Below are 143,666 nucleotides of genomic sequence, written 5' to 3' on the forward strand. Positions count from 1 at the left end.
GCTGGTGGAGTACAAGCGTCGATTCGGGAATAGATTGTCGCGTCCCGACGAGACGCGATAATTCAATCCCCGAGAGATCGATTTCTACCTGCCGATTCAGGCGGGTAGTGAAGACGTAGCCTCACTTATAACAACTGCATCCTGTATTGTACGGCAATATTTGTGTGTTTGCACTGTAAGTGTGTAAATCACCAAACAGGAGAGGGACATTAACTAGTGTAAAGTGTTATCTCCATCGACACCAGATGGACAAAACACGTGGGTGTGCTCTCACCCCACCACCCTGAAGATGAGTCTTGCAAGTGAATTCCTCCCATCAGCTGAGTTTGCTCAAAGCAGAAGTGGGAAAGGGAATAAAAAAACCCCAACAAGGAGGAACTGTATCTTTTATGCTGCCTGGAGTAGGGGGGGCAAGGATTACTAGGTATAAGCAAAAAATGTCCAGTGCTTAGCCTGTGTTAGTCCTAAAGAACATACAGGGTGAGTCAACACTGGAATAAAAGACCTCTGGCACAGCCGCGGCTGGCCCAGGTCAGCTGACTTGGGCTTGTGGGTCTGTTTGTGAGGCTAAACACTGCTGTGTAGACATTCAAGCTTGGGCTGGAGCCAGGGCTCTGGGTCCCTCCCCCCTCGCAGGGGCCTAGACCTTGGGCCACAGCCTGAGCCCAAATGCCTACACAGCACTGTAGCCCAAGCCCCATAAGCCCAGTCTGCTGACCCAGGCCAGTCCAGCTGCTGTGTAGATGCAGCCTCAGAAACTTTTATAATAAGCAAGCTCTATTACTTTTTGAAACATAAGACTGGCACTCACGTGTGTGTGTGTGTACATTTACCTGCTTTAACCTTGTAAAAAAAAACTTGTTTCCTTTACCTATTAATAAATCTTTATGTAGTTCATTATAAGATTGGCTACAAGTGTTGTCTTTGGGGCGAGATCTAAGGTGCAATTGGCCTTAAGCGACTGATCCTTTGGGACTGTCAGTAATCTTCATACTGCTGTGAACCTTGGCGTAAGGGACCATCTATCACAAAGGTAGGCCCACCTGGGTGGCAAGATAGACTAGAGTACATAGAGACTAGACCACAGACTGTGACTCCACGTTAAGGCTCAGGGGGGCATGTGACTCTTGCATTTGGGGAGGTTGGGCGTGAGCGCTGGAAGCTCCTTAGAAATGGGGGGAAGACCACCAGCGCCCGAACCATGGCTCTGCCTCCCGCTGTGCCCTAGAGACCCTGCCCCCACTCTGCCTCTTCCTGCCTCCCTCCCCCAAAGCCCCTTCTGGCCCCTTCTCCCCCAGAGAGGCATGAGTGGCAAATGGGGCTTCGGGGGAAGATGCGGAGCAGGGGCAGGGCCACAGTCTGGGAACCAGTGGCACCCCACTTATCAGGAGCTTCCAGCAGTGGCACTCCAAAGGCAGTGGGCCAGCACATCTTCAAAGGGAGGTGCACCGCATTCAGCATTTCTTGCCCGTTTGGCATTTCTTGCCCGCTTAGCCTCCCCAAGCCTCTTATACTCACCGCCCATGTTCAGGCTGTTATAGTGCCTGAAGAGTTTACACTGGATGCTCGGTTGGTGAAATCTAAGAATAGAACCCACAACCAATTTGGGGTTGGTGCCCTCATTCTTAACAGTCTGCCCTGAGGTTGGTACTCGCACTCTTGAGTCACAGAGCTGACCATAACACATACATAGTTGTTATAGACTTTAAGAAGCATATGATAGTACATGTTGAGACAAATCCCTGACAAAATTATTATTATGTTTGCCATTCCAAAAGTTGTAAGTAGGGAGTGAAATCTCTGCCCCATTCGACATCAGTATTGGACTAAGCCAGGGAGATGCATTATTCCTAGTACTCTTTAATGGTATTATGGAAAGTGGTATAATTAAGGCTGTGAGTTTGTCACAGAGGTCATGGAAGTCACAGATTCTGTGACTTCTGCAGTGGCTGGTGCAGCTGGCTCTGGGGCTGCCTGAGTAGCTCAGGCAGCTTCTGGTCCAGTTGCACCTGCTTCTGCTGGGGGCAGTCTTGCCCCCCCCCCATCAGTAGCAGCAGCAGGAGTTTGTGTGTGGGAGGGGGCTCAGAGCTGGGGGTGGGACATGGGAGGGGGTGAGGGTTCTGGGCAGCACTTACCTTGTGGGAAACTCCCTGGAAGCGGCAACATGTCCTTCCCTCCCTCCCTCAGCTCCTAACTCTGCGTGTTGCCTCCACCCGCAGGCACCGCCCCTGCAGCTCCCATTGGCTGCGATTCCCAGCCAATGGGAGCTGCGGAGCTGATAGCGTGCAGCGCTAGGAGCTTAGGAAGGGACATGTCACCACTTCTAAAGACAGATGTCATCAATGTATGCCACGGCAAAACTCTCCATCCCACTCAGTAGCTGATCCACCAAGCGCTGGAAGGTAGCAGGCGCCCCCTTGAGGCTGAAAGACAGGGTCAGGAACTCATAGAGCCCTAGAGGGGTGATAAAGGCAGATTTCAGCCTGGCATCTGCATCCAGTGGCACTTGCCAGTAGCCCTTTGTAAGATCCATAGTGGTAAGGTAGTGAGCTCCTCCCAGCTTGTCTAGGAGCTTGTCAGGCCTGGGAATGGGGTATGCATCAAACAGGGTGATGGCATTAAGCTTCCGATACTCCACACAGAACTGGATCGACCCTTCCTTTTTGGGGACCAACATCACGGGAGAGGCCTAAGGGCTGGAAGATGGCTGGATTACCCCTAAAGCCAGCATGTCACTGACCTCTCTTTCCAGATCCTGAGCAGTGTTCCCTGTGACTCGGAAAGGGGAGCATCTTATAGGAGGATGTGATCCTGTCTCCACCCGGTGGACAGTCAGATTAGTGAGTCCAGGCTGGTTGGAAAATAGCTGTCGGTACAAATGCAGCACCCCTCTGATCTCAGCTTGCTGGGCAGGTGTTAGCTGATCAGAGAGGGGAATTGTTTCCGGGGAGGAACCAGCTCCTGTCTCAGGGAATAGATCTACCAAAGGGTCATCTCCCTGCTCCTCCCAATGCCTACACACGGCCAACACGACATTCCCCCTGTCATAACATGGCTTCATCATATTAACATGGTACACCCGGTGGTGGTGTGCCCAGTTAGACAGTTCCGCCACATAGTTTCCTCATTTAGTTGGTTTGAGCATTGGCCTACTAAACCCAGGGTTGTGAGTTCAATCCTCGAGGAGGCCACTTAGGGATCTGGGGCAAAATCAGTACTTGGTCCTGCTAATGAAGGCAGGGGGCTGGACTCGATGACCTTTCAAGGTCCCTTCCAGTTCTAGGAGATGGGATATCTCCATTAATTTAATTTAATTTAGTTGTTTGACAACCTTGAAAGGGCCTTCCCAGGTGGCTTGTAGTTTGTTTTTTCTCACGGGGATGAGAACCATCACCTGGCCCGTGCCGTGCAGTCATACCAGACCTTGCGCTTCCTCTGGGCTTTGGCCAGATTCTTCTTGGTCTTGAGCTCAGCAAGTCTTTCTTGAAAGGTCAAGACATACTCCACCACTGATTCTCCATTGGGAGTGGCCGTCCCCTCCCATTCGTCTCTCATCAGGACTAGGGGCCTTCTTTGTATAACAGTTCAAAGGGCGAAAACCCGGTAGACTCCTGGGGCACATCTCTGTACGCAAACAGCAGGTGAGGTAAATCATTGTTCCAGTCCTGTGGGTGTTGGTTCATAAAGGTTTTCAGCATCATCTTTAGACTTCCATTGAACCCCTCCACCAGCCCAGTGGACTGGGGGTGATATGTTGAGGCCCAGACGTGCTGGACCCCACATTTCTCCCACAAGTACTGGAGCATCCCTGCCTGTCCCCTGCAGCTCCAGGATGCCTCCGCTCTGCCGGCTCCCAGCATCAACTGCCTCTGCAGGGTCCTAATGCACCCTATCCACTAATGCCAGAGCAGGCTACTCTGACGCTGCCCTTCCACCTCAAACCCCTTCCTTTTCCGGCGGGACCTTCCACCAGCACAGGGGGCCACCCTGCCTGCAGTCACTGCTCCTACCCCATGCTGGGCAAGGGACAGCTCCACCCAGTGAGGCTACAGTGAGGGGCAGCAGCAGGGAGAAGGTGCACATGTGATGGCAGTCCACCCGCCCCCCGGGCACCTACCACAGGGGAGGTGAAGGGGCTTCCTGAACGTGAGAGGGGCTCTAGGAGCACATGCAGTGGCAGTGGTGTGAAGTGAGTGTGCTGCCAGGAGAAGAGGGGAGTCCCTCCCCCGGAGCTCGCTGCTGCTGGTGGGGAGAGGGCTGGGGGAAGTCCTCCTCTCTGGTCCCAGCCCTAGGGCAGCCTGCCTGCACCCCAAATTCCTCATTCCCAGCCCTGCCCCACCCCACCCCAGAGCCCGCACCCGCAGCCAGACCCCTCACCCCCCCCGCACTCCAACCCTCTGCCATAGCCCTGAGCCCCTCCCACACCCCAAACCCCTCATCCCCAGCCCCAGCCAGACCCTCATCCCCCTGCACCCTAACCTTCTGCCCCAACCCTGGGCCCCCTCCTGCATCCCTCACCCCTCATCCCCAGCCCCACCCCACAGCCCTCACCCCCAACCCTCTGCCTGGCCTCTCCTACATCCCAAGCCCCTCATCATCAGCCACCCCCCCCACCGAGCCCTCACATTTTTACATTTAAAAAAATATATATTGGCTGTTGTCACAGAGTCACTGTACTGGAACTACTCCAGTAGTATGAAGCTAGCCAGGACTCTGGGGGACCTTTCTCTCTCTGAGCATACTGTCTCCAGGGCAAGAGGCTTACACAGCTTTGACCTTCCTGGGTCTGACCTCAGAGCATTCAGTATCCCCTTCCACACTGTGTGCTCCCCGCAGCGAGTCTGCCCGGGCAGGGCTCCTGGGGAAGTCAGAGAGCCCTGCACCCCAACTCCACAGTCAGGACTGACTCTCAGCCAGCCAGTAAAACAGAAGGTAAAACAACAGGAACACAGCATCGGACAGAGCTTGGTATCACAAAAATCAGTGACTTTCAACCAATTCCATCCTGGATGGAGGGGAGCCCAGAGCCAGGTCCTCCTCCTGAGCCCCAAGCCAGCAGAGACTGACTCGCTTTCAGATGCCTGCCCCCTGCCCTGCCCATTGCTCCTTCTCCGGCCTTTGTCTTGCTTCCCAGGCCAAGAGTCACTTGGTCGCATCCCCCTCCTGGGTCTCAGGTTACAAAGGGGCAACCATAGCATCCGAGCAGGCAGCTGGAGCAACCCTTGCAAAAGTAACACACCCTTATTCCCACCACCTAGACATTGGTGCAATACACAGGGAAACTGAGGCACCCACAGCACTCATGCAAAACAGTAAGACTCACATACAACATAACAAGGGAAAATTCCCACTTCATCACAGCTTACAGGGCAGGTGTGTGTGTGTGTGTGTGCGGGGGTGGGGGCAGGACTTGGACCTGTTCTGGGCACCACCAAAAATTATACAAACCTGCCGTCCCTGTGGGCCAGGTACAGTAACTTATGGCGATACTTCTGGGGGACCACCAGCTGCCTCCGGATCCCCCATGACTCCACTTCCCCTGGGGGAGCCCATTCTTGGTACAGGAATCCCTTCTCCCACAGGAACCTTTCCTGGTAGCCTTTCCCCATGGTCTGTGCCACACTGCGGACAGCCAGGTCCCTTAGCTTCTGCAAGGAGGGATCTTTCTGCAACTCAGCCTGGAACTCAGCAGCTGGGGAAGGGATGGGGGCCTACTCCCTCTTGCTGGCTGGGTCTGAAGCTGCAGTGCCTCAGAGCCTTGTCCCTGGGCACTCCCCACCAGGGTGCGGTCCTGTACCTCTGGTGAGGTACCCTTCCCGATGTCAGGGAGTAGTGCCCCTCAGTGGCTCTGGTCATGACTAGGGCATTCTGGGGGTTGCTTGGCCAATCCTCTAGGTCACCCCCCATCAATACCTCAGTGGGCAAATGATGGTGCACCCCCACGTCCTTGGGGCCCTCGGCCCCCGATTTCAGATGTACCCTCTGTCACGGAGTTCCCAGGCAATGCTCTGGAACTGCTCCCCACAAAGCCAGTCAGGACTTTGGGGAGCCTCCTCTCCCTTGGAGCAGACTGTCTTCAGGGCAAGAAGCTCACACGGCTTCACCTTCTTGGGTCTCTCCTTGGAGCATTCAGCATATGCCTCTCCGTGCGCTTCCCACAGCGAGTCTGCCCAGGCGGGGTCCTGGGGAAACCAGAGGGTCCTGCACACACACCCACTTCGCAGTCAGCCGTGACTCTTAGCCAGCCAGTAAAACAGAGGTTTATTAGATGACAGGAACACGGTCTAAAACAGAGCTTGTAGGTACAGAGAGCGGGACCCCTCACCCGGGTCCATTCTGGGGCCCAGCAAGGCAAACAACCCCGTCTGCACTCACTTCCCGTCCCCAGCCAGCTCCCAACTGAAACCCCCTCCAGCACCTCCTTTCTGGCCTTTGTCTCTTTCCCGGGCCAGGAGGTCATCTGATCTCTTTGTTCACCTTTAGCTATTCCCTTGCAGTGGGGAAGGGCCCCAGCCATTTGTTGCTAGGAGACAGAGTGCCGGCTATTTATGCATACTGGCCTTTATCCCACCACCTAGAGACTTAAGAAACGCATAGGGAAAACTGAGGTACCCACACAGTATTCAGAGGAAACATTAAGAACAGTCCCACTTCGTCACACCCTCGCCATGGGCACCTTGAATGGGGTCCTGCTCACGCCAGTCAGAATCAGGTAGGTATCGGGCACCACCTGATCTGGGGCCACTATCTCAGGCCGGGCCAGTGTCACTTCAGCGCCCGTGTCCCAGTATCCATTGACCTTCGTCCCATCCACCTCCTGGGGAACAAGGCACTCCACTCTGCAGGGACAGCCCCGCACCCATCCTGTAAACTGAGAACCTTGAGTCCGGAGCATTAAGCCCCACAGAGGAGTTGGTCTGGGTAACTCCTCCCTCCAGAGCAGTTGGTAAGCTGCCAGCCCCTCCTGCCTGGGAAGCCTGTCCCTCCGCTGGGTCCCTACCCAGTTAACCCTGTGTGGGTTCGATTTGCTCAGTCGGTCCTTGCATAGGCACCAACTTTCTCCAGCGCCGGTGGGTGCCCGCGTCCCCCCGCCCCTTTCCCCGCCCCAACTCCACCCCATCCCCGCCCCTGGCCCCACCCCCATTCCTACCCCATCCCCAAAGCCCCTGCCCTAACTCCACCCCCTCCCTGCCCTTATTGGATCCCTTCCCCAAATCCCCGCCCCCAGCTCCGCATCTTCCCCCACAAATCAGCTGTTTCGCGGTGCAAGCGCTGGAGAGAGGTGGGAGAAGCAGGACGCGGTGGCACGCTCGTTGGGGAGGCAGAGGTGAGCTGGAGCAGGGGGGTGGGGCGGGTGCCACGGGGAGCTGCCAGTGGGTGCTGAGCACACACCAATTTTTTTCCATGGGTGCTCCAGAGTTGGCGCCTATGGGTCCTTGAGCTTGGGACACTGGATCCGTATGTGGCCTCCCTGCCCACAGTAATAACAATTCACATTTCATTGGTCCCCTCGAGCTGGTCGGTTAGTCCTGGTTCTGGTTGTTCCCCTGTTCTCCACATTCACCCTTTGGGGTCACACACTCCTAGGGGTTAAGCATAGCCTGAAACCGCTCCTCTCTGAGCCTTCAGCACGCTTGGTTCTCGTTAATCCCCCTTCGTTTTATTGCCCCCCACTTACTGCAGGAAGCGCCATCCACGGGGTGCAATACATCCCACCCCACTGCCACCAGTTGTCATGGAGTGTGGGGAGTCAGGGCCCTGCACCCCGCACTTCCTGCAATTCACTGTGACTCTCAGCCAACCAGTAAAACAGAAGGTTTATTAGATGATAGGAACACAGTCTAAAACAGAGCTTGTAGGTACAGAAAATAGGACCCCCTCAGTCAGGTCCCTCTTGTAGGGTGGGGAGCCCAGACCGAGGTTCTGGGCCTCCCCCCCTCCATCTCCCCAGCCAGCTCCAAACTGAAACCCCTTCCTGCTGCCTCCCACAACCACATCCCCGGCCCCTCCTCCAGCATTTGTCGAGTTCCTGGGCAGAAGATGTCACCTGGTCCCAACCCCTTCCTGGACTCAGGTTAGGAAGGGCAGCCACCATCATTTACGTGCTGGCTGTCAAGTATCATCCCTCAGTGAAGTCACACCCTTATTGCCCATCACCATCTAGTATTGGTGTAGTACCCCAGGGAAACAGAGGCACGCCCCGTATTAGCAGAAGACAGTAAACTAGTTAGGGTTACCATATTTCAGCAAGCAAAAAAGAGGACGGGAGGAGCCCCACCCTAGCCCGCCCCTGTCCTGCCCTAGCCCCGCCCCTGCCCCTCCCACTTCCCGCCCCCCTCAGAACCCCCAACCCTCCCCCCCACTCCTTGTCCCCTGACTGCCCCCTCCTGGGACCCCTGCCCCTAACTGCCCCCCCAAGACTTCACCCCCTACCTAAGCCTCCCTGCTCCTTGTCCCCTGACTGCCCCCTCCTGAGACCCTCCCCCCAATCCTAACTGGCCACCTAGGACCCTACCCCCTACCTGTGCCCTGACTGCTCCAACCCTTATCCACACCCCCACCCCCAGACAGACCCCTGGGACTCCCACACCCCATCCAACCAATCCCCACCCCCTGACAGCCCCCCCCAGAACTCCCGACCCATCTAAACCCCTCTGCTCCCTGTCCCCTGACTGCTCCGATCCCTCTCCCCACCCCTGCCCCCTGACAGCCCCCCCCCCAGAACTCCCAAACACCCCCCCCGCTCCTTGTCCCCTGACTGCCCCCTCGTGGGACCCCTGCTCCTAACTGCCCTCCAGAACCCCACCCCCTACCTAAGCCTCCCTGTTCCTTATCCCCTAACTGCCCCCTCCTAAGACCCCCCCCAAACTGCCCCCCAGGACCCTACCCCCTACCCGTACCCTGACTGCCCAAAACCTTATCCACACACCTCCCAGAAAGCCCCCCCCCTGAACTCCCGACCCCCCCGTCTCTTGACTGCCCCCTCCAGAACCTTCCTGCCCCTTTTCCGACCCCCTGGCTCCCTTGTCATTGGCCTTCGGTTCGCCTAAGGTCTCTCTGGGAGCTTGCTCAGGAACGGCCTGAGCCGTTCTCCCAGCACGCTGGGCAGCAGCAGGGGAGGAGCTCCAGACTGCGGGAGGTGAATGCAGGGAGTGAGTGAGCTATGCTGCAGGGGGAGGAGGGACTCTCTCTCGCTGTCGGAGCCCCATGTAAGTGGCACCATCCGGCTGCCCTGTTAGCCGTGCGTGCTCTGCATGAGGGGGGGGGAGAGAGAGGGAAGTCCGGACATTAACAAATTCCCCCCGGACGCTATTTTTAGATAAAAAATCCGGACATGTCCGGGGGAATCCGGACGAATGGTAACCCTAAAACTAGTAAAACTCCCATGAAACATTAGCAGGTTAATACTCCCTATTCTGTCACAGAGGGTCAGAGAAAGAAGTCAGAGGGTGGGACCATTGGGGGGTCAGAGGGCAAGTCTCATTGTGGGAGTCAGAGGGCAGGTCCCATGAGGGTCAGAGGGAGGGGGTCAGAGGCCAGGTCCCATGCGGATCAGAGGCCAGGTCCCATGGGCGGGGGTCAGAGGAAAGTGGTCAGAGGCCAGGTCCTATGGGGGTCAGAGGGAAGAGGTCAGAGGCCAGAGCCCGAGGGGGTCAGAGGGAAGGGGTCAGAGGCAGGTCCCATTGAGGGGGGCATTTGGCAGGTCCCATTGGGAGGGTCAGAGGGAAGGAATTTGAGGGCAGGTGGGTCCCATGGGGGGGGTCAGAGGGCGGGTCACGAGGGGGTGCCACCGAGGCGTCAGGGAAAGCGCTCAGTGCCAGGCCCCCATACCGCGCCTTGATTGGATGGTTCCCGATTCTGTTGGCCAATGGGCGGTCGCGGTCCCTGTGGGTCGGACGCGTCACGTGTGCCTAGCGTGTGTCGGAACCCGCCGGCGGCTCCGCCAGCGGAGCGACCCTTTAAGTGTTTGAAGGACAGCTCCGTTAGCTTGTCAACGTCCTGGCTGCGCATTGGCGGGAGGGCTCGTGCTGTGATTGGTGCTCATCTCGGGGAAGTGCGGACCTGGCCGGCACGGTTGCTATGACGGCAGCTGGCAGAGTCTCCGCCTTCCCGGGCGCCGCCATCTTGTTGTTGATTGGAACAGATCAGGAGCGGGCGAGGAGGCGCCAGGACCGAGCCGGAACCGGGGGTCCCAACGCCGCGTCCCCCGGGCGGCAGGGAGCGCCCGTCCTGGTGAGTGAGGGCGGCCCCAGGGCACCGGGACGGGTTGGGGAGGGGCGAGCGTGCACCGGCCGGGGCTTGGGGCAGGGGAGCGAGTCCTGCGGGTGGGGGAGCGCGGGGCTGGGAGCAGACGTGGGCCGAGAGGCGTGGGGGATGGGGGCGGCGGCAGGGCTGGACCTATCCTCCACGTACCGCACTGCTATAGCCAGGAGGGAATGGGGGTCGGGGCTTTGTTAAAATGTTTCCCTAGACGTTGGAAGGACAGTTCCCCTCGTTGTTAGCACTGTTTGTTTGTTCGGGGGGGGGGGGCTTTACCGGTCTTATAATCCCAGACATGAAATGTCGGGGACAAACTAGCGATCGTTACAACAACGAACTTCTGTTTAACGCGACATTCTACAGGACTCTGGCCATGAGATCTCTAACAGGTGTTGACTTGGAGCGAGCATCATTATAACGCTGTCCTGTCTAGTGACTTGTGAGTTGAATCTCTATTAGAGACAGGGCATGTTTATCGAATGGCAATGTTAATTAAAAAAAAAAAAAGGACCAGGTGTGCTGGTTAAAGGAAGTTTTAATTCTAACAAAAGGTGCCAGCTTGACATCACTGGAGATGTAATATGCTTGTTTGCCCATTGGGCTGGGGAATTGGACTGAGACCAACATTTGTGGACCGCCAGATAGGAGTCAGGCTGAAGCATGTGAGACATAGTGTACTGACTTTTGCTCAATTCTGACCTGGACTGGATTTGAATTAGTCACAGGATTTATAACCCTCAAGGGTCTTAATGCTCTAAGCCTGCCGCCCGTATTTCTCTCTGTAAATGTGCTGTGGTATATCTGTGGTACCTTCCCAATTACCCTATGTCATGGCATATTGCCACCTTAGCTGCTCCTCTTCCATCCAGATTCACCTGGGTTTAACTTTTCTTTTGTAGTTTCCAAAGCGTCAATTTATTTGTTAATATAGCACAGTGCATGGATGGTATGATCTTGTGTATATTGCCCCTTCTTCATTTAACGGTTTTTGTTTTGGTTGTTTTTTTAGTGTGGGCAAGTTAGTTTGCCTGAAGTTGGCTGACAGTTTATCATAAAAACAAAGAGGAGTTTTATGGCACCTTTAAGACTAACCAGTTTATTAGCCCACCGTAAGGTATGCTCTATGACCCATAGACTCCTCCTTGTTTTTGCTGAAACAGACTAACACGGCTATCCCTCTGAAGTTTATCATTAAAAACCCCATATGCCAATATGCTTAGAGCAGGTTCTGTTTGAGCTGTGCATTTGCATCTACTAAATTAGTAAAGATGTATATATTCAGTAAATGGCTCTTGGTCAGTCAGGGAATCTGTATTGCAGTTAATATGGCAAAGAGCTAGGGCTCAGATTCCTCTTTTAAAAAATCTCTCACATCTCAGTAATGCTAAAATCGGTCTCTCTTACCCACTAGGCAGTTTCACTGTTAAGATGACTATGTAGTTAGGGTTGCGATAGCTGTCCCTGGGAATCTGCAGCTCTCTTCCCTGCTCCTTAGAATTCTGTAAAATATTTCTTGGGTTGTGATAGCCCAGCTCCGAGCTGAATCTTTTGTTTTCATTTCAGAACTTTGAGCAGTTAAAGATGATGTGTTTTGGGAAAACTAAACACACAAACTGTCCGTGGAGGCAACGTTGGGCTGAGATTGAACTACATAAAATTCAGGATCTCTCTTTGGTTTTTCAAATATGCTAGGCACTGGATCTTCCCCCAGCATCTTCAAATGATGGTTCATACTTTCCCCATGCCCTTCAGTGCAGCTGTTTATTTAGATGAGCTGCAGGCAGTCTTACACTGCTTAGGTTTGCTTCACTGGCTTACAGTTTCCTGTTTACATCTTCTGGCTTCACTTCCCATTTAAAGGTGGCAGGGGTATTTAGAACAGTATGAAAAAATCACCCTCTGTTCCTTCCCTGGGGGCTATCACCTTTCAGCTGCTTGGGGTGGTGACCACATGAATTGAAGAGGACACTGGGTGGGGAAAGTTGAAGGCCACAAGGGCAGGGAGAGATCAGAGTTACTATTGGGAGTCTCTTCTGAAGAGTGAGGTCCTTGGCTTGCTGCTCGCAGCAGCCAACTCTGGTTCTTCACAACTTTCCCATGTGACAGCCTCTCCTGCTAATGAACAGTCTGTGGTTGAGATAGCCACCTGACAGAGGGGCCAGGAGCCACTCAGGTGTACCTCTTCCTTGAAGAAGCATTCATCCACAAGCAGCAGGCATTTGCTCAGATTTTTAGGATTAGCAGTACAGTGGAATGACCTAGTGATGCATACTCAAGCGTCTCTTCTGCCTTCTGTTTGATTCTCAGCTCTTGGTTGTCTGTCTGTTCATGCAAGTTCTGTGTACGTATTTGTAGCTCTGGTCTTCTCAGATTCGTATTGGAAGTGCTGCTACGGCAGTCTGTTGAAGCCCAGTCTATCAAAATATTACCCTAAATGCAGTATTGTTTTAGTCAGACCCTCAAGCAGAAGGAATGTCTCTTGAAATCAGTCAGAGTGAGCTAATCATAAATGCACAGATCTTTCATAGATTCGGTTGGGTGGATGGGACTTGGCTGTGCTTCTAAGGTCACCTGTATATAGTTTCTGATTATTTACATTCACAAACACCAGAGTTGTTGCGTTTGGCTCAAGTTCTGTAAGTTTTGTTTGTACACAGTATACTTAACTGGCATCTGTCCAATCATAGAATCCTAGAATATCAGGGTTGGAAGGGACCTCAGGAGTTCATCTAGTCCAGCCCCCTGCTCAAAGCAGGACCAATCCCCAAGGTGAATTGTTTTTAAAAAATCTGATTTTAATTGAATTTTTAAATTAAGTTAAAAAACGAACAAACCCTAAACTCATTTAAAACTAAATTTGAACTTGCCAACCTTTAAACAATTTAAAAAAGGGATCAATGAACACTGGTGAACTTTAACTAATGATTTGAAGGCTGCTTTTTTCTATACAGAATCAGATGGAAAACATCTTTAACTTTTGAGGTCATGCTTTGTAAACATGGCACAATATCCAATGCACTGCATTAAGCATCTAGATCGTTTTCAGTCTTTATAATGGAGAGAATGCTAGTGCTTTTTTCTAAATGTCAGTACTTTCAGTTTCTGTTCCGCAGAAAACCTTTTTTCCTTAATTACTTTTGGTTTCAATTTAGCAGAAATCTCTAGTTCAGTTTTTGCAGTGTATTCGTCAGTCATCTAACCTTTTTAAGATTATAGCTTCTTCTAGCCTAGATTTCAGCATTGGGAAGTGAGGAAAACACTTTGGCAGTTTTATTCAATTAATAAAAAAAATTTCTAACTTGTTTTGCATTCTTTAAAGTTTAATTCCAATTTCCAAATGTACCTTGAGTCAAATCATGAGTACATTAATTATATAGTAAACAGCATGATGAATGATATATTTTCTATAGCAGATCAGACTTGTGGTCCCTCTAAGACCAGACAGTTTCTTCCTAAAGCCTGCAAATTAAAAGTTAGTGCATATTGTGGCACATGAGGGTTTATATCTCTTCTGAACTATTGCTGTCTTTGTTAATCCTTTCTAATGTAACTCTGGATTTTATCTGTATAAATGCTCAGTCCTTTAGAGTCCTCTTAAGATCTTGGTCTCAATATCCTGTGGCAATGACTTCTACGGGCTAATTGAGCTGTATGTGTAAAGTGTTTTGTTTTTACCAGTTCTAAGTTTGCATTTAATGCTTTTCCATTCATTCTTCTTTTATGAGGGAGGATGATAAGGGCCTGATATACCCTTTTCTGTACCATTTGTTATTTTATATGCTGCTTTCATGGCCCTCTTATTTGTCATCACTAAACTAGATAGCCTGTCTTTTCAATCTCTTGTCATTCAGAAATCTTTCCAGGTCATGAATTGTCCACCTCTGAACCTCTTCTATTTCTGCTATCCTTTTTTTGTGATGAGGTAAGCAGAACTGCACACAGTATTCTATGTGAGGGCCTTGGTATTGTCTCTGTTGCTCTTTTAGTAAAAGAAGACTTGGAGGAAGGTGAGACTGGGCTGAGACGTTGTGCCTTTCACTTTTAGGCCACTAGTTTAAATTCAACCTTAGTTGATAGTGATGGAAAATCATTGGACATCTATTCAACTTCTGTGAACTGAGGGAACAAGCGGTTTCTGTTCAGAGGGCTATATCACAGATGGCACTAAACTCTCAGCAGAGAGGCCAGTGATAGCCTTTCAAGTGTAGACAAGCCCTTAGAGCAGGCCTGCACAACTCGTAAAGCGGCGAGGGCCATATTACTCCAAAGAAAACAGCTGAGGGCCAAAACCCCCTGGCCCCGCAGAAACCCCCCCCCCCCCCCGCCAGCGCCGCCCGGCCCCGCGGAAACAACCCCTCCTTCCTCAGCACCACCCCGCGGCTCCCCCCACCCCAGCTCACCTCTGCCTCTGAACACTCCGCCCCGCTTCTCCGCCCCCCCCTCCTGCTTCCCGTGAATCAGCTGTTTGCGCGGGAAGCCTGGGAGGGCAGAGAAGCAAGCGGCAGCTTCGTGCTCAAGCCTAGGGAGGTGGAGACGGAGCGGAGGTGAGCTGGGGTGGGGGGAGCAGCCCGCACCACAGCATGTAACCCGGGGGGAGGGGCGCAAAGGGGAACCGCTCCCCGCCCCAGCTCACCTCCGCTCCGCCTCCCTGGGCCTGAGCGCAAAGCCGCTGCTTGCTTCTCAGCCCTCCCAGGCTTCCTGCGCGAACAGCTGATTCACGGGAAGCGGGGGGACTGCAAGCTCAGCCTGACCCGGTGCTCCAGGCACTGTGCGGTGGCGGCATGGCCCGGCTCCAGCCGAGCGGCGCAGCTGTAGCACCACCAGCCACCTCCAGGCAGCCCGGTAAGGGAGCAGGAAGGAGGTGTTGGATAGCGGGCAGGGGAGTTCAGAGGGGTGGTGGATAGGGGTCAGGGTGGTCAGAGGGCAGGGAACAGGGGGATTGAATGGGGGCAAGGGTTCCAGGGGGCAGTCAGGAAGGAGCAGGGGTTGGATGGGGTGGTGGGAGGCAGTCGGGGGCAGGGGTTCCAAGGGTGGTCAGGGGACAGGGAGAAGGGGTGGTTGGATGGGACAGGGGGCCATCAGGAATGAGAGGAGGGGTTGGATGGGGCGGCGGGGGGCAGTCAGGGGACAGGGAAGGGGGGTAGATGGGGCAGGGGTCCCAGGGGGGGCATCAAGGAACACGGGGGGTTGGATAGGGCAGGAGTCCCGGGGGGGTGGGCCAAAAAGCGCTCAGGACTGGGGCAGTGGCTGAGCCCCGTGTCCCGCTGGGGGGGAGGGGGCAGCGCGCGTGGGTTCCGTGTCCTGCTTGGGGCGGGCGGGGCGGGGGAGGCCTGGCAGTGCACGGGGGCTCCGTGCCCATGTCCCGCTTGGGGTGGGGGGGGGTGCGCCAGCGGTACGCGAGGGCTCCATGCCAGTGTCCCGCTTGGGTGGGGGGGAGGGGGCCGGTGGCACGCGAGGGCGCAAAAATATCCTTGGGTCGGGGGGGGGGGGGGGAGGGCACCTGAAAGCCCCACCCCCACAGCTCCGATTGGGCTGGACTCAGCCGCCCGCGTTGCTGGCTCCTGTCGGCGAGCAGGCACGCCACTGGGAGCTGCCCCAGGAAGCGCCGCCACGCTAGCCTTGGGACTTTGGCGGTGATGGTGAGCGAGCGGTTAAAGGGTGTCCCGACAAATGTGCAGTTGGGACGCGAGACAGATGTGTGCAGGGGTTTAGAATCCCCCCACGGGCTGCACAGTGAGCCCCCATGGGCCGCATGTTGTGCAGGCCTGCCTTAGAGAGAAGAGAACTCGTAAGAAAGGACAAACGTTTCTCTTAAATGTTGTAATCTTCTATTTTCCATGCTGTTTAAACAGGAGGAGTGTCTATTCCCCAGCCTGAGACCTAGCCATCCTGATCAGGATCTTGGCTTATTAAAGAGATGTCTGTCACAGTTCCGGGCAACTTCACCTATGTTCCCCCTCCTGGGTCCAGCAAGGGCACCCACTCTAGGCTTCTGGCTCCTCAGCTGTCACCTCTCTTGTGGGGAGACCTGTTTCTCTCCCCCTTCTGGCTCTCCAGACTGCACAGTTCCCTGTTACACTGCGAATTCCCCAGCATGTCAGACTGCCTAAGCAGGTCTGCTTTGCTTTCTCCTTAGAGGCTATAAACTGTAATTACCCACAGTTAAGTTACCCCACAGCTCTTTCTAAACAAGCACATTTATTCTTAAGATGAAAGCATTAGCAAAAAACATATTAAAACAATAAACAAACCAACACACATGTCAGTACTCACCCCCAAGTCTAATAAGGGCTCCGGTAGGCAAACAGTTCTTTAAACCTCAATAGAGGTTTTTCTGTGGTTACTAATTCATAACAGCTGTTAGCTCAGAACAGTCACATCCATGAGTCTGAGTCCCTCCTTTTACAGTCTATCTTTGATCTACGGAGACCTTGAATAAGTAATTAGCCAGACGGTGGTTCTCTCCGCAGGCTGTAGCTTCAAAAGGTTGGGTCTGCCTTCCTCTTCCCCTGGGTATTTCCTGGGAAACCCACTTAATTTTGTTTCTTCCAAAAGTGCTGCCTTGTCTGTCACATTGTTTAAGATATTTTGTTTGGTTGGTTTTTTTTAAGCTCCTAATACCTTCCAGCATCTTTTTACGATGTTTCTGTGTTCCCTGTAAGTTGTGTGCTTGGGTGGCCATGCAGGAGAGATTCAAATGCTGCCCAGCTGATTAGAGTGTGTGCACAGCTGGCAGCATGTGTTGAGGTGCTCCTCCCCCCCCACATTGCTCCATCATGTAGCTGCTCCTGGAACCCTCCTGCTGGCTGTGCAGAGTGTGTGTGTGTGTGTGGGGGGGAGAGACGGTGTTGATGTCAGAGTATCCTCCTCCCCCTGTACTCCATCTCTGCAGAGCAGGGCAGAGGGGACAACCTGGCTCAAGAGGACTCAGAGCTGCTGAAGTCTGAATGGTGAGTGACTGAGTGCCTTTCTTAATGAGACAGTGTGCTGTTTCTGAGATTTCCTGAGCAGCCAGCTCACGCAGTCTCAATCTCTTTCTCTCTTCCCCCCCACCATGTACCCCATCTCCACAGAGCAGGGGAGGGGAGACAGCAGGGCTCAGGACGGAGCAGGGGAGCTTTCAGTGAGTATCTTAAAAAGAGAGTGCACAGCTTTCCCCAACAGCCAGCCCCCACGAACAGTGTGTCTGTGACACACTCACATCCCAACAGATACTAGTGGTGGTGGTGGTGTTGTTACTACTTGGTACTTCCTGCAATGCACATGTATTCTCTGTAATTTTATTCCTTCTAAGTGTGTTATTTTAATGTTTTGACTGGTCTATGCATGTTGTAATTTTTGTTTCTCTCTTACACTTAAATTGAATTCTTTGGGTAGTGAGTTCTAAAATGACTAACCTGTCCTGGCTGGAGTAATTATCCCTATGGTAACTTTTAAAAAATATATTGTGATGAGGCAAGGCCAGATGGCTACAGTAAAGTAGTGAGGAACAGGTATGTTAGCCCCAGGCTAAACAAATCCCTGGTACCATAGTAACCAAATGGCAGTTGCTCCAGGTTAATCAAGACACCTGGGGCCAATTAAGATCCTTCTAGAAGGCAGTGGAGATAGCTAGACTGATTGGGACACCTGAAGCCAATCAAGGGCTGGCTGGAACTTGTTAAAAGCCTCCTAGTTAGTCAGTGAGGTGTGGGTGTCAGGAGCTATAGGAGGAAGCCGCGCTGTTGGAGGAATGAAGCCGTACAAATCCATATCAAGTGCAAGGAAGGAGGCCCTGAGGTAATGGTGAAGGAGATATTGAGTGGGGGCTGCGGGGGGGGAGTGGTCCAGGGAATTGTATACGTCCTATTTCCAAAAAGTCAGCTACCATAGCTGCTAATTTTAGGGTCCCTGGGCTGGAGCCTGGAGTAGAGGGCAGGCCTAAGCTCCCCCCTCCCCTCCCTGATTAATCACTGAGACAGAGAGTGTGTGAAGGAGGGTTGCTTCTCCTCACCTTCCTTGTTGGCTTATGATGAAAATGGCTCAGTAAGTTGTGACCCTTGCCTCTAGAGAGAGAAGGGCTACACGGAGGGTCACAGTGAGCCTCTGAGGCTAGCAAAATCCGCAAGGAAACGCAGGACCCATGGAGTCAAGGACAGAGCTTTGTCACAATATATTATATCTAGGTTGATGGTTTCAACTGGTGGCGCACAAGCGCACACTACCTCGGTGCACATAAAATTTATTCCACACATGGATGTAAAAAAATTGGAGGGAACATTGCCATGTTCTCTCCCCCCCCAGCAAAGTTGTATACAAGCTAACAACATGTGAACTTTGCATTTATAGTACATTAGATTCCATAGCTATTTAAACTTAAATCAATAATTTCTCCCAAAGATATTGCAGGAAATAGCCATATCTGTCAGTCTATCATTATCCTATGGGAATGACAGGGAGAGAGGCTACAGCCTAAATATTCTGGGTTGCTGTGGGAGCTGAAGGAGTGCTATTTCAGAGAAGCATAGCTGTGTGGGGCCACCTAGATGGGTGAGTAACCACTGAGTTGGAAAAAGTGCACTGGCATGGCAGGGTACACGTTGGGGCACTTGCTATCTAACCACAGTGATGCGAGGAGTGTTACTCCAGCCAGAGCTGTATCATTAAAAGGGCTGCTCCCTTGGGAGGATGAGTAAACGGGCAAGACTGTGAGATGCATGTGTAGGGGTCCCAGATGACACCAGGGCTGGAGACCGGAGTCACTGGGGCGTTGTTCTGGAACTATTCCATAAGAAGCCAGTCAGGACTCTGGGGGAGCATGCCTCCTCTCTCTGAGCATACTGTCTCCAGAGCAAGAAACTTACACAGCTTCGACCTTCCTGGGTCTGACCTCAGAGCATTCAGCATCCCCTTCCACACTGTGCGCTTCCCGCAGCGAGTCTGCCCAGGCAGGGCTCCTGGGGAAAGTCAGAGGGCCCTGCACCCCAACTCTGCAGTCAGACGTGACTCTCAGCCAGTCAGTAAAACAAAAGTTTTATTTTTCGACTGGAACACAGTGTAGAACAGAACTTGTTAGCACAGAAATCAGGGACTTTCAGCCAAGTCCATCTTGGGGGGAGGGGAGCCCAGGGCCAGGGCTCTGGCCCTCCCCCAAGCCAGCTGAGACTGACTTGCTTCCAGCTGCCTGGCCCCTGTCCTGCCTGTTGTTGCTCCTCTGGTCTTTGTCTCCCTTCCCGGGCCAAGAGTCACCTGGTCACATTCCCCTCCTGGATCTCAGGTTACAAAGGGGTGGCCATAGCTTCTGTGCAGGCAGCTGGAGTAGCCTCTGGAAAAGTCATGCACCCTTATTCCCACCACTTAGACATTGGTGTGATACACAGGGAAACTGAGGCACACACAGCATTCACAGAAAACAGTAAGACTCTGACTCATATAAGCTCACATACAACATAAAGGAAAATCCCCACTTTGTCATGCCCTGTAAACAAGGAACACAGCCCCTCCCTCCGCCTCCACTGCCTTCTGTGCACATCTGTCTTTAGAGCCCAGACTGTTAGGTTGGAGCACTGGAGGCAGAAGATAGCAAATAAATGCAGTACTAGTGCCTGACTTGAAACTTGTATAGCTCATGGTTCAGTAAATACTGAACTTAATTGTTCTTCATTATAAAACATTTAGCATCTTGCTCCGCTTGTAAAACTTTGAAGGGTCTCCTCTCTTGTGCTGTTACTCAGGCAAAACAGCCACAGACTAAGGCTTTGTCTACACTAGCACTTTTGTCGGTCAGGGTTGTGGAAAACACTTTTCCCCTTCCTCCCCCCCCCCCCCACAACCCACATAAGTTTCACCAACAAAAGCACCGGTGTGGACAGCGCTACGTTGGGGGGAAACACTCTCCCACAGACATAGCTACTGCCTTTCCTTGGGAGTGGTTTAATTATGCCGGCGGGAGAGCTCTCTCCCACTGGCATAAAGCAGCTTCATGGGAGACCTTACAGCAGCACAGCTGAAGTGGTAACAGCTGTACTGCCGCAAGATCTGTAGTATAGACATAGGCCATATCTACAATGTATTTTTTCGCCAAAAATTTTGTCAACTATCCAAAAGCGCCAAAAGAAAATCATTGTTGCATGTTCACACTATCTTCCTCTGTTGGCATAGCACAGGGATCGGCAACCTTTGGCATGAGGCCTGTCAAGGAAATCTGCTGGCGGGCTGGGAAGGTTTTGTTTATCTGCAGCGTCCCCAGGTTTGGCCGATTGCAGCTCCCACTGGCCACAATTTGCTGTTCCAGGCCAATGGGGGCTGCGGGAGAACACATCCCGCGGCCCATGCCCACAGAGGCAATTTGAATCAGGGAGGCTTTGATGGAACACTTTGAAGATTTGAACCAGTAATGTATGTTGCTGTGCTCAGGACTGCAATGCTTAATGAAATTAAGTTTTGCAAGGAAGTACTTGAGATTTTTGTGGCCTAGATTCAATGTACGCAAGTGATTTAACTGCTTGTGTATTTGTTGCTGCCATCTGCTATCACAATTTGCAGGAAACAAAGTTATTGTCATTCAAAACACCACACAGACACACAATTGCTGGAGGAGAGAGGCAGTATCAGGGGAGGGCCAACTTTCAGAGCTGTGCGTAAGTCCAGCTATCATTTGAAAAAGTGTCCGGGGGGTGGAGTGAACGGGACAGGAAGAAGTCCCACACGGTGGAAAAGAATTTGCGGGTGGAGTTTGGGGAGGTCATGGGAAAGAAATTCTGAATGTGCTGAAGGAGAGGGTGGGCACACATCTGCTCAATCTGGAGGGTTATGAGGGGCAGTTCGCTTTTCCATAACTTTAATCATCCTCTCTGTTGCGGCCTTAGTGTAGGCCTCTCTTTTGTTTTGTCCTGCCTTTTCAATTTCCCTTCACTGCCTGCATTCCCTGTTTTCGGCATCTGAGCATTGCATCACCTCCTGGCACATGTCTTCCTTGCTCAATCTTGTGCACTTTCTTATCCAGCAGAGATGCCCTGCTTGTGTGTAGGGAGTGCCTCTGAAGGCCACATCTGCAGAAGCACAAGGAACAATACACAGAAGCATGATTGTTAAGTACACGCACAACATTGAAATAGTTTGGTAAAATACACCTCTACTACCATATCAATCACTTTCTTACTGACCTGTGACAAGCACACATGCTGGAGAACACACCAAGCATGGTGAGTTTACCCTGGGGTGGAGGGCATTGTACATGGGGAGAAGAGCAATATGAAAGGGTCACGGAGCAATCGATTAGGGACAGTATTCTAAATTTTCCCACCCTTTTCCATAGGCGGGGGTCATTGTACTAGATATCTCACTCCCAAGAGTAAGCAGGGGAGCAAGGGTGCATCTACTGCACACTTGCAGTTTCTTCCCCGATCCCTATGGTGCTTGCCTGTATGCCTCTTTGGTCCCTGCATAAGTGATTGCAGAATGGCACTGGAAACTTTACTTCAATGGGAGAAGGAACAAAGCAGCTCTGTCAAGGAACTTTCCTCCAGGAAAGTTTCTTAGAGATCTTTTTGGAGGATTCCTGTGAAATCTTGGTGTGCATCAACACCCTGTTCCGCCATGCTGCTTAGCTGCATGGGTAAATGTCCAGCACACACAAACCCAGCCGGCCTTGTACATTTCTATGCCTTCAACCCACCTCTGCACTTCACAAAGCAAAATCACTTACCCGGGGTCTCCTCTTCTGCTTCTTGCTCGCCAGAGTGCGACTACCGACACTGGCTAGACATCTCTGGAGTGGAGAACAGCTCCTGACCTGACACACCACCGGGTGACATTGCTGTGGGCTCCACATTGTCATCTGCCTCCTCCTCTTTGTCAATGACTTCGTTCTCTGGGTTAGGTCCATTTTCTGCTGGCTCCAGCCCCGCCGAAGTATCCACAGGGCTCTTGGCAGTGGAGGTGGGGTCGCTGCTGAGGATTGTGTCCAACTCCTTATAGAAATGGCAGGTCTTCAGCGCAGTACCAGAGTGATGATTTGTCTCCCTTGCATTCTGATATGCCTGCCTCAGCACCTCAATCTTTGCTCTGCACTGCAACGTGTCCTGATATAGCCCTTTTCGCACAAGCTTCGCGAAATCTGCCCATAGGTATCAAAATTCCTACGGCTGAAGTGCAGCTGGAACTGCACAGCCTCCTCTTCCCAAATACTGAGCAGATCCAACAGCTCTGCAGTGTTCCAAGCAGGAGAGCATTTGCCGTGTGGAGCTGCTGTGGTCAGCTGGGAAGATGTGATGTGAGCTTTCCATGCCGAGCAAACAGGAAGTGAAATTTCACTGGGGCTTTAAAGGAGGAGGGGCCAATGATTGCTTATCTGGCTGCAGTGCAGCAGAGTTGGAACTGCTGACCAGAATGGTCAGGATCAGCATTCTGAGACACCTTCTGAAGGCCAATTAAAGCAAAATCAAGCATGGTGTCTGCAGTGGCACTTTGGTGACACAACTTTTGTGTAAAAATCCCCCTATGACTCTTGTCGAGGTGATTTTTATTTTGTTGCCAAAACTGGGGAGTTTTGTTGCCAAAAGTGGCATTGCAGTGTGTACACCTCCACTGTTTTGTTGCCAAAAGCTGTCTTTTGTGGAGAAAAACTCTGCAGTGTAGACAAGGCCTTAGCCTCATATTGTCACTGGGTTCCATGGATATGGATGGGGGAGTTCACACCTCTTGGAGCTATTGGCTTAGGCAATCAGCACTTCAGCCTGGTGAGTTTCAAACACTGGGAAATCACAGCCCTTCTGTTGCGGCCCATCCTCTCCTTAGAACTTGTTTACATGGGGAAGTAATCCTGGGATCAGGTAGTGGTGTGAATTTAAAGTGGTATAGTTACACTGGTATAACTGCCCAAGTGGACATTCTTATCCCAATTCTGATAAGGCATTCTGACTGGGAGAACTGTTCTTTTTGTAGGGGAAAAAAGGAGTACTTGTGGCACCTTAGAGACTAACAAATTTATTTGAGCATAAGCTTTCGTGGGCTACAGCTCACTTCATTGGATGCATAGGATGGAACATATAGATATATAGATAGATCGATCTATCTCCTTACTATATCTAACTGTGTGTGTGTGTGTATATACACATATATATACACACACACACACACACACACACACACACACACACACACACACCATGAAAAGGTGGGAGTTGCCCTACCAACTCTAAGGGGCTAATTAATTAAGATGAGCAATTATTGGGGGGGACGGACTTTTGTAGTGATAATCAAGATGACCCATTTCAGACAGTTAGACAAGAAGGTGTGAGGATACTTAACATGGGGAAATAGATTCAATATGTGTAATAGCTCAGCCATTCCCAGTCTCTATTCAAGCCTAAATTGATGGTATATAGTTTGCATATTAATTCAAGTTCAGCAGTTTCTCATTTTTGAAGCTTTTCTGTTGCAAGATTGCCACCTTTAAGTCTGTTACTGAGTGACCAGAGAGGTTGAAGTGTTCTCCTACTGGTTTTTGAATGTTATGATTCCTGATGTCAGATTTGTGTCCATTTATTCTTTTGCGTAGAGACTGTCCGGTTTGTCCAATGTACATGGCAGAGGGGCATTGCTGGCACATGATGGCATATATCACATTGGTAGATGTGCAGGTGAACGAGCCCCTGATGGTGTGGCTGATGTGATTAGGTCCTATGATGATGTCACTTGAATAGATATGTGGACAGAGTTGGCATCGGGCTTTGTTGCAAGTATAGGTTCCTGGGTTAGTGTTTTTGTTGTGTGGTTGCTGGTGAGTATTTGCTTCAGGTTGGGGGCTGTCTGTAAGCGAGGACAGGTCTGTCTCCCACGATCTGTGAGTGAGGGATCATCTTTCAGGATAGGTTGTAGATCTTTGATGCGCTGGAGAGGTTTTAGTTGGGGGCTGAAGGTGACGGCTAGTGGCGTTCTGTTATTTTCTTTGTTGGGCCTGTCCTGTAGTAGGGGACTTCTGGGTACTCTTCTGGCTCTGTCAATCTGTTTCTTCACTTCAGCAGCTGAGTATTGTAGTTTTAAGAATGCTTGATAGAGATCTTGTAGGCACTTGTCTCTGTCTGAGGGATTGGAGCAAATGCAGTTGTATCTTAGAGCTTGGCTGTCGACAATGGATCGTGTGGTGTGTCCTGAATGGAAGATGGAGGCATGAATGGAAGATGGAGGCATGAAGGAAAGTATAGCGGTCAGCAGGTTTCCGGTATAGGGTGGTATTTATGTGACCATCACTTATTAATACAGTAGTGTCCAGGAAATGGACTGCTTGTGTGGATTGATCTAGGCTGAGGTTTATGGTGGGATGGAAATTGTTGAAAACATGGTGGAATTCCTCAAGGGCTTCTTTTCCATGGGTCCAGATGATGAAGTATCCTCACACCTCCTTGTCAAACTGTCTGAAATGGGTCATCTTGATTATCACTACAAAAGTGTGGGTTTTTATTTTCCTCCCGCTGATAATTGCTCATCTTAATTAGCCCCTTAGAGTTGGTAGGGCAACTCCCACCTTTTCATGTTCTCTCTCTGTGTGTGTGTGTGTGTGTGTGTGTATATATCTCCTTACTATATGTTTCATTCTATGCATCCGATGAAGTGGGCTGTAGCCCATGAAAGCTTATGCTCAAATAAATTTTAGTCTCTAAGGTGCCACAAGTACTCCTGTTCTTTTTGCAGATACAGACTAACACGGCTGCTACTCTGAAACCTGTCTTTTCCTGCAGAGGAATGAGAGCAGCATGCTAGTTACGTGTAGAGATATGAACTGGAACACTTCACAGCATTCTCTGTATTTTGGGGGAGGGATAGCTCAGTGGTTTGAGCATTGGCCTGCTAAACCCAGGGTTGTGAGTTCAATCCTTGAGGGGGCCACTTGGGGATCTGGGGCAAAATCAGTACTTGGTCCTGCTAGTGAAGGCAGGGGGCTGGACTCGATGACCTTTCAAGGTCCCTTCCAGTTCTAGGAGATGGGATATCTCCATTAATTTATTTTGTAGATGAATGGGGCGAGGGTTTGGAAGTGGTGCTTCATGTCAAGGAAATTCCTACCCAGGAAGCTGCCATTAAGCTTTTCAAGCAGTCCTTCCTTTCCTCATGAATGTCATCACATTGCCACCCTATGATAGTAACTGGATGAAGGGGAACACTTGCAAAGCACTACTTCCTAACCTTTGTCAGCTAGTGCTTATCAATAAGATGTTTCATACCAGCATAGGCATCTGTGTTGTGTGTCCAGTGGCTTTTTCTACATAGAAGAAAGGACCCCCCAGTACATTCTGCCTGGCTTCATTTAGAGTCACCTGTGTCTATGTGAACTTGTATGTCAGTCTGGCTGAGTGGCTCTCTAGGCCTTTTTGGAGATGTCACAATCATATAGGAACTCTGTGTTGCCTAGCTGAGACCTTATAATCTCCTACACAGTCCCTGTGCTCCTCAAGTTTAGCATGAGAGGGGCTAAAGCTTACTGAAAGTAGAGGCAGGACAGAGGATGGCTAGATGGAGAGAGAAGAGAGGTGGTTGTGTGGGGGAGAAGGTGATAATTAAAGATACATTGAGGTCCCGAATTCCGTGCCTTTTTCTGGGGCAGGGCTGGAGCTGCTGTCAGCTGTGTGGCTGCCGGAACAGTGGACCAGCGGCCAGCCCTCGGCCACCAGCCACTGGAGCTGCCAGCAGGGCTGGAGCAGCTGCAAGCCCCAGCAGTGCTCTCTTTGTGTCACATACCCACACCCCTTTGTGTTTTTAATAAAAGACAGGAGCAAGTTGCAGGTTTCCGTCAATTTTTTGTTCATTGCCTGTGACCTGTCCCTGACTTCTACTAAAAATATACCTGTACAGAATCTTCCTTAGTGATGTTTTACATGCCCTCGCCTCCAAAGGACTGAGCTGCCCATTCACCAGCAGATTGTGGGGTTTTGGGCCATGTTTCACTCACTTGGCAGTGTAAGCTAAACTGGAAGCTGTCTAGTAGTCCCTTTTTTCTTAGGTATTTCTAATGTGCTCATTGCTTTACTATGTGGGAGCTAATGCACTGTCTTGTGATAGTGTGTGCACAGGCCTGAACTAATGTAACTTCTTTTGATTCATCAAAATGTATAGCTGTTGGGGTCACTCTTCATTGAGTGCATTGTAGTTTGGGTTGTAGGAATACTAGAATTGGTAGGTGTCCACAATCACACTTATAGCCATGTATGCACAGTCCTGTGGTGAGGGCATGAAAACAGCAGCAGGAGCAAAATAATAATAAAAAAAAAAATTAGATTTTTCATTATCTTGACTTAGTGTGATTTTTTTTTTATCAATTTCTCATTTAGGATATGCTTAGGGTTACATTTAGTGTATTGCGCAGCAGAATCAAGCACTGTTCCAGATCCGTTACAAGTAATTATGGTGGCACAGGCTGTCTTGCTTAGCACAGGTATATAAATAAGAGTTTCCATTGCTCAACGTGATGCCCCTGTTCTTTGTTTTTCTAAAGCAGTGGTCTCCAACCTTTTTACACACAAGATCACTTTTTGAATTTAAGTGCAACCCTGCCCGTTCCCTGAAGCCCCACCTCCCCTCTCTCCATCGCTCACTCACTTTCACCAGTCTGGGGCAGGGGTTCGGGGCCAAGGGGTTTGGAGTGTGGGAGCGGGCTCTGGGCTGAGCCTGAAGCAGGGGGTATGGGGTGCAGGTTCTGGGAGGGAGCTCAGGGCTGGGGTGCAGGCTCCTTCTGGCCAGCAGTGACCTCAGGCAGCTCCCAGTTGGCGGCGCAGCAGGGCTAAGGCAGGCTCCCTGCCTGCCGCAGCCCTATGCCACTCCCAGAAGGAGCCAACCCACCCCTGCTGCCCCGGGGGGGGGGGGTGTCATGGCTCCACATGCTTCCCGTCTCTGCAGGCACCGCCCCTGTAGCTCCCATTGGCTGCAGTTCCCCATTCCTGAGCAATGGGAGCTGCGGGGGCAGTGCTTGCAGGCAGGAGCAGCATGCGGAGACCCCTGCCTCCCCCTTGGCTGTGCTAGCTGCTTTTGTGAGTGGCGTGGGGCCAGGGCAGGCAGGGAGCCTGCCTTAGTCCGGAGAGTCTCCAGGATCGACCAGTTGATCACAATCGACCAGTTTGTGACCACTGTTCTAAAGGGACCTGTACGCGCACAGGATTTCCCTTCAAAGAATCGTCTCTGCAAAACCTTTAGGACGTGTTTAGTTTCATAGAGTTTAAGGCCAGAAGGGATCATCAGATTATCTAGTCTGATCTGTCACAGGTCATGTATGGTGTCATGAATCATTAATTAGATGCACTTCAAGAATTTTTTTTTTTTCCAGAGTAGACTCCTTATTACTGGATTTCAATTTGCAGTTTTCAGGTGTACACCTTGCCACAGTGGGCTGATCTATGACATTGCATAAAGAATAAGTGAGTCTTAGCCCTGGAGATATTTTGGTCAATGATGAATTCTTTGAGGAACCCCAAGAAGCAGTGGAGTTTTAAGAGAGATTGAATTGCTGGTGTCATGCTTTTTCCTGAACTAATGATCATTGTTACTAAAGTCTTTTGTAGCTAAAAACATAGGCAATATCATGATTATCACTAGTTGATGTGGGCAAGGTGTAGTGAAGCCAAATGTTAGGAAGGGAATAGAGGAGACGACTTTTTTTAAGGGGTGGTATAATATGTGAAAGCAAAATTGGGGACTGAAACTGCGCTGCTCTGCGTCTTGCTCTGTTTTGTCCTCATCAGTTTTAAAAGACCTGCTAGATCGATGGACCAGTGATAAAGTCCAGTAATTTGGAATCTGACATGACTAGAAATCACTGCATTCCAGCTGACAAGTACATGTGATATGTAATGCATTCTCTTCTAGCTCTGGGAGATTGAGATATGACAGTTCAAAATCTTGTGTACAGTGTTAGAACCATGTCAGTCCCAGGATGTTAGAGAGAGAAGGTGGGTGAGATAATATCTTTTACTGGGCCAACTTCTGTTGGTGAGACAGACAAGCTTTCAAGCTACACGGAGCTCTTCTTCAGGTATGGGAATTGGGAAACTTAGGCCTTGTCTATACTGGCAAGTTTCTGCATAGTATTCTATGTTGTAACTCCTGAGGTGTACACACTGCCAAGCCACTTAATGCGTTGAAACTGCACAGTTGTAGCGCTCGAAAAAAACCACCCAACGAGAGGCGTACAGCTTTCTGCACCAGGACTACAGCGCTGCGGTGCCAGTGTAGACACCGTGGCAATTACAGCACTGCGATTGGCCTCTAGGAGGTGTCCCACAATGCCTGTTCTCACCTCTCTAGTCATCAGTTTGAACTCTACTGCCCTGCCCTGACATGACCAACTGTCATCCCCACCCTGTACATTCCTTTGCAAATTTGAAAGTCTCCTTCCTGTTTGCTCGGTCATGCGTGCAATTGTCTTAGTGCATCTTTCCAGTGGCCATGCCTGCTCCACGCACCAGCATTTGGGAAGAGGAGGCTGTTCAGTCCCAGCTGCGCTCCAGCCATAGGAATTATAATATCTATGGACAGATTTCATGATACGTGATAGGAAGGGGCCATGACCGGGACACATTGAAGTGTTTGAGCTGCGGAACGCTTACCACAAGGTGCGGGAGGCAAACCACCACTCCAGTGCTGTGCCTATGAGCTGCTGGCTCTACAAAGAGTTGGATGCGATACTCAGTGGCAACCCCACCTCCACTGTGAAGGCCCCTATGGAATCTTCATTGGCTCGCGTGCCAGTCGAGAGTGGACCGAGCCAGGAGGAGGAAATCTTGGACGAAGAGGGGGAGAGGGACCCAGAGGCAGAGGATGAATCGGAGGCCAGAGATGCATGCAGCCAGGAGCTCTTTTCTGCCACGGAGGAGTCTAGCCAGTCACAGCAGTCAGATCTTGGCGAAGCACAAACAGGAAAGGAGGCCCCTCATAAGTGGATCTGATTTTGGGAATTGCTAAAGTGAGTTATTGGGGGCAGGAGTGTTGCAGAAAGCAGGCTTGTCTCCCATCACATGCCTAGTCTGAGCAGCGGAACAGGCTGTTGATAGACTCCCTCACTTCACGGGAATCTGTCTGAGATTTCCAGGAAACTCTCGTGGAGATACTGGGCAATCCGCTGCCGCAGGTTCCTTGGCAGAGCTGCTTTGTTTCTTCTCCCATTAATGGTAACTTTTCCGTGCCACTTTGCTATCACGGGGCAGGGGGTGGGAGCGCCATTGCTGCATAGGGGCCAGGGCGGAAGCCACAAACTTGGAGAAGACCCTCCCTTGATTCCCTACTCACCCTCAGCAGCGAGATATCTTCCATAATGATCACTTTCTATGGAAAGTGTGGGGACAGGAATGATCATCAGGCCCCCCCTACAGTGCTGGCTGTCCCCAAGAGCCACATGCCCAGTGTACAGCAGGGTCCAGGAAGAGTGATTTACCCTCCCTCTGCGGCTACTTATTTTGTGGGTCTTGTGGCTCATGTGTGCTTGCATGGGGTCAGCGAGTTAGTGACAGGTATGTGAGTACTGGCTGTATTTTAAAGCACTGAATCAGTGTCTGTGTTGCAAACAATAATGCTTTTGTAAAATGTTGCATTTAAACTTCACAGAGATGACCTTGGGAGCTCGGTCTCCCTCTGTTATTGGCGGCAGAACGGCTGCGCAGGATTAGAAAGCGGCCAAGAAGAACTAAGGAGGACTTTCTCCGTGAGGTTATGATGCACTCTGTCGCTGAGAAACAGGAATTGAAAGAGTGGCAGGACAGCAAGAAGAAGGACCGAAAGGAGAACGCAGCACACCAGAAAGAAGCCACGGAGTGGCTCTTAAACGTTGTGGAGTGCCAAGTGGACACGGTCCAAAGTTCTGCAGCCACTGCTCGTCATCCCAGACGTGCATCACGATGTGATTCCCACCTCTCAGTGCCTGTTTCCTGAGCCCAAAAGTGGTGTTCCACTGTGATCAGCACCTTTGAGTGCCACAAGCAATCTCGTGTCATCGCTACTACGTGTGGCGAGATCAATGCCACACACCTCTTGCCTTTGTAGTTTAAGGAATAACTCCACTGCCACTTGTAACGTGTTGATGAGAGCGAGAAGCATACTGGTCAGCAGTTCGGGATCCATTCCTGCTGCCTGAAAGAGGCAGGGCGTGCAGTACAAAAAAGTTGAAAGATGGCGCCAAATGCAGATGGAAGAACAGGGATTGCTGGGATGTGAAGCAATGCATCACAGGGAATTGGGCAGGACCCAGGATGCCCTGCGACAGTTGTCGTCTCCCCCCCCCCCCCACCACCACCTTCCCCAAGTCTTAGCGGCAAAAGAGAAAGAAGAACAGGAGTACTTGTGGCACCTTAGAGACTAACAAATTTATTAGAGCATAAGCTTTCGTGGACTACAGCCCACTTCATCGGATGCATATAGAATGGAACATATATTGAGGAGATATATATACACACATACAGAGAGCATAAACAGGTGGGAGTTGTCTTACCAGCTCTGAGAGGCCAATTAATTAAGAGAAAAAAAAACTTTTGAAGTGATAATCAAGCTAGCCAAGTACAGACCCTCCAGACCCATGAATATGATACAGTTCTGCGGTGACCTAGAATCCTACTTTCGACGTCTCCGACTCAAAGAATATTTCCAACATACCTCTGAACAGCATACTAACCCACAGAATCCTCCCTACCAGCACTACAAAAAAAAGGATTCTGCATGGACTCCTCCGGACGGTCGAAACAACAGACTGGATTTCTACATAGATTGCTTCCGTCGACGTGCAAAGGCTGAAATTGTGGAAAAGCAACATCACTTGCCACATAACCTCAGCCATGCTGAACACAACGCCATCTACAGCCTCAGAAACAACCCTGACATCATAATCAAAAAGGCTGACAAAGGAGGTGCTGTCGTCATCATGAATAAATTGGAATATGACCAGGAGGCTGCTAGACAGCTCTCTAACACCACATTCTACAGGCCATTATCCTCTGATCCCACTGAGGATTACCTAAAGAAACTACACCATCTGCTAAAAAAAACTCCCTGACAAAGCACAGGAACAAATCCGTACAGACACATGCCTAGAACCCCGACCAGGGGTATTCTATTTGCTACCCAAGATCCATAAACCTGGATATCCTGGACGCCCCATCATCTCAGGCATTGGCACCCTAACATCAGGCTTGTCTGGTTATGTAGACTCTGTCCTAAGACCCTACGCTACCAGCACTCCCAGCTATCTTCGAGACACCACTGACTTCCTGAGGAAACTACAATCCATCGGTGATCTTCCAGAAAACACCATCCTGGCCACTATGGACGTAGAAGCCCTCTACACCAATATTCCACACAAAGATGGACTACAAGCTATCAGGAACAGTATCCCTGATAATGTCACAGCTAACCTGGTGGCTGAACTTTGTGATTTTGTCCTTACCCACAACTATTTCACATTTGGGGACAATATATACCTTCAAGTCAGCGGCACTGCTATGGGTACCCGCATGGCCCCACAATATGCCAACATTTTTATGGCTGACTTAGAACAACGCTTCCTTAGCTCTCATCCCCTAACGCCCCTACTCTACTTGCGCTACATTGATGACATCTTCATCATCTGGACCCATGGAAAAGAAGCCCTTGAGGAATTTCACCATGATTTCAATAATTTCCATCCCACCATCAACCTCAGCCTAGATCAATCCACACAAGCGGTCCATTTCCTGGACACTACTGTGCTAATAAGCGATGGTCACATCAATACCACCCTATACCGGAAACCTACTGACCGCTACACTTACCTACATGCCTCCAGCTTCCATCCAGGACACACCACACGATCCATTGTCTACAGCCAAGCTCTAAGATATAACCGCATTTGCTCCAATCCCTCGGATAGAGACAAGCACCTACAAGATCTCTATCAAGCATTCTTAAAACTACAATACCCACCTGCTGAAGTGAAAAAACAGATTGACCGAGCCAGACGAGTACCCAGAAGTCACCTCCTACAAGACAGGCCCAACAAAGAAAATAACAGAACACCACTAGCTGTCACCTTCAGCCCCCAACTAAAACCTCTCCAGCGGATCATCAGAGATCTACAACCTATCCTGAAAGATGATCCTTTACTCTCACAGATCTTGGGAGACAGACCTGTCCTCGCTTACAGACAACCCCCCAACCTAAAGCAAATACTCACCAGCAACCACACATCACTGAACAAAACCACTAACCCAGGAACCTATCCTTGTAACAAACCCCGATGCCAACTCTGTCCACATATCTATTCAAGTGACATCATCATAGGACCTAATCACATCAGCCATACCATCAGGGGCTCGTGCACCTGCACATCTAGCAATGTGATATATGCCATCATGTGCCAGCAATGCCCCTCTGCCATGTACATTGGCCAAACCGGACAGTCTCTACGCAAAAGAATTAATGGACACAAATCTGACATCAGGAATCAAAATACTCAAAAACCAGTGGGAGAACACTTTAACCTGTCTGGTCATTCAGTGACAGACCTGCGGGTGGCTATATTACAACAGAAAAACTTCAAAAACAGACTCCAAAGAGAGACTGCAGAGCTAGAATTGATATGCAAACTAGACACAATCAACTCCGGTTTGAATAAGGACTGGGAATGGCTGAGCCATTACAAACATTGAATTTATCTCCCCTTGTAAGTATTCTCACACTTCTTATCAAACTGTCTGTACTTGGCTAGCTTGATCACTTCAAAAGGCTTTTTTTTTTTTTTTTTTTCTCTTAATTAATTGGCCTCTCAGAGTTGGTAAGACAACTCCCACCTGTTTATGCTCTCTGTATGTGTGTATATATATCTCCTCAATATATGTTCCATTCTATATGCATCCGATGAAGTGGGCTGTAGTCCACGAAAGCTTATGCTCTAATAAATTTGTTAGTCTCTAAGGTGCCACAAGTACTCCTGTTCTTCTTTTTGCGGATACAGACTAACACGGCTGTTACTCTGAAAAGAGAAAGAGGTGCTCTGTGGGATAGCTACCCCAGAGTGCACTGCTCCGAATACTGCTGCGAGTGCTGCAAATGTGTACACTCTATTGCGCAGGCAGCTGTCAGTGTGAACATACAATAGCAGTTTCTCTTCTGCACTCTGAGTGGCACTGTAACTTTGCCAATGTAGACTTGCCCTTAGAATGTCACAGCTAACTACAAGGTGAAAAAGATTGTTTAGCATAAGTGACTAACACATTTCAAGGGACCATTCAAGGTGAAGTGACCCATTAACACCCCCCACCCCATCCATTAAACTCTGGGAACACTCCCACATCAGCATCAACTTCCTGGACACCACAATCCGCTTCAACAATGGAACTTTACAGAAAACTATATACAAAAACCTCATGGATCACCATACCTACTTTCATAGATCCAGTAACCACCCCAAACACACCAAGAAATCTGTTATCTACAGCCAGGAGCTCAGATTCTCCTCAAAGCATGTTCTCTGCTAGGTCTAGGATATACACCTTAACACGCTCAAAACTTCCTTCACCAAAAAAGGACACTTCACCAGAGAAGTAGATCGCATCATGGAATGGGCCACTGAGAACCTGCTTCAATACAGAAATAAAACTCCCTCTCACTGAACACCCCTAGTTGTCACCTGCCACTCCACACTGAAACTCATATGAGGCATCATCAAATAATTACAACCCATATTTGATGGGGGGACTCCATCCTGAAAGAAATCTTTCCTGAACCCCCCCTCTTCTGGCCTTCAGAACACACCCCCAACCTTCTAAGCTCATCCGAAGCAAGCTCCCCGTAGACCAGGATACACCCTGCCAGAACAACAGATGCGAAACTTGCGGACATATCTCCACTGCTACAATGATCAACACCGCCACAAGACACCTTTCAAAATCCATGGGTCCAACATGTGCCTATCACAACATGTGATATACCTCATCCAGTGCACTAAATATCTGGTTTCTCCCGTATAGTTGCTTTTGGGGCAATCATTACGCTCTCAAATGAATTCACATTGGAAAATGATAAAAGGCAAAAACACGCTGTCCCCTGTGGATGAACACTTAAAGCAATCATTCTATATGTGACCTATTATCAGTCCTCATCCCCAAAGGAAACCTAACCTGCACAGCACTTTCAAAAGACAAGCCTGCGAGCTTAAATTCATAACTTTTTGCTAGACACTAAAAATCATGAACTGAATAGCGACACTGGATTTTTGGCTTATTACAACAACCCACTAACACCCCGCCTCCCCAGTGACTTCTCCCTCTCCCTTCCCTTCCCTTCCTTGTGACTGGAGCGGTGTTAACCAACCACTTCTCCTGGAATGGTCCCTTGAAATGTGTTAACTACTTACGTAAAACAATCTGTTCCACCTTGTATTTAGCTGGGACACTTTTAAGTTTCCCAGACCTAAAGAAGAGCTCTGTGTAGTGTGAAAGCTTGTCTCTCTCCCCCAAAGAAGTTGGTCCAATAAAATATATTCTCTGACCCACCTTTTCAATTTAAAATCTTGTCATGCTGACTACAGTCTTGATTCTCTCCCCAATCCCCATGGTTCAATTATGACATAATTTGAAAGTTTCTGTATCCTACTGTATTTGAAAGCAGCTTGAAAGGGTAGGTCTCAGATGGTGTGAACATTATTCACCACCTCAGGATATATCTACACAGCAATGTAAGCCTCGGGTTAGTGGTACTCAAGTCAGTTGACCTGTGTCAGGGAACCCTGGGTTTGAGTGTCTACACTGCATTTTAACCCTAGGTTAAGGATTTTTTGACCCGTGCTCAAACCCAGTGTTCTGGCATCCACACTGCAATGCACAGACCTGAATCAAAGTAACCCTATTCCAGAGTGCCTAGTGCCATCCCCCACCCCCAGAGTCAACATTCTAGCAGAGTGGTTTTCAAACTTTATGAGCTGAGATCCCCCATTTGAGTTAAAATTTTTGGTTGTGCTCCCCAACCCAGACAGAAACAGGTCAGTCGGAAGCGGAAGCTCCCTCCCCAAGCTCTGGCCTTCTGAATGTTCCTCCGCAGACCACGGCCCACAGTTTGAAAACATTTTGCTCTAGTCCTACAAATGTTTTGCACTGTGGGAAAATTCTATTATCCACCCTCTTTCCTAACTGTGATGGTGCTACTGATAAGACTCAGGTGCCCATAAGGAGGACACACACTGCATAACGAGCTCCTTTGATAGCTGTCCCAGTAGAATGACTGCAGTTGAAGAAAGCTTTATACTGAACTACCATCTAATCTGACAATTGTGCTGAGTCACATTGGCATGAAAATGCCTACGTGCACCTGTTTTGAGGATAATGAGGACATCCGTCTCCAGGGCTGTCAAACTATTAAAATTAAACTCTGCAGTTCTTAATTTTTAAAATGGAACGTTCAATGAAGGTGTGTTTGGCTGCTTGTTTTTTTTTTTTTTTTTTTTAAGTTATTTTTGTCTGTTTTGAAGTTTGACATAAAAATGCAGGTTTTCGAGGAAAAGCGCACACATGTGCTAGCCTGGCTGCCGCCAGCTGCAGAGCAGTGAAGTGCATCCCCAGAGTGTGGTGTACAGTGTGCTCCAGCACCACCTGGGATCCCTTAGCTCTGCCCCTGCCGCACCCCAGGAGGTAGGCATAAGGGATCTCTGGGAGGTTGTGGGGAAGTTTTGGGGCTGGCTCCCACTCATTGTCCTCACGGTGCACACAGCCTGGGCGCCCCTGCACATGCAGCCCCAAAGAGGGCAGGGGGGCCCAGGAGCAAGGGCCAGAGAGCAGAGCAGGACCAAGTGGCTGCCCTGCAGGGAGGGGGAGCAGCAGAGCTCCCGGCTCAGTGTGGCTGGGATGAGGGAAGGATGACCCCCAAAATCTTGGCAGCTAGGAACTACCTTCTGCCTATTGGCTTTGTTCCTTGCTCCAAGCAAGCTCTGCCCAGCAGCGAGGAGCATCTGGAACCACTGCCGCAGGAGGCTGAGGGGAGTTTTTTTGGGGTGCTGGCTCCCACTTGCTGCCCTGACTGTGCATACATCCCAGGGGCCCCTGCACAGGCTGCCCCGGAGGATAGGGGGAGGGACGGAGCAGCGACGAAGTGGCTGGGGTGTTAGGGATCATCCCTTCCCAGGCTGTGCTGAACTGGGCGCTCTGCTGCTCTCCCTCCCTGCAGGGCAGCTGGGTGCTGGGGCACACCTGAGCAGCGTGCATCTGCTCTTTTGACCAGGAAGCAGTTCTCTTTGCAAAAAGCTGCTTCTGATTGGTCTCCATTGAAAACCCTGCAGGCTTTCTGATAGTGTGCTTGCAGACCAGTGTTCAGCAGACAATTGATTAATCCTGATCTGAGCTGCTGCCCTTTGCAGATGGAGGTGTTGCTTACCTTGGCAATAGAGTGAAATAGACTGCACCACAGATTGTCGGCATAGAGAGGACTAAGGAAGTTGCCCCAAGGAACTCTGGGATACAGACAGAAGACTTCCAGGCTCAAGTCAAGCTAGGGCCACGTCTATCTAAGTCCCAGCTTAACACGGGCATGGATCCTCTAGCCCTATCGAGTCCTGGGACCCTAGGTTCAAGCCCTACTAAGGTAACCAGGTGCCTGGTTTTCGACCAGAAAGTCCAGTCAGATATAATGACTGGACACCCAAAATCCAGTTATTGGAGGCTGAGAGGTGCCAGGTCATCACCCGCACCAGCCCCTACTCAGCCCAAGCCGCCTCCTACCAGCTTGGGCGGCCTCAGCTCCCAGCCCTGGCTCCGCAGGTGAGTCCCTCTTGAGTTGCGCAGACAGCTGGCACACCAGACCTCGAGCAAACCACCCAATGACCACAAGATCCATTAAAGTATGAAGGCACCAGGCCAGGTTTATTGTTGACAAAGGACAGTAATAGTACCTGACAGACTCTACGAGGATAGTAAGACAAGTATGCTCATGACAATGGACACAGCTCAGTGAATGGCAGGACTTTCCATTCCCTCCTAGGCTGGATCAAGATACTCCCTCTGAGATACATCTTTATACCCTGATATAAACAAGTTACGTATTGTTCTCCTAACGTTATCTTTTAGGAGGGATCAGTGTGCTCCTGTTATCCTTGGGGAATGTTTTTGTAACATCCTTGATATCGGGATGTTCTGGTACCACTTGACATTGGGATGTGTTTGCATGAGTACTCTGTGCTTAGCACTTCTTAGGAATGTGTATTTTTGTAATATCAGCCCTGTTCTCACCAGAGTCTGAGAGCAGGTCCTGCCTTATACCAGGCCTATGATACAAGGGCTTATGTCTTCAGCTCCCTTCCTACTACAGGGAGGTTAGGCTTGAGCCTTGGCTTACATTGCTGTGTAGATGAACCCTCAGTAGTTTTGATACATCAGTTGCTAAAGTCGTGTTAAACTTAAGTGTAATGGCAGTAGAAGGGGAGAAAATAAGTTATCCTGAATGTGACTTCAAGGTCTGATCTCTGGAAAGACCCAATAACCCTTGTCAAATACCAGTTCTGGACCAGGGTCCATAAAAGTCTGAAGGTTCTAACTTTATTGATCCACCTTTGTCTGAAGAAATTGTTTGCAAAATTAAATATGGAGTGGTAGCTGTCAGAAAGGTTTACTTCTGCTCTGCTTTATTGTTGTCACTGGTTTGCTACAGCCAGTGCTTCATGTTAGCATTAATACTAAGAATTTGCTTTACACTTTCAAAATAAGTAGTGTTGAATTAAGGTGCCAGTAAAAGTAATAACATGCAGCACTTCCTCACAAACATTAATTGAAAGTCCTAATTGGTCTATTTTTAGAAATTCCTCTTGTTAAGTTTGGCTTTTTCTCTCTCATTTTTAGAGGATGAGAACAAATAATAAAATTATTCTGGTTGACCATAAATGGCTTAAACGTTGCTTTATCATACAGTGTTAGGCTGCTCTAGACAGCTCTCTGTTTTTGGTTGCCATAGAAATAGATCACTCTGGTTTTATCAGAACTACGTAAGGAAAGGATCTGATGCTCTTACATTTATGCATTTGTAACAATTTTTTATATGTATTGCTCCTTGATGTGCATTTTGGACATGGTCCACAACATTCCTAGTCTCTGGGGGTCAGAAGTACTGATTAAAGTCTTTTAAGTGTTGTCCTTACTGATATACTTTAAACATCAACTACCATAATACTGTATAGTATGTCCTATTGTACATGGTCTTGACAGATAAAGAGGAACTGATGAAAGAACTAAAAATTAATGATAACTTAAATACAGGTGATTATGACATGATCACATTTATAGTGTGAGAACAGAATAAAGTCCTGAGCAATTACATGCTAGGAATGTTAGAAAATTAAGGAAAGCAAAGGGCATGAGGAATCTGTCCAGCAGAGTTAAGGACAATAAGATTTTTAAAATGTATTAGGAACAAAAAGAATCCTAACAATGGTACTGGTCCATTACTAAGTGGAAATGCTGAATTAATAATTCAGAAAAGCCAGAAGTGTTAAATATTCTGTTCTGCATTTGGGGAAAGGGGGGAGGCAGATTATGATAACATAATTTGCCTTCCACTTGCATCTCTGGGGGATGTTAAACAGAAGCTGTTAAAGTTGGACATTTTTGAATCAGCAGTTCCAGATAACTTGCATCCAAGATTTTTAAAAGAGCTGCGTGAGAGCTTACTGGACTGTTAATGCTAGTTTGCAGTAAGTCTTGGAGGACTGGGGAAATTCCAGAAGACTGGAAGAAGGCTAATGTGCAAATTTTTAGAAAGGGCAAGTGGGCTGACCTGGGTAATTATAGGCTTGTCAGTCTGATATAGATCCCTGGCAAGGTAATGAAGCAGCTAATATGGGAGTTGATTAATCAAGAGTTTAAAAAGGGTTATACGAATCAACATGGGTTTATGTAAAATAGAGCCTGTCAAACTAACTTATTATCTTTTTTTGAGTAGATTATGAGTTTGGTTGTTAAAGGTAATAGTGTTGACATGACAGATTTCTGTAAGATGTTTGACTCGTTAATCACATGAAATTCCAATTAAAAAAACAAAACAAAACTAGAACAATATAAAATTAACACGGCACACATGAAATAGATTAAAAACTGACTAACTGATTAGGTCTCAAAATGTTCTAGAACAACGGTTCTCAAACTGTGGCTCGGGATTCAGGCCTTAGGGGCTCGGGTTGCATGCCTCCTGGCGCTTTGGTTTTGACCCCTTCCCCACCGAGGTGGTGGGGCTCAGGCTTTGCCTTTGGCCCTGGCCCCCCACCAGGGCCAGTGGGACGTGGGCGGGCTCAGGCTTTGGTCCCCCATCCTGGGGTCATGTAGTAATTTTTGTTCTCAGAAGGGGGTCGCAGTGCAATGAAGCTTGAGAGCGCCTGTTCTAGAATGAGACCTAAAAACACCAGAAACCTACTTGTGGCATTTGGCTTTCACTCCTCTGCCTTGAAAGAGCTTTCCATTTGAATAATACCCAGGCCAAGAAGACGTTAAACATCATTTTCTGTCAAGTATCAGAGGGGTAGCCGTGTTAGTCTGAATCTGTAAAAAGCAACAGAGGGTCCTGTGGCACCTTTTAAAACTAACAGAAGTATTGGGAGCATAAGCTTTCGTGGGTAAGAACCTCACTTCTTCAGATGCAAGTAATGAAAATTTCCAGAGGCAGGTATAAATCAGTATGGAGATAACGAGGTTAGTTCAATCAGGGAGGGTGAGGTGCTCTGCTAGCACTTGAGGTGTGAACACCAAGGGAGGAGAAACTGCTTCTGTAGTTGGATAGCCATTCACAGTCTTTGTTTAATCGTGATCTGATGGTGTCAAATTTGCAATTGAACTGGAGCTCAGCAGTTTCTCTTTGGAGTCTGGTCCTGAAGTTTTTTTTGCTGTAAGATTCTCATAGACTCATAGACTCATAGACTTTAAGGTCAGAAGGGACCATTATGATCATCTAGTCTGACCCCCTGCATGCTGCAGGCCATAAAACCGTCCCTACCCCTTCCCTGGACTCTGCTGTTGAAGTCCCCAATCCTGTTTTAGGTGACTTCAATCGGCAGAGACCCTCCTGCTAGAGATCCCTGCCCCATGCTGCGGAGGAAGGCGAAAAACCTCCAGAGGCTCGGCCAATCTGCCCTGGAGGAAAATTCCTTCCCGACCCCAAAAATGGCGATCAGTCAGACCCCGAGCATATAGGCAAGAGTCACCAGCCTGACCCCTGTCAGCCATTATACGATTTACCTACCATTGTTTGGTTTTCCTTGACTACTATGTTTTACCATTAAACCATTCCCTCCATAAATTTATCTAACTTAATCTTAAAACCAGACAGGTCCGTCGCCCCCACCGTTTCCCTCGGAAGGCCGTTCCAATATTTCACCCCTCTGACGGTCAAAAACCTTCGTCTAATTTCAAGCCTGAACTTCCCCACGGCCAGTTTATATCCATTCGTTCTCGTATCCACATTAGTACTAAGCTGGAATAATTCTTCTCCCTCCCTTGTATTAATCCCTCTAATATATTTAAAGATAGCAATCATATCCCCCCTCAGTCTTCGCTTTGTCAGACTAAACAACCCAAGCTCCTCTAGTCTCTTTTCATACGACAGGTTTTCCATTCCTCTGATCATCCTAGTGGCCCTTCTCTGCACCCGTTCCAGTTTGAGTTCATCTTTTTTAAACATGGGAGACCAGAACTGCACACAGTACTCCAAGTGAGGTCTCACCAGCGCCTTGTACAACGGGAGCAGGACCTCCTTATCCCTACTAGATATACCTCGCCTAATGCATCCCAAGACAGCATTGGCTTTTTTCACCGCCACGTCGCATTGTCGACTCATAGTCATCCTGCGGTCTACGAGGACCCCTAGGTCCTTCTCCTCTTCCGTTACTTCTAACCAATGCGTCCCCATCTTGTAACTAAGATGGCTACCTTTACATCTGCTATTGTGTGGCCAGGGAGGTTGAAGTGTTCTTTCTACAGGTTTTTGTATATTGCCATTCCTGATATCTGACTTGTGTCCATTTATCCTCTTGCGTAGTGACTATCCAGTTTGGCCAATGTACATAGCAGAGGGGCATTGCTGGTACATGATGGCATATATAACATTGGTGGACGTGAAGGTGAATGAGCCAGTGATATTGTAGCTGATCTGGTTAGGTCCTGTGATGATGTTGCTGGTGTAGATATGTGGGCAGAGTTGGCATCGAGGTTTGTTGCATGGGTTGGTTCCTGAGTTAGAGTTGTTATGGTGCGGTGCGTGGTTGCTGGTGAGAATATGCTTAAGGTTGGCGGGTTGTCTGTGGGCGAGGACAGGTCTGCCTCCCAAGGTCTGTGAAAGTGAGGGATCATTGTCCAGGATGGATTGTAGATCACTGATGATGCGTTGGAGAGGTTTAAGCTGAGGACTGTAGGTGATGGCCAGTGGAGTTCTGTTGGTGTCACAATGCACAATCATAATCTGTGGTACCTGGGGATAACCCTGGACTGCATGCTCAGCTTCTGTCGCCACCTTGAACAAACCAAAAGGCAAACAAAGGCCAGGGTCAACATCATACAGAAACTTGCAGGAATGTCTTGGGGAAGTGATGCCCGCGCGCTCCAAATATCGACACTAGCAATGGTCCATTCCACACTATGCCCCAGTTTGGAGCAGAAGCTCGCACACCATTTTAGTGGACACTGAAATTAACAGCACTCTTTGCATAGTTAACTGCCTCCTCACACCAGTGCCACTTCCATGGCTATTGGTATTGGCTAACATTGCATGAGCAACCATCGAACAAGATGCTGCAACAGTTAGGGAGTACATAAAGATCATGGCAAATACCACACTACCGCTTCACCATGATCTAGAACACCCCCTCGCCACTGACTAAAGTCAAGAAAACCCTTCTGATCTCATGCTACAGCCCTCCTTATGGAAGAAGATGTTTGCAGAAGATGTTGGCAGCCACTCAGGCTTCAGACATGCCAAACAAAAATCTAATCGACCCAACCATGCAAGTGCCAGGCTTCCCCTCCCCACTGTGTGTATGGACAGCTCTAAACCATATTCGCAACTGATATGGAAGACGTGCACATTTACTCCATAGATGGAAAGTGGGAGAATCGTCAAACTGTGACTGTGGTGTGATGCAAAAACTGTCTGTGATTCTTCCAATAATCACGTGGTCATCTTGGAGGTGTCAGCCATTCACATGGCTAATCCCTCTGCTCTGGACTGGATAAAAGACCTTAAGATCCAACTGTAGTCACGCCATTGTTTTCACTGTTCCACTATCACCATATGGAAGAAGAACAAGAATTGTAAATGGGGAATCATCATCAGACTGTTTCCAGTAGGGTCCTGCAGGGATCTGTTTGTGGCCATATGCTATTTAACGTTGTCAGTGACCTAGAAGAAAACATACTATCACTAATAAAGTTGCAGCTGATACCCAAATTGGGGGAGTGGAGGATAATGAATAATGAAGAGGATAGGTCACTCCTACAGAGCAGTTTGGATCACTTGGCAACCAGGATGCAAGGAAACAATATGCATTTTAATGTGGCTAAATGTAAATGTGTAAATCTCAGAACAAAGAACGTAGGCCTTACATACAGGATGGGGGACTCTGAAAAAGATTTGGGGCGGTGGTGGATAATCAGCTAAACATGATGGGGGGAGGGATAACTCAGTGGTTTGAGCATTGGCCTGCTAAACCCAGGGTTGTGAGTTCAATCCTTGAGGGGGCCATTTAGGGATCTGGGGCAAAAATCTGTCTGGGGATTGGTCCTGCTTTGAGCAGGGGGTTGGACTAGATGTCCTCCGGAGGTCCTTTCCAACCCTGATATTCTATGAATTCCCAGTGTGGTGCTGTGGCCAAAAGAGCTACTGCAATCCTCAAATGCATGCATGGGGGATGTTGTATAGGAGTAGAGAGGGTGTTTTGTCTCTGGATTTAGCACTGGTGTGACTCTGCTGGAATGCTGTGGCCATTTCTGGTGCCCACAATTCAAGAAGTATGTTGATAAATTAGAGATGGTTCAGGTAAGAGTCAGGAGAATGATTAAAGGATTAGAAAACATGCCTGATAGTGTAATATGCAGGGAATTCAAAGAGAAGGTTAAAGGTTGACTTGATTATAGTCTGTAAGTACCTACTAACTATGCATCCGAAGAAGTGAGGTTTTTACTCACGAAAGCTTATGCCCAAATAAATCTGTTAGTCTTTAAGGTGCCACCAGACTCCTTGTTGTTTCTACTAACTATGGGCTTTTCAGTCTAGCAGAGAGAGGTCTAAAACGATCTGATGGCTAGACTTCAGACTGGAAATAAGGCCTACATTTTTTACAGTGAAGGTAACTAACCATTGGAACAATTTACCAAGGGTAATGGTGGATACTCCACCACAGACAATTTTTTAATCAAAATGGGATATTTTTGTAGAAACAATTTTGGGGAAATTCTCTGGCCTGTTACATAGAAGGTCAGAATAGATGATCGTAATGGTCTCATCTGGCCTTCGAATCTATGAAAACCTATTAATCAAACAGCTGATGTATTGTTGCATCTCTGCTTTCTGTATGGTTTCTTTCTGCTATCTTAATCACCAAGTGCAAATTCCTAGAATTTGCAAAAACTAAAAAAGCAATGTAGAACCTCCTTGTCTTTTCCATTAGAGGAAAAGACATTTTTTGCAGGCTGTTGAAATAGTAACTAGATAGACAGCAGTTCAGCTGTTGGAAGTTTGTTGTGTGAGCAGCAGACCTGGTATTTTTTTTTTTTTTGAAAGCCTAAGTAGAACACTGGTACCTGTTGTCTGTAAGAGCTCCCCAAATTACCGTACCTTGGTATTACAGGGCTAGTAGACTTCTTAGTGATCATTATATTTGGTTGTGGTTGGGAACCAAAGTTTCCAGTACCCTGTGTCTGAAACTTCCAAACTTGGGTGCATAAAGTTAGGAGCCTAAATCTGAATTTTTGATATTTAAATGAATTGCCTCATTTAATGAGGTCTTCAGCACCCTGGGATCTCACTGAAATCTGTTTGAATTCTGTATACTTTCATCTGAGTATCTTTCATATACTTCATATGAGTCAACAGTGTGATGCTGTTGCAAAAAAAGCAAACATGATTCTGGGATGCATTAACAGGTATGTTGTGAGCAAGACACGAGAAGTCATTCTTCCGCTCTACTCTGCTCTGGTTAGGCCTCAGCTGGAGTATTGTGTCCAGTTCTGGGCGCCGCATTTTAAAAAAGATGTGGAGAAACTGGAAAGGGTCCAAAGAAGAGCAACAAGAATGATTAAAGGTCTTGAGAACATGACCTATGAAGGAAGGCTGAAAGAATTGGGTTTGTTTAGTTTGGAAAAGAGAAGACTGAGAGGGGACATGATAGCAGTTTTCAGGTATATAAAAGGGTGTCATAAGGAGGAGGGAGAGAACTTGTTCACCTTAGCCTCTAAGGATAGAACCAGAAACAATGGGTTTAAACTGCAGCAAGGGAGGTCTAGATTGGACATTAGGAAAAAGTTCCTAACTGTCAGGGTGGTTAAACACTGGAACAAATTGCCTAGGGAGGTTGTGGAATCTCCGTCTCTGGAGATATTTAAGAGTAGGTTAGATAAATGTCTATTAGGGATGGTCTAGGCAGTATTTGGTCCTGCCATGCGGGCAGGGGACTGGACTCGATGACCTCTCGAGGTCCCTTCCAGTCCTAGAATCTATGAATCTATGAATCTCTGAAAATCAGACTGCTGATGCATGTTGGCAACTCTTGGCCTGTATACATGTTTACTCCCGTTTACTGTTAAAGTGCTCTGGGAGCTATGTAGGAAAAGTGCCAAATATGTGTAAGGATTATAGTTCTGTCTTTCAAAATCTTTACAGATTTTATAGGAACAGTTGTACTAGCAGAGTGGATTCCTTATACTTCTAACCCCATGGTTGCTATTGAACATTAAGCCCCCTTTTATTAGCCTGTCATCTTTCTTACTGCTTCATTAGATTCTATAGGCACTGTTGCGTCATATTTTCCTCTCGATGTAACCTCTTCTGTTGTCGTCGTCATCGTCTTAGTCTTACAACCAGGGTGGATAAAAATTAATTGTTTTTAATTGGATTTTTTTGATAAAATGCTTTTTTGAGAGGAAAAAACCTATCTAAAGATGGTTTTAATTAAGATACATTATAGCTCAAAGATATCTCATCACGGAATAAAGATTATAAAGTCTAATTCTATATATAGGATGAGACAATATATTCATGTAATGTTTAAGAAAAGTTTTGTAAATGAGTTCCAATAGTTCATGGATCAGGGACCCAATCTTATGGGGTTCCAGGGGCTTCTGTATAGCTTATTTAGGTTAATCTTTCTATCTACCCTGTGGGACTTAGTGTTCAGTCTAGAAGATACCATCAGAGATGCTTAGTTTTGCTGTTCTTAAACTGTGGATTTGTGTCTCCAGAGATAACAAGCATGTTAACAGCAAAAATGTTTTTAGATAAATATATAGAGGTGAGAAATAACAGACCTCAACCATATTGTGTCTCTGCAAACTTGTGTACACCGTGTCAATCCCTTACCTCTCTCTAAAAGTGCAAAGTTTCAAAAAGTTCAATGTGTGATGGGTTGGGTCACAGAAACCCCCTTGGGACTGCCACCTGATGTGCTGAGACTACCTCTGAGCCCGTTTTCCCTGCCAGCTTGGTATTGCAGTACCTTGCCTTGTTTGAGCCAGACACGCTTGCCTGCTGCAAACACAGATCCAAGTCTGAACCACGTCCCCCACAAGCTGCAGGCTTAACTAAAAACAGCTTAAGAAGTGCTCCTGTCTCCAGCACTCAGATACCCAACTCCCAATGGGGTCTAAACCCCAAATAAATCTGTTTTTACTCTGTATAAAGGTTATACAAGATAAACTCATAAACTGTTCGCCCTCTGTAACACTGATAGATATATGCACAGCGGTTTACCCCATCCCTCCCCCCTAGGTATTAATACTTACTCTGGGTTAATTAATAAGTAAAAAGTGAATTAAGTGATTCCAAGTAATAACAGACAGAACAAAGTGAATTACCAAGCAAAATAAAATAAAACACACAAGTCTAAGCCTAATACAGTAAGAAAACTGAATACAGATAAAATCTCGCCCTCAGAGATGTTTCAATAAGCTTCTATCACAGACTGGACACCTTCCTAGTCTGGGCCCAATCCTCTCCGCTGGTACAGTTCTTGTTCCAGCTCAGGTGGTAGCTAGGTGATTTCTCATGACTGCAGCCCCCATTATTCTGTTCCACCCCCTTATATATCTTTTGCACAAGGCGGGAATCCTTTGTCCCTCTCTGGGTTCCCACCCCTCCTTCTAAATGGAAAAGCACCAGGTTAAAGATGGATTCCAGTTCAGGTGACATATCACTGTAAGACTTCATTGTCCACTTGCCAGGACACAGGTATACAGGAAGACTTACAAGTAAATAGCCATGTACAACCAATTGTCCTGGTTAATGGGAGTCATCAAGATTCCAAGCCACCATTAAATGGCCCACACTTTGCATAACTACAATAGGACTTCAGTTATATTTCGAATTTTTAGTTTCAGATCCTATTTGTATAAATGTATCATTCTTGGATGACCACACTCAGTAGATTATAAGCTTTGTAATTATACCTTAAGATACCTTTTGCATGAAGCATATTCCAGTTACATTATATTTGCACTCATTAGCATATTTTTATAAAATCATAGAGTGCAACATCACACAATGAATAGAAGATTGATTGGGGCAGAATAGATCTGGACAAGACGAAGTCTGGAGATAAATGTGAGAAAGGAGGGATAGGCTGTAGAAACAAAAGTGAAACTATTTGAGCAGCATATTCCAGAAGTCTTGAGGTCTTTCTGAGTGTAGCCTTCATTGATTTGAGATCTACCATATCATTTTGTCACTAAAAGGGAAGACACATAATGGCAGCAGGCTGTAAGAGAGACCCAGTTTGGGACTATTTTAATGAAGGTCCTCTACCTGTGTGTAAGACAGGCATGCGTGCAAAATGCAAACAGTACAACAAAAATGCAAGGCCTGCTTGCCCAAATGAAACAACATCATGAGAAGTGTTCCTTCTCAGGAGGAAGCTGCGTTGAAGATGATGAAAGGAACATGTTTGAACATGCAGGACCTTCAGGTTGGTTAAAAAAAAAAATTTTCCCCCCATACTTCTTTCTTAAGGACTGTGTGTCTTCCTTCTGGACTATTCTTGAATTCTCATGTTTGAACAAAAAAAAAAATAGAGTAACAACTATGATACTATCATTTTAGATGTAGTTGTGATAAAAACAAATAGCTGAAATAGGCAGATCTTCCTTTTACAATTTCACCTTGAAAGTGAAAACTGGATACAGAACTCCAGATGAAGGCTCGCTAATGTTGAATGGAGGGGAATGATCACGTCCCTCGATCTGCTGGGAATGCCCCTTCTTATACAGCCCAAAATGCCATTACCCTTCTTGGCGACAAGGGCACACTTATGGTTGCAGTGCTCATTTGATGCATCTCCTAGCCAAAGACTTCAGCGTTCCAGAAATAAAGGCTAATGTTTGTTGAAATTGCAAAATACTTCCGTAACACTTTGCAGCAGCTGCTCTGAAAAAAGTGGGAGGATCCAAGCTAACTCTCCCACAAGATGTGCAATGGAACTCAGTAGTGGACTGTTTTGAGCATTATATCAAGAACTGACCTAATCTGATGACTGGTTTCAGAGTAGCAGCCGTGTTAGTCTGTATCCGCAAAAAGAACAGGAGTACTTGTGGCACCTTAGAGACTAACAAATTTATTAGAGCATAAGCTTTTTATTAGAGCATATGCATATATATATGCATATATATGTTCCATTCTATATGCATCCGAAGAACTGGGCTGTAGTCCACGAAAGCTTATGCTCGAATAAATTTGTTAGTCTCTAAGGTGCCACAAGTACTCCTGTTCTTCTTTAATCTGATGACTGTGAACAAAATCATGAAAAAATAGATGGCACTGTCACAGCCAAAGTTCTCAACATTGGGCTTAAGAGAAATGTTAAACAAATACTGAGTACCCTGAAGCCTATTTCTGTAGCCTTGAACAAAATGCAGGGAAATAGCTATTTTATTGCTGACATTGTTGAAATTTGGAAGGAACTGACAGATCTTAAAGAGAGACATATGCAATGACAGTTAAATTACAAGCATTAAAAAAATGAATGGGACAAGCACTATCTCCAGCTCATTTTCTTGCAAATATTCTCAATACTCGGTACCAGGGTCAAACCTTCTCTGCTGAAGAAGAGGAGTTGGCTATGACATGGACATCGAGTAATCATCCCTCCATAATGCCAACTATAATAAACTTCAGTGCTAAGGGTGAACATTCAAGAAATATGTTTGCTGATGCTGTTTTAAAGAAAGTCACACCAGCGAACTGGTGGAAGTCACTTAAGGACTTGGATTTAGAGACTGTTAGAGTGATCATCTCACTTTTAACAGCAGTAGCATCTTCTGCTGGTGTAGAAAGAATATTTTCTTCCTTTGGACTAATTCATTCCAAACTAAGAGATCATTTGGGACTTGAAAAAGCAGGATCGCTTGTTTTTCTTTTCCAGATTATGAACAAACAGGAAAATGAAGGCGAAGACGACTGCGTTAGCTGCAGAAGCAATGTTGATCTGGCTGACAGTCTTTTTTTTTTTTTTTTTTTTTTTTTTTTGTAATAAACAGTTTTAACAAAAACAAACCTGATTTAAAAAAAAAAGTGAATGTTTAACTACGTTCAAAATTCATATGCTTGTTTTGTTATGTTTGCTGTTGAAGAAAAAAAATCCAGAGTACATAACGTTGTTGTTGTTGTATTTAACTAAAACAATTTAAATATCTGTCTGGTGGTGGTCTCCTCCTAATACAACAGGGCAAGAAAATCTTCCAGATAGTTCACCTCCCTTTGGTAAATGAAATAACCAAACAATCATTCATTTTCTGATATAGCTGTAAAACTAATCTGAAAAGTTTTCAAAATAAATCACTTTTAAAATGTATAGTGTAAAAATGAAACCTACATCTATTTCTGAGTTGTGAAGAATATATATTAAGGTTATAACAACCAACCAGTATGCACTTTTATGTAGAAATCCATGATTAAATAGTCTTCCTGACTAGTGATTTAAATCAATTTGATTTAGTCAAATCCACCCTGTTTACAATACAACCAGTTAATATGTAAAAGCAAAAGAAGAGTCTGCTCGTTTGAAGACGTAAGTGAGCATAGAAGTAGTTACTTGTGTGGACTGAGCATAGTGGTAACTTTTATGTCCTAATAAGTGCGGTATGAATTAGATGCTATGGGATTCATAATGAAGTTTCCTGACTTTTGTGCATTTTAATATACCCCTTGTATTTCGATCTTGGTTTCATTAGTTTTTAAAAATTAAAAGCACATGCACATTTGCTTTTTTATCTGTATATGCGTAGGGCTAGATACTTCAGGTACGCATGAGCGGGTGTCTGTCACTAAATGCCTATGGTAATTTAAAGTTGTTTTCACTCAATTTGATTTCTTAACCAGCTTTTTCCAAGTTGTGCAAAGCTGGTATTCCTCACTGAGGGGTCTCTACCCTATCTGCCAGAATTAACCTGTCAGAAGCCATTTTTGTTTTATCAGAAGACACTAAGTCATCTGAACAATTTTCTTAGTGGCTGACAAATACCATGTTCCTCTCTTCTGAAATGGCTAGGTGGTCTCTCTCTTCAGACTCCACAGTATCAAGAAAGTTGTAAAAATGATGTATATGTCCAATGTCCTTCAGTCCTGGGCTGTCTTTTTGAGCCAGATCACCAACACCGAAAATGCAGAGTGAAGACAAGCTGGAATTCTCAAAACAATTTGCTGCTTGGTTTTCTTTGAGATGCTGCAGAGTTTTCTAACATCCCTTTGCTTTTCTGACTTCTTTAAAATAGGTATACGTGTCACGGAGTATTGGGGGACTCAGGGCCCTGCACCCCCGGCTTCCTGCGATTCACCATGACTCTCTCTGCTTTACTGGCTGGCTGAAGGTTTATTCGGATGACAGGAATACAGTCCAAGACAGGTCTTGCAGGCACAGACAACAGGGCCCCCCTCAGTTAGGTCCATCTGGGGGTCCCAGGCATCTCAGCCCCCCTTGGGAGGTCAGAGCCATCTCTGCCTCCCAGCTATCTCACCACCCAGCTTCCAAAACTCTGCCTTCAGCGACCCCTCCCACAGCCTTTGTTCAGTTTCCCGGGCCAAGGTGTCACCTGGCCTCCAACCCCTTCCTGGGTTCTCATGTTACACGCTCAGGTATTCGCCTTCGGGCAGACTCCCATCCCGCAATGCAGACTATCCTAGTCACACTCCCCTGTCAGCATTCAGACCACAGTAAGAACAGTCCCAGTTCGTCACATCTCCCCCCTTCGAGACCGAACTGAGCAGGGTCACTTTAGCCAGTGACCCGGGGAAGTTCGAACCTACCCCCCTTCCCATGGATGACCCCGCATCCCTCCCATTCCTTGGTGAGAATTACACCAGGCCCCTCCAGTTTCACGCCCCCCCTTAGGTCGGGGGTGCTTGATGGCACTCGCAGTTCGCATGTGGGAAGGTTTATGCGGCCTGTGCCCTTTCCCCACCCTCATACCTCTGGGGTTCCAACTGGGCTGTGGTCTTCTCCCAGCGCTCCAGTCTGGAGGTCTGTGCTTTGGGCTCTCTTGGTTTAGAGCCGCCCTTTTAACCTTGGCCACCCTCCGGAAAGGATCCTTTATGCTGGGCAAGGGTCCTAAAGCTGTTTTTCCCCTTGTCCCGGGCCTTCCTCCCCCTCTGACAGGGGTCACAGGATCCGCAGTACTGTCGGACAGTAACAAAGACCCCAGGCCAGTAAAAGCTCCGTAGCAGCCTCTGCTGGGTACGCCAGGTTCCCTGGTGCCCTGAGAGGGGAATGTCATGGGCCCGGCACAGCAGCTGGCGGCGATACTTCTGGGGTACCACCAGCTGCCTCCTGATCCCCCCTGACTCCATTTTCCCTGGGGGAGCCCATTCTCCCACAGGAACCTTTTCCGGCCACCTCGTCCCATGGTCTGTACCGCATTGAGGTCGGCCAGGTCCCTTATCTTCCGCAAGGAGGGATCTCTCTGCAACTCGGCCTGGAACTCAGCAGCTGGGACAGGGATGGCCACCTGCTCTTTCTCGCCCGCTGGGTCTGAAGCTACAGCCTCCCAGAGCCGTGTCCCTGGGCGTTCCCTCCCCACCAGGTTAGGGTCCTGCGCCTCAGGCAAGGCACCCCCCCCAAGGCCAGGGCGCAGCGCCCCTCGCCGGCTCTGACTGCAGGTCACAACCAGTGCCCTTTGGGGGTTGCTTGGCCAGTTCTCCAGGTCCCCCCCATCAATACCTCAGTGGGCAAATACGGGTGTACCCCCACATCCTTGGGGCCCTCCTTGGCCCCCCACTTCAGGTGTACCCTTGCCACGGGCACTTTGACTGGTGTTCCGCCCACCCCCCTCAGGGTCAGGTAGGTGTTGGGCACCACCTGATCTGGGGCCACCACCTCGGGCCGGGCCAGCGTCACCTCTGCGCCCGTATCCCAGTATCCATTGACCTTCCTCCCATCCACCTTCAGGGGAACAAGGTACTCTCTCCGGAGGGACAGCCCCGCGCCCACCATATAAACCAAAAACCCTGAGTCTGGAGCATCCAGCCCCACAGAGGAGCAGGCCTGGAGCTCTCCTCCCTCCTTAGCAGGTGGTACTCTGCCAGCCCCCTTCCCTGGGAATGCTGGCTCTCGCCGGGCTGGGTCTCTACCCAGTCAACCCTCTGCGGGTTCGGTCTGCTCAGTCTGTCCCTGAGCCTGGGGCACTGGGCCCGTATGTGGCCTTTTTGGCCACAGTGGTAGCAGCCCATGTCCCATGGGTCCCCTTGAGTGGGTCGGATGGTCCTGACGCTGGATGTTCCCCTTTGGTGGGGTTTTTCTGTATTTTCCCACGGGGAGGTCCCATGGTGACTCTCTCTCTGCGTTGTGGTGGGACTGTTCCTTTGGGACTCCTCCCTGTTATCTCCTGACCGGCTCTTTACAAACTCATCGGCCAGCCGCCCTGCATGTCGCGGGTTCTCTGGCTTTCTGTCCACCAACCACAGCCTCAGGTCGGATGGGCACCGCTCATACAGTTGCTCCAGTACCAGCAGTTTGACCAGGTCCTCCTTCGTCTGGGCCCCATCAGCCCACTTGCTGGCGTATCCTTCCATGCGGACGGCTAGTTGTAGATATGAGATCTCAAGGGTTTTATCCTGACTCCGGAACCTTTCCCGGTACATCTCAGGAGTCAGCCCAAACTCACGTAGCAGGGCCTTTTTGAATGGTTCGTAGTCCCCTTTCTCTGCCTCTTCCAGTTGGCGGTACAATGCCACGGCTTTGGGGTCCAGTAAGGGGGTAAGGACCCGGAGTCTGTCCGCGGGATCAACCCGGTGCAGCTCGCAGGCCGTCTCAAAGGCATCCAGGAAGTCATCCATGTCCTCCCCCTCCTTGCGTGGGGCCAGGATGTACTTATCAAAGCTCCGTGCAGTCCTGGGTCCCCCCTCACTCACCGCAGCCGGGGGTTTGCTGCCCCTCAGTCTCGCCAGTTCCAGTTCAAGCTGACGCTGTCTCTCTTCATGCTGTCTCCGTTTCTCTTTCTCCTCCCGTTCATGCTGACGATGTCTCTCTTGATGCTGTCTCTGTTGTTCACGATCCTCCAGCTCTCTGTTTTAGCTCTTTCTCCCATTCCAGCCAATTCCGCTCCACGGATGCCGAACGTCGCCGGGAGGATCCTCTGCTGGCCGGCGAGCTTCGCCGGGAGGATCCCCTGCTGGCCGGGGGGGTCACGGCGCCCTCGGTATTTGCTGGGCTCCTCCCCACCCTTCCCCTAGGCATAGGAAGGAGGGGTCTCGGGAAGCCCTCAGCAGCTGGCTGACCACTCCCAGCTGGGACAGACACTGGTGCCTGCGCTGCATTTGCCAGGCTGCTTCCCTGAGACACAGGGATCAGTTCATTCGCGCGATCTTCCGCCTCCAGCCGGGCAATGAGCTGTTCTTTGGTGAGCCTCCCAATGCGCAGCCCCCTCTGCTTGCACAGCTCCATCAGGTCGCTCTTAAGCCGCTTGGCATACATCTTCCTGCTGGCCACTCACTGGCCTGTGTGCTCACAGTTCCCAGGGGGACCCCTAGTGTGCCAGCCCTTCTCGAGGTCACCACCTCTCTGCCAGGGTCGAGCTGCAGACTCCTCCGCCCCTGGGACCACTCGCTGCGATCCCCCCGGGGGACCCTGTTACTGCAAAAGTCCTTCTCGCTGGTCACACACTCCCAGGGGTAATAACAGTCTCTCTCTCTCACTCTTCAGCACGCCTGGTCCCCGTCAATCCCCCTTCGTTTTACTGCTCCCTAGTCACTTACTGCAGGAAGCGCCGTCCACGGGGTGCAGTAGATCCCACCTCTGCCACCAGTTGTCACGGAGTATTGGGGGACTCAGGGCCCTGCACCCCCGGCTTCCTGCGATTCACCATGACTCTCAGCCAGCCAGTAAAGCAGAAGGTTTATTCGGATGACAGGAATACAGTCCAAGACAGGTCTTGCAGGCACAGACAACAGGGCCCCCCTCAGTTAGGTCCATCTGGGGGTCCCAGGCATCCCAGCCCCCCTTGGGAGGTCAGAGCCATCTCTGCCTCCCAGCTATCTCATCACCCAGCTTCCAAAACTCTGCCTTCAGCGACCCCTCCCACAGCCTTTGTTCAGTTTCCTGGGCCAAGGTGTCACCTGGCCTCCAACCCCTTCCTGGGTTCTCATGTTACACGCTCAGGTATTCGCCTTCGGGCAGACTCCCATCCCGCAATGCAGACTATCCTAGTCACGCTCCCCTGTCAGCATTCACAGACCACAGTAAGAACAGTCCCAGTTCGTCACAATACGTTAATGCTGTCAGCAGTTCTAACTTTAGCTGTGTCCTTGGTCTAAATGTTCTGAAGCTAAAACCCTGTTGTTGATGGTTCTGGTACTGTGGAATGGATTCTCTAGCCCAGTGGTTTTCAACCTTTTTTTCATTTGCGGACCCCTAAAAAATTTCAAATGGAGCTGCGGACTCCTTTAGAAATGTGAGATATAGCCTGCAGACCTCCAGGGGTCCATGGACCACAGGTTGAAAACCACTGTTCTAGCCCTGCCCTGAGCATTTCTGTTGACCTTGTAGGTTGTGATCACAGTGTCACGGAGTCACCGGGTCAATGCTCTGGAACTACTCCATATGAAGCCAGTCAGGACTCTGAGGGAGCATGCTTCCCCTCTCTGAGCATACTGTCTCCAGGGCAAGATGCTTACACAGCTTCAACCTTCCTGGGTCTGACCTCGGAGCATTCAGCATCCTCTTCCACACAGCGTGCTTCCTGCAGTGAGTCTGCCTGGGTGGGGCTCCTGGGGAAGCCAGGGGGCCTGCACCCCAACTCCGCAGTCAGACGTGACTCTCAGCCAGCCAGCCAGTAAAACAGAAGGTGTCTTAATCAACAGGAACACAGCGTAGGACAGAACTTGTTAGCACAGAAATCAGTGACTTTCAGCCAAGTCCATCTTGGGAGTCCTGGGCCAGACACCCTGGACTCCCCCTCTTCCAGTCCCCACGTGCAAACTGCCAGTTTACAGTGATCCAACCTCTGACACCCCCCTATTGCTCCTCCTCCTCCTCTTTGTCTTGCTTCCTGGGCAAAAGGTGTCACCTGGTCACATCCCCCTCTTGGGTCACAGGTTACATAGGTGCAAACTGCTGGGCAGCCTCACCTGCCCTGAGGGCCTCAGCAAAAATCACACATCCAGTTCCCATCACCGAAGTATTGGTGCAGTACACTGGGAAACTAAGGTACACATAGTATTAGTATAGGACAGTAAGACTCACATGCAACATAACAAGATGAATAAAACCCCACTTTGTCACACACAGTACTTCTGTTAGTTTGATCTTTGATTAAATGGCTGGTTTAAAGGATAAGCAGCACTCAGAAGGAATCTGCGTGTTTAAATGTCTGGCTGAGTTTATTTACATAAGTAGCACCAAGCTAGTTATTGTAGGTGATTGTATCAAGGTCACAAATCAGAGCTCACAGGGGGATGACCATTGCTTATGTACTTGATTGTTTTCCCTGCAAATATTTGTTCCCATGAGTTCTTCCTTTCTGCATTAAAGATCAAGACTTTGAATGTGGACCATCAGTTTAAAAACACTGATCTTTAAGTTCTTGGGATCACAGCAGTATCTTTGTATCAAGGCAGAAGAGGTAGAAGCTAATATTAGCTGGTGTAGTACACAGGGGGCAAAAACTGAGCAGAGATTTCCAATAGATAGAGTGCTAATCTCCTTACTGGGGAAAAGACTGAGAGGCTTTGAGAGGTCCTCTCTATTTGCAAAGGGAGAGGTTATCTCAGTAGAGTGGAAGGCAATAGATGAACCTTCAGGGGTACATCAGCCCCGGGATGAGTGAGATGCTTCCAGGTAAGTGTCCTGACTCCAGCCAAGTCCCTGTATGTGTGAGACTCACTCAAGTAAGAGGCCGTGTGCCAGAAGAGAACCATGCAGAATTGATATATGTGGAACGGTCTGCTTGGCTGTCAAATCAGTGTGACACAATACATTCAGCGCAGCAGCTCTCTAAGCACTTTCTCTTCTAGCCTGGTGCTGAGAGATGGGTAGCTCACTTTGATCAAAACAGGATCAAAGGCTCCTGCCAAGCATTAGGAAATGTCAGTGCACAGTGTATTGTTTGTTTGCCCAGCTTTGCTGTGCCCGTGCTTCCTGTATGTAATGTTAGCAGAGAACTGTGAGGAGTTTGGGTATGTGACTCTGTCCCCCAACAAGACCTTACTAAATCTTAGTTGCATTGTTCTTTAATATCTGTACTTGTGAATTTATGCTTCAAGAGAAGTATTTTGTAATTTTGATACCCAATCTTTGGCAACAGGGAGTTTTTAGCGAGGTATCATCCTGGTCTCTGACATTAATGCTATTGGCTTCCAGATAGAAATTTGAGTTTTCTTAAATTGCAGTTACAGCTTAAGAAAAAGTGACTATTTTTGAAGTGGCTTATTACACAGAATAGCTCTGAGAAGAGCCATTTACTTTAGTGATAGAAATAAGTTTGTGCTCCTCATTATCCCTACAAAGTTGTAGACCCAGGCTTACAGTGCTGTATAGACGCTCAAACATGGGCTTGGCAACACTGAGTCCACAAATGCAGGCCCTACAGACCTGGCTTTACCAAACAGTGTACACATACCCTGTCATAACTATAAAGGGAAGGATAACAGCCCTCCTGTGTACAGTACTATAAAATCCCTCCTGGTCAGAGACTCCAAATCCTTTTACCTGTAAAGGGTTAAGAAGCTCAGGTAACCTGGCTGACACCTGACCCAAAGGACCAATAAGGGGACAAGATACTTTCAAATCTTGGTGGTGGGAAGGCTTTTGTTTGTGCTCTTTGTTTTGGGGGTTGTTCGCTCTTGGGACTGAGGGACCAGACATCAGTCCAGGTTCTCCAAATCTTTCTGAACAAATCTCTCATATTTCCAACTTGTAAGTAAACAGCCAGGCAAGGCGTGTTAGTTTTTATCTTTGTTTTCTCAACTTGTAAATGTACCTTTTACTAGAGTGTTTATCTCCGTTTGCTGTAACTTTGAACCTAAGGTTAGAGGGGATTCCTCTGGGCTCTTTAAGTTTGATTACCCTGTAAAGTTAGTTTCCCTCCTGATTTTACAGAGATGATTTTTACCTTTTTCTTTAATTAAAAGCCTTCTTTTTAAGAACCTGATTGATTTTTTCCTTGTTTTTAGATCCAAGGGATTTGGATCTGTATTCACCAGGGAATTGGTAAAGAGTCTCTCAAGGCTACCCAGGGAAGGGAATTAGCATTTTGGGAGTGGTGGCAGCGGACCAGATCTAAGCTGGTAGTTAAGCTTAGACGTTTTCATGCAGGCCCCCACATTTGTACCCTAAAGTTCAAAGTGGGGAAGCAGCCTTGACATACCCACAGGAGCCTGGTCTGTGGAGCAAGAAGATGCTGTTTTTACCTAGCCTTTTTTTCTGTGTAACACCACTTTTATATTATGGGGGGAGGAAGTGTCACTGCCAAAATCAGATTGTTTAAAGTTGGATTAACATTAGTTGATGTAGAAATCTGTAATGTAAAACCCTTGTCAGTCCTGGGACCTCAAAACATTGCTTCCAGGAAGCATACTTGTGCAGAAGAGACCAGCCTTATGAACTGATTTCCCCTGTAGTTTGACTAAGGTAAATTAGAACTTCTGTTGTTCCTAGTCAATATTGTTTGCATGACAGTGCCCTCATTGTCTCTCTTGGCCTCTCTGCGTGTACGTGCTGCTGTTGTCTGTCAAGCCTCAGGTAACCCAGTATGGCTCTTGCAAGTCTATTTCTCACTTCTCTTTATATAAATCTAGCAGTTCTGTTGCTGCTTGGAATTGCACAGGATAAATGATGTTTGTAGTGGTGTAGCTGTGTTTGTCTGGTCCCAGGATATCAGAGACACAAGGTAGGTGAGGTAATAGCTTTGATTGGACCAACTTCTGTTGGTGAGAGAGAGAGAGAGATTCTTACCCGGAGCTCTTCTTCAGGACCTTGAAAGTGTCTCTCTCACTTAACAGAAGTTGGTCCAATAAAAGATATTACCTCACCCATCTTATCTCTCTGATATCCTGGGACCAACACGGCTACAACAATACTGCATGCTTGCAAACATACAGGCAGTCATCCCAGTCCTGAAATCTCTCAGTCCCTAGAATGACTGGAGACTTTGAAAAAACTCAACTCTTTCCTTAGTCTTGAGTTCTTGATAGGCACTCTAAACTCAGTAGTGTAGAAGATTTCAAAGAATAATCTTCTGCTTAGGTGAGCTGTTAGCTCAAGGCTCCCACCATATTCAAAACATTCTTGTGTGTGCAGGGTTAGTTTCTATAGGGAGATGCCCTGATTTTTCAGAGGTGCCTCGTTCGCACAGCTCCCAATGAAACCAGTGGATGTAATGGGTGTTGAGCAATTCTGAAAATCAAGCTATTAACCTTTCCTGCTTATAAGGTTACACCGCACTTCTGATGTTATCTTAGAAGAGTTCTGGTCTGACTTTAGTGAAGGGCTAAGGCGGGGTGGGCAAACTATGGCCCATGGGCCAGATCTGGCCCGTGGGATTGGCACCACTCCCCGAAGCGGCCAGGACCACGTCCCTGCGGTCCCTTGTTACCAGATTTGCCTTTGGATGAATTAATAGTGCCTTAATGGCAGTGAGACCCATTCCCAGTGAAATGGGGAAAACCTCCTTGTAGAGCTCAGGATAGGCATTTAAATGTTGTACAGTCCATATAGGCACAGTAAACTTAATATCACAACTAACAATGGTGGTTACGTTACAGAAACAGCGATTAACATAAATCACCATGGGTTGGACCCAATGTCCATTAAACAATACAATATTACATCTTGTCCTTACACACATGCTTTACCACCATAGACAATAATAAATCCCTCTTCCTGGATAACATCGAAGGGACAATGAGACTTATTCCCAGGTTACCCATTCATCCCAACCCTTATGGCTAATTCCAATCAAGGGAGAACATGCAGGTGCTATGTGAGAGATATTCATGCTCTCTAAATGGATTTGAACCTCCTTCAGAGAACTCTGAGGTTGAAGAACCAAATGTTCTTGTTGATTCAATTTCAACATATGGGGTCCTGAAATTCGGTCTCTTAAACGTTGGAGGGGAGCAAGGTTTATGATTAGAGGGTTGAAAATTTAAAAAAAAAGTTTGTTGTTGGCCCAATTCTACTCTGTACCAACCAGGCTCATGAAATCCGTCCGAAATGGCAATATGTCCATAGAATTTAAACCAAATTGCTGGCATGAGCTTGTCACAATGTGTGCCCTTTAATGGAACTACCCAGTCTGGGGGACCTTGCTGAATCAAGTCATGTCCAGCTAAAGTTCAGTTCAGCAGTTCCCAATTTACAAGGAACCGTGTGATATTTTTGCCTGCTGGCGTGATCCGAGACACCCAGAGATGAACTGCAGCTAACTGAGGTGTCTGAGTTCCAATGACAATGATGACACACAGGGGCATGGTTGTTCCCCAAACAGCGCTGATTTCCTCTGCTACCCTGCACCTTCTGCCACCCAGGCATCTGTCACTGGGTGTGTTTGATGGTGTACGTCCCGTTCGAGACCACAATGGCTTACAGAAGAATGGGATGGAGTCTGGGGTGGTTTTAGTTTCATAACACAACTTGAGTGACTCTCCGGTGGCACTCTGTGGGCAATTGGCAACACTTTCCCAGGGACAACCTGAGGAATTGCCAACAGTATAGAACTGGTAGCGACAGTGCAGGGCCAAGGGGTTGCTCCCATTCCCATAGAATCCATGCATGTGACACAGCAATTTTGCTTCCTGGGCTCCAGCTGGCAAGCACCTCCAGAGGCTCAGAGGTTCAGCATAGACCCTGGACAGCATCAGACTCCAGACACTTATGACTGGTGCACCAGAGGGATGTCATGGCTTGTGTTTGGGACCTGTGAGGGGGTGGAGAAGAGAGAAAAACTTCCCACACTCTCCCTGTTTATACTGGGAGAATGTGGGACCAATATTAGAGGGTGAATATGAAGCAGTGACCTACGTGCAGGTGGCCATAATAAGTCAAGGACTTTTCCTGCCTTAACATCAGGGTAGGCACTGACCAGCGCCCTCCATGCATATTTTCCAATGGCTCAAAGCCGTTCCTTCTTGCTGACCAAGAAGGGTGATCGACAGGATGGAGAAGACAGTCTTGAGGGTCAGGTGGTTTATCCTTCTATTCTTTGAGCTGTGAAGAATGAAACCATTTCCGCTAGGGTTTTCCATTGTTCCCAGGTAGGATTTCTACTTGACAAACGTTGGGGCTGGCCTGATTCACAATAGAACAGCAGCCATCCCAGGTGTGTGTAAAGAACTGTTTAGCAGTGACAGAGGCAGTCTTGGTTTTAGTAGAGATGGCTTCCACCCCGGATCTTTCTAAAACAAAGTCAGTGGATTTATACACAGTTGAAAAACTTTGGCAGCTAGAACCTGAACCAAATTTCTCAGCACCTACACCGCTGCTTGCTACAGGCAATGATTCATTCTGAGTTAACTCAATGAACTCACTTCCACACCCTTCAGTTGCAGCAAACTGCTTGCAAAAGCTAGCATGAGGTTTTATTCCTTCAGGAGCACTTTTAGGCAACAATTCATTTTCACCAGAAATCTTGTCCTTTCCCTTTTTAGCTAGGGGTTGCTGTACAGAAACATCTTTGTGGGTTTCAGTGGAGTCCAGAATAACTTCTGAGACAACTGACACATCTTCAATCAGCATCAGCTGAGGGTATGGCTACACTTGCAGCTGTACAGCGCACCCCTTACGCCGCCTCTCTCTTCAAGCAAACATTAGCTCTGGGCGTTCCAAAGGGGGCCCCCCCCGCCTGCCTGACTGTATTCATTCAAAGCAAATAGTAGCTGTTTGTTTTTTTGATAAGCAGCTCCCGAAACCAAGCATCAGGAGTTCACAACAAAACAAAGAGAGGAAGCTTCAGTTAAAAGGATTAAATAAATCTGTTAGTCTTTAAGGTGCCACCAGACTCCTTGTTGTTTTTGATGGCCTGGTCTACACTACGACTTTAATTCGGATTTAGCAGCGTTAATTCGAATTAACCCTGCACCCGTCCACACAACGATGCAATTTAATTTGAAATAAAGGGCTCATTAAATCGATTTCTGTACTCCACCCCGACGAGCGGAGTAGTGCCAAAATCGATTTTAGTATTTCGAATTAGGGTTAGTGTGGCCGCAATGTGATGGTATTGGCCTCCGGGAGCTATCCCACAGTGCACCATTGTGACCGCTCTGGACAGCAATCTGAACTCGGATGCACTGGCCAGGTAGGCAGGAAAAGCCCCGGGAACATTTGAATTTCATTTCCTGTTTGCCCAGCATGGAGCGCACAGGGGACCACAGATAGCTCATCAGCACAGGTAGCCATGCAGGCCGATAATCGAAAAAGAGCACCAGCATGGAGCGTACGGGAGGTACTGGATCTGATCGCTATATGGGGAGAGGATTCAGTGCTAGCAGAACTTCGTTCTAAAAGACGAAATGCCAAAACTTTTGAAAAAATCTCCAAGGGCATGATGGAGAGAGGCCACAATAGGGACTCAGATTAGTGCTGCGTGAAAGTCAAGGAGCTCAGACAAGCCTATCAAAAAACAAAGGAGGCAAACGGTCGCTCCGGGTCAGAGCCGCGGACATGCCGCTTCTACGCCGAGCTGCATGCAATTCTAGGGGGGGCTGCCACCACTACCCCACCTGTGACCGTGGATTCCGGGTCGGGGATAGTCTCATCAGCTACACCTGAGGATTCTGCGGACGGGGAAGAGGAGGAGGAGGAGGAGGACGAGCTTGCAGAGAGCACTCAGCACTCCGTTCTCCCCAACAGCCAGGATCTTTTTCTCAGCCTGACTGAAGTACCCTCCCAACCCTCCCAAGCCAGTATCCAAGACCATGACCCCATGGAAGGGACCTCAGGTGAGTTTACCTTTTAAAATATAAAACTTGTTTTAAAAGGAAGCATTTTTAATGATTACTTTGCCCTGAGGACTTGGGATGCATTCGCGGCCAGTACAGCTACTGGAAAAGTCTGTTAACGTGTCTGGGGATGGAGAGGAAATCCTCCAGGGACATCTCCATGAAGCTCTCCTGGAGGTACTCCAAAAGCCTTGCCACAAGGTTTCTGGGCAGTGCAGCCTTATTCCGTCCTCCATGGTAGGACACTTGACCACGCCATGCCTGCAGCAAGTAATCTGGTATCATTGCCTGACAAAGCCTGGCAGCGTATGGTCCCGGTGTTTGCTGGCATTCAAGCAACATCCGTTCTTTATCTTGCTGTGTGATCCTCAGGAGAGTGATATCGCTCATGGTAACCTGGTTGAAATATGGGAACTTAATTAAGGGGACAGAGGTGGCTGTTCCTACTGGGCTGTTTGCCTGTGGCTGAAAAGAAATCCTTCCCTGCAGTTAGCCAAGCGCGGGGGTAATTGGCCCTGAGCTTTTCGCGTTTGGCTAGCAGGGATCTTCCCTGATACCTGCCACGCGGTGGGGGGAGGGATAAAGCGATCATCCCAGAGAATTCATGGCCAGAGGAGGGAGCGGGGGGGTTAGTTTGGTTTCTGCAGGGATCTTCCCTGATACCTTCCACGCGGTGGGGGGAGGGATAAAGCGATCATCCCAGAAAATTGGATGGGGGGGGGGGGGTTAGTTTGTTTTCTGCTGCTGAAGGATAACAGGAAAACCGCAGCAGTCAACGGGCTTTGCTTGGTATGTGGGAAAGGAGGGCGCAGAAGCCGAAAGACAATGGCTTACCATGGCTGCATGCAAGCTGAATTCTATTGCCCGGACCTGCGTCTGTGATCTCTAACACCAAAGCCACAGGCACTCAATATTAAGATGGAAATTGCGACCTTGTACTGAAATCACGTGCTATGTACTGTGAATAGTGTTTTTCACCAAGAAAGAGTATAAGCATTGTTCTGTAAAATGTATCATTTTAAAAACTTCTCTCCTTTTTCTCAACCCTCCCTCCAGCAGCTGCAAATTTATCAGCCTGCGTGACGGAGGAGGGAGGCTTATCTCAGATAAGGCGGCGTAGAAAGAGGACAAGAGACGACATGTTCACTGAAATAATGGAATGCACCCGAAATCAAAGAGCTCATTTGAATGAGTGGAAGGACACTGTAACTAAATTTAGGAAAGATGCCCGTGAACGCGAGGTCCTGAGGGACGCTCGAGATGAGAGGTGGCAGGCTGCAACGCTGGGGCTGCTGCGTGAGCAAACGGACATGCTCCGGCGTCTGGTGGAGCTTCAGGAACGGCAGCAGGATGACAGAGTGCTGCTACAGCCCCTGTATAACCTCCCTCCCCCCTCACCATGTTTCATATCCTCCTCACCCAGACGTGTAAGAACGCGGGGGGGTAGGCTACGTGCACCTTCCCACTCCACCCCAGTGGACAGCCCAACCAAAAGGCTGTCATTACATTGAATTTGTTCAGTGGCCTTTTACTTCCCTCCTATCCTCCTCCCAAACCTCACCCAGATTACCTTGTTGGTTCTCTCCCTATGTTTATTATCAGTTAATAAAGAATACATGATTTTTAAATGATATTGACTTTATTTCCTTTGAAAGAAAGCTGGGGGAACGGGGAGGGTGGGTTCCTTACAGAGAATGAATGAGTCAATAAAGGGGGCGGGTTTTCATGAAGGAGAAACAAACAGAAATTTCACACTGTAGCCTGGCCAGTCATGAAACTGGTTTTCAAAGCCTCTCTGATGCACAGCGCTTCCTGGTGTGCTCTTCTAATCGCCCTGGTGTCTGGCTGTGCGTACTCAGCAACCAGGCGATTTGCCTCAGCCTCCCACCCCGCCATAAAGGTCTCCCCCTTACTTTCACATAGATTGTGGAGCACACAGCAAGCAGAAATAACAATGGGGAGATTTCTTTGGCTGAGGTCAGAGCGAGTCAATAGCAATCTCCAGCGATCTTTTAAACGGCCAAATGCACATTCTACAACCATTCTGCACTTGCTCAGCCTGTAGTTAAACAGCTCCTGACTCCTGTCCAGGCTGCCTGTGTATGGCTTCATGAGCCATGCCATAAAGGGGTAGGGTGGGTCCCCAAGAATAACTATTGGCATTTCAACATCCCCAACGGTTATTTTCTGGTCCGGGAAGTAAGTCCCTTGCTGCAGCCCTTTAAACAGAGTAGTGTTCCTGAAGACGCGAGCATCATGAACCCTTCGCGGCCAGCCCGCGTTGATGTTGGTGAAACGTCCCTTGTGATCCACAAGTGCTTGCAGCACCGTTGAAAAGTACCCCTTGCGGTTTATGTACTGGGTACCCTGGTGTTCCGGTGCCAAGATAGGGATGTGGGTTCCATCTATCGCCCCACCACAGTTAGGGAATCCCATTGCAGCAAAGCCATCCACTATGACCTGCACACCTCCCAGAGTCACTAGCTTTCGTAGCAGCACCTCAGTGATTGCTTTGGCTACTTGCATCACAGCAGCCCCCACAGTAGATTTGCCCACTCCAAATTGATTCCCGACTGACCGGTAGCTGTCTGGCGTTGCAAGCTTCCACAGGGCTATCGCCACTCGCTTCTCAACTGTGAGGGCTGCTCTCATCTTCGTATTCTGGTGCTTCAGGGCAGGGGAAAGCAAGTCACAAAGTTCCAAGAAAGTGCCCTTACGCATGCGAAAGTTTCGCAGCCACTGGGAATCGTCCCACACCTGCAACACTATGCGGTCCCACCAGTCTGTGCTTGTTTCCCGGGCCCAGAATCGGCGTTCCACGGCTATAACCTGCCCCATTAACAGCATGATTTCCAAAGCACCGGGTACCGCGGTTCGATAGAATTCCATGTCCATATCCTCATCACTGTCCTCGCCGCGCTGCCGTAGCCTGCTCCTCGCCGCCTGATTTTCCAGGTTCTTGTTCAGCATAAACTGCACGATAAGGCGCGAGGTATTTACAATGTTCATGACTGCTGTCTTGAGCTGAGCGGGCTCCATGCTTGCCATGGTATGGCGTCTGCACTGTTCACCCAGGAAAAAGGCGCGAAACGCCGTTGTTTGCCGTTGCTTCCTGGAGAGGGGGGAGGATATACCCAGAACCACCCGCGACAATGTTTTTAGCCCCATCAGGCATTGCGATCTCAACCCAGAATTCCAATGGGCGGAGGAGACTGCGGGAACTATGGGATAGCTATGGGAAAGCTACCCACAGTGCAACGCTCCGGAAATCGACACTAGCCCTGGTACATGGACGCACACCGCCGAATTAATGTGCTTAGTGTGGTTGCATACAATCGAATTTATACAACCTGTTTTCCAAATTCGAATTATATAAATTCGGATTAATCCCGTAGTGTAGACATACCTGATGACTCAAGGGTTTTCTTTAGGCTAGACAATAGGAGCTGATCACTCTTGGCTATGGGTGGTGTTTTCTTCCAGGGAGCTCACACTAGGCCGCTTCAGTATTTTGGATATCAATCAAGGATTCATTACTAGAAGTGGTCTGATAACTGCTGAGCTGGGTGTGTGCAGGCATAGGTTCATTAACATCTGGAGCAGAGATTCCCATGATGCAGTGGGGGCTAAGGGCTCAGGCCTCCGTCCACTTATTTGGAATGTGGTCATGTAAGTGCATTGGTTGGTTCTTCACAAAGCATGCTGAGGTGTAGGCCCATGTGCTAGAGGCATGTTGAATCATTGGTATCGGACCTGATCCGTGATAAACGTGGGGTAAATGAGCCAAAGTGTTGGAGTGGATCATTAAAGATGGACTGCATAAGAAAATGTGACTGGGTTAGAGGTCAAGTGTCATAGAGTAGCCCCTGAAGTAGCCCCAGCTCCCTGAAGTAGATTGCAGCAGACCAGGTGTGCCTGCACAGTTTCCCCCTTCAGTGTCCCCACCAGCTGCTCTGAAAGCTCTTTTGACTCACGAATACCGTCCTGGGAGTGGCTTATTACCAGAAGCATAGTGCAAATAGTTCACAACAAAAGTTCCAAGACATAGTCCATTTCTCAGTCCCAGTGTATGTAGTCCTTAAAATCACTCAATGTGTAGTCCCTCGATGCCACACGTACCACATTCTGGTGTCTTGTGCCACACCTGGGCTCTTTGTTGAACTTCACCTGTCCTGCCAAGATTACCACCCCAATCTTTGCAGCCAAAGTGTAACTCTGCTCTTGCCAGTGAATCTCCACAGCCTCTCTGCTGGAAGTTCATCCTCACCAGGGGAGCATCTCTTATTCCCCTGGTCCATTAGCCCTCTCCAGCCTTGGCTTTGGCTCTCCAGCTTCAAGTCAGCAGCCGGCTTCCTCTGCTGCTCTCTGGCCTTCAGCCCTCTGGCCCTTCCTCTCTGGCTTGGGGAGGTCAGAGAGAAAACTGCTCTGCTGCTCTCCTCCCTTCAGCATTTAGGAACCAACTATAGCTTCTTTCAGGGAGCTCCCATAATCTCCTGGTCTCTGGCAACTCCCACCTGCTGATCTCACACTTCCAGGTGGCTCTCACATGCCTGTTTCCTGTCTCTGTCAGTCTGTTTCTCCCTGATCCTTGGTGTCCTGCCTTCTTATTTGGCCAAACTGGGAGCACTATAATGGCATAAGGGAGCTGGACCTGCTTCATTTACAGGGAGTAGCCGTAACTGGTTCCCCCAGGGGTGTCACCTGGAACTGGAGTACTACTGAGCCCTCTGACTCACCAGCCTGGGCTCCCTCTCACACTGCTGCTGTGACAAGCTGTAGACCCACTCCCGGTCCTACATTTCCATTAACATTCACGCAGGTGGGGACACACCCAGCTGCAGTTACATGCAGGCTCTCTGAGCAGCCACTGCATGAACCAACAATAGAGAGGTTACAGCCAAAATAACCACCAGCTTCCCAGCCTAGGACCTCAGAGCTGTACCATCCTGCCCTGGTCAAAACTCCGACCAATATGAATTTATTATCCAGTTTGCCTCCCCCTCGATGTGGAGAGGAAATGCAACAGCCCCTTCCCCTTGAGCTAAGATTCCCAACCACTTCACTCCAAACTTACTGTTTTAGATTAAAACATAACATTACAAAAAGATTTTAAGTGATTATAAGTGATTGCAAACAGATCAAGGCAGATTACCTAGTAAATAAACAAACTGAGCCTAAAATACTAGAAAAGTAGGATATGAATTAACAAATTCTCATCCTGGCTGATGATACAAGCAGGCTTGCAGATTCTTAAGGGACAAGCTGCATTTGCTTGTATCAAGCTGCATTTGCTTGGCAGCTTGGGCTCCCCATGCCTGTTCTAACTCCATTTGCGTAGGAGCTTCTGTTAGGTGTTTAGTTGTGGGGGAGTGAAGAACAACAGATGATGTCACTCCCTGCCTTATATAGCTTTAGTATAGGGCGGGAACCCTTTGTTTTAAACTTGGTTCCCAGACCAGTTTGTGGAAAAATACAGACCTCGCAAGATGGAGTCCAGAGTCATGGTCTGATCACATGCCCTTGTATACCTTGCTGAGTCATAGCAGCCATTACTTACAGGCTGTCTGGAACATTCTCAGGAAGGCTCACCAGATGAGGGAATAAGCTTCTCCTAAGGCTTATTGTTTTTCCTAATGGCCTATCACCTTGAATAGGGCCTTCACAGCCGGCTATCTAGACTGGAAGCATTTTGCCTAGTGGGTGTCACCCAGGTGTAATTACATTTGAAATACAGATACATAGTCAATATTCATAACTCCAGTTACAAAAATGATACGTGAATACAAATAAGATAATCATTCAGCAAATCATAACTTTTCCAATAACCTCACATGACCCGTCTTGTACAAAATGCAGCATAATTATGCCATAATCATTTCATCATAATATCACTATGAAGAGTATGCGGTGCAGTGTCACAGCAGCCACCCTGGGACACCAGGTTTCTGTGTCAGAAGCGCTACTGCTTTACTCAATTTTTTCTTTGACTCGCCTATGTTTTGTAAAAAGAACAGGAGTACTTGTGGCACCTTAGAGACTAACAAATTTATTAGAACATAAGCTTTCGTGGACTACAGCCCACTTCTTCGGATGCATATATATTCTATATGCATCCGAAGAAGTGGGCTGTAGTCCACGAAAGCTTATGCTCTAATAAATTTGTTAGTCTCTAAGGTGCCACAAGTACTCCTGTTCTTTTTGCGGATACAGACTAACACGGTTGCTACTCTGATACCTATGTTTTGTAAATACCCGTCAAGGGCATCCAGCGCTTCAGCTACGTGTCCTTTGGTGCGGAGTTTGTAGAAGATGGAAATCTAAATAATCATGCTTTTGGGAGAACTCAGCCCAACAATCCAAGCTGCTTTCTGGGCTCCCTCCCCCTTCCCTGCTTGGTGGGGACATTTAATACTGAAATCTGGACTTAACTCCATTTTCATGTTTGCTTTGCAGTTCACCTTCAAAAGAAGTGAGTGTCCATGAGATGGCTCCAGCATTTAAGAACTGTCCTGAGCATATTGCTAAATCACTTCCTAAACACAAACTCTTTGGTCATTGCATCTGTAAAGAGTGGCTTATGGGAACACTTTCATCGTATAGCTAAATAACCAGTCTCTTTCTGCACAACTTCCTTCAGTATTTTGCACTGATACTTTCCTCACAAGAATGAAAATCTTCTTCTCACAAGAATGAAAATCTTCTTCCCACAACTTTGGGGGGCAGTAGCAGGGGTCTTGTGGATATAAATTCTGACTACAGTGACACTTTGAGAGTGCAGAAATAAGCTGCCCCCGGTTCATAGTTTGCCAACATTTTTCAAGTTGCTAATTGCTGGAGAGATGTTGTTTTCCTTGGCTTTTCAGGCATGGACCTAATGCGCACAAGGCACTAGATAAGCAACTATTGGCTTTAAATTTTATACAGCATTCAAAACTCTTCTTTCACTGTCTACTGCTAGCCTTGTACCCTGGCATAGTGGGGAAACAGTCATTTTACAGGTTTCTTTGGGGTCTTAACTCATTTCTATGAGGCTGTAATTGAAGTGGTAGGGAAGAGTCAGAATTGCAAAGGAAAAGGTTTGGAATGGTAGAATGGCATGTGTTGGAGTGAGACATTGTAGCTTCCATGCTGCTTTTAATCCTGAATGTGATGTCAGATCAGACCAATATGAATAGGGTTACCATTTGTCCGGATTTACCCGGACATGTCCTCCTTTTCGCGCTAAAAATAGCGTCCGGGGGGAATTTGTAAAGCACTCACAATGTCCGGGATTTCCCCCTCCCCCGGCAGAGCGAGCGGCTGGGAGGGCTGCAGAAAAATCCCGGGCTGGACTCCTGAGCAGCTGTAGAGGAGCCGGAGCCGCCCTGCATTCTGAGTTGGCCTCTCCTGCAACCCGGTCCGGCAGCACTGTGCAGGGCCAGGGACCGGGTTTTGTTGTGCAGGGCCAGGGACTGGGTTTTGTTGTGCTGGGGAGCGCAGCCACGTGTCCGGCTCGGCTCGCACAGAGCCCAACACCCTGTTCTGAGCAGCAGGGTAAGGGAGACCGGGGGCAGGAAGGTTCTGGAGGGGGCAGTCAAGAAACGGGGGGGGGCTTTTGGGGGGGGTGGAGAAAGTTTTGGGCAGTCAGGGTACAGGTAGGGGGTAGGGTCCTGGGGGGCAGTTGGGGGGGGGGTCTTAGGAGGGGGCAGTTAGGGGACAAGGAACAGGGAGGCTTAGGGGTGGGGTTCTGGAGGGCAGTTAGGAGCAGGGGTCCCAGGAAGGGGCAGTCAGGGGACAAGGAGCAGGGGGGTGGGGAGCTGGGAGTTCTGGGGGGGGGCTGTCAGGGGGCAGGAGTGGGGAGAGGGATCGGAGCAGTCAGGGGACAGGGAGCAGAGAGGTTTAGATGGGTTGGGAGTTCTGGGGGGGGCTGTCAGGGGGCAGGAGTGGGGAGAGGGATCGGAGCAGTCAGGGGACAGGGAGCAGAGAGGTTTAGATGGGTTGGGAGTTCTGGGGGGGGCTGTCAGGGGGCAGGAGTGGGGAGAGGGATCGGAGCAGTCAGGGGACAGGGAGCAGAGGGGTTTAGATGGGTTGGGAGTTCGGGGGGGGCTGTCAGGGGGTGGGGAGTGGTTGGATGGGGCGTGGGAGTCCCAGGGGTCTGTCTGGGGGTGGGGGTGTGGATAAGGGTTGGGGCAGTCAGGGGACAAGAGGCAGGGAGGCTTAGATAGGGAGTGGAGTCCTGGGGGGCAGTTAGGGGCAGGGGTCCCAGGAGGGGGCAGTCAGGGGACAAGGAACGGGGGGAGGGTTGGGGGTTCTGGGGGGGCGGGAAGTGGGAGGGGCAGGGGCGGGGCTAGGGCGGGGCTCCTCCCGTCCTCTTTTTTGCTTGCTGAAATATGGTAACCCTAAATATGAACAGACTGGAGTTCTGTGTGTTTAAGGAACATTTCTTGGCCAAACTGCAGGTGTTCTATCAAGTGGATCTGCCAACATGAAACAGCCATACATAGATCAGTTCCTCTCTCTCCAAGGAACAGCAGGGCTATTGTTGCTCAACAGTGAATAGAATAAGGCTATATCTACACTACACAGCTTTTAGCGACGTGTCGCTACAGCCGTGCCGCTAAAAGTTGTGCAGTGTAGCTGCTGTTTGTCGGCTCTCAACACACTGTTCACACTGGCGCTTGTCGTGGGCGGGGGTTAAGACCTCTGAAAGACAAAAGTGTTGTTGTTCAATTGCCAGCGGAGACATAGCCTAAGCATGATGGAACTTCCTATTTTCCCCACTTGAATCTGTACCGTTTTAGATAATGGGTTTTCAGCTTGCTTCATCAGCTCCTAGAAAGCCTTTAGATGGAAACACATTCCTCTTTCCTGAACACAAGCATTTCTCAGAACCAAGTTAATCATCTGTGGAACTTTGGAGCATCCTTCAGGCTGCGGCATTCTTTTTATTTTCAAACTTTAGTCTATCCCTGTCAAAGACACGTGTGCTTGCATGTTATCCTATAGATTGTCCTCCATACCAAAAGAGCAGGTTGAGGCAACCTGGTTCCTGCAGAAACTCTCAGTGCTTAATGAAAAGACACCAATTCTCAAACTATTTATTTAGGATGTTTTAACAAGTTTACAAATTCTTCTATGTAAATGTCTGAACAAGACAATCATCACTACTGTTAGTTTTCATTTAGAGACATTATATAGTGATAGTCATCAGATCTTTGTTTTATAGGGTGTTATAGGGTGACTATAACTTGAAAGGGTTTGTCAGATATTATGTTTTCTGTCTGTGTTGCTAGCTTACCATTAGCCTTTCTCTCAGCTTGAACAACAACCTAGTCAGTAATTGTGGGCTTTCTTCCTTTCCCACTGATTATATCTTGTTTAGCTTTTAAGCTCTTCAGGGCAGGGCCCCTTGACTTTATCTACTGAGCATCACGTACACCTCAGGTGCTGTGTGAATAGTAACCTTTTTCACCTCCGTGTCCATGGCATCCGTTTTCTTACTCTGTTTCAGCTTCTGTCAGTCACCGGTCTTGTTCTACTGTTGTACAAAAAGGTAATAACCTGCCAAGGGCCCTATGCAGCAGGAGAGGGTTCTGTGTTTGCGTGGCCTGATGAGGGGAAGATGCTAGCTTCCCAGAGGGGAGGCTGTTCAAAGCAAGACTGGCCTGCTGTGCAGGACTAAAAGTGCTGTATATGTGTGATGACACAGGTTCTGCCAACTGGAGTGAGGCGAGAGCGCCAATCCTGGCCTTGAGTCCTGTCTCTTCACAATTCCCATGGCCGTTCAGGAGTTGTAGGAGCTCCTGTGGGCTGAACAGTCGAGGGCTGGAGGAATGGTGAATGACTCCCTGCATGGCCTGCAGTGGGGGGCTGGTGTGGTGATGGAAGACCATAGGTTCTGGGGCAAGCGCTCTAGCATTTTAAATGCAAAATAGATGTTTAGTGGGTGGCATTTATTTTGGTGGTGACTAGGGGAGAGGGATCACAGTGGGACTCCTGCTCCCTGAGCGGATGGTAGGAAGCTTTTGACCAACCCCTGAAGTGATAGCATGGGATTGCCTGCTGCACACCCTCACTTTTTGAGGTGGAGAGAAGCAGCAACGCTTCTGGGTAGCTGAGGGGATGTTGGCTGTGTGGCCCCTTTGTTTGAAAATCAGGATGACCACTGCCTCTACAACATCAGTCCCTGGAGCTGGGCTCTTTTCTCTGTGGGCAGGGGAGGGGAAGAGATGGAGATATAACTGGCAGCTGCATAAGCTTCCATAGCCACTACTGCCGAAGCATCCACCCCGCTCTCCTTGGCCCAGGGAAGAGTCTCTATCTGCTTAACCAGGGAGGCCCACAGTTTTGCTGCAGACAGCAGTTGAGGCTTGAACAGTCAACTTGCCTGATGGCAAAAGTCTTTTGAAGCAGAAATGACAGATTTGCATTTGGATTAAGCCCTTTAACTTGTTGACTGGCCTTATTCCTGAGTAGAAGAAATTGAAAGACCATGAGGTTTCCTGTACACTGACCCTTCATTCAGAATGACCTGTTTGGAACAGCAAACATGGGCTGCTTCCAGAAAAGGCAACATTCCTGCTCTTGTGCGTGCACACAGACTGCTTGGAGTTAGGATGCCTGTGAATGTTGCCTGCCAGTAGTGTATTTGTGTATATCCTATATTACAAACAATCTCAGCCTGTAAAACAGCATTGAAGCATTAAGCACAACATTGTGAGGTCTCTACAGACAGATCAAAGTAGGAGGAGGAGGATGTGTTTCCATTTCACAGACTCTGGCTGTGACTTGTCCAAAGCCACCCAGTGAGTCAGCAGGAGGAAGGATTAGAATTTGAGAGTTCCTTGCTCCGCCCACTTCATGCTCTCTGCCCAACTTTAACTTCATGTTTTATGGCTCCCGGCCATGCCAGTGTCCCTCTTTAAATGTCTGAGAAGTCCTTCTTTACAAGCAGCTCTTCTGCTTGTGCTTTCTGGTACACTGTTGTCAATGAAATACATTCCATTGAGATCAGGATTGAAATGGGTCAACTATTAGCAGCACACTGGCATTAGAACCTTCATTAGGATATCAGTCCAGAGGTCTCTGTTTCCCATTCCTTACTTGGAACAGTTTTGAGGGCAGCCGTATGCAATTTGTACTCCCTACAAATTACAAAGGAAAGATACACACCGCACTGTTTACCATAATTAGTAAGAGGCCTTCCTCTGTGGAGGCCACAATGCTGATTGGGGCTTTTAGGGCACTACGATGATACAAATGATTCATGATGGAAGGAATTAGTAGCAGTGAGTTAGGGTATGTCAACACTACAAAATTAGGTCGATTTTATAGAAGTTGATTGCGTATGTCCACACTAGCTATCCAACAGTTCCCGCAGTCTCCGCCGCCCATTGGAATTCTGGGTTAAGCTCCCAGTGCCTGATGGGGCAAAAACATTGTCGCGGGTAGTTTTAGGTACATGTCATCAGTAGCCCCTCTCTCCGTGAAAGCAACAGCAATCGTTTCACGCCTTTTTTCCACGCACAGACGCCATACCACAGCAAGCACGCAGCCCACTCAGCTCACTGACACCGCCGCTGTTGTGTCCGGGGTGCTGCTGGCAGCAGATGGTGCAATAGGACTGCAAACCATCATCATCATACACCGCTTCCGCTGCAACTCTGCTTTCCTGCTCTCCTTCAGACGCCATACCACAGCAAGCGTGCAGCTCAGCTCAGCTCACCTCACCTCACCGACACCACCGCTGTTGTGTCCTGGGTGCTGCTGGCAGCAGACGGTGCAGTAGGAGTGCAAACCATAGTCATCGTCCTACACCGCTTCCACTGCAACTCTGCTCTGCTGATATTGCCTCGACAGCGAATTTCTCCATGTTGTCTATTATGGGCTCCCGGGTCCTTGGGAAATGTGCGCGGTGCTAACTGTCATCCTCCACCACTTCTACTGCAACTCTGCTCTCCTGGTGCCATGAATCCACCTCGCAGGCCCTCTCGTCGTTCAGTATAAATATCTATTCTCGTGGCATCCGTCGTCATCCACCGATTCCGCTGCAACTCTGCTTTCCTGCTCTCTCCTTCAGACCCCATACCACAGCAAGCATGGCGCGCACTCAGCTCACCGCTGCTGTTGTGAGCACTGTAAACACTTCAGGATAATGCGCGAAGTACGTGCAGAACCAGAACCTGCAAAAGCAGGCGAGGAGGTGACGACAGCGCGATCACGATAGTGATGAGGACATGGACACAGACTTCTCTCAAAGAACTGGCCCTGGCAGTTTGGACATCATGATGGTAATGGGACAGGTTCATGCCGTGGAATGCCAATTTTGGGCCCAGGAAACAAGCACAGACTGGTGGGACCGCATAGTGTTGCAGGTCTGGGATGATTCCCAGTGGCTGCGAAACTTTCGCATGTGTAAGGGGGCACTTTCATGGAATTTTGTGACTTGCTTTCCCCTGCCCTGAAGCACAAGAATACCAAGATGAGAGCAGCCCTCACAGCTGAGAAGCGAGTGGTAATTTGGAGTGGGTAAATCTACTGTGGGGGCTGCTGTGATCCAAGTAGTCAACACAATCACTGAGCTGCTGCTATCAAGGGTAGTGACTCTGGGAAATGTGCAGCTCATAGTGGATGGCTTTGCTGCAATGGAATTCCCTAACTGTGCTGGGGCGATAGACGGAACGCATAACCCTATCTTGGGACCGGACCACCTTGACAGCCAGTACATAAACCGCAAGGGGTACTTTTCAATGGTGCTGCAAGCACTGGTGGATCACAAGAGACGTTTCACCGACATCAACGTGGGATGGCCGGGAAAGGTACATGATGCTCGCATCTTCAGGAACTGTGGTCTGTTTGAACAGCTGCAGGAAGGGACTTACTTCCCAGACCAGAAAATAACTGTTGGGGATGTTGAAATGCCTATAGTTATCCTTGGGGACCCAGCCTACCCCTTAATGCCATGGCTCATGAAGCCATACACAGGCACCCTGGACAGTAGTAAGGAGCTGTTCAACTATAGGCTGAGCAAGTGCAGAATGGTGGTAGAATGGGCATTTGGGCGTTTAAAAGCGCGCTGGCGCAGTTTACTGACTCGGTTAGACTTCAGCGAAACAAATATCCCTCTTTTATTGCCACTTACTGTGTGCTCCACAATATCTGTGATAGTAAGGGGGAGACGTTTATGGCGGGGTGGGAGGTTGAGGCAAATCGCCTGGCCGCTGATTACGTGCAACCAGACACCAGGGCGATTAGAACAGCTTGGTTCACTCTTTCACGGTGAACCAAGCTGTTAACATTACATAGCACGTGCTTTTGGTACAAGGTCGCATTTTGCCTCTTATATTGAGGGCCTGCCGGTCTGGTGTGAGAGATAACACACGCAGGGCTGGGCAACAGAATTCGGCTTGCAGGCAGCCATGGTAAGCCACAGTCTTTCAGCTTCTTCAACCTTCATAACATGTGGGAATGGTTTCAAACAGTAGTGCCCTCCTTTCCCATACCAAGCACCCATTGGGTTGGCCATTTAAAAGGAGGGGCTGTACTGGCTGCGAATGCATCCCAAGTCTTCAGGGCAAATTAATTATTAAACATGCTTGCTTTTAAACCATGCATTCTATTTACAAAGGCACACTCACCAGAGGTGCCTTCTCGGGTTTCATGGTCCATGAGCCCGGGTTGGGAGGGTATTGGCTCCAGGGTGATAAACAGTTTCTGGCTGTTGGGGAGAATGGTTTCTCCGCTTGCGTGCTGTACGCTATCCTCCTTCATCTCCTCATCTTCCTCATCCCCCAAATCCTTATCCCTGTTGCGTGAGTCTCCTCCGTTGCAGGTGTCCATGGACAGGGGTGGGGTAGTGGTGGGGGCCCCCCCTAGAATTGCATGCAGCTCATCGTAGAAGCGGCATGTCTGGGGCTCTGACCTGGAGCGGCCGTTTGCCTCTTTGGCTTTTTGAGCTCCTTAATTTTCACGTGGCACTGCTGCGGGTCCCTGTTGTAGCCTTTGTTCATCGTGCCCTTAGAGATTTTTTTCAAATATTTTGGCATTTTGTCTTTTGGAATGGAGTTCTGATAGCACGGATTCGTCTCCCCAAACAGCAATAGATCCAGTACTTCCCGTTTGGTCCATGCTGGAGCTCTTTTGCGATTCTGGACTGCATGGTCACCCGTGCTGATCAGCTCGCCACGCTGGCGAAACAGGAAATGAAATTCAAAAATTCCTGGGGCTTTTGCCTATCTACCTGGCCAGTGCATCTGAGTTGAGAGTGCAGTCCAGAGCGGTCACAATAGAGCACTCTGGGATAGCACCCAGAGGCCAATACCGTCAAATTGCGTCCACACTACCCCAAATTCAACCCAGTACTGCTATACCACTTTGTCAGCCCGCAAATGGTGCCAAGGGTGGGGACGCTACTCCCCTTTCCTGCATCTCACAGATGTATCACACTAGTTTGTTCCCTTACCCTTCCTTAAAGCTCTCTCAGCTGACCCTATATTCCTGTGCCTTTATTGACTAATGGACCGTGCCATTTCCTGTGAGTCAGTGCCTTTCTTAAAGAGACAGTGCACTGTTTCTGAGATTTCTCCAGCAGCCAGTTCACATAGTCAGTCTCTCTCTCACTCACACACACACACTCTCTCTCTCTCTCTCTCTCCCAAAGTGTTATTTTAGTATTTTCACTGGTCTATGAATTTCATAATTTTTATTTCTCTTACACTTACATTTAATTCTTTGAGTAGTGAGTTCTAAAATGCCTAACCTGTCCTGGCTGGAGTAATTATCCCTATGGTAACTTTTAAAAAATATATATTGCATCTAGGTTTTTTGTTTCTACTGGTGGCACACATCCGCCCATATTGCGGTGCACATAACAAAATTTATTCCACACATGGATGGAAAAAATTAGAGGGAACATTGTGCCTGGCCCCGTCCCCAGCCTCAGTGTGGCTCCACACCCAGCCCTGTGACAGCCTCTGGCCACTGGTCGGGGCTCCGTTCCTGGCCTGGGGCCGAGGCTGGGGCCAAGGCCGGGAATGGAGCTGCACCCGGCCGTGGGCCTGGCTGCTGGCCCCTACCGCAGTCTGGCTGCAGCTCTGCCCCAGCCTCAGTCCCACTCCCGGCCCCAGACCCACCTCCAGCTGTGGCCCCAGCCTATGCCCCTCCACCCCTGTCCACCCTCCTCCCCTGCTCCCAGCCCCAGCTCCAGGATGGTCAAGGGGAGGGGGCATGGACAGGGGTAAGGGGGGGGGGTGCAACCCTCAAAAGTTTGGGGACCGCTGATCTAAATCAAATCTTCCGGAAGATAGCTCTAAGAAATTAGTCAAAGTCTGGAAAACTGCCTTATCATGAAAGTGAAGAAGGTCAAATTTCTCTTAGCCATCCAAAAGGGTTCTGTGGATTGATGAGAAGGTTGGTTATGGCCTGTGTGTACCTACATGGGGAAGAAGTTTCTGATATTGGAGGGGTCTTTAACCTATTGGACAAAGGCAGAAAGATCCAGTGACAGGAATTTGAAGACCAATTGAGACTAGAAATAAGTTGCAGTTTTTTAATATTGAAAGGAATCATTACAACAATTTATCTGGGGACATGGTAGAGTCTCCATCACTTGGAGTCTTTAAATCAAGAGTGAATGTTTACTATTAAGTTACATTACAGTTCAACCAGAAGTTATGGACTTGAGGCATGCATTACTGGGTGAGGTTCTGGAGCTCAAAGTGATCATAACGATTGCTTCTGACCATAAAATCTGACAACCCCATCCAGTTCTTCCCGAGGTGTGTAGCTGCAGCATGAGGGGGGCATGACTGAGGACCAGTTGTTAGGGGAGGATGCTCCCTGTACCCAGCAAGGCCTGTCCCCCCAATGGCCTTCAACACCCCTTCCAAGGGCATTGGCATTAAAAGAAATACCAAAACCACACTAATGTTCTTATAAGGAGTGTGGAAGGGAACTTTAGCACCATGCTTCCTGGTTGTGCACTGTTGGAGATTTGGGAGCGAAGCTCCTCCATTCTGGGGTGGCACAAGCACAATGAAACGCTGTTTGCAAGGTGCCTGGAACCTTAACTGCACCTTTAAGGCTTTTTGCATGTTATTTAAACCTCTGAGTTCATTATTTATAGCTTTGCCGAACTTTAAATTGACATTTTTCACATTTGGTCTCTGCCTCAACGTGAAGAACTTTGGAAAGTTTGAGCAAAAACAGTGCAACGGTTTCTGAGAATAGGGTGGCCAGATAGCAAGGGCGAAAAATCGGGATCAGAGAGGAGGTGATAATAGAATTCTATAGAAGACCCAGCCCTTAATATCAGTACAGTCCCAATAAAATCAGGGCATCTGGTCACACTATTTGAGACTAAGGTTAGGGAAAGAATGGTCATTTTCCCAGCATTAAAAATTTTCTAACCATTTTTTTGAAAAGTGTTTGCAGGGTTTGAAGCTGGGAACTCAGCATTTTGCAGGGGGTTGTCCTGGGGTTAGAGATGTGCCTTTTGCTGTCCCCATGAAAATCCACATAGATTTGTCCAAAAATCCCCACTTACATATATTCAGCAGGCTTGTTAGAGGATTACTGGCTGCTAAAATCTCTGGATATTCTACTTGTAATGAGCATGCTCCATCTCCACAGAACTCCAGTGTGCCAACTGTGCTGAGCATGCTCCAGCCCCACACAGTCCCCCAGTAGTAGACACAGAGCTAAAGCTCTATACGAGAGACAGTCTTCACCAGCCTCTCCAACTTTGGTCAAGTAAAGAGTGTGCTGGCATGAGAGCCAGTAGGAGACCTTCCCCTGTCTGGTGTTAATAAACCAGTTTACCTTTTTTTACTTAGGCTGTGTCTACACTGCCACTTTAACACTAAAACTTTTGTCATTCAGGGTGTGAAAAAAGACCCCCCGAGCAACAAAAGTTTTAGCACTGAAAAATGCCAGCATAGACAGTGCTTTATCACTGGGAGCCACATCCCCAGTGATAAAGCTACCACCACTCATTTGGGGTGTTTTTTGTTTTTTTTTATCGCTGGGAGAGCTCTCCCCTGGTGATAAAGTGTGTCTACACTGTCCACATCACAGCACTGCCACGGCCACGCTGTAATGTGGGTAGTGTAGACATACCCTTAGCAAGGCCTCACACCTCAGTTTTAGGAAGCAGGCAATTATCTTACCTTAAATTCTTATCTTGTACCAGAAATGCAAACTGGCCAAGTCCTTTTGTGTCCCCTCAAGTGTGTTGTTCACACAGAGGATAGTGTCCTTAGCTGATGTAGCAGAGATCTTTGCTGTAGGTAGGTGTGTAGGTCCTGTGAGTAAACCCTGGTGCTCAGGTAGGGTTAGGGCGGTTTCACATGATAGCTTTTTTTAAACTGAAAAAAAAATCCAAGAAATTACTTTTTTTACCTTTAAAAAAAAAAAAAAAAACATTAGGTGCTCAGTCAAGTAGTCAGAAGTTAGGAGATGCTAGAATTAAGGATACTCGTGTAGCCTTAATTTGGACCACTTGAATGTATACATTATATGACTTTTAATAGTTTGATCACCTACTCCTTGTTCTAAAAGATCCTGTCTTATCTGGCACACAAAGGAGGCTGCAGGTGGTAAAAAAGGGAAGTATGTTCTCTTGTGTTAAAAGCATGAGGCAGGACTGGCGAGAGCTGGGGATTATGCCTGGATTGGCCACAGACTCCTGGGTGACACTAGGCAAAACAGTAGCAGAATGCACATTCACAGAGGGGCTGAGTTAAATCTCAGGCATTCTTCAGTCTGGCATTTCCAGCACTAACATTCTTTTCCCAGAACTTTTTGTACGTATCAAACCTACTGGAGGGCTTTTAACCCAGTCTGTCACTTTGGAACCCAGTTCTCGCATTGTTTAATTCCTACCTCACTTTGCACTTGTGGCTGTCGAATGTGTCAGAGATGCTGATAGTTATCCCCGTGTCTCAAGCTTCCTGTCAGCTAGCTGGAGATGCCACGGATCCCAGGCTCATTTGTTAGTCACGCCCAGTGCAGCGGAGGACTTTTCACTGAACAAGACATGGTTGAGAGTGGTCTAGTGGGCTTAGACTCAGCTGGGACTCTGGAACAATAGTCCTGGCTCTGCCACTGACTCATTTGGTGACCTTGGACAAATCATTTAAGCCCTGTCAAGCCATTAGTAAGGTGGAGATAATACTCCACAGGGTGCTTAGGGTGGGTTACTTATTGTAAGGTGCTTCAAAGCCATAGAAATACACTGCATATTCATAATTCTGTAGGTCTATCCCCCCACAGGTGAGCTGTGTGAGTGGTGGATATATGGGCCAAATGCAGTCTAGAGAGCTCAGCTCTGTGGATTGTGGTCCCTTCCTCTATAGTTTGTAGATGATTCCCTGAAGACTCTGTGTCCCACTATACAGCACCCATTTTCATCTGAGCACTGCATGGTGGATGTGCTGTATCAGTGAGACATGCCCACACATTTAAGTATGAGGGTAGCCACAATTGCTCTAGCTTATGCAAATTAAGGGTGGACCTCTGGCGCCTGGAAGTTAGCAACACAGCCCTTGGTTGGGCAAAGCGTGGCACCCAATCCTAGAGTGCATGTTTAAATGATCTTTAAATTACAATTTCTCTCACATTGCTACAGGATTGAGGTTAAATAGTTTGGCCTTGCTGCTCCTAAGGCTTTCTTGTGCGGCGAAACTAGGATGTTAGTTTCCACACTCCGTAGTTCATATCCTCTACCTGTTCTGCTGGTATTGACGTACCTGCCGTATAAAGTGTGCACAGAGGAAGAAAGTCTGCTGCACTTGGCTGGTCTGTGCCAGATAGTCTCTTTCCTGAGCAGGGGGTGGAACAGACCCTTTTAAATCTCGAGTGCCACCCCTGTGTTTACCAGGTTGTTTGGCACATGGGAGTGAGAATCAGAGCACTTCTTCTGGGGCTCCATCTCAGCATTAATTTGCACAAGAAATTCATTACAGTTTAAGAATTTCTCTCTCCTTGGCTGTGTTTAATAACCAGATCATGCTGTGGAGATCCTGGTTAGTAAGTAGCACTAGAATGGTTAGTAAGTAGCACTAGAATCAGATGAGTAGGCTTGGAATCTCTTTAGGGGGCATTAGTGATGCACATCACTGCCTGGCTCGAACTCCTGTGGTTTCCTTCTTTAAATGAGATCTGTCTTCAATTAACTGAAAACTCTGTTCTTTAATATGCAATGCTTGCTGAATAAACAATGCTGAGGTTCTGACACTATCCTCCTAGTGTCTTCTGTATTCAGGAGTTCTATCGGAGCTCCTTACCATACAGAATGCATTTTACCACTGCTAGGTGTTAGTTGCCATAGACTTTGTGGAACAGGGCAACCCCTGTCTGGATGACACGTGTTCAGAGTATTTCCAATATAGGCATTTCCTGCTGCGCATGGACGAGGGTCTACCATGGTTGCTGGAATTGGTCATCCAGTTCATACTGCAGAAATGCCGGTTATTTCTCTGAGTGCTGTCTGCCTGTGTTCAAGGCAAGTATGGTTTACAGTAGGCTGTGTCTCCTGCTTTATGGCTGCTGCTATAACTGTTATCCGTCAGATACAGTGAGGTCTTGGAAAAGGTTGAAACAGATTTAGAAGTAATGCAAATTTCAGAGATGCTTAGTTAGAGCCGGATCAGATTAAGGTTGGTATATGCAATCTGTGGCATTGCCCTTGGTGCATTTTCTAGGAAATGAGGCTAAGTAATGAAAATACATTAGAGTGAGACTGACAGAGTGAGCTAGAATGCTAGCTACTTCGGATCAGCAGTTGCTCAAGGAGGGAATGATGGTACAACTAAAGCTACCCCATGAGTTACTCACAGTATGTGACTTCTGCCATGTCCTTGCCTAGTAAGATCACACAGAGAAAAGCATCTCCTGGTGTCCTTTCCAACCTGTCATAAGGGATGTCCAATTTTACTGATGCCAGCTTTGTTGGCTTCTGTCAGAGAATACAAAACAGCAGGAATTTTCACCTGAAGGGGAACAGGTAGGCCAAATTCGTCAGAATTCTGCATCTGGGAAGTGAGACCCTGGTGGCTGGACTGTCAAATCCCCAGAATCTGTCAGTCGTAGGGGGACACTTCAAAACTATTACCCTCGAAGATCTGTAAGAACGCTTGCTAGTGGGAGTGCTTATTATAAATCAGTGTTTACTTGTAGCCAGAGAAGCAGGGGAGTTGAGTTCCATGTCTGAATATTTGGAAGAGGCAGAAAAAGTTGCTGAGGCCAGAGATGGAGTATGTATACACTTTTGTAATAACTAGTCAGTGAAAATGCCAGGGTAAACCTCTGAAGTTTTTCTGGGTGCTAGAATCCCCAGTACGTCCTTTTATGGTGCAGGGGAGACAGTTTAGTCTGTGTGTTCCTGTTCTCAGAGGGGAAGTGAAATCCCCAAGCAGCTCCTCTGTGAGCATGGGCCAGGGAATTGTGCTGTTAGCTGCCAGCTGTCTTGACTTCCCTTTTCTAAGATTTTCTTCTCAGTCTGCTAGCTTGTACCTGGTTGTCTGGAGAGAGAGTAAATTTAGTCTAACCTAGAATTCCTTTCTGTGCCTCCTTGGAACTGGCTATTTGGTTTGCTAGAGTAGAGGAGATGAACTGTATCGCACAAAGAGAGAAAGCTGCAGTTCCTGTGGGTCAGATTGTATTATTTCCCAGACTGGGAAGTCGTGTGTTGCTTATTCTGTCTACCCCTCTCTCTCTCTCTGTTGCAAACTGCTCTTACTCACTGGATCAGATCATTTAACATGCTTTCTGAGGGCTTTAGATGTAACTAAAGGTGTGGGGTTTCTTTTTAACCTGATTTAGTTAATTCAGTGCCAAAGGCTGGGTGGACACTGATTTTGGTTTAAATTAGGTTTATTTGTGTTTAACCGAAGTCTATTAGGAACAAGTTTAGGTTATACCAAAATAAGCCATTGTTAAACCAAAACCGGTGTCCACACAGCATCCCATTTATGTGAACAAAGCCTATGATGCATGATCCATACCAGGTGTCTGTCTCAGCGCTATCACTTCATTAGCAGTGGTTCATGAGTCCCCAGCCACTCCGTTCCACCCCTCCCAGTATAGATCTCTCATCTACAAAGTGTAAGGGTTTTCATGCTTACAATATAATACAATCTCCTTGACTGTAATTTTTGTTTGAATTTCTCAATCCTCTCCTGTCCTCTTTTTAAGATGAAACATGCTCAAGAGCCAGGGAATTCCCATTTACCCCTTTGACTGCACTGAATTTCCCTGCCAAAGCAAAGCTCTGCAACTGACAGGTCCAGGAGTTCCAGGACACTCCACTGATTTAATTGGCTTGTCACTTGCTTGCAGCACACAAGTATGATGAAGGGCAAGCAATGAATGGGTTAAAGACTAAAGGCCTGATTCCCCATAGTCTTCTCCAACCCCAGCTTTGCCTTAACGCTTCCCTGCTTGTGCCTGTCACTTGAAGAGATCATTATTTTATGAGGGCAGTTGATGTCATGTAGGCATGGAATTATCTGATTTCAGGGGAAGTTGGGCAATCTGGAGCTAATCTTAAACTCTACTATAGGGGGACTCCAGTGGCCTAGCCAAAGGCCCACTCACTGTGATCAGAAACCTGGGGGGGTCTAACTTCCCTTGCATAAAATGGAGCAGACTGCAACTACCTGTACTAAAGGGGAAGGTGGCTCTGACCTGTAGTTTTGTAACCTGCTGTGACAGAATAGGGAGTATTAACCTGGTAATGTTGCATGGGAGTTTTACTAGTTTACTGTCTTCTGCTAACACGGGGCATGCCTCTGTTTCCCTGGGGTACTGCACCAATACTAGATTGTGATGGGCAATAAGGGTGTGACTTCACTGAGGGATGATACTTGACGGCCAGCATGTAAATGATGGCGGCTGCCCTTCGGAACCTGAGCCCAGGAGGGGGTTGGCGCCAAGTGACACCTTCTGCCTGGGAAACTGGACAAAGGCTGGAGGAGGGGTCAGGGATGTGGCTGGGTGAGGCAGCAGGAAGGGGTTTTTAGTTTGGAGCTGGCTGGGGAGATGGGGGGAGGGATCCTGTTTTCTGTACCTACAAGCTCTATTTTAGACCGTGTTCCTGTCATCTAATAAACCTTCTGTTTTACTGGCTGGCTGAGAGTCATAGTGAACTGCAGGAAGTGGGGGGTGCAGGGCCATGACTCCCCCACACTCCGTGACACACTGCCTCGACACAGAGGGTTATGTTGGATCCTGTCTGTGATAGTTCAAGAGTACCCATCACCATTGTATAGTATCTGCAGTCTGTGTGTACTGGAGAAACTGTAATTGGTACTTTTGCTGTTCTCAATCTTCATTTGCTATGTTTTTCTTGGTTCCTCTCATACTCTGATTTGAAAGCACCACAGATGCCATCCAATGCTATCCTTTGGCAATGCTGACTAATGCTAGTAGCTGCAACACAGTGAGGAAGAGAATTATCTCCTTTCCTTTCCCTAACACAGGAAAATCCATCCCGTCATTAAACCAGGTTTCTTTGGGGAAGGAGATGAAAAGGCTATGTGTGTATGGCTCAGGATGGAAGGTGGGCTGTAGGTCACTTCCATGTGCACAGTCTTTGAGAAGAGACTCCTTGTTGAGATTGAGTTAATGTTTACTCCATGTCAATATGAGCACAGCCAGCATTCTGCCAGTGACTTTGTCCCACGATCATCTTGAGTGATGCAGGCCTTCCCAGATGGGCTATCTTGATTCCTTGCAGCATGTCATGATTGTTTAAAAAAATTGTGTCCCAACCCACCTGGAGTAGCTTGGATCTGGGAGCTGTGCTAAACAGGTAGGGGTGTGTGTGTGTGTGTGTGTGTGTGTGTGTGTGTTAAGTAGTTTAAAAATAACCTGTATCCAATGGAGATTTTTTTTTTAAATTTGAAGAGAAGCCAAACATGGGAATCTGCCCGGAGTGGCCTCCCCAGATCTTATCTCCACTGAGCTGTCTAGCTTGTGTGCACAGCACATTCTCACCTCTGTTTAAGACCTGAGGCTGATACGGGAAGACCTGGGCTCTGTTAGGAAGCTTGGAGGAAAATCTGCTGGGCCCATGTTGACAAACAAGTGGTGCAACCTCTATTCATGTGCATATCTGATCAGATTCCGCTGCTTGCTTTGTGGAAACTGGCAGGCCTAAGCACTAGGGTGTTCTTAGCAGGATTCTTGCATTTATTTCAAACAGAACTGTGGTTGCTGCCCTTTCCTTCCCCCAGCTTACAACCCTTCATGTAGGTGGAGCTTAAAGGCTAGAGTCAGGGATGGGTTTGTACAGTGCAGTAGGAAAGTGACTTTGCCTCTATTTAATTTGGATTATCCTGGTCTTCCCTTGGAAAGATTTGTATGTGTAACAGCAAAGAAATAAGTGCCATTAGAAACTTTTAGACCCATCTTGCTTAAAAACAAGTGTTGGGCCATGAGACCTAAAGCTGATAAACAATCTAGCTCAGACATATTGGCAGACAGGAGCCTAATCTTAAAAACAGGAGAGGCAACTTGCTCCCAGTCCATCTCTTTTTATTGGAAACCTTTTAGTTCTGAGCTAGAGGAATGGTTAGTTTAATGGGAAGCCATGTATGTGGTCCTTAATCCCTTTGTAAATGACAATTTTATAATCTTTGGCCATTTTCCATAAGTCCGGTTCAATAGACATGTCTTCCCAACAAACTGGATAAAAAAAACATGTTTTGAAAAAATTAATACATTTTTAAAAATGGATTTTTTTATTTAAATCAGATATTTTTATTTAAATTAAATATAGGGTGTGATGGGTTGGGTCACAGAAACCCCTTGGGATTGCCACTTGATGTGCTGAGACTACCTCTGAGCCTGTTTTCCCTGCCAGCTTGGGACTTCAGTATCCTGTCTTGTTGAGCCAGACACACTAGCCTGCTGCAAACACAGACCCAGGACTGAACCACATCCGCCAAAAGCTGCAGACTTAACTGAAAACAGCTTAAGAAGTGCTCCTGTCTCTAGCACCCAGACACCCAGCTCCCAATAGGACCCAAACCCCATATAAATCCATTTTACTCTGTATAAAGCTTATACAGGGTAAACTCATAAATTGTCCGCCCTCTATAACATTGATAGAGAGAGATGCACAGCTGTTTGCTCCCCCAGGAATTACTTATTTACTCTGGGTTAATTTATAAGTAGGATTTAAGTAGTTCCAAGTAATAACAGACAGAATAAAGTAAGTTACCAAGCAAAATAAAACAAAATTCACATGTCTAAGCCTAATACATTAAGAAACTGATTACAGATGAAATCTCATCCCCAGAGATGTTCCAATAAGCTTCTTTCACAGACTGGACTCCTTCCTAGTCTGGGCCCAGCAACCACTCACACCCCGGTAGTTACTGTCCTTTGTTCCAGATTCTTTAGGCATCTCTTTGGGGTGGAGAGGCCATCTCTTAAGCCAGCTGAAGACAAAATAGAGAGGCTTCCAGGGCCTTTCGTATTCTCCTTCTTGTGGGCGGAAACCCCTTTGTTCTTCTGTGCTAAGTCACAGCAACAAGATGGAGTTTGTAGCCACCAGGCGAGTCACATGTCCATGAATGATTCAGCTTTTTGCAGGCCAACGCCATTGTTTACATGTTAGTTTGAATGTTCCCAGGAAAGCTCAGATGTGGATAGGCGTCTCCCAAAGTCCATTGTCAGTTAAGTGTTTCTCAATAGGACTATTCTCAGTAAGTGCCCATTCTCAAGAAGCTGACCAAATGCTTCACTGAGGCTACTTAGAATCAAACACATTGAGATACAAGTACATAGCCAATATTCATAACTTCAAATACAAAAATGATACACACATACAGACAGCATAATCATAACCAGCAAACTGCAACCTTTCCATAGACACCCTACTTGACCTCCTCTGTACAAGACCTGGTGCAACCATAGGACCCTGGTTTCAACAATGATCTATAACATTACATAGGGATTTTTAAATTAAATTTGAAATTGTAAACCTATATTGATGCCTAAACTTATAATCTATTTAAAATCATTTAAATGAAATACAAAAAAAAATTAAGCAGTACATGATTTCTGCGAAGTTTTGAGAGTCAAACCACTGAACTGGTGAAAGTCACTAGTTAAGCGCCTAGAATCTGAGTTTGTTGAAGTGCTAAACTAGCTTTTGACAGCAGTAGCCTCTTCTGCGGGTGTAGAGAGTATTTTCTTGATTACAGTTTATTCAATTAGTTCAGTTCATTGACCAGTTCATTCAAAGTTAAGAAACCAACTGGTAGTTGAAAAAGTAGGAAAGTTTGTTTTCTTTTTGCAATCCGTGAATAAAAACTAGATGTGAAAGGATGATATCTACTGGTTTCAAAATCCTGAAGGATGGAAATGGTGACCAGAAACTGTCAGTTCAATTCACTAACTACAGATAATACTTCCTTTGTTTAATAAATCAGTTTTAAATCCAAAACATGTTTTGACAAACTTTTTTCTTATGTATACTTATATTTATATTTAATTTTTAAAATGCTGGTTTTGTGTATTTTATATTGATTTTGAATTTCCATCCAGATAGAGCTTGACACCAATCACAAGCAAAACATTAATCATCTAGTAAAAAGTTAAGCTATATAATTGCTTAAATAAATGTGTATAGATCTAGTGTACCCTCCTGGTTAGCAAAAAGAAACACTAAATTTCATGTAAAGGCTATGATTAGTTGCAAATCGACCTGTTTTAGTGGTTACCAACCAATGAGAATCAACCTTTCTTTAGGAGAATAACTAAAAAGTACAAATGCAGAATATGATTAAAATTTATTATTTAAATTAAGGTTCTTCTTCGAGTGATTGCTCCTGTGTATTCCACAGTAGGTGTGCATGCTCGCCACGTGCACTGGTGCCAGAAGTTTTTCCCTTAGGAGTACCTGTACTGGGGGAGCACCGTTGCGACCCCTGGAGTGGCGCCTGTATATCACGCTATAAGGAGAGCTACAGGCTCCCCCCTCCCTCAGTTCCTTCTTGCCGCCGGAAGTCGGAACTTTTGTGCTCCAGCTCTGCTGCAGCCCTTCTTCTCAACCTTAGTGGTAACGTTGTACATTGTTCTTCAGCTGTTAGAGCGGGCTCAGGGCATGCTCCGTGCCCCAGGCTTCAAGTCGTGCAACTCCTGTCGCCACTCTATGCCCAGGAGCGACCCTCATGCTGACTGTCTTTGCTGCCTGGGTGAGACTCACATAAGCGACCGTTACAAGATCTGTAGGTCGTTCAAGCCAAGAACCAAGAATGAGAGAGACTTCAGACTTCGAGCTCTCCTGATGGAGTCGGCACTAATTCCAACGCCAGTGCGCAGATCAGAGTCGGCACTGGCCGCCGCATCGTCAGTACGTAGCGAGGCCCCTTCGACTAGTCGGCGCCGTTCTCCCTCCAAAAAGCAAGGGAAGGGCTCGGCCTCACGACGCCGCCATGATAAGGACAAGGGGGCGGCTGGTCCCGCGCTGGGCAGCCCTCGATCCCCCCCAGGCTTTAAGGCTCTGACTCGTGTGGAGCAGAGCAGCCCGGTACCATCGACCCAGGCATCCCCACCGGTACGGATGCCGTCGACACCGGAGGCGGTGCAGGCTGCGAAGAACATTATGTCCCTGCCCATCCCAAGCTCACAATCAGGTATGGGCCCTAGGTCGCGGGGCAAGCCCCCTTTGGATGCCCACCAGACCTCTCCGAGCAGCCGCAGTTCCCGCTCCGAAGATCGATCCCCGCACCGCTTGGCGTGCAGCGGGTGCTCTTTGGACAGCTCCCAGCCACTCTTGACGCCAGCCAGACCAGCAGGGCCGCCATCGGGACGGGAGTCGCGGGGACCCTCCACGCCCCCTGCCAGCAAGGCACCGAGGGAGGCACCGTGAATGCTCACCTACTAGACGTGGACCGGAGCCGCTCTTGACGGGACAGACGTCGCCACTCCCATTCCAGCTCCCGCTTGTCGAGGCGCCACGCCGGAGGCTCCCCTCGGGGTACCTCGGCGTCAAGGCACTGGGCTTTGCGTCGCCACCACGCGTACCAAAGCAGTTCGTCGCGTGGGTACCGTTCGTCATCGTCGAGATCCCAGTCCCAAGGGAGACGACGCCACAAATGCCGCTCTTACCGTTCCCACAGCACCGAGCATTCTTCGGCGACCTTGGCACGCGTCCACCCACCCTCAGCACGTGCCATTCCGCCGGAGCACGTTACCATCCCGTGCTCAGCCGAACCAATGGCAAGGGACTCCGTGGCAAGGAAAGTGGTGCCAGTGGGCACCGTAGCCATCGGTGCCAGCCCAAGCAGAGGCCTGTTCGGTCGCCGGAGCATCCCGGGCTCCATCGGCCTCCTCCAGCCGCCCATGAGACAAGTCAGCGGGCCACGAGTCGGCAGACATGCGCCGGGACTCTGACCTCGGTACCGATGCCCTGGCAGCGACCGAGGTGCCCGGCTCCGTACGGGCCATCTCCCCGGTACCGAACAACACCATAGCAGTGCCTCCACCTTCGGTCCCGCAGGAGGACTTCAGGGCGCACCAGGACCTGCTAAAACGGGTGGCTTCCAGCCTACAGCTGCAGGCCGAGGAGATGGAGGGTCCGTCCGATTCCCTCTTTAAAGTCCTGTCCCCCTCGGCACCGGGTCGCATGGCCTTGCCTCTGCACCCGGGTATTGCCAACATTTCAAACTCCCTGTGGCAAACCCCCGCCTCCTTGGCCCCAATCTCGAAAAAGGCCGAGAGGAAATACTTTGTGCCGGCAAAGGACCATGAATACCTGTATTCACACCCAACACCCAACTTGCTCGTCATGGAATCAGTAAACCACAGAGAGCGTCAGGGCCAGCGCGCGCCCACCCCAAAAATTAAAGACGCCAGGAAACTGGACTCCTTCGGCAGAAAATTTTTAGTCCAATAGCTTCCAGCTTCGCGTAGCCAACCACCAGGCTTTACTGAGCAGGTACGACTTCAACCTGTGGGAGTCTCTGCCTAAATTTGAGCCCCTCCTCCTGGACCGGGACAGGAAGGACTTGAAGGCCCTGGTGGAAGAGGGGTCGGCGGCGGCAAGCAGGGCACCATGGCTCTTGCTGTCCGGACTGTCGACAGAGGCACAATCGCTGATGCAGGACCTCCCGTTCAATGGCAAGACACTCTTCGCAGACCAGACGGACATCAGGCTGCATGGGATGAAGAATTCCTGCACCACCTTGCAGACCTTGGGCCTCTTTGTCCCCCCGGCTAAGGACAAGGCCAAATCTGTTCCGGCAGCTCAACCTGTGAGGAGCAGATGTGAGCCCCCGTACAAAAGGCCCAGAGACCAGAAGCATTGGTCTCCGAGGCAGTCCTGCTCTGCCCCGCAACCCGGTCCCTCCAAGGGCAAGAGGCAAGGGAAGAGATGGTTTTGACTATCTACAGGGGGGCACCGGGCCTGTTGCCAGGGAGACCCCCCGATTAATAAAGTTTGTGTTCTGCAACCGATTGTCTGCCTTCCTCAGGGTGTGGTCCCGCATTACTTCGGACCAATGGGTCCTCAGTACTATCTCCAAGGGCTACGTGTTGCAGTTCACCTCACCCCCGCCAAATCACCCGCCATCCACGATGGCCCCGGGGGACCCGGAACATGTCTTCCTCCTGCATCAGGAGGTGGACCAGTTGCTCCACCTAGGGGCGGTTCAGTTCCAGGGCAAAGGGTTCTACTCCCGATACTTCCTGATCCCGAAGGCGAAAGGGGGTCTCAGGCCTATTCTGGACCTGCGCGACCTGAACAGGTTTCTAACCCGTTCCAAGTTCCGCGTGGTGTCCCTGGCCTCTATTACCCTCTCCCTGGACCCAGGGGACTGGTACGCCTACTTTCATATCCATATTTTCAAGGGACACAGACGATTCCTCCTGACAGAACAAGGAGCAATGGTCTCAATTTGCAGTGGGGGAGGTCTAGGTTCGATATTAGGAAACACTATTTCACTAGGATGGTGGTGAAGCACTGGAATGTGTTACCTAGGAAGGTGGTGGAATCTCCTTCCTTGGAGGTTTTTAAGGCCCAGCTTGACAAAGCTCTGGCTGGGATGATTTAGTTGGGAATTGGTCCTGATTTGAGCAGGGGGTTGGACTAGATGACCTCCTGAGGTCCCTTCCAACCCTGATATTCTATGATTCATGGTGGGGATGGACCACTACCAATTCATGGTCCTCCCCTTTGGCCTATCAACGGCTCCCAGGGTTTTCACGAAATGTATGTCTGTGGTGGTGGCCTGCCTTGGGCAGGAGAGCGTACAGATCTTCCATTACCTGGACAACTGGCTCCTCAAGGGGGAGTCCCGTCTCGAAGTGGAGTCCCACGTAGAGCTGCTCCTCTCGACGTGCACCGATCTAGGCCTGGTCGTGAATGAGACCAAATCGACATTAGTGCCCGTTCAGCGCATAGAATTCATTGGGGCCCTGCTGGATTCCTCCAGGGCCACAGCCTCTCTCCCCCTGGACAGGTTCGAGACCCTAAGGAATCTCATTGCCTCGGTCACGGCCTTCCCGGTGACCACGGCGAGGGCGTCTCTTCGGATTCTGGGACACATGGCGGCATGCACTTACGTGGTCCGCCATGCCAGGCTCCGTATGAAGCCCCTCCAATTATGGCTGGCCTTCCAGTTCTCCCAAGCTCGGGACGGTCTGGACAAGGTTTTCACGGTCCCGTCCCCGATACTCGCTTCCCTCCTATGGTGGTCCTGTCCGAGCAATATGTTGCAAGGGGTTCCCTTCATGGAGGCCAACCCGTCCATAGTCCAATGCTTTGCACCTGGGCTGGGGAGCCCACACTGGGGACGTACAAACCCAGGGAACGTGGTCGGCCCTGGACTTGCCCCTTCACATAAACGTCAAGGAGCTCAGGGCGGTTCGGTTGGCGTGTGTGGCGTTCCTCATGTACCTCTGCGGCAAGGTGGTCAGAGTCCTCACGGACAACACCGCCATGTACTATATCAACAGGCAAGGCGGGACTCGCTCCCTAGCCCTCTGCCAGGAAGCCCTGATCCTATGGGAGTTCTGTATAGCCCACGATATCTCCCTGAGGGCAGCTCACCTTCCAGGCATCTGCAATACGCAAGCGGACCGCCTCAGCAGGGTCTTCTCCCCCCAGTACGAGTGGTTGCTCCACTCGGAGGTCACTCACCGGCTCTTCCAAGAGCGGGGAGCTCCCCAGATTGACCTGTTTGCAACCCGTCAGAACCGGCATTGCCCCCAGTTCTGCTCCAGGGGAGGGGGAGGGGAAGGCGCGATCTCCGACGCGTTCCTACTGAGCTGGTCGGGCCAGCTCCTCTATGCCTTTTTCCCCCATTCTCCCTCATCGCCAAGGTCCTTCAGAAGGTGAAGAGTCATTCTCATAGCCCCTGCGTGGGCCCGCCAGCACTAGTACGGGCCCCTCCTACGCCTCTTAGCAGCCCCCCCGAGGGCGCTGCCGCTCCGCCCGGACCTCCTCTCCCAGGATGGGTGGCGCCTTCTCCATCCCAGTCTGGCCGCACTTCACCTGACAGCGTGGCTGCTCCGTGGCTGAATGAGGAGGAGAATCAGTGTTCGGAGCAGGTAAGGCAAGTCCTCCTGGAAAGCAGGAAGTCGTCCATGTGTAGGACGTACGTGGTGAAATGGTCCAGGTTCGCCAGGTGGGCAAGTGAGCGGGGAGTGTCCCCTTCTGCCGCACCTCTCCAGTTTATCCTGGACTACCTCTTATCCATTAGGGCCCAGGGACTGGCACCTGCCTCGGTCAGGGTGCACCTGGCGGCCATATCGGCCTTTCACCCGCTGGTGCAAGGCCACTCGGTCTTCTCCCACTCAATGACCTCCCGTTTCCTGAAGGGCCTTGACCATTCGTTCCCCTATGCTAGGCCTCCCGTGCCGCAATGGGACCTCAACCTGGTCTTGTCCCGGCTCACAGGACCCCCCCTTTGAATCCCTGGCCACGTGTTCCTGGTCACACCTCTCATGGAAGGTGGCCTTCCTAGTGGCAATCTCGGAGCTCAGGGCCTTAACCTCAGAACCCCCCTATACAGTTTTCCATAGGGTTAAAGTCCAGCTCCACCCACACCCGATGTTCCTCCCAAAGGTGGTCTCCACCTTTCATATGAAGCAGAGCATCTTCCTCCCCATGCTCTCTCCTAAGCCCCACCCCTCTAGCAAGGAATGCCGCCTCCACACGCTCGATGTGCGTAGGGCGTTGGTTTTTTATCTGGCTCGGACTAAGCCGTTCCGGAAATCCTCTCAACTCTTTATTGCCTCGGCCAAGTGGGTTAAGGGGCAACCCATCTCCATCCAGCGGCTTTCCCGCTGGATCACCTCGTGCATACGCACGTGTTATGATTTGGCAGGGATTCCCCCGCCACCGATTTGTAAGGGCACACTCTACGAGGGCTCAGGCCTCATCAGCTGCCTACGTCGCCCATGTCCCCATCCAGGACATTTGTAGGGTGGCCACGTGGGCTTCAATTCACACATTTACTTTGCATTATGCAATCGTCTCCCAGTCTAGGGATGACGCCGGGTTTGGCAGGGCGGTACTTTGTCCCGAACCATCGTGAACTCCTACCCACCTCCAACAGATATTGCTTGGAATCACCTACTGTGGAATACACAGGAGCAATCATTCGAAGAAGAAGAACGGACAGTTACCTGTTCCGTAACTGGCGTTCTTCGAGATGTGTTGCTCCTGTCTATTCCACACCCCGCCTTCCTTCCCCTCTGTCGGAGTTGTCCAGCAAGAAGGAATCGAGGGTGAGGGGAGCCCATAGTCCCCCTTATAGCGCGATATACAGGCGCCACTCCGGGGGTCGCAGCGGTGCTCCCCCAGTATGGGTACTGCTAAGGGAAAAACTTCCGGCACCGGTGCACGTGGCAAGCACGCACACCTACTGTGGAATACACAGGAGCAACACATCTCGAAGAACGCCAGTTATGGAACAGGTAACTGTCCTTTTTCTACTTGCTGATTTAAATCATGATTAAAATCTGATTTAAATCAGTCCATCCTGCTTCAGAAATGTTTTTTGTTAAATTGATTTAATGTTCTGTTGCCTTTTGATAAGAATCTCATTCCTTGGTTTGACATATAGCAGGAACAAACACAGCAGCATGGAGCAGCTGCCAAAGAACCTGCTTGAGTGAATAGATCCCTCTCCAATTCATTGTCAGCAATAGACTGACATTATGCATGTTGTGTTGTGCAGTACCACAGCAAGTACAGTGATTTTGACAAGGGGCTAGCTAAAACAGCTGTTCTGTGGCCTTGATTAACAAGAGCCAGGATGAGTAACTCTTAAGCTTTCAAGTAACTAGAGTTTTGTAACTGGTTGAAGCAGCCATCCATCAGTTTTAGTGCCTGTGTAGTGTCTATGTGTAATAATAATCATTTACCCGTACATGCTTTCCATTAGACTACCTCAAAGGCAAGTGAGTGAGTAATTATGAAGGTGAATAAACTTTTTTAAAAAGGCTCTGCAAATAATTGCCATCAATAAAAAGGGTTCATTCAATCAGGTATATTATTCACTACAAATAATTTGTCCAACTGTACTTGAAATGGGTTTTCAGTGCTGCAGCCGTCACTTTGTTTCTGAGAGCACAGCTGAGCAAATGCAGCAGTCTGTCTTAGTCCAGTTTTGTGGGTGACTCTTTAATGTCATGTCACTGGGAATAAAACCTTTTCCTTGTGATTAAGCCTCTTAACCTTGAGTGTTTTACTGAGGGTATGTCTATACTGGCAAGTTTCTGCACCACAAGCTAAACCACTTTTATTAAAACACTGGAATTAAACCACAGTTGCACGTCCACACTGTGCTCCTTGTGACACTGGGGTGAATCCACATTAGCAGCTCTTGTAAAGGCAAAGATAGCAGTGCACTGTGGTAGCTATCCCACTGTGCAACCAGCTGCGAGTGCTTTGGGAAGGGTTTGCAGTGCCTCATGGGGCAGGCACAGTGTCACACGATGCAGGTTTCCCAATCCCATTGTTCCATGGGCACCCTACTACATTGCCAGCTGCTTTTCAACTGAAGTGGGGTGGGGGAGAGTGTGTGACAGGAAGTGTGTGTGAATGCATATGGAGCAGGGGAGAAAGACAGTGTGTTTGGGGAAAGAGAGTGTATCAGCATGCTGTCTTGTAAGTTCAGACAGTGGCAGGAAGCAACCAATCCTGAGGCGGGGGGAGGGGGAAACTCTGACATCGGGGGAAACTCCTCCCTCCCTGGGTGCTCTCTCTCTCTCACATACACACACCTGCCTCTCTGTTCAACAGCATAAGCATTCCACATGAATGGTTTGCTTTGTGTCCCAGAGCAGATCAGCACAGCATACAACATCTGTCAGAAAAGGTGCTTTGAAAGGGGAGGGGCACATGTCTCCAGGGCAGCCGAGTTCAAAACGAGCAGAGCGGTCACTTGAGGCATTATGGGATAGCTCCAGGGGCCAGTTACACTGCAGAAAGCAATCAAATCACTGGCAATAGAGCCCTGGACCCTCTGCGCAAATAGCCTTATAACTCTCCTCGGGGTGGCTTTTTTGCAGCGCTGCAACTGAGGAGTTTCTGCGCACAAAGTGGCTTGGCAGTGTGTACACGTCTGCAGTTTGAGCGCAAAAAGCTGCTTTACTGTGCAGAAACTTGCCAGTGTAAACAAGCCCTGAGATGTGTTGTTCTGGGGCCTTCAATGTTGTCTCTTCTTTTGTATAATTTCTTACTAGTTGAGAAGGACAAACTTCCCTGTGCTGCTACTCTGTGTGCACTGTATACCCTGGACTAGCTTCTAGGCCACTAGAAATTGATCAGATGCTTACTAGCTTACAAGGTTATCAGGAAGGTTTGCTGACTGAGCTCGCTCTCCTTCCTTGAGAAAACCCCATCTCTTGATGCTTTAGGAGTAAGTCACAAAGCACTGGAGAATCCACTGTAGGAATAATCCAGACTGAGCTTTGGGGGAGCTGATTGATCTGTCTGCCTAGGTACTTGTGACCTCCATCTTGGTAGTGTTAGAGTTCCTCATTAACATTAATTACACTGGTCTACAATTTTTGAGAAGTCGTCTGCTTCAGAGATAAAATGTGCTATTTATTATGTATTTTGATGTGCTGAATTCAAATATGACAATTAAAACAACTGATTGGCTACTGTTTCTAAGAAATTTAAGTTTTTACATTTTATGTCTATGTATATTGTGTAGATAGTAGAGTTTTAATCATAAATTGTAAACCTAGGTCTTTTCATGTGTTTATGGTTGCTTTACATGATAATATTTCACCTGTCCTATTTATGTAACACTTTAAAAATCAGCAAAAGGGTTATATAAATAAAATTTATTATGAAACAAAAGGCAGAAAACTATTATGTACATAGTTTAGTCCTATTCAGTGTCTACTCAGCACTTCTTGACTTGTCTCTTGTATTAATTAAATGGAGCATTTCTTTTCACTGTCCAGCAATAGTCTGCAAGCATTGATGGGCTCCATTTGCCCTGATAGCGTTTCTCCATTGTTGCAATGTCCTGGTGAAATCGCTCGCCGTGCTAGTCGCTCACTGCTCCGTAGTTCGGTGGAAAAGAATCTAGATGAGAGTGCAAAAAATGTATCTTTAGTGACATGTTGCAACCAAGGCTTTTGTATGCCTTGAGGAGGTTTTCCACCAACACCCTGTAGTTGTCTGCCTTGTTGTTTCTGAGAAAATTTATTGCCACTAACTGGAAGGCTTTCCATGCCGTCTTTTCCTTGCCACGCAGTGCATGGTCAAATGCATCATCTCGAAGAAGTTCACGAATCTGAGGACCAACAAAGACACCTTCCTTTATCTTAGCTTCACTTAACCTTGGACATTTTCCACGGAGGTACTTGAAAGCTGCTTGTGTTTTGTCAATGGCCTTGACAAAGTTCTTCATCAGACCCAGCTTGATGTGTAAGGGTGGTAACAAAATCTTCCTTGATTCAAGAAGTGGTGGATGCTGAACACTTTTCCTCCCAGGCTCCAATGACTGTCGGAGTGGCCAATCTTTCTTGATGTAGTGGGAATCTCTTGCACGACTATCCCATTCACAGAGAAAACAGCAGTACTTTGTGTATCCAGTCTGCAGACCAAGCAAGAGAGCAACAACCTTCAAATCGCCACAAAGCTGCCACTGATGTTGGTCATAGTTTATGCACCTCAAAAGTTGCTTCATGTTGTCATACGTTTCCTTCATACGGACTGCATGACCAACTGGAATTGATGGCAAAACATTGCCATTATGCTAAAACAGCTTTAAGACTCGTCTTCGATGAATCAATGAACAGTCTCCACTCATCTGGATCGTGAATGATGTTGAGGGCTGCAATCACACCATCGATGTTGTTGCAGGCTACGACATCACCTTCCATGAAGAAGAATGGGACAAGATCCTTTTGACGGTCACGGAACATGGAAACCCTAACATCATCTGCCAGGAGATTCCACTGCTGTAGTCTAGAGCCCAACAGCTCTGCCTTACTCTTGGGTAGTTCCAAATCCCTGACAAGGTCATTCAGTTCACCTTGTGTTACGAGGTGTGGTTCAGAGGAGGAGGATGGGAGAAAATGTGGGTCCTGTGACATTGATGGTTCAGGACCAGAAGTTTCATCTTCCTCTTCCTCATCTGACTCAAGTGAGAATGATTCTGGTGCATCAGGAACTGGCAGTCCTTCTCCGTGGGATACTGGGCGTATAGCTGATGGAATGTTTGGATAATGCACAGTCCATTTTTTCTTCTTTGACACACCTTTCCCAACTGGAGGCACCATGCAGAAGTAACAATTGCTGGTATGATCTGTTGGCTCTCTCCAGATCATTGTCACTGCAAAAGGCATAGATTTCCTTTTCCTGTTCAACCACTGGCGAAGATTTGTTGCACAAGTGTTGCAGCATATGTGTGGGGCCCACCTCTTGTCCTGATCTCCAATTTTGCAGCCAAAATAAAGGTGATAGGCTTTCTTAACCATAGTGGTTATACTGCGCTTTTGTGATGCAAAAGTCACTTCACCACAAACATAGAAGTTATCTGCACTGTTCACACAAGTACGAGGCATCTCTGCTCACTTTGGCTAAACAGAAATGTGTCCCTTTGCAAAATCAAACACTGACAAATAAGAGAGCATGACACTGTATGATTTCTAGAGCTGATATAGGGCAATTTGTTCAGCAGAGTGATGTAAGCTTCGTTATGATTGCATCATCCATGACTTCTAGGAATAACATGATGCAATTCATATCCTGTATGACGCAATACCAGCTTCAGATTGCATCATTCACTGTTTTTCCTAAAAAGCAAGTACTGTCCAAACCCAGTCATAGATTTATTCATAGATCCAGTCAAAGATGTATTTTAGTCATTTCTGGTTTAAATTGAGATCCCTTCCCTTTATAACTCACTTATCCTCCGCCATTCCCAAGTCAAGGGTCGTATATACTGACCCAATAGCATATCTTGAAAATTAGAGCCAATCAACAATTTTAAGCATCATTTTCGTTCTCAGTGACCCAGAATTAGTAAAGTTTGACTATATTTATTTCAGAAGCATTTTGGCTGTAGAGCAGTGTTATTGTACTCTCATAACCTAACAGTGAAGTAGGGAAGTATCATTGCCTCTGTTTTACAGAAGGGAAACTGAGGCACCAAGCAATTGAGTGACTTGGCCCCAGGCTTCACAGGAAGTCAGTGGCAGAACTGAAAATCAAATGCAGAGGAGTCCTGAATGCCAGTGGGTGCTGTAACCATTCTGGTTAATTGCTAGAATTTTAGAATTAAAGGTATGGTGAATTAAGTTGGTGCCCATTAATTGCATTCATTGCTTTGGAAACTCCTGCTCTACTGGTTAACAAGTAGCATAAACACAGGCGGCAGGGATTTTTGCCCAGGATGGAACTGAAGATGAGGTTCACTCCATTATAAGGATATTACAAACTTTTAAGGGTGCTGTGGTCAGTGCTGTGGCCTGGGGGCTGTGGAGAGCTGGCTGGTCACATGGTTCTGGCAGCAGCTGCTTGTTTCCAGATGTTAAATCCCATTAAAAGAAGGTAAAAATGTATTCCTTTCCTAATATTAATTTCCAGGGAAGCCATTGCTGCTAAAGTGGCGTGGGGTGTGTTTGATCGATAGTGGGAGTGGAGGCGGTCTGCCTACTGGCAAAGAGATGGGTGAGGTGTCCACAGCGCACACTCTCTTCAAATGTTGCTATCCTCTGAACAAGTCCAGGAACCCCTGCTCACTGAGTTGCGCTTTCTTCTAAGCTGTTGTGTATTTGCCGGTGGAGTGGATTGAATTAGCAGCGGTTCTCAAACTCTGGGTCAGAACCCCAAAGTGGGTCATGACCCCATTTTAATGGGGTCGCCAGGGCTGGCATTAGACTTGCTGGGGTCTGGGGCTGAAGCCTGAGCCCCACGACCCAGGGCCAAAGCAGGAGGGCTTCAGCCCTGTGTGGTGGGGATCAGGTTACAGGCCTCCCACTTGGGGCTTTGCCCTCATGCACACCCCCCCGGAGCAGTGGGGCTCAGGCTTTGGCCCCTCCAGCTAGGGTAGCGGGGCTCAGGTGGACTCAGGCATTGGTCCCCATTCCAGGGGTTGTGTAGTAATTTTTGTTGTCAGAAAGGGGGTCATATGCAATGAGGTTTGAGAGCCCCTGGATTAGAAGAACAGAGCAGTTATCCCCATCCTAGAGATACTTTGGATCCTTTCAGATATGTGCAGCAACAGAGACATCTTGTGGCCAGTTGAGGAAGAACCTCATCTCTGTGTTTCCCATGCAGGACCCAGGAGATGCATCCCAGATTCCGAGGTCAGGGTGTCCAACCTGTGGCCCTCAATGTGGCTGTACAGGGCTGCACCCTGTGACGTTTACAGTGAAGGGTTTGGATCTGCTTCCAGTCACCGTGGCGGGCACTGCCTCCCCCCGCAGCACAAGTTACAACCCCTGCCTTGAGCAGCTTTGCTCTGAACCAAAATACTGTGAGTAGCTGTTGTCCTTTCCCTGCTGCAGCTGTTTAGTAGCTCCCCTGCTGGCTTCCTGCTGCATTACAGGAGCAATGAAATTGTACCTATGGCTGTTCATTGTTACCTCCCTGCTGGGCTGTGGGAACCTCAGCAAGTGGGAAAGGCGTTTGACTAACTGCGCCTAAGACTGGGGAGCCTCCCCCACACAGCCAAGGAGATGGGAAAAATCAACCATCCATTACAAGCTTCCTGGTTCTCTGCCCTGGCCCAGGCTCATGTGCCAGCTGTCTGTGGTCCCAAGAGATCACTTGCCAGTTAGGGATAGCTGGAGGGCACCAGACACGGCCCCTCCCACTCTCAATATGCCCTTGTCCTGTCCCCACCCTAACACAGTGCTACACTGGGGCAGAGGGCAGGAAGGCATAAGAGCTGAATACTCTGGCTCTGCACCCACTGGAGACTCCCTCCACCAGGCGGCTTCTGCTCTCTTTGCACAACCCAAGGGGCATTGAGCAAATAGACTGGGCCAAAGGATCTGCTTCAAAGTATCAGTGTGGACTCTTGGCCTCCTTGACATAAGTTAGACTCTCATGCTGATAGGGCTGGTGCCAAAAGCCCACCTCAGGCACCTGGCATGTCTCTAACCCATCTGACCTAGAAGCAGAACTTGGTGCTGTACCCATTTGGAGACTGGGACATGCTATTACACTCTACAGGTCAGGGAGCAGAGCTTGGCAGCCTTTCCCCATTACTCACAAATAAGGAGAGGAGATTTGGTATGTTAAATTTGTAGGGAAACCTATCAGCAAACCCATGTGTCCAAAACTTGGGTCAGGCCTCTCAGAATTATGAGACTAGCTTAAAATTCAGGATCTTACAGATACGGTGGGGGCTTTGTTTGCATCTGAACCCCTCAGCTACCCTTGGCACACTTGTAAACCTTTTCTCCTCCAGCTGAGATTCCTCTGGAATCGCATGAACCCTAGAGCTGGGTCACTAAAACTTCAAATGGTATGATAGTTCCGACCAGGTTGTGAGAGCTGGGAATATAAAATTCTCCTAGGCACCATTGAGACTGCAGGAAGAGGCCCCAAATGACTCCTGCCTTGTTCTGCTCTAATTTGTGGCTGACCTCCTGTGCACATACCATCTTGCCCCTCTGCCGGTCTCCTCCTTGTGAAAAGGCAGAGGGGCACAGAGGGGAACTTGTCTGTCCTTTGGGGGAAGTTGTGGGAAAAGTATTGGAGGGCTATCAGCATGTGAATGAGGTGTTTTGTTTGTTTTTGTTTGTTTATTCGTTTTTTGCCTGCATCCTCACCACAAAGAGGGTGGCTCCAGCCTGAGTTGAATTGGAGCCCAGGTTCTAACCTGGCCCACTAGCTGGGCCAGCTAGCCTGGGCATAAAGCACCTCCAAACCCAGCTCCAAGGGTCTTGTGCAGGGACAGAGGTGGGGTTGGGCTAAGACCTGGGAAAGAGTCCAACTTAACTGTGCAGTGAAGACAGAGAGTGGCAGGCAGGCCGGCCAGCCAATCTGCCCCATCAGCATCTCTCAGGCAAGAGTCCATCTTCTCTTCACTTGACTTCCTTAGTTCTGCCGCACCCATGGGCGTGTTAGACACTTCACAAATTAAAGGAGCAGGTCCCTGCTGCAAAAAGCTTTTGATCTCAGTGATTCCAAGGCTAGAAGGGACCACTGTGATCATCTAGTGCAGGGGTGGGCAAACTTTTTGGCCTGAGGGCCACATTGGGGAATAGAAATTGTATGGCAGGCCATGAATTCTCACAGAATTGGGGTTGGGATACGGGGGGGGTGGGGGGGTGCGGGCTCTGGGGTGGGACTGGGGATGAGAAGCTTGGGGTACAGGAGCATGCTCCGTGCTGGCATTGAGGGGTTTGGGGAGCGGATGGGGGATCAGGGCTGGGGCAGGGAGTGAGGGCGTGGAGAGAGGCTCAGGGGTGCAGGCTCTGAGCAGCGCTTATCTCAAGTGGCTCCCAGAAGCAATGGCATGTCCTTCTCTGGCTCCTAGGCATGGAGCGCCCCCACCCTCGGAGTGAGACCATGCCGTGGCTTCCAGGAGCCATGTGGTATGGCCCGCTACCTGGCACCCCAGCTGTAGCGCCGGAGCAGGGCCAAGCGGCGTTGTGCAGCTCCCGACCAGGCTCCTCAGTGGGAACTCGTGGGCCAGCTTAAAACAACTTGCGAGCCACAGTTTGCCCACCCCTGATGTAGTATGTCTCCTTGTATAGCACAGTCCAGAGAACTGCCCCATAATAATTCCCACAGCAGAGCTTTTAGAAAAACAGCCCATCCTAAATTGTAAATTGTCAGGGATTGTTCCAGTGGTTAATTTCTCTCACCATTATAAATGTACACCTTATTTCTGGTCTGAATTTGTCTAGCTTCAATTTCCAGCCAATGGAGCGTGTGGCAGCAGGGTCCACATGGACACTAAGTGCACTCAAACTAAATGTTCATGAACCAAGCCGCTAAGGTAGGATTTGAAGGAAGATGGGCTTTACTGGGGAGATCCTGCCATGCATAAGGGGCAGCATGAGAGTGCGCAGGAGACATGTAAGGGAGACTCTGACAGTTGGGCGGTAGAGGTTGGGAACGTTGGCAAGGTGGGGTTAATGGTGCTATCCGTTACTAGATCACTGAGGTATGGCAACGCTATGTTAGGAAGGGCCATGGGCTTGTCTCTACTGTCCATTTTGTTGTGAGCAGAGCGTTTGGGGGTCTTAAACTGAGGTGGTCAGAGTGACAAGCCAGCAAGGCAACCTTAGCAGCTGCATTCAGAATGGACCCGAGGCAAGCAAGGTGTGGTGTTGGGGGCCAGTGAGGAGGGGCTGCAGTGGCCATGGTGTGATACATCGAGGGCTGGAGTGAGAGTTTAGCTGTGTTGGTGAAGAGGAAAGGCCAGTTTCAGAGATGCTGTCTTTTCTTACACAGCAGCGTTTGGGCATGGCCTGAATTTGTGGGTCAAGAGGGAAGGCCAAATCAGAGAGGTTACAGGCCTGAGTGACTGTGAAGATGATGGTGTCCATGGGGACAGAGGAAGCTGAGAGGCTGGGGAGCAGGGCACACAAACAGCTCAGCATTGGCCACGTGGTCAGGTGAGGCAGGGTGAATGGGGGAGGAGGGGGGCTGTGCTAGAAGCTGAAGCCAAGGAGTTTGAAGATGATGATTAGTGGAGCTGGAGGAGCCAGTGGAGAGAGTGGATGGGGAGTGATGTAGGCAGGGATCATGGCAGGAGGATGGGGCCAGAGGCTGTGTTTTGGGTGGCGGTGTGTGCCATCAGGAGGGCAGGCGCAGGAGGTTACAGCAGTCCTCACTGGAGACTAATTAGGATGGTGGCAGTTTTATCAAAGATAAAGTTGGGTCCTAGAAATGTGGTGGCAGAAATAGCAGGATTTGGATTTCTGTAGGACTTTTCTGTGTACTTGTGCTGTTCCTAGTGCTAGATACTGGGGAGAGGGGGAGAGAGTCTCCCTTATAACATATGCTGCAATTGTGACATCACTTTATTAACGGCAAGATCCATTAGCACATGGAAATAACTTTCTAAGTGGAATCAAAATACTAGATTTCTTCCAGCCATCACTTGACAAACTCCTGTGGGAAAGTCCTGCTAGCCCTAAAGAGTTGGAGCGCCTGCCAAACATGGAGGTGGGGTGGGGAGCTGGACATTTGGATCCAAACACCAATAGTAGCAAGTGTGTGCATCCCTGTCCATGCGGGCAGGGCTACAGATATGGTTGACGGATCCCCTTAGAATCCAACAAGTTTTCTACTAAGGAAGCAAAGTGGTAAAAGTTACTAGGAAGACAGGCCAGACAGTGAGGTGAGAACAGCTCTTTTCTCATAGGATTCTCCATTGTTTTTCAGATTGGAACAAGACTAATTCCTGGGATTTCTCAGCCGTGGCTGTCTGCCCCTCGTGAAGCTGTCCCCTCCCAGCCCATGTGGCTCTCCCCATGCCCCGAGCGTGCAACTGGTGCCAAACGCAATGTGTGTTTGTCAAACCATGGAAGTGGGCAAGTATGGCAAAAATGCCAGTCGAGCCGGAGAGCGAGGGGTCCTGTTGGAGCCTTTCATTCACCAGGTGGGCGGCCACAGCAGCATGATGCGCTACGATGACCACACTGTTTGCAAGCCCCTCATTTCCCGAGAACAGCGCTTCTACGAGTCCCTGCCCCCGGAAATGAAGGAGTTCACGCCTGAGTACAAAGGTGAGCCCCAGTGCTGCTGCACAATGTAGCTTCCCACTCTATGGGGCTCCTGCAGCTGGGGGCAGGTTCTGTTTGTCATTTCCTTCGCTACTGCTGCTCTCCAGTGATTTGATGTGAACTGTGTGGTGAGTAGAGGTGTTCTCGGAGTGTGTGTACAGGGCTGAGCATGTGGCTGATGATCAAGGAATGATTTCAGTGCCATGCTTCAGTCTGAGAAGAGTTCTGAATTAGTTCCTAACTGAGCCATGTTCAGCGTATGTGGATCGGCCGGCAAAGTCCTGTTTTGAACCCTGCCCAGGTTGTCTCAGAAGGCTTGTCCTCCCACTCTTCACATTAAACAAGAAAGTTGTTAAACGGAGGCAATGGGTGTCTCTTTATGCAGCTGCATGCCGAGTGTGCTGGGTTCTGGCTTTCGTTGGGGAGAAATTAATATGGAGCTATCACCAGGGTGAAGACCCTGCTTCTGGATGGCTGACAAAAGCAGAACTGAAAGTGCTGCTTCCTCTGAGCTTCCCCTAAGCTCCCCACAGTGCTCAACATTGCTCCCTACGGCACTCAGCATTGCTCCCCACGGCACGCAGCATTGAGTACAAATAGAACAGTGAAGTGGTTACCTTTGCTTTGTGGGCTTGACTATATCAGCTCTTTTCAGTACTCTGGTTCTTATGGGGTGCATCTATGGGAACAGACTTTGTGTGGAAAATGATACGAGCAAACTGCCAAGGCAAATGTTCTGAAACTAGTGCTAAAAATGTGCATTCCTGGTTTTCCTGACCCACTTGCTGCTTGTGAATATTCAGGGGAATGGGGGCATTCGGTGGCAGCAAAGCATGCTGAGCTGTCACCCCTTCAGGTGTGCGCCTGACCTTCCTTGCAGGTACCCTGCCTTCCTGTAGACATGAAGAGACTCTGTCTTGGGTGGGCTGAGCTGTGACTATGCCAGAGTAAGGCAGTTAGATCACTCCCTTGAGGAAGGACCGTTTCCTCTTGGCCTTTCTCAGCTCCTCAGCATTACTACTCTAACATGCAGTCTGGATGGGGGGGACTAGGTCTGATTTACAGATTCACCATGCACTCCAGGTCAGAGTATGCTGCTGTGTGATTCGTGATAGTACATTAAAGCTTGATGGATGTCTAGCTGGTCATCCCAAAGAGCTGGTGAAATCTTTACCCCTCCTGTATGTGCCACATTTGTCGCTGAAAAACTATTCACAGATGTGTCAGTGCGTGAAAACGTTCACTTGGAACTGAGTTTTCTACCCCTCCAAATGCAAACAGTCTCTAGGAGTCACTGGACTGACCAAGAGCACCAATAATCTTTCAAAGTGACCAAAAACTAAAACTAGCTCTGGTTTAAAGTCTTCCATCTCCTGCAGGACATGAGGAATTGCCCTTCCCTGTGGCCAGGCTTGGCAGAGTTAGATTTTCATATATGTAATTTCAGTGGAGGAGGATGTTTATTTTTAAGCATTTTTAAAATTTATCAGTTTAAATTTTCCCATTTGTGGGAAATTATGGGGGAGTCAGACATTTATTTAGTGACAGTAGATGTTGAGGTTCAAAAGGTTAAAGCTTTATAACCATTCAAACACACACTGTCAACATCGGATGTCATACCATCCAAAGGAAATAGCCTTACATCAAATCCAAAGCTCTCAAGAGGCTGTTTCTTACGTTGTTGAGCTGTACATGCCTATGACTGTGGATGGAAATATATTTTCATTGGTTTGTGTGGTAAAAACCAGCTCCTTCCAAGCCTGGAGGTAGGTTACTATAGGTCACCTCTTCCAGCCTCAGGTGGAAGCTTGAGTCGAGACCTGTGGAGAAGGGAGGTTTACAGCAGGGAAAGCATCCCCATCGGCACATGTCAGTACAGCTCACTCAAAGCTACTCCCTCAAGCCAAGGGGCAGAACTCCTGCCAGCTAAAACTCCTAGTTTCCCTCACTGCCCCCTTCTCCTCCTTCCATTCCCATTCTGGTTCTCTGCCTGGCCCAGGCTCTTTGGGAGACACGTGCTCTGCATGGCATGTGCAGACTTTGGCTTCTCTTTGTCCCCTTCCTGCCTGCGCACTAGGTTATCCACTTATTACCGTAACTCCATCGATTGACTGCTGCACAACAGGCTGCCTGCTCCTCATGCCCTTCAAGAGTGGGAGTCCAGAACCCCAGGATGGCATGCTTAAAAGTTGGGAGTTGCTGCCTTAGTCTGCCCAGGTACCCCCAGAGAGTGTTAGTGTGCTAAGGGGAAGCAGGCAGACTTACAAACGTGGGGCATACCTAGCTCAGGTGCTGCTTCTCACAGTCGTGCCTCCGTGAGGTAAACTTCACCTAACATGCTGGACACTGGGCTGGCTTCTCTGTGGTTGTGCACCTGGTAACGAGTCAGAGTTGACAAATGCAAACAGCTCCCAAAAACGTGTCCCTTTCCCCTCCTTTTTATCAAGTTTTGGAAAATTTCACCCTGCTCTGGAAACAAGGAGAGATGGCTCAAGGTGTGAGTGCAAACTCTCCCAGCCAGCAGCAATTACTGCCCTGTCAGGGCTTCTACACAGGCCCCAGCCAGGGTTCCTCTTAGCAATCTGAAGAGGAGCCCTGAGTTGGAGCTATACGGTGACATTCCCACTTCCTGTTGCCATCCCTGCAGGGTGGAGTTACCCAGTTAAGAACTGCCCCTCTCCCAACAGTATTTCCAGAGTCTGTAAGTTTAATGGTTTTCTCCGTGTTGCACTAATACACTCTCTGGGACATGTGGGGAGACTAGGGGCATTTCCATACAAGCAATACTGTGCAGTAAGCTGGGTTGTAACTCTGCCACGCACCAGCCTGCCGTGGTGCCGAGTGGCTGCATGGACCCAGCCGCCAAGCGCTAACAGCTACCTCATGCACTTTGCTGTAGAGCCGGCTGAAGCAGCATTACATTAGAGTGCCCTTGGGAACTTTTAATGCACAGCAGCAGGTTCACCCAGCCAGTTAATGTGCAGCACGCTGGAGCGCTCTAGATTTACACCCCAGCTTGCCACACAGTCACTACCCAGGTAGACGTGCCGAAGTGAGCAGCTCCTGACTTTCTAATGCCTGAGTATGGGGGCTTGGAGTCCAATGCCCTAGTGGGCACCGGGAGCTTGACTGCTCAAGCCACAGCCCCACCAGGGAGAACTTACGTGCATAATGGCTCTTAAGGAGACACCCTTGCCAATTGCTGTGGACAGTTGTTGCATCAACCCCAGCTCTAGCTGCAGGCCTGCCCCATTATTAACACCCCCAAAGCACCACTGGAACTTGGTGGCAGGGAACTGTGGTGGCCTGTGCATGGAGGCTGCCTCAGGTGCAGGAGTGCCATGACCCACAGTAAGATCGCATCTCCAGGAATGCCGGCTCAGTAATCGGCTTGGTGTGCCCAGGTACGGTCCAGCAGCTTGGTGTGCCCAGGTACACTGTGCTTGGTGTGCCCAGGTACAGCCCAGTGGCTCCTCTCCCCGCAAACCTTAGAAAACTCCTCTGCCCTAATCCACCAAAACCGGCACAGGGCGCCAGAATAGGCTTGGGAGGCCCCATGGCCAGCAGCCAAACTAGCCGATTCGACTCCTGGGCAGCCCTTATGAGTCTCCAAAAAGCTGTGGGAACCCCAGTGAGCCCCATACTTGTGGGGGTGGCCCCAGCAGCTCACAAGGCAGGTAGTTCTTGTACCTATGCCCTCCCTCTCACTGTAGGATCTTAATGCCTCCCAGCCACTTCCGGCTGTACCCTGCCAACACCGGGGAGAGGTGGGGAGCTGTTACCCTCTATACAGAAGGCCTGAGGCCCAGAGAAACCAAGGCCACCTCCAAACATTTTGGTCTAAATGACTTTCGCAGCATCACGTCAAAAGTCTGTGTCAGGGCCCGCATTTGAACCCAGCTCACCTGGGTCCCAGGCCAATGCCTTAGAGGTTTTTAAGGCCTGGCTTAACAAAGTCCTGGCTGGGATGATTTAGTTGGGGTTGGTCCTGCTTTGAGCAGGGAGTTGGACTAGATGACCTCCTGAGGTCTCTCTTACAACCCTAATCTTCTATGAGTCTATGATCAGGATTCTGGAGCTGAATTCCTGACCAGTACAAGATGTGTGATCCAGTGGTTAGACAGGATAGACAAGCAATAGATTTAGCACATTCACTCCCAAAGGCAACGTGGATGAGATCTGGGTTCTTTCCCCAGCTTTACCAGAAGTGACCTGCAACCTCAGTTGTTGTATCTCTTAAAATGAGGCAGTGGGGTAGGATAGCTGCCTGCTCCTACAGTAGGGTATAAGGCCTCTATAAAAAGGGCTGTTTGTGTAGAGCTCAGAAATATTATCAGCAGCCAGTGGAATAGGAATCTTGAACTCATGGCTGCAGGGTCCCAGAGCTGTCATGGCTTGCAGAACAGTTCCCTGATTGCATCTGTGCAGTATTGCTACAAGCTGGGTCACTCCTAGTGGCTGAGTGTGTACAGCTGGACACAGTCTCATGGAGCACTGGGAAAAGTCATTTTTGGAGCTGAAGACTGGCTCTCACTGGGTACAGACCCAGGGATAGGAGTGTTGTGTGAATCTTTCCTCCTGTTCTCTCTCTCTCTCTCTCGGGACAAAAGCTCTTATGTTTGATGGGGCCGTATCACAGCAACCTCTTGACCAAATGCCCCCACATTTGCATCATGAACTCTCCCTGGAGTCCTGAACTGCCATGTCCATTTTCAGTCAATCTGATTTAAATGGGGTTGAGAACTGGGCTTTAAACAGAAACCCTGTTGTCACCCTCACTATGGAGTTGCTAGTGTAACTAGGAGAACTCCCAAGAAGGGGTGTCTGGCATGTGCTGCCTCTGCTCGCTTCCTCATGCTGTTGAAGGGTAAAATGTCCGTTGTAACAATGCATCCCAATTTTGGACTACAAAAGTCAAGCCAGGAGACCAGAGATCTCACGTGGAAATGCTTAATTCACTACCATGGACCCTTCTCTTGGTTCTCCAGTGATGGGCACATGACTGTTATCACTTGCTGTCACAGGTAGGCATTCATTTAATTTAGACATACAAAAAAGTGCATTAATGTTCTTTACTGAGTGAACTAGAAATCTGAATTGCTGATGACTTCTTCGAGCAAGAGCTCTGAGGGGTACTGTTCAGAATGCCTACATGAATTTCCTATCTGTCCTCCTAGAAGGGGACTGGAAAAGCACCTTGCTGAATTGAAGGCATCACATAGACGCATCCATAACTATTTGGAGTGACCATCTGAGGGATGTTGCGCCAACCCTCCCTTGGGCCCCTCCCATGGCATTGTCAGTTTGGGAGTCGCTAGCGTTCGGTTTAGACCACACTTTGAGCAGTGGCTTTGGAAGGTACAGAGAGGCAACACTGCCTCAGCAAACAGACTGCTGTGCGCCTGGGTGCAGGGTGAACCTTGCTGCATTAGCTGAAGGGCAAGCTGCTGACGTGGCAGGAGGATAAGAGATGAAACTTCCAGGCTTTCTGCAAATTGGGGGAGATGTGTTGCTGGGTTCCCTATGCGGGGAGGGATAGCTCAGTGGTTTGAGTATTGGCCTGCTAAACCCAGGGCTGAGAGTTCCATCTTTGAGGGGGCCATTTAGGGATCTGGGGCAAAAATCTGTTTGGGGATTGGTCCTGCTTTGAGCAGGGGGTTGGACCAGATGACCTCCTGAGATCCCTTCCAACCCTGATATTCTATGATGTGATGACTGCGGAGGCTGCCCTGCCTGCAGGCGTTCAGCCGCAGTTTCTGTGCCCTTCTCTGCGGGGCTAGTGGCTAGGTGGGGTAGTTTGAGGAATTTTCCCTTTGCAAGATTCTCATGCAGGTTGCAGCATCTCAGATCGCTTCCTGCAGAACAGTTCCACGGTTCTAGATTTGTACTGGTGTTGTCTGCTTTCTCTGCTGACAGCTCTTGCACTGCCAGTCGCAGACATGCGCGGCTACTCCTTGAGGGACTGCTTGGATTGAGATAAGCTGCCTCTCTTTGGCAGGTGTGGTGTCCGTCTGCTTTGAGGGAGACAGTGATGGCTACATTAACCTGGTAGCATATCCCTATGTGGAGAGCGAGGCCTTGGAGCAGGATGACGTGCCAGAGAGGGACCAGCCTCGGCGCAAGCACTCACGCAGGAGCCTTCACAGATCCAGCAGTGTCGGTGAGCACAAGGAGGAGAGACTCGGCCTGGCCGGTGACAACCCTGAGAGGTAAAAGGACTGGGGCTGGGAACAGTGCAGTCTGCAAGCACACCACTTCCTCATCCCTCGGTCAGCTCTGGGGCTTCCTGGCAGAATAGCTCTCCCTTGCACTCCCCATGTCGTACACTGACTGGCCCCAGGCAGTGATGTAGTGCAGAGCTTGCTGGAGTGTGGTCCCTAGCTCACTCTCAGTGCACACACCTAGCTGTCACACACTGCCCACTTCTAGGCAGCATCTCGTCCCAGAGACTGGCCTGGTCCCTCCCTCTCTGAAGTATGCTCAGGCTGGAGCTATGAGGCCCCTGGAGACTAGCTTGCCTCTGTGGTACATTCTTGAAGGTCCCTGGGGCAAGCTCTCTGCCTTTGCATGCTGGGGTGGTCTAGGGGAAGGTTCCCTGTTCAGAAGGCTGTGCCCACTACCGATCCTGCTCCTGCTCTGTGCAGATAGGCCCCTCCAGCATGGAGACTCTGCTGCAGGCTCGCCCAGGAAGAATTGCTGGCATTCACTGAGACCAGAGACTGGCATTGCTGGGTTGGAGGTCAGGGTATGTAACAGGAGAGGGGATGTGGGAGATAAACCTTTGCCAGGAGAAGTTATTGGGTTCCAGTGCTGTAGTCTAACTCCTGTCTGTGACAGGTTAGTTGTCTAGTCAAGGACTCCCTAGCATGCATGTGTTCTTTTCTTTGTGCCAGCAGCATCCAAGAGACAAAGAGCCCCAAGGTGGAGCTGCACATCCATTCCGATGTTCCGTTTCAGATGCTGGATGGGAACAGCGGCCTGAGCTCGGAAAAGATCAGCTATAACCCATGGAGTCTGCGCTGCCATAAGCAGCAGCTGAGCCGCATGCGATCGGAGTCCAAGGACCGAAAGCTCTACAGTATCCTCCAGAAAGCAGAGCCAGGGCAGCTGGCTGCGTCTTCCAGAACGGTGCCAGCAAAGGCTTCCCACCTCTCCAAGGAGTGGCTGGCACCTCGCCCTTGGCTCATGCTCAGTGCACGCGCTCCTTTTGCCATCAACACAAGCAGAACCAGCTGGGCCAAAGGCTGGGGCCCCTTTTCCATTATTCCTTCCATCTGTCCTTGCAGCAGTGTCTGTCCAGGCACCTGGGAGGAGAGTCAGGTTTCTGCCAAGGACACTGGCAGTGCCCGCTGGCTAGGTGCCATCTGTGTCACCAGGTCACATCTCCCCTTCTGGTCCCTCTGACAGAGACTGGGCTCATATTTTCCTGCCCAGTACTACTGTCTTGTGGGCTCTTTTCTTGTCTTCCCTACTGGGCTCGTCATATTCCTCTCTTCTTGGCTGCTTTGTCACTGACTCCCTTTTGTCCCCTCATGCCCACTCCCCGGCATGTGTTACAGATCCAGGAGTTCCCAGAGAACTTGCTTGGTTCCTGGTGGTTGGCAGCTCTGAGAGATGAAATCTCCTTGACATGTTTCTTAGAGTTCCTTTTGCTGGAGAATGTGGTGCACCATTTCCGGTTTCCCTGTGTGCTTGACCTGAAGATGGGGACCAGGCAGCATGGAGATGATGCTTCTGAAGAGAAGGCTGCTCGGCAGATGAAGAAGTGTGAACAGAGTACCTCAGCCACGCTGGGTGTGAGAGTTTGTGGAATGCAGGTACAGTATCCCAGGGATTGTCTGGGGCAGCCTGTGGCAGAAAGACATCTTCCACACCCCTCCTCGAACATCCCCAGCCACCTAGGGAAAGCACAGCAGGATAGTGCTCTCCGCTGGGCAGTGTTCCTGTGACGTTTCTTCCTTCCCAACCCCTTGACAGCCTGCTACCAGTCATGTGTTCCAAAGAGCACATGCTGTTACACATCACTTCCCTCTCCGTTCCACTGGAATGAAGGAGTCTGTAACTTCTCATGGGGTGGAATGGGCCATGGCCTGCTTTGCACAGTAACCAAATGTACTGAGTGTTGTAGAGAAGTGCTAAAATCCAGCAAGCCTAATTAACAAGCTCAGTAACAATGTGGACACAAGAACAAATGGAGATAAACTGGCCATCGGGAAGTTTAGACTTGAAATTAGACAAAGGTTTCTAACCATCAGAGGAGTGAAGTTCTGGAACAGCCTTCCAAGGGGAGCAGTTGGGGCAAAAGACATATCTGGCTTCAAGACTAAGCTTAATAAGTTTATGGAGGGGATGATATGATGGGATAGCCAATTAATTGCCAAAATTAGATCTTTGACTATTAGCGGTAAATATGCCCAATGGCCTGTGATGGGATGTTAGATGGGATGGGATCTGAGTTTCTACAGAGAATTCTTTCCTGGATGTCTGGCTGGTGAGTCTTGCCCACATGCTCAGGGTTTAGCTGATCGCCATATTTGGGGTCGGGAAGGAATTCTCCTCCAGGGCAGATTGGCAGAGGCCCTGGGTTTTTTTCACCTTCCTCTGCAGCGTGGGGCACGGGTCACCTGCTGGAGGATTCTCTGCATCTTGAAGTCTTTAAACCATGATTTGAGGACTTCAATAGCTCAGACATAGGTTAGGGGTTTATTACAGGAGTGGGTGGGTGAGATTCTGTGGCCTGCGTTGTGCAGGAGGTCAGACTAGATGATCATAATGGTCCTTTCTGACCTTAAAGTCTATGACTCTAGTGAAGATCCTAGCAATTGATGCCTATTCCAGCCAGGTCAGTGGTGCCTGGGGTCTTGTCTCAGTAGCATCTCTCATACAGTCACAGGCCACTTGTGGCTTCCTATACTTAGGGGAGAGGGGAGTTCCTTTCTTCCCTTCTGGGTATGCCCTGAAGCATAAGGATTGAGTGTCCTTGTACTCCTATTCTGGCTAGTGTGATGGGGAGATGCTGTTTACAGTGGAGGACCTGGTCCTTTTCTGGAATCTGATTCTACAGCAGTGAGTGCCACGGGTTAGTCGTGTGTCACGGGTTAGTCATATGCCATGTTGAGGGGCAGACCCCTCTTAGCAATCCCTCCATTCCATGTGGCTCAGCTGCTGACACACTCAGCGCTGATCCATCTGGTCATGTGTGAAGTTTCTCCCCACCCCCCTACTTTGGACACACTTTGCTGGGCTGACTGATGTGCTGCTCTCTACTCCTGGAAGGGGAAACCCGGCCTGGGCAGCCTTCAGTATCCCAGGCAGTGAGAGAAGGGAACGTCCCACCTTGCCTGTAAGGTTTCCAGGAGCACCAAAGGTTTTAGACAGACCTGCCTGCTGTTGAGTATCAGGAGGTCCCCTCAGTGTCACTGCACAGGACAGTCCAGTCTTTCACTGTAACTGTGTGTCACTCGTGCTTCCCAGCTAATGTGAGCTCTGGTGTTCTAGGTCTATCAGCTGGACACAGGACATTACTTATGCAGAAATAAGTACTACGGCCGTGGTCTCTCCATCGAGGGGTTCCGCAATGCCCTATACCAATACCTCCACAATGGCCTAGAGCTGCGCAAGGACCTCTTTGAGCCCATACTCGCCAAACTCCGGAGCCTGAAGGCTGTGCTGGAGAGGCAGGCATCCTACCGCTTCTACTCCAGCTCCCTCCTCATCATTTACGACGGGAAGGACAATAGGGCAGGCATGTTCATGGAGCGCAGGGCAGAGATGCGCCTAAAGCGGGTGGACACCTCTCTCCCAGAGAGCCTGCAGGATGACACCAGCACAGAGCCCAGCCCTTCTGCCCTTCCCAAGGTGGATGTGCGCATGATTGACTTTGCACACAGCACATTCAAAGGGTTTCGGGATGATCCCACTGTGCACGATGGACCCGACGTGGGTTATGTATTCGGGCTGGAAAGCCTCATCAACATAATGGAACAGATGCGGGAGGAGAACCAGTAGGCCTGGGCTGTGCCCGTTCATTCCTACCTGGTGGCGGGAGCAGGAAAAAGCAAACAACTTTGGTATTCAATGGTTCGCTCGCTCCCTTGTTTATAACTGTCCCCTGGGCTGGAAGAGCTGTGTGAGGAGTGTGAAGATCTCTGCCGTCCTGCCCGTGTGGTTTTGACTGCACTGGCCTGACCTTCTGGAGGAGGCTCCCAGGGCCCCACTGGGTGTGCTGCTGTTGTGCATCAATCTCTTCATTCTGTATGCATTCTGGAAGGAGGACCTGGCCACAGGGAAGGGAAGAGTAAGCCAGCCCTTCATGGTGGAGATGGGGGTTCTGACTGGAATTGCACTGCTTCTGCTCCCCAGAAGTGCCTTTGGTTTGAACCTCATCTGTCATTTGGAAAGGGTATTCATTCAAATGAGCCGGAAGTATCTATGGGGCTGATGGGCACAGCACACTCATGCTGTTTCCTATGGTACCAGCTGTTGGTACAGCTAGCCCTGCCCCAGGGGTGTGATTGATTGATTGATTGGGGAGTTAGTTTATGATACCGCATTTATCTTCTCCAGTTTGAGCATTGTGACAAATCATCCCAAATGGGCAGGAATAAATGACCAAACAAAATCCATTGCAGAGCTGCAGCAATGGGTAAATCGCCTTGCCCCACAGGCTGCTGTGGGGTCAGTCAGGGAGGCTTTGCTACCACCCCTTGCCACCACCTGCAGCTGGCAGAGAAACTTGTGCAGGGCTGTAAGGGCAGGCAGGCCTGAAGGAGTTTCTCTTCCACCAGGGATAAGCGTGATGTTCCTGTGAGATTGACCCTGCCTCGGTGCATTGATCCAATGAGAGTTCAGCTAACTGGCCGGCAGTAGTGTTAACAGCAAGTGAATTCACACCCCAGCTGTTCCACTAGGGTATATCAAGCTAGTTCCAGCCTCAGTGTTTGTATAGCATAGGCACAGCAGCTGGGATGGGAGTAACTTCCTAGTCACATCCAGACCAGGCACTGCAGTATGAGACTGTTGTCTTCTTTGACTCCTCCCGGGGCTGGGCTGACCCATTCCACACTCTGGAACAGTCCCTGGGGTGGGAAAAGGGAAGTGGCTGAGGGGATGGGGTTTCAGCCCTACCTTGGAAGGATCCTAGTGGAGTTAATGAGGAAGAAGAGTCTTAGCTGAACGGATAGTGGGCTTTAGGCTGTCCCCATCATGTTGTCTATTGAGCCCCATGCTGGAGTTGCTCATTCGCAGAAGTGCCCCTTCTGTGGGTGGAAACAGCTACCCGGCTGGCATGGTGACCCCCTACCCGGCCTACTCTCAGGGAACTGGTATCTACTGGCTTGTGTTAGGGTTGGATACAGCTGTCTGGCTGAACATGGCTTGGCTACGCTCTGGCCCTATTCTCCACTCCCACAAGTGGATTTCTGTGCTGGGGACTTGAGTGACAGCAGGGAAAAGAGGTTCTCTGACCTCTCAGAGCTAAGTGAAAGCATCAGGTCACTGCTTGAGCGAAACTGTCTAGTCTCCAAGCTGAGGATGGACACGGTGCCTGTGGCTCAGGGTGTTCTGTGTCAGAGGGATTCTCCACCTAGATGTGTCATTTCCATGGCCCTAAGACTAGCTCTTCTAACCCAAACTATCATATGCAGGCGAGTGCTTGGCCCTGCGCATTGCAGATGCACTAGGCCCTTTGACTCTACACTTTGCCTGGAGAGCGTATGTGCGGGGGCATTGCCATCTGCGGTTGCTGCAGAGAGTGCAGGATTTGGGGCCAGGGGGTCTCAATCCTGTTACTGCTAGTTGGGAGGGGGAGAGGGGAACAGTGCTCAAATTTGTGCTAAAGCTTAAGACTGCCCTGTCTCTTGACTACTCTGCTGAACTTGGTTAAAGCCCGTGCCCCCATCAAGCCTTGCAGATGAGGGCTGGGCTCTTGGCCATGGTATTGTTGCATTTGTTAGGTTACTCCTCCCTCCACAGCATCTGTGAGCTCTTCTTCCACAAGCAGCTGCTAATGGGATTTTCTCAGTGGCCAGGACACAGCAGCCAAAGGTGGGCTGCTGGAGGCAATGAAGTTGTTTCCGTGGTTGAAGCAAAGTCCAAGTTAGCTGGGCAGAAATGCATTGAGGTCCTTGTGCATTGTGACCAATCAAATCCTAGTCTAGTGGCCTGCCTTCCTCACTGGCCCTGCTATGGCAGGTAGTGCTAAGGAGGGGCATTTCACACCGGGAAGGGGTCTCCTCCACATGTGATCGCTTGGTCTTTCAGCATTCCCATTGTCCCCTATTCTGGGTATTGTTGAGGGAAGTGGAGATATGTGTCACAGTTCTCTCTTGTCTCTCCCATTGGATCCTTCACTGAAGTCCTAATGCTGAGTGTGGCAAGGCTTGTTATGTTGGCTTTGGTCCAGTACAGCCCTGTATTAGATCCTGGTTCCAGGGTCACACCGACGTAGCTGGACTGTACAGGAACTCCTGTCTCTACACCAGTCTCCTCAGTCATAGTGAGAGGTGTATACACAGATCACTAGCAACATGGTGCATTTCCTGTTTGGCTCCGTGTGATTCCCCTTGCCCCGTGTGATTCTACCTTTGGACCATCCCGACAAAATTTTCAGAACTTGTAAATAGCCTTGACAATGGAATTGTTCTGCTTTTTGGAGGGGTTTTTATTCTGTTTGTGCTTCATGAAGAACCAAAAGAAATGAAAGGTTTAGTTTTGCCAGTGCTGCAGTGTTACGTTTCTACACAGCATGATCACAATGCACAGCCTTGCTCAGTAGCAATAACCCTTCCCATCCAGCTTGGAGTGCAGGACATGGCATCGGATGAGCCTCAGGCTGGGCAGGAGATGAATGCAAGTGCCTTGGACTTCTGAAGGCTTGAGTTGCTTATCTGGCTTAGAGCACAAATGGAATGGCTGTTTTCCTGCTAATCCCTCCTAGACACCGTCAACACACTCCTTGTCATCCTCGCCACAGCCTCCTTAATACAAGCATAGCTGGAATTGACGTGCATAGGCATTGCCAGTTGTGGAACACTCCCCCAGAGCATACATGATGGAAGTGAGGCACTTTCATGTCTGGCTGTCAATCCAGGGCGAGTTAGTAACTCGAAGGTAGCCCAGTGAGCACGCTGCATGGGCAGCCCCTGCATCTTGGCACTTCCTTGAACCCAGAGCAACATGGGGCGGTGGAAGTGACAATAGAAAGGCTTCAAGTGGGAGGTGGCCAGGTCAGCAACACATGAAGAAAATTGTTTCCTCAACTGCTCTTTGTGGTAAGACTTCTAGACAATTGCTCTGGACGAACATGGAGCTGTTGCTGGATTTATCTCCCTCTTGCTCTCGGAGATACAGCATAGAGCTGGATGCTGGCTCTGCAAGCAGCTCTGCTTGATGTTTCCAAGGCAGTAAACATCCCCAAAAGTGAGACTTGCAGATCCATTGTCTCCTGGTAGCCTCGCAGCTTGCCCCGCCTTGCAGAGAAGGGAATGTACCCCTAGGGGTCCGCTTCTGCCCAGGGCTCGTACAGGATGGTCTCGTCTCTTTCTCTGTTATGTGGATGGGTTTTGTTGCTGGTTTGCAGAGATTGTTACTTTACTAGTTTGGGTGAAACAAAAAGTTACTCTTAGGAACTATAGCCCCAAGCATGGCCAAGGTCAGAGCATTTGCTGTTAACACTGTAGCAAGTGTCCTTCCCCTTCTGGGACCAGGAACCAGGATTCTCTAGATAGCCCCTTCTTGAGCAATGTGCCACCCCTGGCTACTCCCTCTGTCTAAGCAAATCCTCACATTAGGTAATTATGCAGTTAGCAGAATCCTCATAGAGCCGATCCTATTTAAAAATGGGTTCTGTATTTTTCATTGTGGAACTCCCCGGACATTCCCCAAAGCCAAATGGTTCAATATTTCATTGGTTTTACTTCAAAGAACAAAAGAAAAGGTACTTTTCTCCTCTACCCTGGGAAGCAGTGTTGTAACTGTTTAATGTACCACAAGGAAGTAGGAGTGAGTTGATATAACCTAACCTAAGAGTTTCCCAAGAGAGTGCACCCTTACATTTAAATGCAGAGGACTTGGCCATAAATGCAGCTGCTTGGTGTTGGAGTCCAAGGTTATGGGGGAGCTTTTTGGACAGCCCTTTCCTAAAAAATTATTTTGCATGCATTGTACACAGTCAAATCCACTTCAGGTGTGTTCACATAAATAGTCCTTCAGTCCTGTCAAGCAGCATAACCTGTTTGCCTCCTTTCAGAGCTTGCGAACATTTCACGCCCAGCAGCGTGAACTTCTGTAGCAGAATATACACACACTCTGTAGTTGCCTTCATGTAGAAAGATGGACCTGCTTTCAGCCTTTTGGAATACATAGCCAGTCAATCTCTAGCAATAGTATGATCTGCTACCATCGAGAGCATGTGTAGGTCTATTATCAATGCAAGGGTTTCTCTGTATCTAGGTCCCTGGTCTTACAAACATGGACAAAAGAGAACAAGACTGTTCTTCGGATAAACACTCTGTGGTTGGGAGGGCAGCAGGGGCTTGTTTTATTGCCTAAAGCCATGGGCATTTGGATGGGGTGCTGCTGTTTTGGGGAAGATGTTGGGCAGTCGTCCTCCTTTCCTGGCCTGGTGGTTATTCCTGCCCTGTAACTTGTCACTGGTGGCTCTTCTTGCTGTGTCAGTGAGAGTGGAAGCCACTTTCCCTAGCTAACAGCTTTGATATTTGAGTTGGGCTGGTAAGTGTAATCTCTGTATAAGAACTAGCAGATCTAAGGCTTTGAAGCCTTCCTGTGGAGATGTTGAAATCTGCATAAAGCACATCTGGCTCCAAAGTGGGTAGCACATTCTGTGCAGTTTCTGTGAATTTGGCCCCTTACGTGTAGTGGCTTCTCTCAACTCTTGTGCTAGAGCAAAAGCTGCAGGGAGCCAGTTTCCCCAAGAGCTGGAGAAGGGCGGGAAGGACTCATCCACTGGAACTTGCTGATTCCTGCACCCTAGCCTGTGTGACCTCAGGCTTGTGCCAAACAGCCCTGTCCCTACAGAGGACCAAACCCTGATTCAGGGCCCGCCTGCATGCCTGCTGCTCCTGGGTGTGTTGTGTTATGGGGCCAATGGAGGAGCAGTAGCTGCTTGAGGATGTTTGCCCAACCCAGAGCTATGTCACCTAACTCATCACATAAAGCTGACGTTCAAGATAACGTGGAGGGTGCAGTCTGTGGATGTGGCAGCTCCCCAGCATGCACTGCTCCGTTGTGATGCAATCAGCCTGGTTGTACTGCTTGCTCTATAGGCCAAACCTCCATGTTAAAACGGAGAGCAGTGGCATTCTGACCTCCTGGAGGAGCAATTGTTGAGACTCCGGTCCTGCGACTTCCTCATTTTTATGATGGGCCCCATCTCCTCATTTCCCACTCCTAGACTTTGCCCAGAACAGAGTCACCCAAACCAGAAGTTCAGACTTCGGTGTTCGTATTTGTACTGTTATTGCATGTTTATCTCAGGAGCAAAATGCTTGTGTACTTGAAAGGTCCAGGTGTGGAGGGATCTGTGGCAAGTGTAGGAGGACTTGTTACTGTGGAAGGGGAAGGGGCCCTCTGAAACAGAGAGCTTTTAACCCTCTCCTGCCCTGCATCCATTTGGCTTGTCTGGGAGGTATGCAGCATCATATTGTCTTCGAGCATTTCCTGCGTATTTTTAGAATTCTCTTTCAGCCCCAGTTTACTGGGCCAAGTCAAGCTTATGGGCATGAAAAGTACCAGTACCTGTACTCCAGATGTTGCAACGTTACCTCTCCTGCTGTCTCTAAAGTCATGTATATACAAATAAAAGCTGTTAGAAATTTAGCAGTGATGTGCACGTCTCTCTGTGCTGATGTCTTCTCCCACCAAACATTTCCCGAACTCTTGGTATCAGCTAGGCTGCAGGAGTGCCCACCAGGCGCTTCCTTACCACAGATAGGGAATGATCTGAAAAGAGACAGCTGAATTGGTGGGGGGGAGAGGTATAACATACATGCCAATCAGTTGGGGTGGTGATAGTGTGGCTTTGCCATCTTTGATCTGAGTACACTGCACTAGGTATGGTGGGAAAATTGACCAGAGAGGAATCCAGGGACTGCTATGAGAACACATCAGCCTACGCTTCCTCTAACTGCTGTGCGGTCTGAGACACTGACAGGGAAAGGATCTCCACAGCCCATTGGACATCAGCGTGGCCTTGGATACGGAGGCACCAATAGTGTCTTCATATTTAAGGTTGAGTTTTGCAATGTAGGGATTCAGCTTCTTACGGAGGAAGAATACAGCGTACCCTCTATACGTTCTGCGCTAACATCTGTTAATGTTTGAGGTACAATTAACCATTCCCCTTGTCCGCTTTCATTTCTGTAGCTAACAAGCAGCTGGCTTTTACCATTCACATGCCTGCAAACTAGTGCACTGGCAAATTTGAAATTTGGTTTTAATGAAGCAAAGTTCCTAAAAATGGTTACTCACCTTCTCGTAGCTGTTCTTCGAGATCCGGTATTCATGTCCATTCCAATCAGGTGTGTGCACATGCACAGTAGCCGGAAGATTTTTCCCCTAGCAGCATCTGTGTGGTTGGCCTTGGTGCCCTCTGGAGTGGCGCCTTCATGGCGCCCAATTAAGGGCCCTGCTGACCTACCACCCCCTCAGTTCCTTCTTGCCGGCTACTCCCACAGAAGGGAAGGAGGCTGGGTATTGGAATGGACATGAACAACACATCTCGAAGAACAGTTACGAGAAGGTGAGTAACCATTTTTTCTTCTTTGAGTGCTTGTTCATGTCAGTTCCAATCAGGTGACTCATAAGCCCAAGTTCAGGAGGTGGGGTCAGAGTTGTCCGCTGATTGTAGCGCCACATCGTCTCTGTCCTGCTGAGTAATTGCATAGTGCATGGTGAAAGTGTGGATGGACAACCACGTCACCACTCTGCAGATTTCCTGAGTGGGAACCTGAGCCAGGAATGCTGTTGATGAAGCTTGCGCCCTGGTGGAGTGTGCAGTGATTGGAGGTGCAGGGACACCTGCCAGGACGTAGCGCTCATGAATATAGGATGCTATCCAGGACGAGATGCATTGTGACAACACAGGCAGACCTTTCATTCTGTCCGCCACTGCCGTGAATAACTGGACTGATTTTCTGAATGGCTTCATTCTCTCAATCTAGAATGCTAGCACACTGTGGACATCTAGAGAGTGAAGTGTGTGCTCTCTGCCACTGGAATGAGGCTTAGGGTAGAATACCAGGAGAAAGATGTCCTGATTGATGTGAAACTGTGATACAACCTTTGGTAGGAAAGCAGGGTGAGGTCTGAACTGAACCTTGTCCTTATAAAACACGGTAAAATGGGGCTCTGATGTTAGGGCCTTAAGTTCAGACACCCTCCTGACCAAGGTTATAGCTATCAGGAACGGGACCTTGTAAGAGAGGTAGAGTAGGGAGCACGCCGCCAAGAGCTCAAAGGGCGGTGCCATGAGTCTAGAAAGGACCAGGTTGAGGTCCCAAGCCGGGACAGGCTGCTGGACATGAGGGTATAGCCTGTTGAGACCTTTTAGAAATAGGCTGACCATCAGGTAAGCAAAGACAGAGCAGCCCTCCGCACCCGGGTGGAATGCCGAGATGGCGGCCAAGTGAACCCTTACTGACAACATTGAAAGCCTCTGCTGCTTCAGATGGAGGAGGTAGTCCAGGATAAGCAGCACTGGGGATAGCGTTGGGAGTGAATGGCACTGTGCCAATCAGATTGAAAATCTCTTCCACTTGGCAAGGTAGGCAGTTCTCGTAGAGGGTTTCCTGCTGCTAAATAGGACTTGTCTAACCCGGTCTGAACAGGAAAGTTCCACCGGGTTCAACCATGGAGATTCCACGCTGTGAGGTGCAGCACCTCGAGGTTCGGATGTTGGCAACAACCGTGATCTTGTGTCAGAAGGTCCGGGAAGAGTGGCAGGGCGACTGGAGTTTCCACAGACATGTCTAGGAGAAATGTGTATTAGTGCTGGTGGGGCCAGGCTGGAGCTATCAATATAACCTGAGCTCGTTCCCTCTGGATTTTGAGTACCTTGTGAATGAGCGGTATGGGCGGAAAGGCATATAGGAGACAACTTCCCCATGGGAGGAGGAAACCATCCACACTGGAGCCCAGGCTGTGATTTTTGGAAGGAGCAGAACTGCTGGCACTTCCTGTTGCATCGCATGGTGAATAAGTCTATTTGGGGAAATCCCCACCTCTGGAAGATTGAATTCATGATGTCTGGGTGAAAGGACCTGCTGAGGTGGTTTGCCAGCTCGTTCTGTACCCCCAGGGATCGGCATGACATCATCTGGGAATAGAAATTGTATGAGGGTGGGGTGCGGAAGGGGTGAGGGCTCTGGTTGGGGGTCCGGGCTCCAGGGTGGGGCCAGAAATGAGGAGTTAAGGATGGTGCGGGCTCCCGGCTGGGCTGGGGGAGTGGGGGTGGGGTGAGGGCTATGGCTGGGGATGCAGGCTCTGAGGTATAGGAGGGTGGGCTGGGCTGGGACCGAGGGGTTCAGAGGGTGGGAGGGAGATCAGAGCTGGGGCAGGGGGAACGGGTGCGGGCTCTGGGATGGGGCTGGGAACTACCTGAAGGGGGGTTCCAAAGAGGATGGAGCTCGGCTGTTCTCAGTGGTGGCAGACGACAGAACAAGGAGCAATGGTCTCAAGTTGCAGTGGGGGAGGTCCAGGTTGGATATCAGGAAAAACTATTTCACTAGGAGGGTGGTGAAACACTGGAATGCGTTACCTAGGGAGGTGGTGGAGTCTCCTTCCTTGGAGGTTTTTAAGGCCCAGCTTGACAAGGCCCTGGCTGGGATGATTTAGCTGGGAATTGGTCTTGCTTTGAGCAGGGGGTTGGACTAGATGACCTCTTGAGGTCCCTTCCAACTCTGATATTCTATGATTCTATGATTCTATGAATGAGGGGCTTGGGGTGCAGGAGGGTGCTCTGGGCTTGAATCAAGGGTTTGGAGGGCTGGGGCAGGGGATTGGGGCACAGAGGAAGGCTCGGGTGCAGGCTCCGGGCAGCGTTTACCTCAAGCAGCTCCTAGAAGCAGCGGCATTGTTCCTTCTCCAGCTCCTACGTGGAGACTCTGCAGGCTGTCCCATCCACAGACACCGCCCCTGCAGCTCCCATTGGAGTGCCGGAGGGGGCCATTGGAGCGTGTAGGAGCTGCTGTGGCTTCCACAAGCCGCGTGGAGTGGCTCCCGCCCCTGCTCCCTGGCTGGAGTGCCGGAGCAAGGCAAGCCCCACTCCCCAGTAGGAGCTTGAGGGCATTCCTCAGCGGCAGTTCGGCGCTCCAAGAGGGACTGAGGGACCCGCCGCCGAAGACCAGGATGTGCCGCCCCTTCCCATTAGTCGCCCCAAGCACCTGCTTGCTGCGCTGGTGCCTGGAGCTGGCCCTGGATCCAGTTCAGCATCCTGCATGGAGCAGCCTAATGTCACCAGTCCCCCTGCAGGGAGCGAGAGAGCAGAAAGTTCACAGCAGCCCTCCTGCGAGGGACAAGGGGCAGGAGCGTCACACCCACACTGGGACAGGTGGGGAGATCTTGCCTCACACAGCTAGGAGCAAAGAGGAAGATGAGTGACCTAAGAAAAAGATGGAGACTCCATTACACCTTCCACAGCTGAAGAACGTGAAAAGTCTAAGAATTGACACAAGGCCTGTTGAATGGGGGTTCAGCCTCAGCAGGCAGCAGGGCCTGTAACCGTGAGTGGAGCCAGGATGGCTTGCCTTTGCCCACAAGATGTCAAAAACCCACTGACTTCCGTTAAGGTTACTTCTAAAAGAGCTCCAAAGCCATAAGGGTGAGAAACACCTTGCCTCCCCCCCTCCCTCCACCCCTACCGTGGCCGCCCCGGGCTAGAAAAACCCCTCACCTTCTTCCTCCTCGCAAGCCTGCCCTGGCACAGCCATCCTGGGCTAAACAAACACCTGCCCCCGCCCCCACCACCAGGCTAGACAAAACCCTTCACCTCCCATCCCCAACCTGCTCTGGCACAGCCCCACAGACTAGAGAAATACCCCACCTCCCGCCAAGACCTGCCCCCCCACACACACACCCCTGAGCTAGAGAAACACCTCACCCCCTCCTGCCCTTCCTGGCAAGGCCACCCCAGCCTAGAGAAACACCTCACCTCCCTTCCCCCAGGCTGCCTGCCACGGGCTGCCCTGGGCCAGAGAAACACCTCGCCTTCCCCCACAGCCTGCCCTACCCTGGCACGGCCCCACCAGGCTACAGAAACACCTCACCTCCCCCTGCCCTCCCTGGTATGGCCACCTTGGGTTACAGAAGCACCTTGTCCCCCCAACCCTGCTCTGCTCTGCCCTCCCCTGGCACAGCCACCCTGACCTAGACAAATATCTCTCTTCACCTTCCCCAGCTTGTCCTGCCCTGGCAAGGCACCCCCCCCCCCAGGCTAAAGAAACCCCTCCCCCTCCCAGCCTGCCATGTCACAGCCACCCAGGGCTAGTGAAACACTTCATCTGGCCTGCCCTGGCACGGCCCCACCAAGCTACAGAAACACCTCGCCTCCCTCCGCCCTCCCTGGCACGGCCACCCTGACCTAGAGAAACACCCCCCTCCCCCCAGTTTGTCCTGCCCTGGCAAGGACCCCCCAAACTAAAGAAACCCCTCCCCCCCCGCCTGCCCTGGTATGGCCCCCCGAGGCTAGAAAAACCCATCGCCTCCCCCCTCCCCCAGCCTGCCCAGGCTGGGCCGCCCCTGGTTAGAGAAATAGCTTGCCTCCCATCACCTACCCTGGCACAACCACCCTGGGCTAGAGAAACATCTCGCTACCCACCCCCAGAACCTGCCATGGCACGGCTGCCCCAGGGTGAAAAAAACACCTTGCTCTGCCCTTGCATGGCTGTCCCGGGGTTGAGAAACACCTCTCTTCCCCACTGTCATGCTGTCACCGGGTCAGTGTTCTGGAACTACTCTCTGTGAAGCCAGTCAGAACTCTGGGGGAGCCTCCTCTCTCTGACATACTGTTGCCAGGGCAAGAGGCTTACATAACTTTGACCTTCCTGGGTCTGACCTTGGAGCATTCAGCATCTCCTTCCACACCGTGCACTTCCCGCAGTGAGTCCACCCGGGCAGGGCTCCTGAGGAAGCCAGAGAGCCCTGGACCCCTGGATCCACAGTCGGACGTGACTCTCGGCCAGACGGCAAAACAGAAGGTTTATTAGTCGACAGGAACACAACGTAGAACAGAGCTTGCTAGCACAGAAATCAGTGACTTTCAGCCAAGTCCGTTTTGGGAATCCTGGGCTAGACGCCCTGGATTTCCCCTCTTCCAGTCTCCAGCTACCCGACCTCAGAAAACTCCCTGTTGCTCCTCCCCCTTCTCAGTGTCTTGCTTCCTAGACAAAAGGTGTCACCTGGTTCCATCCCCCCTCCTGCGGCTCAGGTTACATAGGTGCAAACAACTGGGCAGCTTCACCTGCCCTGAGGGCCTCTGCAAAAATCACACACCCAATTTCCACCACGTAAGTATTGGTACAGTACACTGGGAAACTAAGGTACACACAGTATTAGTATAGGACAGCAAGACTCACATGCAACATAACAAGATGAAGAAAACCCCACTTTATCACATCTCTCCCCCCTCCGAGACCGAACTGAGCGGGGCCATTTTAACCAGTGGCCTGGGGAAGTTCTGGTCCCCTGCTCCGGGACAAAGCATCAGCTAGAACGTTGACACTCCCCTTAAAATGGACCACCTCCATCTCATAATCCTGAAGCTGGAGACTCCACCTCAGAATCCTGAAGCTGGAGACTCCACCTCAGGAGCTTGGCATTGGCCCCTTTCATCTGGTGCAGCCACGTCAGGAGAGAATGGTCGGTGTACATGGTGAAGCGCTGCCCAAATAGATATAGCTGCAGCTTTTTAAGGGCCTGCCAGACATTCCTTTTTTATGGCTGCATAGCTTCCTGCTTAGGTACAACCTGCATTAGCACTGCACCCAACCCTGTGTTTGAGGCATTGGTGAACACCAAAAAGGGCTTGTCAAAGTCTGGGTTTACCAGCACCGGGCCCTTGACTAGAGTCTCCTTCAGAGCACAGAGAACCCTCTGGCACTGCTTGATCCAGACCACCTTATCTGGCTAATCCTTCTTATATAGCTCAGTGATGGGGGCGTCTATGGAGCTAAAGTAGGGCACGAACCTCTGGTAGTAGCATGCCATCCCACTGAAAGCCTGGACCTGCTTCTTAGTCTGGGGAGCGGTCCAATCTCTGATCACCTCCACCTTGGCTGGCTCTGGATTTAGGTAGCCGTTCCCCACCTTATGGCCCAGGTGTGACATCTCTGACATCCCCACCTTGCGCTTGCCAGCTTTTATAGTCAGACCTGCATCCCGGAGCTGGTCCAGCACTTGTTTAACGTGGGACAAATGGTCTTCCCAGGTCTGTCTAAAAACACAGATATCAATACACACCGGGGCAAAATTCTCCATCTCCTTGAGTAACTGGTCCACCAGGTGCTGGAAGGTGGCAGCTGACCCCTTTAGGTCAAAAAGTAGGACCAGGAACTCATAAAACCCCAGAGGGGTGATAAAAGCAGATTTCAGTCAGAGCCAAAGGTACTTGCCAGTAGCCCTTGGTGAGATTTAGTAGTGAGATAACGAGGGCCCCTCCCCCAGCTTGTCTAAGAGCTCGTGAGGCCTAGGCATGGGGTAGGCATCAAATTTGGTGATGGCATTAACCTCCAGTAATCCCCACAAAACCGGATTAGTCGATCCTTCTTGGGGACCAACACCACAGAAGAGGCCCAAGGGCTGGAGGATAGCTGGATCACCCCTAAAGCCAGCATGTCCTTGACCTCTCTCTCCAGGTCCTGGGCTGTTTTTCCAGTGACCCTGAAAGGGGAGCATCTTACTGGAGGGTTGGCTCCTGTCTCCACCTGGAGGACAGCCGAGTTAGTGAGCCCAGGATGGTTGGAGAACAGCTGCTGCTAGGAACACAGTACCCCTTGGATCTCTGCCTGCTGTGCAAGGGTTTGCTGGTCAGGGAGGGGAATTGATTCCAGCGAAGGGTCGGCCCCTGTCTCAGGGAATAAATCCACCAAGGGATCATCTCCCTGCTCCTCCCACTGGCCTCACACGGCCAGTACCAAATTCTCCATGTCAAAATACGGCTTCATCATGTTGACATGGTACACCTGGTGGCTGTGAGCCCAATTAGACAGTTCCACTACATAGTTCACTTCATTCAGCTGCTTGATGACCTTAAAGGGCCCATCCAGGGCAGCTTGTAGTTTGTTCTTTCTCACGGGAATGAGAACCATCCGCTGGTCCCCAGTGGCATAGGAGCGGGCATGTGCTGAGCGGTCGTACCAGACCTGCTTCTGCCCTTGGGCCCTGGCTAGATTCGCCCTGGCCAAGTCCACGAGCTTAGTGAGCTTTTCCCGGAAAGTCAGGACATACTCCACCACTGATTCTCCCCTTGGGGAGGCCTTCCCCTCCCATTCTATCCCTCATCAAGTCCAGGGGTTCCCTCACTTTCCTCCCATACAGCAACTTGAAAGGAGAGAACCTGGTTGATTCCTGGGGCACTTCCCAGTATGCAAAAAGGTGGGGTAACAACTTGTCCCAGTCCTATGGGTGCCAGTGTGATTAAGTGGGGATTTTCCCTTATTATGTTGTATGTGAGTCTTACTGTTTTGCATGAATGCTGTGTGTGCCACAGTTTCCCTGTGTATTGCACCAATGTCTAGCTGGTGGGAATAACAGTGTGACTTTTGTGGGTGGCTGATTCAGCTACCTGCACGGATGCTATGACTGTGGGGAGCTGAGAGAGCACAGTCTTGTGAGTCTGTGACCACTTGGGAACAGCATGGGAATGGCCTATAACCACCTCCTTAAGAAGGACATTGTAGAGCTGAGCAGAGAGAGAGCTGCGCTTTGGAAAGCTCACTAAGGCACATCTGATTGCTCACTTGGAAGAGGAGGATCGCTCTAAGGAGCCAGTTCCTGACCCAGCTGGGGCCGCAAGAGAGGCTGGGAGCAGATGGGTGTCCCAGAGACCCATGTTCCTGACCAGCCGGGGGTCTCCACTGGGTTCCCCGTCGGTGGATCTGAGACAGATGGAAGGAGTCAGAGGACTGTGAGAGACAAGGAAGGCATTAAGCAGAACAGCAGGAGAGACAGCAGCAGCATGAACTGGCGATGGTTGAGCTGAGAGGCAGAAGAATCCATCCAGGGATGAGTGGGGATGGACCTCAGGGCACCAATTCCACAAGGAACCTCAATACTAAATTGCTGCCCCAGGTTAAGGAGGGGGAAGATCTAGATGCCTGTCTCACAGCCTTTGGGAAGGCTGGCAATCAGAACCAGGCTGGCCCTGTGGAAAGGCTCCGGCGTCTAGCCCCCTTCCTGGGTCACATGGCCATGGAGCTGTTCAGCCAGATGAGCGGGGTGGCAGACAGGCTCCCACTCCTGCCCCCAGCACATATTTCTACATGGACTCTTCTGGGCTCAGGCCCCTCGGACGCCCAGTGAGAGCGGAAGATAGTGGTCAATGGGGAGACATTTGTGGGGTGGCGAGATCCTGGGACAGAAAGAATCGGGTGGTGCAGCCTCACCAGATGCTGAGGGGCTGTGTGATCTGGGTGAAGGTCCCAGGAATGAAGCCTCTCGCCCTGCCTTTGTCCTAGATCCTGTGCGCACACAGGAGGGGTTGGGCTGGCTGGTAGTTGGGGTTCTCCAAGATATCAGTGTGACGGGTTGGATCACAGAAACCCCCTTGGAGTTGCCAACTGAGGTGCCAAGAGTACTTCTGCCCCTGCTTTCCCTGCCAGCTTGGGACTCCAGCACCGTCTTGTTGAGCCAGACACACCAATCCACTCCAACGCTGACCCAGGGTCTGAACCACATGCCCCAAAACTGCAAATTTAACTGAATGCAATTTACAGAAGTGATCTTGTCTTTGACACTCAGATGACCAACTCCCAATGGGGTCCAAATCCCAAATAAATCCGTTTTATAAGCTTTGTACAGGGTAAACTCATAAATTGTTTGCCCTCTATAACACTGATAGAGAGATATGCCCAGCTGTTTGCGCGCCCCCCACCCCGGTTATTAATACATACTCTGGGTTAATTAATAAGTAAAAAGTGATTTTAGTAAATACAGAAAGTAGGATTTAAGGGGTTCCAAGTAGTAATAGGCAGAACAAAGTGAATTACCAAGCAAAATAAAATAAAACACGCAAGTCTAAGCCTAGTATAGTAATAAAACTGAATACAGATTAAAATCTCACCCTCAGAGCTGTTTGCAATAAATTTCTTTCACAGACTGGATGCCTTCCTAATCTGGGCACAATCCTTTCCTCTGGTCCAGCCCTTGTTCCAGCCCAGGTGGTAGCTAGGGGATTTCTCATGATGGCTCCCTAATTTGTTCTGTTCCACCCACTTATACGTCTTTTGCATAAGGCAGGAATCCTTTGTCCCTCTCTGGGTTCCCACTCCCTCTTTCTCAATGGAAAAGCGCCAGGTTAAAGATGGATTCTAGTTCAGGTGACAGGAGCATATGTCTTCATTACCCACTTGCCAGCACACAGGTATACAGGAAGACTTGCAAGTAAAACAGAGCCATCTACAGTCAATTATCCTGGTTAATGGGAGCCCTCAAGATTCCAAACCACTATTAATGGCCCACACTTTGAGGGCCTATTGTAATTATGCAGAGTTATTTCATATTTCTAGTTTCAGATAGAAGAGTGATACATTTATACAAATAGGATAAACACACTCAGTAGATTATAAGCTTTGTAATGATATCCTACAAGAGAATTTTTGCATGAAGCATATTTTAGTTGCATTATGTTCACACTCATCAGCATACTTTCATAAAATCATATAGAGAGAGTAACGTCACAATCGACTGTGACCTCCTGTTGGGGATTGACTGTGTCTATTTGGAACAGGATCCAGGCCCTGCTCCTGTAATGACCGAGGATTTGAATTTGAATCCAGGGAACCAATCAGCTGAGATTGAACCAGTCAGTGAAAATGGAAATGATCTGGCTGGCAGGGACAAAGGAGCTGCTAAGCTCAGGATACTTGCCTGTCTGTAACCAGAGTCCTGGAGCTGAGTGGGACAGAGAGATGCTCCCCGCTCCCCTGCACACGGGAGGTGGCTCACACTGGCTCTGCTGCTGTGAGCATAGCAGCGGGCTTGCTGTCTGCCATCACTGGGACAGCAGGGGCAAAGCTGAGCCCCGGGGGATCGGTAACCCCAGCTGAGTGTGGAGAACCACTGCCAGAGAGGGACAGCTGCCAACCAGGGCTGCCTTGTCCAGAGGTGCAAAAGGCCAGGGACAAGGGTAAAGCAGCCTTGAGACACCAGCCTGTCATAGAGGAGCCTTTTCAGAAGGTGGCCCTGGACTTGGGGATGGACGAATGTCTGGTGCCTGCCCATGCCTAGGCCTGATGAGATCCTAGACTAGTTGGTAGGGACTCAGTACCCCATGACCAGGGATTTCACCAAAGGCTATTGGTGCCTTTCAATCCAGATGCCAGGTTGAAACCTGTTTTTGTCACCCCTTTGGGGCTGTACAAGTCCCTGGTCCTACCTTTCAGCCTCAAGGAGGCACTGGTCACCTACCAGCGCCAGGTGGATCAGTTACTGAGGGGGATGGAGAGTTTTACCCTAGTGGACATTGATGATATTTGTGCTGTTAGCCAGACCTGGGACAACCATGTGTCCCAGGTAAAGTGGGGGCTGAGTTGCCTCCGGGATACAGGGCTGACTGTAAAAGCTGGGACATTCAAAGTGGGGATGGCAGAGGGGTTGTACCTAGACCACAAGGTGGGGAGCGGCTGCCTAAAGCCAGAGCCGACCAAGGTGGGGGCAATCAGAGACTGGCCTGCTCCCCAGACTAAGAAACTGGCCCAGGCCTTTATTGGGATGGTGGGGCACTATCAGAGGTTTGTGCCCCACTTTAGCTCTGTGTCAGCTGTCATCACTGAGCTATGCAAGAAAGATAAGCCAGACAAGCTGGTCTGGTCTGGGCAGTGCCAGAGGGCTCTCTGCACACTGAAGGAGGATCTGGTCAAGGGCCCGGTACTGCGAAACCCAGACTTTGACAAGCCCTTTATGGTGTTCACCAATGCCCATGGGCTGGGTGCGGTGCCGAGGGGAAGAAACACCCCATCATGTACCTGAGCAGGAAGCTGCTGCCCCGGGAGCAGATCGATGCAGCCATAGAGAAAGAATGCCTGGCCGTGGAGTGGGCTCTTAAAATGCTGCAGCCGGATCTATTTGAGCGGCGCTTCACTGTGTACAAATGGCTACACCAGATGAGAGGGGCCAATGCCGAGCTCCTGAGGTGGAGTCTGTCCTTCCAGGATTATGAGATGGAGGTTGTCCATGGTAAGGGGAGTGCACCTTGGGAGGCATCCCAAACTTGTGTAACAGGGCCTTTTTGAACAGTTCATAGTCCCCTGCCTCCACATTCGGCTGTACATCCCTATGGCTTTGGGGCTCCAGTAAAGGGGTGAGAAACTGGAACTTGTCTGCAGGGTCAACTCTGTGCAGCCCATAGGCCTTCTCAAAAGTCATCAGGAATTCATCTATGTCCTCCCCTTCCTTAAGTTGGGACAGGATGCTCTTATCAAAGTTCCATGTAGTCCTGGGTCCCCCCTCACTCACTGCAGCAGGGAGCAGCCAACAGGGCGGCTAACAGGGGAGTTTGAGAGGGAGTTCTCATTGGAGGAGAAGGTACCTGTATTTGCATCTGTCCTGTGTGTTCTTGGGTGTTCTTGTGTGTTTGTTTGTAGGGGCCGGCAGGGGCTGGGTGCTGGGACGGACGCCGAGCCCTGAGCAGGGGGCGGGGCTTGGCTGATCAAGGGGCCCATAAAAGCGGCCGCCCAGCCAGGCAGCGGTACAGCTGCGAGCAGCGGCAGCCAACAGGGCGGCTAACAGGGGAGTTTGAGAGGGAGTTCTCATTGGAGGAGAAGGTACCTGTATTTGCATCTGTCCTGTGTGTTCTTGGGTGTTCTTGTGTGTTTGTTTGTAGGGGCCGGCAGGGGCTGGGTGCTGGGACGGACGCCGAGCCCTGAGCAGGGGGCGGGGCTTGGCTGATCAAGGGGCCCATAAAAGCGGCCGCCCAGCCAGGCAGCGGTACAGCTGCGAGCAGCGGCAGCCAACAGGGCGGCTAACAGGGGAGTTTGAGAGGGAGTTCTCATTGGAGGTAAAGGGGGAGGCAGGAGGCCGGGGTGTGTTGTGTGCTCCGTGCCCCCAGGTGCTGTGGGCAGAGAATGCAGCAGCCATGAGCCAAGCAGCAGCAGCAGACAGAATGCAGATGGCTGCATGTGGAAGCTGTGGTATGTATATAGTCCTAGCAGGAGACCCGGAACAAAGGTATGTGTGTATGAAGTGTCGCCTTATAGTGTTACTGGAGGAAAAGATTAAGGGGCTGGAGATGCAGGTAGAGACCCTGGTGGAGTTTAGGCGGGGGTTTTAGCAGCTGATGGAGGATGGGCAAGGCGGGGCTGAAGGGGAAGGCTCTAGGGTGCAGGAGGAGGCAGTAGTAGATGACAGCGAGAGGGGAATGGAAGGAGGAGATCCAGGGAAGTGGAAGCATGTGACTGTGAGAAGTAGGCCAAGGAAAAGGAGAGCCAGTGAGGGGGGAATAGAACTCAGGAATAGGTTTGAGTGTTTGGATAACGAGGTAGAGGGGCAGCAGGTGGTGACTGAAGGTGGGAGGGTGAGGAAGAAGAGAAGAGCTGCTAGTCCGAGAGAGAGGGGGGAGGAGTTGATGGAGACAGCACCAATTATGGGCCACCAGGGGATACAGGAAGGCATAAGGGGGAGCATAAGGGAAGATAGGAGCAGACACAGGTCAGGACTAGAGGGATCGGAGACTAGATTACTAGATCGCACTGTTGCCAGGCGACGGCAGGTGTATGTAATTGGAGACTCTTTACTGAGGAGATTGGACAGGCCTGTGACCAGGGCGGACCCGGAGAACAGAAGGGTGTGCTGTCTACCGGGTGCAAAGATACGCGATGTGGACCTGCGGTTGAAAAGGATCCTAAAAGGAGCAGGTAAGAACCCCTTGATAATCCTTCATGTAGGAACGAATGACACGGCTAGGTTCTCGTTAGAGAGAATCAAGGGAGATTATGCCAGGCTGGGGAAGACTCTCAAGGAGATAGAGGCTCAGGTTATCTTTAGTGGGATTCTGCCTGTTCCGAGGGAAGGGCAGCAAAGGGCTGATAGGATTGTGAGGATAAATAGTTGGCTAAGGGAGTGGTGCTATAAGGAGGGCTTTGGGATGTATGGCCACTGGGAGGCTTTCGGGGACAGACACCTGTTCTCGCGGGATGGGCTTCACCTGAGTAGGGAAGGAAATAGACTTCTGGGAGGGAGGCTGGCTCATCTTATCAAAAGAGCTTTAAACTAGGAAGTTTGGGGAGATGGTTGGGAGATGCACAGTTAATCTCCACGCCAGTTTCCGGTATTGAAAAGCTGAGTGTAATAAGAGGAGACATAGCCGGGCAGATGAGATTGGACATAGGAGGGACAGGGGGGACGAACACAAAGAGGCCCGCAACATACAGTGCTAGTAATGGGAGACAGGCCAAACGACATACATTAGGCTGTTTGTACACCAATGCGAGAAGCCTAGGTAATAAAATGGAGGAATTGGAGCTCTTGGTCCGAGAATTGAAACTGGATATCGTAGGAATAACTGAAACGTGGTGGAATGGCGGTCACGACTGGAACGCAGGTATGGAGGGGTATGCGCTGTTTAGGAAAGACCGGGATAAAGGTAAAGGTGGGGGGGTGGCATTGTATGTCAATAGTGAAATAAGCTGTAAAGAAATAATAGTGGATGGAATAGATAACACAGAGTCCGTCTGGGCGATACTCAAGCTGGGTAAAAGTACTACTAGAGCCTCTCCGGGGATAGTGCTTGGGGTGTGATATAGACCGCCGGGATCGACCCAGGATATGGATAAGGAATTGTTTAATGTATTAAGGGAGGTAAATACTAATAGAAACTGTGTAATTATGGGGGACTTTAACTTCCCGGATATAGATTGGGGAACAAACGCTAGTAGCAATAATAGGGCTCAGATGTTCCTAGATGTGCTTGCGGATCAATTCCTTTATCAAGTGGTAGTTGAGCCGATGAGGGGGGAGGCCATTTTAGATTTGATTCTGGTAAGTAGTGAGGACCTTGTTGAGGAAGTGGTAGTGGGGGACAACTTGGGCTCCAGTGATCATGAGCTAATTCGCTTTAAACTAAATGGAAAGAGTACCAGAATTAAGTCAAAGACTAGGGTTTATAATTTTAAAAAGGCCAATTTTAACAAATTAAGGGGACTGGTAAGGGAAGTGGATTGGGCAAACGTATTAAGGGACCTAAAGGCAGAAGAAGCCTGGGATTACTTTAAGTTAAAGATGCAAGAGCTGTCAGAGGCCTGTATCCCCAAAAAGGGAAAAAGATTACTAAGCAAGAGACTTAGACCGAGCTGGATGAGCGACCGGCTGAAAGGGGCGATTAGGAAAAAACAGAAAGCGTACAAAGAGTGGAAGAGGGGAGGGATCAGTAAGGAAACTTACCTTAGTGAAGTCAGAGAATGTAGAGATAGAGTGAGAAAGGCCAAAGGCCAGGAAGAGTTGGACTTAGCGAGGGGAATTAAAAGTAATAGTAAGAGGTTTTACAGCCATATAAATAGGAAGAAAGCAAAGAAAGAAGAAGTGGGACCGCTGAAGACTATAGCTGGAGAGGAGATTAAAGATAATCTAGGCATGGCGCAATATCTCAATGAATATTTTGCATCGGTGTTTAATGAGGCCAATGAAGGTATTAGGGATACTAGCACCGTTACAGAGGGGCATACGGGATGGGGGATTACCGCATCCGAGGTAGAAACAAAACTAGAACGCCTTAATGGGACTAAGTCGGGTGGACCGGACGATCTTCATCCGAGAATATTGAAGGAATTGGCGCGGGAAATAGCAGGCCCATTAGCGACTATATTTAATGAATCTGTAAACTCGGGGGTAGTCCCGTTAGACTGGAGAATAGCCAATGTGGTTCCTATTTTCAAGAAAGGGAAAAAAAGTGACCCGGGTAACTATAGGCCTGTTAGTTTAACATCAGTAGTGTGCAAGGTGCTGGAGAAGATTCTGAAAGAGAAACTAGTTGAGGACCTTGAAGTTAATGGCAAATGCGATAAATTACAGCATGGTTTTACGAAGGGCAGATCGTGCCAAACGAATCTGATCTCCTTCTTTGAGAAAGTAACGGACTTATTAGATAAGGGAAATGTGGTGGACCTAATATACCTGGATTTCAGTAAAGCGTTTGATACAGTACCCCATGAGGAACTATTGGTTAAAATGAAAAACATGGGGATCGATATGAAAATCCAGAGGTGGATAGGGAATTGGTTAATGGGGAGAATGCAGCGGGTCGTATTAAAGGGTGAATTGTCGGGTTGGAGGGAGGTTACTAGTGGAGTGCCTCAAGGTTCGGTTTTGGGACCCATCTTATTTAATCTATTTATAACTGACCTCGGGACCGATTGCAAGAGTGGGCTGATAAAGTTTGCGGATGATACGAAGGTGGGAGGAGTTGCAAACTCGGAGGAGGATAGGGATACTCTGCAGGGAGACTTGAATGAGCTTGTGAATTGGAGTATCAGAAATAGGATGAAATTTAATAGTAAAAAGTGTAAGGTGATGCACTTGGGGACGAATAATAACAATTTTAGTTACAAGATGGGGACGCATTGGTTAGAAGTAACGGAAGAGGAGAAGGACCTAGGGGTCCTTGTGGACCGCAGGATGACTATGAGTCGGCAATGTGACGTGGCGGTGAAAAAAGCCAATGCGGTCTTGGGATGTATTAGGCGAGGTATATCTAGTAGAGATAGGGAGGTCCTGCTTCCGTTGTTTAAGGCGCTGGTGAGACCTCATTTGGAGTACTGTGTGCAGTTCTGGTCTCCAATGTTTAAAAAAGATGAACTCAAACTGGAACGGGTGCAGAGAAGGGCGACTAAGATGATCAGAGGAATGGAAAACCTGTCGTATGAAAAGAGATTAGAGGAGCTTGGGTTGTTTAGTCTGACAAAGCGAAGGCTGAGGGGGGATATGATTGCTATCTTTAAATATATCAGAGGGGTTAATACAAGGGAGGGAGAGGAATTATTCCAGCTTAGTACTAATGTGGACACGAGAACGAATGGATACAAACTGGCCGGGGGGAAGTTTAGGCTTGAAATTAGACGAAGGTTTCTGACCATCAGAGGGGTGAAATATTGGAACGGCCTTCCGAGGGAAACGGTGGGGGCGACGGACCTGTCTGGTTTTAAGATTAAGTTGGATAAGTTTATGGAGGGAATGGTTTAATGATAAAACATAGTAGCCAAGGAAAACCAAGCAATGGTACATGAACAGCATAATGGCCAACAAGGGTCAGGCTAGAGACTCTTGCCTATATGCTCGGGGTATTACTGATCGCCATATTTGGGGTCGGGAAGGAATTTTCCTCCAGGGTAGATTGGCTGAGCCTCTGGAGGTTTTTCGCCTTCCTCCGCAGCATGGGGCAGGGATCACTAGCAGGAGGGTCTCAGCTGATTGAAGTCACTAAAACACAGGATTGGGGACTTCAACGGTAGAGTCCAGGGAAGGGTCTTGCGGCCTGCAGCATGCAGGGGGTCAGACCAGATGATCATAATGGTCCCTTCTGACCTTAAAGTCTATGAGTCATGGGGGTCACGGTGTCCCTGGGGTTCGCCTGGTGGCTTCTAGCCCCTCCCCAGCCATAGGTAGGAGGGGCCCAGGAGTGCCCTCAACAGCACTCTGACCACTCCCAGCCGGGACAGACAGACACCAGTACCGGCACTGCATCTGCCGGGCTGCTTTCCTCAGGGACAGGGATCAGCTCCTCTGTGAGATCCTCCTGCTCCAGCTGAGCAATCAGCTGTGCTTTGATGATCTTCCCTTTGTGAAGCCCCTGCTCCTTGCACAGCTTTACAAGGTCCCTCTTAAGGGGATGGTTATACATCTCCCTGCTGTTCCCACGTTGTTGTGGACTCGCCGGCCTGCGTGCTCTCAGGTCCCCACCATTTCCAGGAAGAACTCCTGCCTTTCTCCAGGTCACCACCTCTCTCCCAGGGTCAAGCCACAGACTCCTCTGCCCCTAAAACCACTCGCTGCAGTCCCCATCGGGACCCCATTATTGCAACAATCCTTCTCGCTGGTCACACCCTCCCAGGGGTTAAGCATAGCTCCTCTGCCTCCTGAAACCATTGAGTATATTAGCTTTTTGTACATCCTCTGTTACTAGGTTGCCTCCCTCATTCAGTAAGTGGCCCACACTTTCCTTGACTTTCTTCTTGTTGCTAACATACTTGAAGAAACCCTTCTTGTTACCCTTAACATCTCTTGCTAGCTGAAACTCCAAGTGTGATTTGGCCTTCCTGATTTCACTCCTGCATGCCTGAGCAATATTTTTATACTCCTTCCTGGTCATTTGTCCAATCTTCCACTTCTTGTAAGCTTCTTTTTTGCGTTTAAGGTTAGCAAGGATTTCACTGTTAAGCCAAGCTGGTCGCCTGTCATATTTACTATTCTTTCTACACATTGGGATGTGTTTTTTTCCTGCAACCTCAATAAGGATTCTTTAAAATACAGCCAGCTCTCCTGGACCCCTTTGCCCTTCATGTTATTCTCCCAGGGGATCCTGCCCATCAGTTCCCTGAGGGAGTCCAAGTCTGCTTTTCTGAAGTCCAGGGTCCATATTCTGCTGCTCTCCTTTCTTCCTTGTGTCAGGATCCTGAACTGGACCATCTCATGGTCACTGCTTCCCAGGTTCCCATCCACTTTTGCTTCCCCTACTAATTCTTCCCGGTTTGTGAGCAGCAGGTCTAGAAGAGCTCTGCCCCTAGTTGGTTCCTCCAGCACTTGCACCAGGAAATTGTCCCCTACAATTTCCAAAAACTTCCTGGATTGTCTGTGCACTGCTGTATTGCTCTCCCAGCAGATATCAGGGTGATTAAAGTCTCCCATGAGAACCAGGGCCTGCGATCTAGTGACTTCTGCTAGTTGCCGGAAGAAAGCCTTGTCCACCTCATCCCCTTGGTCTGGTGGTCTATAGCAGACTCCCACCACCACATCACCCTTGTTGCTCACCCTTCTAAACTTAATCCAGAGACTCAGGTTTTTCTGTAGTTTCATACCAGAGCTCTGAGCAGTCATACTCCTCTCTTACTTACAATGCAACTCCTGCACCTTTTCTGCCCTGCCTGTCCTTCCTGAACAGTTTGTATCCATCCATGACAGTACTCCAGTCATGTGAGTTATCCCACCAAGTCTCTGTTATTCCGATGACATCATAGTTCCTTGACTGGGCCAGGACTTCTAGTTCTCCCTGCTTGTTTCCCATGCTTCTTGCATTTGTGTATAGGCACTTAAGATAACTAGCTGATTGTCCCGCTTTCTCGGTCTGAGACAGGAGTCCTCCCTCTTGCACTCTCCTGCTCATGCTTCCTCACGGTATCCCAGTTCCCCACTTACCTCAGGGCTTTGGTCTCCTTCCCCCGGTGAACCTAGTTTAAAGCCCTCCTCACTAGGTTAAGCCAGCCTGCTTGCGAAGATGTTCTTCCCTCTCTTCGTTTGGTGGAGCCCGTCTCTGCCTAGCACGCCTCCTTCTTGGAACACCACCATCCCATGGTCGAAGAATCCAAAGCCTTCTCTCCAACACCACCTGCGTAGCCATTCGTTGACTTCCACAATTCGACAGTCTCTTTACCACAACTTTTAATCTGTATCTGAACTGTTTAATGGATAAATTAGCCTGTGCTAATTGCCATGATGTTTGGGAGAAGGGAGGTTAAGCCTATTGTTTTCTCAGGCCAAAAGCATATATGTATAAAAACCCTGGGACACAATCCTTCTTCATCTCAAGAAGATCTGCTTTGGGTTTCAAGAAGGGGAAACCCTGAGCCATAAGGATTGAGATCCCCAGTCACTGACTGGAGTCATCCTGAATATGGACATTGGACTATAACCTGTGGGCTATTTCTAAAAGGACTTTTGGCAACTACAAACTCATCTCTGCTATGTATTTGTATATTGATCTTTTAACCAACACACTCTCTCTCTCTCTCTTCTTTTTTTAATAAATTTTAGTTTAGTTAATAAAAATTGGCTATAAGCGTGTATTTTGGGTAAGATCTAAGTTCTAATTGAACCTGGGTGTGTGGCTGATCCTTTGGGGTTGGAAGAACCTTTTATTTTATATGATGAGATGAGATTTTCATTAATCATCATCATATCTGACATGTGTGTCTGGATGGAGGCCTGAGGCTGGGCAATTTAAGGAAACTGCTTTATTTGGACTTCAGAGTAACCAGTGAGGTACTATAGAAGCTGTTTTGTACTGGCTCGGTAAATCTAAGTATTGGAATATCCACCAGTGTTTGGGGTTTGTCTGCCCCGTTCTGTTTGCAGTTCACCCTAATTGAGTGACCTCAGCTGGCTCCCATGGGCGGCATTGTCACACATGACTCTCAGCCAGCCAGTAAAACAGAAGGTTTATTAGTCGACAGGAACACAGCATAGATCAGCGCTTACTAGCACAGAAATCAGTGACTTTCAGCCAAGTCCATCTTGGGAATCCTGGGCCAAATGCTCTGGATTCCCCCTCTTCCAGTCCCGCCATGCAGACTGCCAGCTTCCAGCGACCCGAGCTCAGACACTCCCTCTTGCTCTGATTCCAGTCAGCTCTGTGTTCGTGGGGAACCAGGGTGCAGTATCTAGCCTGTCTGACTCATGAAAGACACCCCCACAGACAACAGTCCCTGCTTGAACCAAAACCGATCAGAGAAAAGGCTTGCAGAAATCAGTGAAGGGCATTGGGAGACACATCTAGACCCCTCCTGACAAGGGTGACAACATTAAGACATCTCCATTAGCATACAGAATGGAGAACAAAGATTACCGCACGGAACTCTAGGACCAGAAAAGCAGGGAAGCACTGCATCATGGGGGAATCTCTGCTCCAGTTGTTAATGAACCTATGCCTGCACACACCCAGCTCAGCAGTTATCAGATTAATTCTAATAATGAATCCTTGATTGATATCCAAAATGCTGAAGCAGCCTAATTGCATTGTGAGCTCCCTGGAAGAAAACACCACCCATAGCCAAGAGTGATCAGCTCCTATTGTCTAGCCTAAAGAAAACTCTGGGGTCATCAGTTTACCCATAAACAAATCTAGTGTTCTCTCTTGAACCATTGTATTTTCTCTACAAAAACCCCCACCTAAGGCCCACCTAACACTTGTGCGTTAAAGCTGCCAAGAGCGCTCTACCTCACTCCCCGTCCACACTGGCAAGGCACGTAGAGCACTCTGACTCCATGGCTGGAGCGCTCCTGGTACTCTACCTCCCCGAGAGGAATAATGTTTGTTATGCTCTCGCTGGAGCGCTGCGGTGCCAGTGTGGACACCTAATGCGCTCTGATTGGCCTCTGGAAGTGTCCCACAATGCCTGTTCTAGCCACTCTGGTCATCACTTTTGAACTCTGCTGCCCTGTCCTCAAGTGACCAAGCGTCAGACCCACCCTTTAAATTCCCTAGGAATTTTGAAAATCCCCTTCCTGCTTGCTCAACTAGGCATGGAGTGCTCTCAGCACATTTTTCCATGTGGACATTCCTCCACACGCCAGGTGATCCCCAGTATGGAGCAATGGCGAGGTGCTTGACTTCATCAGTGTTTGGGGGGAGGAAGCTGTGCAGTCCCAGCTGCGCTCCAGCCGTAGGAATTACATTACCTTTGAGCACATATCAAGGGCCATGATGGACAGGGACCATGACCGGGATGTGGTGCAGTGTCGTGTTAAAGTAAAGGAGCTGCAGAATGCCTACCGCAAAGCCCACGAGGCAAACCGCCGCTCTGGTGCTGCCCCTGCAACCTGCAAATTCTACAAAGAGCTGGACGCGATACTTGGGGGCAATCCCACCTCCACTGCAACGACCACCATGGACACTTCCGAGTCCAGCACAGCAATGGGGGGGGCAGAGGAGGAGGAGGAAAGCGTGAGCGATAGTGCTGAGGCGGGGGGAGACACCCCGGAATCCCTAGATGCATGCAGACAGGAGCTCTTCTCGAGCCAGGAGGAAGGCACCCAGTCGCAGCATCCAGTGCTTGGGGAAGGACAAGCAAGAGAGGACGTTCCTGGTAAGCGGCTTTCTTTTGGGGAAGGAAGTTTTTAGGTACAGGCTCTTTGGGCAAGGAGGGGGGACCATTTCTGCACACAGGCAAGCTGCATATGGGCCGGGGCAGAAGCCGCATTGTAGTAGAAGACCCTCCCTTGCTTCCCTGGTCACCCTCAGCAGTGAGATAACTTCCAGGACTAACACCTGTGGCGAATGTTGGGACAGTGTTCAGTGTAGGTGCCCCCTGCAGCTGTTGGCTCTCCCCAAGGCACAGAAACCTAGAGGACAGTGCAGCCATGAAACAATCAGTCCCCATGGACCCTGTGCTTACTCACCATTTCTGGGGCTCCCGTAGGTTATGTGCGCTCATTTTGGGACAGGCAAAGTATGTTCTTGTGATTGTCCTCCTTAAGTGCGGGGGAATCATTGCTCTGTCTGGTGTGTACAATGCTGCTTCTGTTAAGTGTTGCATTTTGCCTGTATAGGTGTAACCTTGAGATCTCAGCCATCATTCTTATCACCGGACTTAGGAAGAGGCCACGTAAAAGCAAAGAAGACATGCTGCAAGAAGTCATGCAGCAGTCCTCGAAAGGCACAGAAGTGGAGGGAGAGCGAAAGGAGGATCCGCCAGGAAAACGTGACACACCAGCGGCAAAGCATGGAACGGCTGATTAGCATAATGGAGCGGCAAACGGAATCTATCCAGGCATTCATCGCCATGCAGGTGGAACACTACTGCATTCACACACACACCCCGCAACCCTTGTCCCAAAACTCTTCCCCTTGTGCCCCCATGTCCCCTCCAACCCACTTTCCCCAACATCCGGGTTCTTACCACCCCCAGCTGCCTCCTACACCCGTAGCTTCACCACCCACCCACGAAAACTACGACCCTCATTCACTGCATTCAACCCTCCTCAACATGCCTTATAGCCATCCTGAAGTGCAGCACTCAGTGCACAGCATGCCAGACAGGATTCAAGAGTATGAAATCAGGACATACTCAAGCCTATGAGTGAACCAGTCCCCACCCCACCCCACCCCCTTTCCCTTTTGGTATTTCTGCGTTACTTTGGTTTTTTTTGGGGGGGGGTTTTTTTTTGTTTTTTTTTTTTCAATAAATGAATTTTTCTTTTCAATAAATGGAGTTTTTTACTTTGACAACATACTTTATTAGTGCATAATGCAAAATATACCTTAGCCCAGGAAAGCAACAAGCACTGCAAGTTAGTGTACCAAACACAGCCACTGCACTTAACTCCCGTGCAGAGCACCAGCCATTACTGGTGGCTTTCAGCCTCAAATTGCTCCCTCAAGGCATCCCTAATCCTTGCAGCCCCACGCTGGGCCCCTCTAATAGCCCTGCTCTCTGGCTGTGCAAATTCAGCCTCCAGGTGTTGAACGTCTGAGGCTCATGCCTTGAGTGAAGCTTTCACCCTTCCCTTCACAAATATTATGGAGGGTACAGCACACGGATATAACCGTGGGGATGCTGTCTTTGGCCAAGTCCAACTTCCCATAAAAAGAGTGCCAGTAGCCCTTCAAACGGCCAAAAGCACACGCCACAGTCATTTGGCACCTGCTCACCCTGTAGTTGAACCGTTCCTGGCTGCTGTTCAGGCTCCCTGTGTATGGTTTCATGAGCCATGGCATAAATGGTAAGCAGGGTCTACAAGGATCACAATGGGCATTTCGATTTCCCCTACAGTGATCCTCTGGTCTGGGAAAAAAGTCCCGACTTGCAGCTTCTTGAAGAGGCCAGCGTTCCGAAAGATGCGTGCGTCATCCACCTTTCCGGGCCAGCCTGCGTTAATGTCAATGAAATGACCACGGTGATCCACAAGCTCCTGGAGAACCATGGAGAAATACCCCTTTCGGTTAACGTACTCGGAGGCTAGGTGGGCTGGTGCCAGAATAGGCATATACATCCCATCTATCGCCCCTCCGCAGTTAGGCAAACCCATTTGTTCAAAGCCAGCCACAATGTCATGCACGTTACCCAGAGTCACGGTTCTTCTGAGCAGGATGCGATTAATGGCCCTGCAAACTTGCATCAACACAAGTCCAACCATCGACTTTCCCACTCCAAACTGGTTAATGACTGATCGGTAGCTGTCTGGAGTTGCCTCCTTCCAGATTGCGATAGTCACGCACTTCTCCACCGGCAGGGCAGCTCTCAATCTCGTGTCCTTGCACCGCACGGTGGGGGCGAGCTCAGCACACAGTCCCATGAAAGTGGCTTTTCTCATCCGAAAGTTCTGCAGCCACTGCTCGTCATCCCAGACTTGCAGGACGATGTGATCTCACCACTCAGTGTTTGTTTCCCAAACCCAAAAGCGGCGTTCCACGGTGGAGAGCATGTCCGTGAACGAGACAAGCAATTTCATGTTGTATGTGTTATGTGACTCGATATCATCGTCAGACTCCTCGCTGTCACTTTGGATCTTAAGCAGTAACT

At 49.3% G+C, this 143,666-nt stretch overlaps 1 protein-coding gene across 4 annotated transcripts; it reads left to right on the forward strand.

The window, feature by feature from the left end:
* Positions 1–10,125: 10,125 nt before the first annotated feature.
* IP6K1 (inositol hexakisphosphate kinase 1) lies at positions 10,126–114,355 on the forward strand. Of its 4 annotated transcripts, none has more exons than XM_054033694.1 (7): positions 10,126–10,233; positions 99,581–99,779; positions 103,652–103,995; positions 109,991–110,201; positions 110,886–111,070; positions 111,634–111,809; positions 113,491–114,355. In XM_054033694.1, the coding sequence occupies exons 3-7, from the start codon at positions 103,773–103,775 to the stop codon at positions 113,998–114,000; spliced, it is 1,305 nt and encodes a 434-aa protein (XP_053889669.1). In that variant the 5' UTR covers positions 10,126–10,233; positions 99,581–99,779; positions 103,652–103,772; the 3' UTR covers positions 114,001–114,355. The 4 variants fall into 4 exon arrangements, with proteins under 4 accessions (XP_053889669.1, XP_053889671.1, XP_053889670.1 ...); XM_054033696.1 differs by having other exon boundaries at positions 110,889–111,070; XM_054033695.1 differs by lacking the exon at positions 99,581–99,779.
* Positions 114,356–143,666: the final 29,311 nt, after the last annotated feature.

Source organism: Malaclemys terrapin, chromosome 7 (genome assembly GCF_027887155.1).
Source record: "Malaclemys terrapin pileata isolate rMalTer1 chromosome 7, rMalTer1.hap1, whole genome shotgun sequence".
Taxonomy (NCBI): Eukaryota; Metazoa; Chordata; order Testudines; family Emydidae; genus Malaclemys; species Malaclemys terrapin.

Bases quoted from the DNA above. Each gene is read 5' to 3' on its own strand.
- IP6K1 (XM_054033694.1), top strand. From the start codon at position 103,773: ATGTGTGTTTGTCAAACCATGGAAGTGGGCAAGTATGGCAAAAATGCC. The intron at 103,996-109,990 runs GTGAGCCCCAGT...TCTCTTTGGCAG, and splicing joins GTTCACGCCTGAGTACAAAG to GTGTGGTGTCCGTCTGCTTT. The intron at 111,810-113,490 runs GTACAGTATCCC...CTGGTGTTCTAG, and splicing joins TGAGAGTTTGTGGAATGCAG to GTCTATCAGCTGGACACAGG.